Source organism: Hypanus sabinus, chromosome 29 (assembly GCF_030144855.1).
Source record: "Hypanus sabinus isolate sHypSab1 chromosome 29, sHypSab1.hap1, whole genome shotgun sequence".
Classification (NCBI taxonomy): Eukaryota; Metazoa; Chordata; class Chondrichthyes; order Myliobatiformes; family Dasyatidae; genus Hypanus; species Hypanus sabinus.
The window spans coordinates 4509359-4653537 of record NC_082734.1 but is presented as its reverse complement, the minus strand read 5'-3'; the positions used below and the strand labels follow the sequence as shown (position 1 = coordinate 4653537).

Here is a 144179-nt window from a genome sequence, read left to right as displayed (position 1 = left end):
TTCATTAGATAATCCCTTTTAGAAAGGAAATTGAGTGTATTAGCCACTTATAGTGACTTATAGTTGACTTATACTCCAGTTGTGATTAACACCCCCATCCCTCCACCCCGGTCGGCCGGTCCGCAAGAATATTGTCAATATTAAACCGGTCCGCGGTGCAAAACAGTTGGTGACCCCTGGAAGAGGTAATGTATCTATCTATAATGTACACATCTATTTGGGGCACCATGGTAACGTTGGGGTTAGTGTGACGCTTTTAGAGCTTGGGGGCATCGGAGTTCAGAGTTCATTCCTGCATGTCCTCTGTCAGGAGTCTCCGTACGACCTCCCCACGTGGAATGCGTGGGTTCCCTCCCAGCTCAGGTGGTCACATTTAATATCAGAGAACGTATACACTATGCAACCTGAAATTCTTACTCTTCGCAGACATCCACAAAAGAAGAAACCCCAAAGAATGAATGATAGTAACATCAGAAACCCAAAGCACCCCCCCCACATGCACAAGCAGCAGCAGAGACATCAACCCTCCCCCTCCCCCCAAATGCACCAATAAAAGCACCCCCCCACCATGCAAGCAAGAACAAAATTCCACCCCCCGCCCCCCCAAGAGAGACCATGATCCAGAGTCCATCAAAAACTACAGTCGGTAGCCCGGCATTTTGGTATCTCAGACGGGCTCTCTCTCACCAGTGAGGAGTTCCAGTTTCCTCCCCAGTCCAAAGGCGTACCGGTTAGTAGGTTAATTGGTCATTGTAAATTGTCCTGTGATCAAGGGGTTTCTGGGTCGGCAGGGCCTGTTCTGTACCTCTAAATATTAAATTAATTTTGCTACATTAGCTGGAACCCTGTGGGAAAGGGAATCAAAAATTAGAAGGCACAGGTTTCTAGGTGAGAGGAGTCAAGACATAAAAGGGACCTGAGGGACAACTTCATTCATGCAGAGGAAACGATCTTTTTGAGGAAGTGGCCGAGGCAGCTACAATAATCACATTTAAAAGACAGTCAGACCGGTACATGGATAGGAAAAGTTCAGAGCTGTATGGGTGTATTGCTGGCAGATCCCGGGAATGTTACTGACGTCGACTCAGGCCTGAGAGGCCTCTGTCGGACATTTTCACAGAAAATAGAAAACCTATAGCACAGTACAGGCCCTTTGACCCACAAGGTTGTGCCGAACATGTCCCTACCTCAGAAATTACTTGGCTTACCTATAGCCCTCTTTTTCTGAGCTCCATATACCGATCCAAAAGTCTTTTAAGAGACCCTATCGTATCGTTCTCCACCACCGTTGCCAGCAGTCCATTCCACGCACTCACCACTCTCTGAGTAAAAAACTTACCCCTGGCGTCTCCTCTGTACCTACTCCCCAGCACCTTAAACCTGTGTCCTCTTGTGGCAACCATTTCAACCCTCGGAAAAAACCTCTGACGATTCACACGATCAATGCCTCTCATCATCTTGTACACCTCTATCAGGTCACCCCTCATCCTCCTGCGCTCCAAGGAGAAAAGGCCGAGTTCACTCAACCTATTCTGGTAAGGCATGCTCCCCACTCCAGTAAATCTCGTCTGCACCCTTTCTATGGCTTCCACATCCTTCCTGTAGTGAGGCGACCAGAACTGAGCACAGTACTCCAAATGGGGTCTGACCAGGGTCCTATATAGCTGCCTTACAAGGCACGGAACAAAAGACTGTGTGGCATGCCACTCCTCACACAGACATTTTGCAGTATTTTCTTTATTTTACGAGGCCGAGTTGCGAGCTCGACACCCAATCGGGCAAGGATGGAAAGCGTACTCGGGAAAGGCCTGACTGGATTCGAACCTGGGAACCTCCATTCCTGAGTCTGGCGCTGATGTCACTGTGCCACCAGCTGGCCATTATGAACTTTAATCACCAAATACATTTACATGTATTAGGAATTTGCTGTGGGCTGTTGGTCAGGGAGTAACATACATAAAAAGAAACAACTTTCAACAATATTATGGCCTCTCAAAGTCCGACCCTATATTCCGGTCATGAGTGGTAGAAATGGGGAAGGTCAGCCAGTGGCTGTACAGGCCAATCCCTGTACAGTGGATACAATGGATTGCAGAAGTGTTGATGAGTTCCAACCGTACCATCGACTTTGAACAATGGAGATGGAAGGTCATCAATGGCCTATTGTCCACTAGGGTCCAAATAAGTAAGACAGTCCCACAGTCCAAAGACGTACCGGTTGGTAGGTTAATTGGCGATTGCAAATTGTCCCATGTTTAGGCCAGGATTAAACAGGGGGTTTGCTGAGGAATGGCTCAAAGTCCGGAGGGGCCTGTTCTGCTCTGTATCCCAATAAATAAATAAACAAATCCTCCCTCATCCAGTTGAACCCCACACATTGGACATTTCTATGAGGTCACTTATCATTCTCATGTCCAGAGAACCGAGGACTGTCCTTATCTTAGTACCCTGCTTGGTGAATCGTTGTTGCATTCCATCAACGGCAAATATATCAACCACTGGGAAAGTAGACTCGGTACTCCAGGTGTGGGCTCACTGTGGTCCTGCGTTATTGCACAAGATATCTTTATTCTTAAATTCAAATTGTCTTGCATGGGATCCATTTGCCTTTCACACCTGTACGAGGACAATTAGCTTCCGGAACATCGATATCTTATTACCTAGAGATGCAGCACCCTGGCCCTCCAAGCTGCACCACCCAGCCACCCACCTAATTAACCCCAGCCTGATCACAGGACAATTTACAATGATCAATTAACCTACCAACCAGTACGTCTGTAGTTGGAGCAAACTGGAGCCCAGAGGAAACCCACGCATTCCATAGGAAGGACGTACAAACTTTCTTACAAACAGCGCCAGAACTAATTCTGAGCTCCAGCTGTAATAGCGTCATGCTAACCGTGGCTCCCTGAGCAGAATCAGCAATTTTTATGTTCAACCAAAATGAGGAACTTCGCAGATTCCACAATCGAGTGTTGCTCAGTTTCTTAACTTGTCCATGTTTCTTTGAAACCAGGGTTCCCAACCTGGGGTCGTGGACCCCTTGGTAATGGTATTGGTCCATGGCATAAAAAGGGTTAGGAACCCCTAGTTTAAATCCGCCTTGCATCATTTTATCTCTTGAAGACGACCACAACCTTGCAGTTGGGCTTGGAGGCTTTCATGCCTCAATGACCCAGAGAACTATGTTGGCTGGAGTCAGGGCATTAATGCTTTGACTCCTGGCAGGGTCACCCATGCCAAATAGGTCAAAGGGTAGAGGCCAGACTAAGAGTGGTCCACCAGTCCTTGAGATTCGGGGGTTCAGCTCAGGGCTAACTACCTGGCTGGTAAAACAAAATTGCTATGGAAACAGCAATGAAGAATCTTTCTACATCGGAGTGTGACGGTATTCCTGAGTCTCCACCCGGGACTTGCTTGACTGACAGTAGTGAAAACCGAGAGGAAGCTACTGACACGATGAAGGAAGCCCTGAACAACACCAGAGATGGAGGACCTTCATTGCTGCCCTAAACGCCTGTGGCATAACGGGCAGTAGTTAAGCAAACATCCTTGTCATTACTAGTATTCCTACTCAGTTAGGTATCATCAAAAAACTTGAAAATGTTATGTTTCAGCTTCTCAATCACGTTGTTGACATAGATTGTTTGGCTGACTGTTGGGGTTCGGGTTGTAATTGCCAACCAGTGAATCCAACAGCAACAGGTCAGAGGTAAGTCTCATTGTAGACATGACTGTGACAGGTAGGACAGCCTGTGTGCAAAGTTTTGATTTACTTTCGGTTTCTCTGGGTAAGAAACTCAGAATGTTGTGGTGCTACTTTCATTCCACACTAACACATGGAAGCGAATGTTGGACAATATCAAAGCAAAATGAGAGAAGACTCAAAGCTGCAGAAATGTGTATTTTTAAGAAGAATGATGAACATATTTTTCAGCCCAGAGAGTGGTGAATCTGTGGAATTCGTTACCACGGGCATCTGCAGAAGCCAAGTCGTCGGGTATCTTTGTGGCAGAGTTTGATAGATTCTTGGTTAGTCAGGAAATTAAGGGATATGGAGAGAAGGCAAAGGACTGCAGCCGAGAGGCAAAATTGGATCAGCCGGAATGAAATGGCGGAGCAGACTCAATGGGTCAAATGGCCTAATTCTGCTCCAATATCTTACATTCTAATATCGGGGAAGGGCAGTGCAACAAATGGGGAAGTGTTGCAAACAGCCAGAATAAGACTGCTGATATTGTCAACCAAGATACAGCAGCCGGAACTTCTGGGACACGTACTGAGAAAAGAGAAGCTCGAACATCTTGCAGTGACAGGAAAAACTAATGGAAGAAAAAGTTGCCGTCGACAGTGCATGACAGTCATGAGTTACATCCAGGGATGGACAGGCAAAAGCTTTGAAGAGATTAGGACTTATCAGATTAAAGACAGATGGAGGACATGATTGCCTATGACATACGACACGGCACATTATGGTGACGATGAGTTTCAGTCTAACCTTTAGAGGGAATGGGGGCAAAACCCACCTCTGGGACTACTCACCCCCGCCATCCAATTACATCCTCGTGTGAACAATTAACCTTCCAACCCATAAGTCAACATGGAATTCACTGGAAATCAAACATAACTTACCCAAAAGATAAGGTTGAAGATGAATAACAAGTATTTCATACACTGAAGGCAGTTCTGGCCCATAGTGAGTTTGTTAACCTAAAGGGAAGAGAAAAAAAAAGTGAAACCATGCACCTTCTCTGAGGTTCCTCCCCATCACCGATAATCCATACTTGACATACCAGGTACATAAAAAATTGTATTTCTCTAACAAAGAGATTCTGTAGATGCTGGAAATCCAGAGGAATGCACAGACCATGCTGGAGGAACTCAGCAGGTCATGCAGCATCTATAGAGAAGTCTGGTTCTCTGGTTTATTGGGAGGACCAACGGCGGGGGAGTTGCGTGGTCTCGGTTGTAGCGTGGACTAGGCCTCAGGCCTCAGTGTCGCCTGTTGCAGCTGCCGGGAGGTGAGATGCCGGAGGAGGTGTGGCCTGGCATCCGTGCTGGATTGGGGGCAGGCCCCTCGGTTGCTGCTGCCCTCCTGTGGTGTTCACTCTGCGGAAGACAAGCCGGATTGAATGTGCGCGTGTGTCTGCAGACTGCAGAGGGCTTGTGCTTGCCGACAACATTCATATTCCATCTACCTGTGAGGCAGGCTCCTCTGGGACTTGGGGCTACATTATATATTTTTATGTGTGTGACTGTATGTTTACTGCTATCTGATGCGTACCTTGTGCTGTGTGTGACTGTTGGTTCCGTGTTTAGGACCTTGGTCCTGGAGAAACGCTGTTTCATTTGGCTGTATTCATGGGTATTCATGTATGGCTGTATGATAATTGAACTCAAATTTGAACTTGGAACAAGCTATGGGCACCTGAGGTAGTGTAAGGACAATGGCCATTCAAACCTTTGTGGTGTCTTCATGTACAGAGATCAGCGGGACATCTGCAGGGATACTGTGGATAGCACAGGCAAGCATGAATTTTTAGAAGCGTGTTTTCTCTCCTGATAAATCCATAAACAAACATATTGAAATAGATTCATCTATGAACCCCTAAGAGCCAAAGGAACGCAAGCCAATAGAATTCAAAGGTCAACTGAAGGGATAGCCAATCAGGACCAAAGCGAGCGATCATGGGCCTATATAAATGTGAGCCCTCCCAGAGAGAAACACCAAGAACTGCGCACTGAGGATGTCACCTCGACTGGTGACGAAACATCTGCAAGCTAATTGCCGAGCTCGGCGAATACCACAACGTCAAAAAGAACGTGAGGTTTAATGGGCAGAAAAAGGTACTGGGAAGAGTGATGGCGGGAGTGTGAACGAAGGAGACGAGAGAGTGTGAGGTGTGACGTGGAGAGGGTGATGTGATGAGCAATGGGGGAAGTGTGAGGTGTGACAGTGATGGGTGTCGGTCTGGAGCACAATGAAAAAAGGTCCATTTGTGTAAAGTGTAAAGAGCAGCATTTGTTCTTTTTTACACGTCAGATGTCATGGGGAAGGCTCTGGGAGTAAACCCTGAGGAAAATTCCGGAGCTGCTGCCCCTAAACCGTCCAATGTTGAGTTTAACGCTGACTGACAACTCCTGCGATGTCACTGGTGCCAAACTGTATCACTCTCGGCCGTTCCTTTGGATTCGTCAGCTGCATGGAGAGGGGAGCCTGCTACATGGGCAGCAGCTTGCTCTCCATACTGTACTGTCCTGGGTTGCATATCATGTAGACAGCTAGGATACAACACCCAGGGTCCACCCTGACTCGGGGTGCTTGCTTGTCTCTGTTGTGTGGGATTTTTTTCACAGATCTTATTGTGCGTCTTTAGAAGCATAGTCATAGAAAAGTACAGCACAGAAACAAGCCATTTGGCCCATCTAATCCACGCTGATACCATTTAAACTGCCTACCCCCATCGACCTGCACCAGGACCGTAGCCCCCCATACCGCTCTCATCCATGTAGCTATCCAAACTTCTCTTAAACATTGAAATCAAGCTCACAGCTGGCAGCTCTATCCACGCTCTCACAACCCTCTGAGTGAAGGACCTTCCCCTCATGTTCCCCTCGAACATGCCGCCTTTCACTCTTAACCCATGACCTCTGGTTGTCATGCCATCCAAACCTGTGCCTGCAAAAAGACGGATCTCGAGGTCGTGCATGGTACATATACTTCGGTAATAAACTTACTTTGAACTTTGACTTTTAGGAGACAGAAAGCAAAGTGAGATGGAGAAGGAGTAGGATTGATAGACCATCCTATAGGAATACAGAGACTGAATCTAAGGGATGATGGAGTGAGCGTGGGAAGAGGCCTGGGGAGGGAAGGGTAATGATTTAAGCAGAGGATACGTGGAATGTAAACGAGCTTAGCTTAGCTACTGGGGCAAAGGCCACCATTAGCAGCCCACCGGAGTCCTCTGTGCCGGGCCGGTCTTTTAAGTTATCCCAGGTATAGCCACTCCTTCCTCTCCCAGAGATGAGGCCTTTGGACCTTCTGTTGGCGTTTCTGTAGCTCTGGGGTTTACTAGCCCTCGACTACCCCTCCTCCTTTCTCAGCCAGCCGAGAGACCATCCAAGTCAGAGTTAATGCAAGCGGGTTGTAGCTTTCATTCCCCGAGGGCCTTTCTCTCACTGCACACATTCTGTGGCCTTTTACCATATTTGTGTATGAAGGAAAAATTCCAAACTATCAGAAGAAAGAAGTCTGTTACCCATTTTCTCTGGAATGTTCTGGAATTCCAAGTTCCATTCAGGTCTATGATTTTAAACAACTGTGTGCACATTTGAATTGCAAGGACACAGATTACAGTCACAAGCTCGTGCTTAAAAACTTACAAACAGGAGGAAGGCTGCCGACGCTGCAAATCCAGAGCAGCACACGCAAGATGCTGGAGGAACTCAGCAGGTCAGGCAGCATCCACGGGAGAGAGCAAACAGTCGACATTCTGGGGCCGAGACCCTTCTTCAGGACTGGTGGGGGTGGGCGAAGATGCCTGAATTAAAAGGTGGGGGGGGAGAGGGGAAAGAGGCTGGCTGGAAAGTGATAGGTGGAGACAGTTGGGTGGGAAAGGTGAAGGGTTAGAGCAGAGGAATCTGCGCAGTTTTGCTCACCTACCTACAGGAGGGATGTAAATAAGGTTGAAAGAGTACAGAATAAATTTACAAGGATGATACTGCATCTGGATGACCTGAGTTATAAGTGGCAAAAGTGGTGCATACGAGCTCGATGTCAACGTTTAAGAGAAGTTTGGATAGGTACATGGATGGTAGGGGTATGGAGGGCGATGGTCCCAGTGCAGGTTGAAGGACGTAGGCAGCTTAAATGGGTCAGTACAGACTAGATGGGCCAAAAGGCCTGCTTCCGTGCTGTGCTTTTCCATGACTATGACCAGCGTGATCTGAGGATCGTGCTGAGCTGCCCTCAAGGTTCGCCACACTTCTGGCGCCAATGTCACATGCCCAGAGCTCACTAAACCTAATCGCATGTCTTTGGGCTGTGGGAGGAAAGCAGAGCCTCCTGTGGAAGACCACGCGGTCAGTCTCCTGAATCGCGATCGGTGATCGTTGGCGCTGATATGCTGCCATATTGCCTCACAGCGGAGTAGCTTGAACCCTTCACAAAAATCGGTCTAATGTCCACGGGATGGGTTCAAACGGGGATTGAGAGGCAGAGATGATTTAGGGATGGATCTCCAGGACTTGGGGCCTTGGGAGCAGAAGGCCCTGTTGTCAGTGGTGGAGATAAAGAGGTGGTCTTGTGTAAAAAGTAAGAGAATTGCTGAGCTGACAAGCGACCACTATTCCCGAGTCCAACAGGCCAGTGGCGGAGGATGTCACAGTTGAAACCTGGCCCCTGACTGGCCGCCAGCCGCACAAACTGTAAGGACCTGAGCACAGACCATCTATCCAACCTGTTGACCATTGTTGTTATGTCCTGTGCTGCTCTGCCCAGCATTGCAGGTACGGCCCGTTGGCACGAGAACGTGTGGCAACACTTGCGGGGCTGCTCCCCAGCACACCCTCGGGTGTGTGGGTTGTTAACCCAAATGACACACCTCTCTGTACATTTCGATGTAGACCTGAATCCTGACTTTCTGCTGCTATACCCAACGGAGACTGGACCGCCAGTTGAATTCAAAGTTCAAAGTTTAAAGTAAATTTATCATCAAAGTACATATACATCACCATATACAACCCTAAGATTCATTTTCTTGCAGGCATACTCAATAAATCCATTTATAGAATAATAATCAGAACAGAATCAATGAAAGACCACACTAACTTGGGTGTTTAACCACTATGTAAAAGATAACAAAACTGCACAAATACAAAAGAAAGAAAGAATAATAATAAATAAATAAGCAATAAATATTGAGAACGAGATGAAGAGTCCTTGAAAGTGAGTCCATAGATTGTGGGGATGGTTCAATGATGGGGCAGGTGAAGTTGAGTGAAGTTATCCCCCTGGCTCAAGACCCTGATAGTTGAGGGGTAATAACTGTTCCTGAACTTGGTGGTTTGAGTCCTGAGGCTCCTGTACCTCCTTCCTGATGGCAGAAATGAGAAGAGAGCATGTCCTGGGCGATGGGGCTCCCTGATGATAGATGCTGTATTCCTGTAAAAACGCTCTGTGTAGATGGTGGAGAGTTTGATAGAACAGATTTGGCTCAATTTGAAAGCCAAAAGGTATGATATTTTGAATCCAATATTAATTTCTTGTGAACCCTCACTCTGTACTGTCTGTTAGACTGACACCCTCCTGGGGCAGTGCCAAGGAAATGCTGCACTATTCTGGTATGGAGGAGACATTGAACTGAGGTCTGCACATTGAGGCAAAAGATACCAGTTATTGTTTTGGAGGAGGTGAGGGATGGTCTTACAGAGGCACAGAACTACAGCACAGAAGCAGACACTTTGGCCACATAGTCCACGTTAAAATATTATCGTACCTAGTTCCATCGATTTAAATCTGACCATAGCCCTCCACACCCTTCCCGAGACCTTCTTGGTACCAGGGCCAATGTTTATGACCCGATCACACACTATTGCAGAGGTGAAGGGGAACTCTCATTTAACAACATTGGGAGCCTGCAGCGTGAAAATCCACAGCCACATTTCACATATCACATCAGGGACAAGAGGAGGCTATGAAGTGTTTTGAAATGTTCCAAGGCTGTGAAAGATATTTCACAAATATAACTTCCCCCTTCCATTCACAGTCCTCTAACTCAGGAAAGGTGCAGCCAAACACCCTGATGAATCATCAGTTCAGCATGAGATATGACTCATGAGGAAAGTGAAAAAAAAAATCATTCGGAACAATATTACGGGCATACTGTAACAGAAAGTCCAGCTTATCTGTGAAAGGAGAAGAATACCGTGTACCCAGTGTACTGCATACCTTAGTGGTGTGCGTTAGAACGAGTCTGCCACAAGTAATTTCTTTCTGCAAACCCCCCTCCCCCAAGTAGCCCTGTCTGGTGGTGCTGACGTTATGCACGCGCACAGCGTGGGCACTTTTGCACGCTCCAGGACGGTGGCATCCTTTGATGAGCCCTGCTTGTCGTTGCTTCCATTTTCAGGAAGGGGAGCTGACTGATGGGGGGGGGGTTGTCTTTAAAAAGGCATCTGTTTCTGGCGGCCCATGCTCTGCGCTGGCTCAGTGGAAGAGGGGGGTGACTCCTGGAAAATGGTTCATTTTTGATGGATTTTGTTGTGCAAATGTATCTCTGGACATTAGTGATTGTGAAGAAGGATGGGGAATGCTGTGTTTTGGAATTTGTCTAATTGTTCAGGCTCATGGTGACAACTGCCCCCACATTCCAAAGAACGGACTATCTCCTTTCTCCTCGAGTAAGGAGGTCCTTACTTGGAAGGCAGATTTTGGTGTATGTGGGGAAGGGAGAGAGGGTGTGGTAAGGTTAGGTGTGTTACTTCAGATTGATGGCTTGGCAAACTAGTCCTAGAAATTTGATGGTATATATCTGTACTTGTTCTTTTGTAAAATTTTGTTATTTTTCCATTTGTTTTCAATTTTTTTTTCAACTCTGGCACACAATAAGCACCTTTGCACCGAATGTGCTATCGCGGCCTGCCAACTGATCTTTAAAGTCTGCCCCTCCTAAGGGCATGTGACCCTCATCAAAACCCACGGTGTGACACAGTGGGTTAATAACTTAGGAGACTGTCAATTCAAACTTTGCCTTTAAATACTCATCTTTGTTACTTCGTGGACTCACCATCAGTTTATGTATACGAGACTATGATCTTATCGGGGAGAAAGCTGGGGAGTGGGGCTGAGGAGGGGAGAGTAGGATCAGCCATGATTAAATGGTGGAGCAGACTCGATGGGCCAACTGGCCTCTTATGGCCTTGTAAGCTAATCCTATGTATTTATATTAATTGTATTTTTTATTCTGTGTCAGATCTGGAGTAACAATTATTTTGTTCTCTTTTATGCCGGTGTACTGAAGAATGGCAATAAAGAATCTTGAATCTTGAATCCCTGAGGAGAGATTGAATGGACTTGACCAGGCTCAATGCGGTTGAGAATGCTGGAGGTTGGCAGGCTGGAGAGTCCCGAACTGAGGGTCAAGGTCTTGTGGAAATGGGTTGGCCGTTTTAAATTGAATTGGAATTGGAATCAGGTTTTTTTATCATCGAAATACATTATGAAATCTGTTGTTTTGCAGCAGCAGTAGAGTGCAATATTTTGAAATGATTATAAATAATAATAAGTATAGAAAAATTAAATAAATAGTGTGAAATAGTGAGGCAGAGTTCATGGATTCATGGACCATTCAGATATCTGATCACAGAGAGGAAGAAATTGTTCTGAGAATGTTGTCTCTCTCTTCAGGCTGCTGTACCTCCACCCTGATGGTAACAATAGGAGGACTCCTTATGAAATACAGCTCCTGACATGCCTTTAACATGTTTACTTCAAAGTGCTGGGCCCGGGACAGATCCTCTGAGATGCTGATAGCCAGGACCTTGAAGTTGCTCAAGCTTTCCACTGCTGACGCCTCAATGAAGACTCTGAATTCTAAAGCCCAGAGGTTGAACGTATCAGCCGTTGAGTGCATAGAAGACGCAGGCTGTTGAATCTTTGGATTTTTCAGGACAGGAGTCAGGTTGGAAAGTAAACCTGAGGAGGAGGATCAGTCATGATCTTATTGATTGGCGGATCAGACTCAAAAGAGTATATTGCTTACATGGTTCCTACTTTTATAACGTGCCTTCTTTATTAGATTTCGTTCGTAAGAGCGAAGGCGTTGTGCAAGAACTGTATTCAGGGACCCTCCATTGGTCAGGGTTGAGCGTGGATGTTGCATCCCAGCTGTCTACGTGATATGCAGTACGATATGAAGAGCAGGCTGTTGCCTAAGTAGCAGGCTCTCCTTCCGCATGCAGTTGATAAACCCAAATGAACGGCAGAGACTGGTACAATATGGCACCAGTTGTGTCGAAAGGAGTTGCCAGTGTTGAACTCAAAGTAGGACTGCCTTAAGAACTCCAGCTGAGGTTTTTCCTCGGGGTTTACTCCCAAAGCCTTCCCCATGTTTTTTAGTTTCCCCATGTTTTTTAGTTAATTTAGTCTTTAAATTTAATTTTAAGCCACAATTAGGGTTTAGGGCAATGGATAACAGAGTGACTATCTACCATCGCTAGACACTGCTACAATACAAGATCGCCCAAAAACAAACCTTCATGAAAATCCTCTCACTACCTCCTCCCCTAGATGCTGTCTGGCCTGCTGAATTCTGCCAGCATCTGCAGATTCACTCGTGCTGCCTTCATGAAAATCTGCTGGTTAGATTGTGCGACCTCGGCTTGCTGAGGGAATCAGGGGCCTTCAATCCTCGGAGTCACCTGATGCCGGTGGCCAGAGTTGGGGATGTCGTAAGCGGTGTGCGAGGAAGCGGAAGCGAGGCGAACGGACGGGAGTCTGTGCCAGGAAAAAAGCAAGCCCTAGCCGGCCGGCCATCCCATCCATTCTGCTCTCCAATGTCAGCTTGCTGAGGGAATCGGGCCTGCAGTCCTCGGAGAGCCTGATGTCCATTCTGCTCTCCAATGTCTGCTTGCTGAGGAAATCGGGCCTGCAGTCCTTGGAGAGCCTGATGTCCATTCTGCTCTCCAATGGACATCAAATTGGACTACATCTGTGGCAACGAAATACTCGGCATGAGTACAGAAACGGATAGAATCCCAGACGCTGCCATTCAGCTGTTTATTTATGTAACAGATTTCCCCCCAAGCCATCGGACTACCAACTTACTGCCCTCTGCTGTGCCTATTGTCTTGTTTATTATTTGTTGTAATGCCTGCACTGTTCTGTGTACTTTATGCAGTCCTGAGTAGGTCTGTAGTCTAGTGTAGTTTTTGTGTTGGTTTACATAGTTCAGTGTAGTTTTTGTATTGTTTCATGTAGCACCATGGTCCTGAAAAACGTCTCAGTTTTACCGTGTACTGTACCAGCAGTTATGGTCGAAATGACAATAAAAAGTGACTTGACTTGACTTGATGAGTGGTTATAGCCCCAAGGCAGTGGATATTTGAGATCAGAATTTTCCTTCTCCTAGATGAGCTGCCAACCACGGCCAACGAGCCCCATTTGCTCAAAGCGACTGGTTTTAAGGCACCAGTAACCTGCCTTTGCCTCTTCTCCTCCCAGTAGAGAAGGTTCTGCCAGGCATTAGCTAAGCCACACGTGAAGGCCAGGAGCTGGACTTGGTTGTCAGAGACTATTTGTGACACACACCCTTGGGAGTATTTAATAGGTGGTGGGGGCTTATTCCCATTGCCACCCCAATACTATGACAACCTTAAGGAACCAGAAACTGTGTACAACAAATGTTAGGGTACAGTTTGAGTACAACATCTTCATCTTCTTCTTCGGCAGTTCCTCAGGATTGATGAGCATTGCATACTGATCATCTGGTCATCGTGTTACTATAAGTTGAGATTCCATTGGAGGGTTGCAGAGAGATTCATAAAACTGTTGCTAGAACGAGAAATCTGTAGCTATGAAGAAAGCTGCTGGTTTAAAAGCTAATTTTAATAGCAATTATTCCCTGGGGACGTGTATGCTCATGAAAATGCACTTGAACTTGATGATTAGATACATCTGACTTGTTTTCTTTAGTAGAGAGGAAAATTTTAATGAGGGACATAAATAGTGTAAATAAGGACTTCAAAGGTCAAAAGCTTGGAGAATAGATTTAAAGTAATAGCGGAAGGATTAGCAGGGAGATGGGGGAAAAACATTTTTTAAAACTCTAATGGTCACAGAGTAATACAGCACAGAAGGAGGCCTTTCAGGCCAACTTGTCAATGCCTACATGAGCTAATTGCATTTGCCTGCCTTTGGACAATATCGTCTAGACTTTTCCTTCTCAAAGTTTAAAGTAAATTTATATTCAAAGTACATATACAACTCTGAGATTCATTTTCTTCCAGACGTACTCAATAAATTGATAGAATAATAATCGTAACAGAATCAATGAAAAGCCGCACCAACTTAGGCGTTCAACCAGCGTGCAGAAGACAACAAACTGTGCAAATAAAGCAAGGATGTAACGTTGAGGCTTTATAAAGCCCTGGTGAGGCCTCACTTGCAGTATTGTGAGCAGTTTTGGTCCCATTAGCTAAGAAAGGATGTGCTGACGTTGGAGAGGGTTCAAAAAAGGTTCACAAAAATGACTCTGGCATTGAAAGTCTGGACTGTGGGAGGAAGCTGAATCTCCAGGAGGAAACCCACGTGGCCACAGGAAGAACGTACAAACTCCTTACAAGTTGTGGCAGGAATTGAACCTGGGTTGCTGGTACTGTAACGCGTCGTGCTAACCATTACACTACATGCCACTGCTGTTTACTATCCAAAGAGATAGATAAATAGATAGATAGATACTTTATTCATCCCCAAGGTGAAATTCAACATTTTTCCAGTGTCCCATACACTTATTGTAGCAAAACTAATTACATACAGTATTTAACTCAGTATAAATATGATATGCATCTAAAATCACCCTCCCAAAAAGCATTAATAAATAGCTTTTAAAAAGTTCTTAAATAATTTACTAAAATGCATTGAGTGGTAACTTAAGCTCAGTCCTAACCCCGGCACTTAACATGTCTTGCCCCTGGTGGTTGAATTGTAGAGCCGAATGGCGTTGGGGAGTAATGATCTCTTCATCCTGTCTGAGGAGCATTGCATTGACAGCAACCTGCCGCTGAAGCTGCTTCTCTGTCTCTGGATGGTGCTGTGCAGAGGATGTTCAGGGTTTTCCATGATTGACCGTAGCCTACTCAGCGCCCTCCGCTCTGCCACCAATGTCATGCTCTCCAGTTCTGTGCCCACGACACAGCCCACCTTCCTTACCAGCTTATTAAGACGTGAGGCGTCCCTCTTCTTAATGCTGCCTCCCCAGCATGCCACCACAAAGAAGAGGGCGCTCTCCACAACTGACCGATAGAACATCTTCAGCATCTCACTACAAACATTGAATGACGCCAGCCTTCTGAGGAAGTACAGTCGACTCTGTGCTTTCCTGCACAGGGCATCTGTGTTGGCAGTCCAGTCTAGCTTCTCGTCTAACTGCACTCCCAGATACTTGTATGTCTTAACCTGCTCCACACATTCTCCATTAATGATCACTGGCTCCATATGAGGCCGGGGTCTCCTAAAGTCCACCACCATCTCCTTGGTCTTGGTGATATTGAGACGCAGGTAGTTTGAGTTGCACCATATCACAAAGTCCTGTATCAGTTTCCTATACTCTTCCTCCTGACCATTCCTGACACACCCCACTATGGCCGTGTCATCAGCGAACTTCTGCACATGGCAGGACTCCGAGTTATATTGGAAGTCTGATGTGTACAGGGTGAACAGGACTGAAGAGAGCACGGTCCTGATACTGATACTGATACAAATACTGATGCGTGAGGACTTCAAAACATATAGTTCAGAGTTTTGTGCTCTCGCAAGTATCTAGCGTGCACCAAGCTAGCCTGAGCCATTTCTTGTGAAAACAGCTTACTGTTCTTGGGCTGTAAAATATAATTTTCTGCTTCATTTGACAGTAAAGATAATCATTACTGTATGTATGTTTTCATTTGGGTGGGTTTAAAGAGTTCTTTTCAAATCTTTTTATTATTATAATTCAAAAATAGCACAGGTACATCAAAGTAACTCTTACAATGCCTCAAAAAAAAGAAATTATCTTAAAGATTGAAAATTTTTGTGAATTAATTAAAAACCCTACTAAGCAAGAAAAGTGAGAGAAAAAAGGAACCCGTTGGGGGTACAACCCTGGAGCCATGCGTCATACAGAAAGTTTCTAAAAATAAACATCAAAACGCCAACAAAAAAGAAAGATATATCAGAAAAAAAAATTTACACTTAGATCGTGGAGGAAATCTATCAGTTAACTGAAATGATAATAATGAGCAAATGAGGCCCATCTCTTCACAAAATCAAATAAAGGTTCAAAGGTTCAACTTCTAACTATCTTCAAGCTAAGACACAGCATCACTTGAGAGAACCATTGTGACAAAGTAGGGGCTGATATATCCTTCCATTTCTACAAGTTGGCCCTCCTAGCTATCAATGTAACAAATGCAATAACATGCAGGGTTTAAAGAGTTAGGGGGCAACACTGCATACTGCGTGCCGTCTTAGGCACGCGTGCCACATGTTCACCACCCCTGATCCCAAGTCAAGTTGTCATTGGAGGTCTGAGTGGGAAGAGCTGTGTTACTTTTAACTGCATCAGAATCAGGTTCAATATCACTACCAGACAGTATGTTGTGAAATTTGTTGTTTTGCAGCAGCAGTACATTGTAATGCACAATAATAGAAAACTATAAATTACAAAATAAATATATTTACAGTATATAAAATTAAATAAGCATTGCACAAAGTGAGCAAAAAAAAAAATAGTTCATGGGTTCGTTGTCCATTCAGAAATTTGATGGCAGGGTGGTGGAAGCTGTTCCTTAAATGCTGAAATGTAGAGTGTGTGTCTTCAGGCTCCTATACCACCAGCTTTATGGTAGCAATGAGAACAGGGCATGTCCAGGGTAATGGGGTTCTTTAATGAAGGATGCTGCCTTTTTCAAGGCATCACCTTTTGAAGGTGCCCTCGATGCTGGGGAAGCTACTGCCAATGGTGGTTTTGGCTGTGTTTGCAAAATTTTCTGCAGCTTTTTCCAATCTTGTGCAGAGGTCTCTCCATACCAACCGGTAATGTGACCAGTTAGAATGTTCTCCATGGTACATGGTACCCTCTGCAATTGGATCCTAGACTTCCTGACTGGGAGACCTCAGTCAGTCTGGATCGGGAATAGCATCTCCAACACCATCACACTGAGCACGAGGGCCCCCCCAGGGCTGCGTGCTCAGTCCACTGCTGTTCACTCTGCTGACCCACGACTGTGCTGCAACACACAGCTCGAACCACATCATCAAACTCGCCGATGACACGACCATGGTGGGTCTCATCAGCAAGAACGACGAGTCAGCTTACAGAGAGGAGGTGCAGCAGCTAACGGACTGGTGCAGAGCCAACAACCTGTCTCTTAATATGAACAAAACACAAGAGATGGTTGTTGACTTCAGGAGGGCACGGAGCAACCACTCCCCGCTGAACATCGACAGCTCCTCGGTAGAGATCGTAAACAGCACCAAATTTCTTGGGGTTCACCTGGTGGAGAATCTCACCTGGTCCCTCAACACCAGCTCCATAGCAAAGAAAGCCCAGCAGCATCTCTACTTTCTGAGAAGGCTGAGGAAAGTCCATCTCCCACCCCACCATCCTCACCACATTCGACAGAGGTTGTATTGAGAGCATCCTGAGCAGCTGCATCACGCCTGGTTCGGAAATTGCACCATCTTGGATCGCAAGACCCTGCAGCGGATAGTGAGGTCAGCTGAGAAGATCATCAGGGTCTCTCTTCCTGCCATCATGGACATTTACACTACACGCTGCATCCGCAAAGCAAACAGCATTATGAAGGACCCCATGCACTCGTCATACAATCTCTTCTCCCTCCTGCCGTCTGGGAAAAGGCTCGAAAGCATTCAGACTCTCACAACCAGACTATGTAACAGTTTGTTCCCCCAAGCTATCAGACTCCTCAATACCCAGAGCCTGGACTGACACCTTGCCCTACTGTCCTGTTTATTATTTATTGTATTGCCTGCACTGTTTTGTGCACTTTATGCAGTTCTGGGTAGGTCTGTAATCTACTGTAGTTGTTTTTTTTTGTTTTTTACGTAGTTCAGTCTAGTTTTTGTACCGTGTCATATTGCACCATGGTCCTGAAAAATGTTGTCTCATTTTTACTGTGTACTGTACCGGCAGTTATGGTTGAAATGACAATAAAAGCAACTTGACTTGATGTATAGGAATTTGCAAGTGTCTTTGGTGACATGCTAACACTCCTCAAACTCCTAATGAAGTATAGGCATTGTCATGCCTTCTATATAATTGAATCAATATATTGGCCCAAAATAGGTCTTCGGAGATGCCCATGAACTTGAAGCTGCTGATCCCTCAATGAGGACTGGTGTGTGTTCCCTTGACTTCCCCTTTATGAAATCCACAATTGATTCTTATTGAGGCTGAGTGCAAAGTTGTTACTGTGACACCACTCAAGCCAGCTGATCTATCTCACTCCTGTATGCCTCCTCATCACTGTCTGAAATTCTGCCATCAGCAAATTTATAGATAGTGTTTGAGTTGTCTCATACCTATTGTGTATGCTTCATATCTGACATGGTAAACTGCAAGATAATAGCTGGGAAGTGAATTAGTCTCAATGGTTTTTCTTTGGAGAGAATGGAGGTAATGGGCTGATTTGCCTCTACAATGATTCTGACATGGGATGCATCCTGCTTTCTGTACATCTGTCCAAGATCTACAGATCACTCTGCTTAGCCTTCGTAAAGGAATGCAGAATAAGGATTGATGCCAATAGATTTCCCTTTGTACATTCTGTCCTGGAGATAAGGCCATCTCTCGGTGAGAGGAGCAATCAAAGAACAGGCTAATGTCCCTACCTCTACATTTTAACCTCTAAATGGCACAAGAGTCCATCTGGGTCCTTTAACCTCAAGGAAAAGAATTGGTACGAAATCTAAAAGTTAGTGGCTGGCAGAGTATAGAGTGAAAGATGAAGGGAGAGAAAGGGACAGCACAAACAGAATGTGGGGTGGTGGGATGGAAAATTCCCTTTTTTCCTTGTTATACTTCTGTCTCTCCCTCTCAATCTTCCCTTTCTTTCATCGGCAGGGCAGGGGAGGAGTCCGAAACCAGGAGGGTGAGCGGGGAAAGATTTAGAATGGATCTATGGGGCAACTCTTTCACAGAGAGGATGGTGAGTGTACAGAACAGGCTGCCAGAGGAAATGGTTGAGGTGGGTACAATAGCATCATATAAGAAGCACTTGGACTGGTATATGGAGCGGTGCCTGTCATTGCTTCCAGTTTAAGATGGTGGTGGGTGATTTCCTGAGGCTGCTCATCAGTGGCAAAGCACAAAACGGAAAACTACTCAACAATGATCAACGCTAACCGCGGAGAGGCGAGTGATGGCAAGTGATGACATCTTTCACTCTATACTCTGCCAGCCACTAACTCTTAGATCTCAGCAGGTCGGGCAGCAACTGTTGAAATGAGCAGACAACGTTTCGGGCCGAGGGAATTATATACCGTCTGGGTAGTCTCCAGCCACTTGGTATGAACGTGTTGATCTGACCACAGCATCTGCAGTGTACTTTGTGTTCACTAACCTATAGATTTCCTACCAATTCTCTTCCTTGAGGTTAAAGGACCCAGATGGACCCTTGTGCCACTTAGAGGTTAAAATGTAGAGGTAGGGACATTAGTCTGTTCGCGCATCACTCGCAGGTTAGTACAGGTGAGGCACTATCGAGGCAGTCATAATGTCCCTGAGGAGAGTCCTGGTCCGAACTAGAAAGGCCGATTCTTGGCGGTGGGGTTCAGGCCTCAGAGCGGTCCAAGAGCAAGGAGCAACCTGATGTTTGTACAAATTATGTGCCATGCCAGATTGTAAAGGTCAGGGTGTAGGGACCGGAGGGGAGGAGGGGACAGCTACTCCACGATGTTTACCGGGCCCTGCACTGAACTGAGGCTGTGGCCTGCTCTGGCTGCAGAGGTGCCTGACTTCGTGTCTTTCGTAAAACTTAGTCCAGAAGCTATTTGCTTACTTGTTTTGTCTGCACGATTTGTTTTTTTGTTCTTTTTACCAATTTCTTGTTTCAATGGTCTTTTTAATGGAACATGCTTGTTTGTAAACTGGAGGAACTCAGCAGGTCGGGCAGTGTCCGTGGAAACGAGCAGTCAACGTTTCGGGCCGAGACCCTTCATCAGGACTGAAGAGGGAGGGGGCAGGGGCCCTATAAAGAAGGTGGGGGGAGGGTAGGAAGGAAAAGGCTGGTAGGTGCCAGGTGAAAAACCAAATAGAGGAAAGATCAAGGGGTGGGAGAGGGGAAGCAGGGATAGGCAGGAAAGGTGAAGAAGGAATGTAAGGGGAAAGCACTATGGGTAGTCAAAGAAGCCAGAATCATGAGAGAGGTGATAGGCAGCTGGAGGAGGAGGCAGAGTGAAACTGGGATGAGAGAAGGGAGGGGGAGGGAATTACCAGAAGTTGGAGAATTCGATGTTCATGCCAAGGGGCTGGGGACTACCCAGACGGTATGTGAGGTGTTGCTCCTCCAGGCTGAGTTTGGCCTCATCATGGCAGTAGAGGAGGCCATTTATGGACGCATCCGAATGGGAATGTGAAGCAGAGTTGAAGTGGGGGGGCAACCCGGAGATCCTGTCTGTTGTGGCGGACAGAGCAGAGGTGCTCGACAAAGCGGTCCCCCAACCTGCGTTGGATTCCTGCAGCTTGTTTGTACGTGTTGCTTTGACCACAGCATCTGAGGTGTACTTTGTGTTTATGGTTCTTTTTAATGGGTTCTTTTGAGGGTACTTGCCTGCGAGGAGACGAACCTCAAGGTTGTACAATGTATTCTTTGTACTTTGAGTGTGTGGGTAGGGGCAGGGGTCTGTTTTGCTGTTGTTGTTTATGTTGTTCTGCTGAGTACTGTGGGCATGTTGTGTTGGTGCCGGAATGTGTGGTGACACTCGGCAGGCTGCCCCCAGCACATGCTCGGGGTGTGATGGTTGTTAACGCAAACGGCGCACTGCAGAGATTGTTTTGATGTACGTATGTCTTATAATGAGTAAATCTAAATCTTGCTGAGTGGGTGCCATGGTCAGCATGGGCTAGTTGGGCTGAAGGGCCTGTATCCTTGCTCTGAGGCTCCGTAACAGGAAGAGTGAGAGGCAGAACGAGAAGTTAGAGAACAGTGAAAGGTAGGAAGAGACGGAGAATGTGAGAGGTAAGGGAAGAGAGAATACAGGGGGAGGAAACAGACATTTTAGTGATGCATGCATAAGCAGACTACTCTGTTATGGACGTCCCAACCCCGACTACGGAAGGAGGAGGGTGGGGATGGGGCTGGCAACCCCATCCAGTAAAAACCCAGAGCTCAGCAACGCCAGCAGAGGTTCCAAAGGCTTCATTCCCTGGAGAGGAAGGATCATTTGTCCTGGAAGACATATGAAGTCATGTGAAGCCTGAGGGCCAGTCGACCTTTGGTCCGGTACTGAAAACACTGGCGGCCTGTGCCCACACCGGGCTGATGGGCTTGAGAAGAAGAAGGTCAAACGTAAGTAGACAGAACCCTGAAGAACAGTGAGGGGTTGTCAGGATCTTGATATCTCTCAGTTCCTTTTGCCTAAGATTGGGGAAGCTGGACAGAGATTTCAGCATCTGGCTACAATCACAGTTCAGGACTATGACTGTAGCGCCGGTTTGCGTCGCCGTCCTCGGAGTCCCGATGCTCTTGGAGGAGCCGCTGGGTCCTGATGCTCTCGGAAATGTTATCAAAGTTCTGAGACTGATGAACTGGACTGTAGTTCATATGGGCCTCTGTCAGTTCTATGTTTATTGTGTTCTGGCTCATTCTTTCCAGTGAGGATTTGCGGGCTGGGGGTTTGGGAGATCTGTTAGTTTTTGTGTGTGAGGGAGGAGTTTGGGGTTTGTGAGTTTTTGCTTATTTTTCTTTCATGTGGGCGGGGATTGATGTCTTTCTTTCAACTGCTTCTATGATTTTCAATATTTTATGGCTGTCTGGCGAAGATGAATCCCAGAGTTGTATTCTGTGTACATACTCTGATAACTAAATGAACCTTTGAAAGCTGGGTCCTCCAGTTCCTTTTGCCTAAGATCAGGGAGGCTGGACAGAATTTGCAGTGCCTAGCTACAATCACAGCTCAGGACTGTGCAAGCACAAGTGGAAACTTTGACAGGCTAAATGGAATTTATTCCCTCAACTCTGAATCACATAGGTTGCTAAGAGACGGGCCCCTCTCTGATGAAGATGTGTGCAGCCAAGGCTTGCAGTTGTTTGTAAGATAAAAGGACTTTATTCCCTAAGCTCTTCCCTGATCCAAGAAACTTTCTCCTCTCAACAAAAACTTCACAGGTCAAATATCCAAACATAAACACTTATAAATTATTTGGAAGTGTTAAAAAGGTAAAGAAGCACGTTGATTTGAAACAAAATAGTCATCCTGCATTCCACAATTATTTCACAAAGCAGTCAGCTGAAATCCCATTCCAGCAAGTTGAGTACAAAGATGTCAGCTGACATCGCCAAAGAAGGAAACGCAGAACCTCAACTTTTTTCACAATTCCCCCATTCTTCTTCGAGAAGGTGTCAAGAGGATCTCTTTGAGGAGCAGAGGAGATCAAAGTCCTTAGATGTAAGTAATACCAACAGCTTTTCCTGGTCCAACTACATAGACCTAGAAAGCACCTCAGAAGGTTCAGGATCACCACAACACCACGTTCAAGAACAGTTATTACCCCTCCTCTATCAAGCTCTTTATAGAGGGAATAACTTCACTCAGCCAATGTTCCCACTATGGAAAGTGCATCCATAGTCAAACCTATGGACTCACTTTCAAGGACCCTTCATCTCATGTTCTCAGTACTTATTACTTATTTAATATTATTATTTTTTATATCAGTTCAAGCTGGTAAAACCTGAGGTACAGGCATGGCCAACGACACTCATTTCTCAATTGCTAGGAACTTCCTAATGTTGTTTAGTATTTTGGCTTTTTGAATATTTACAAAAATATTGCTGTGTAGGCCTAAATACTTAATGCTATTATGCAGTGACTTTGGGATGATACCAATTGGAGACGTTACTATTGAGACAATGTATACCCTGTTCATGTTCCATAGTCTTTCAATTTCCTCTTTTAATTCAGCATATTTTTGGTTGATTTTGCTTGTTTATCCTGTATTAGTATATTTACTTTATTTTTTTATTGAGATACAGTGAGGAATAGGCCCTTCTGGCTCTTCAAGCTGCCCTGCCCAGCAAACCGCACCCTCCCCCCCCCCGCCCCCCCCCCCCAATTTAATCCTAGCCTAATCACAGGACGATTTACAATGACCAATTAACCACCGACTAGTATGTCTTTGGACTGTGGGAGGAAACTGGAGCACCTGGAGGAAACCCACGAGGAGAATGTACAAATTCCTTACAGGCCGTGGCAGGAATTGAACCGGGGTTGCCGGTACAGTAAATCGTTGTGCTAACCCAGGCATGGGCAAACTACGGCCCGTGGGCCATATGCGGCCCGTTAAGCTTTTTAATCAGGCCCGCAGAACTTGATGAAATTATATTAATAAACCTTGTTAACGTTTTTTCCCCGCAATTCTGGCGTTTTCCCAATAGATGATGCACTCTATATACATTTGTGGCGACCCATTTCCTGACACGTCCGAACCGGCTCACAATTAGCCAGAGTTCCGGCTAAGGGAGATTGCCTGCGGGGATTTGCGAGCACAGAGCTTTAGAGCCTCTGCACCACGGGGGGCAGGTTGAGGGAGGCTTAAAAGTGAGGCTGGGGATTTCGAATAAAGTTTTTTTTCTTCGACTGCAGTTACCGACTCCGTGTCGTAATTTTAGCGCTGCATGTAGCACACCGCTACACATTGACCTTTGTTGAGGTGCAGCGTATTACTCCGCATTTGTGCTTTACTCTTTGTTCGGCTCGACCTATTTGTGTGAACAGGCGTTCAGCGTCATGAACATCAACAAAGCCAGCCACAGATCCAAGTTAACTGACCAACACCTCAGATCCATCCTGAGAATTGCCACAACAAAACTAAATCCAGACTTTGATGCACTGGCTAAAAAGGGAGACCAACAACACTGTTCCCACTGAAATTAAAAATAAGTTTCTTCATTGTGTTATGTAAAAAATGCATTTGAAAATATTTTTTTCAATAAGCCTTACATGTTACATGTCATTTCTGTTAAGTGATGGACATGAGTAGTCCGCAGGTGCACGTACGTTCTCAAAATAAAAAATGCGCTCCAGATCAAATAACGCGCTCCGCATACTGGCGCGCTGTAACTGTTCTGTCCTTGTGCTGGTCGTTGTTGAGTTTTGGCACAGGGGACAATTGAATAAGAAGGAGCAGGACAAGTAGACCTGCATCTCCTACCGTTTTTGAAATAAAGACAGTCAGGAGGAGAGTGATGATGATAATATCTTGAAGGATAACAGAATTTTCAGTGCTTTAAAATAATAACTGTTACTATTAAAAAAGCTGTATTTTATTCATTTAATTTTCAGTGTTTTAAAAGTCATTTCAATAAATAGCTAAATACCATGGGACTTCAAAGACGGATAATTTGTTGTAATGCATTTGTTCATTTTCAATTGAAATTAAAGCACATGTTTTCTACATATCCCATGATATTTTATTTTCTCTTATGAGGTGTATTACCAAAACACTCCATCCATCTGCTCCTGGTCCGGCCCCCCTGTCAAATTTTAGAACCCTTTGTGGCCCACAAGTCAAAAAGTTTGCCCACTCCTGTGCTAACCACTACGCTACCGTACCACACCATCTGGATGGTTATTATGGATTGCCCCATCTGTAGTAATGGATCAGTTGAAATATAATTTGTGGAACTCTGACTCTGAAGCTGGATCAGGCTTGTACCTACAATAAGGCATGGGTTCTTTTATGAACATGAGATTCATTTTCTTGTGAGTATTAACAGTAAACACAAAGAAACACAATAGGATTGATGAAAGACCACACCCAACAAGACGGACAAACAACCAACGTGCAAATGATAATAGGCTGTGTTGCTTTCCTGCGATTGTGTTTCGTGTTGATGTGCTCAGTCATGGGAGGGGCTTTACCTATGAAGGACTGGGCCGTATCCATTAGTTTTTGTCATTCAAGGGTGTTGGTGTTACGATACCAGGCTGTGACACAAGTATGCAATGCACTTTGCTAAAGCTCTACACAAAGAAGCATCGTAACATCATTATTAGGGTGCTCGCCAAAATCCCAAATCCTGAGTAACACACACAAAAACTCAGCAGGTCAGGCCAGCTGTTGACGTTTCAGGCCAAGACTCGTCATGAGGACTCCTGACCAGCAGGATGTTGCCTGACCTGCTGAGTTCCTCCAGCGTTTTGTGTGTGTTGCTCTGGATTTCCATCGTCTGCAGAATCTGCCGTGTGAACCAAGTGCTGTTCATCTGCATGCACCAATTTTTTATTGCGTCCATGGTCCGACTTGCCGGAATGTAATGGGTACTTAAACAAGGGCAAAGAAAAGAATGGGAATAAATTAGTTTTATTCGTCGCATGTACATCGAAACATACAGTGAAATGTGTCGTTGGCTTCAATGAGCAACACAGTCTGAGGATGTACTTGGGGCAGCCTGCAAGCATTGCCAGGCTTTCAGTGCCAACGTAGAATGTCCACAACTCTCTAACCCTAACCTGTATGTCTCTGGAATGTCGGAGGAAACTGGAACACCCAGAGGAAAGTCTTACTGGCAAACGTACAGTCTCTGGTAAATAAAATCAAAGAGCTAGACTGCTGTACCAGGGGGACATTTAAAACTATTGTGTTTTTTTGTTCCACAGAACCTTGGTTGTCCCCTGCTATTCCAGACTCTGTGATATAGCCTGACAGTTCCACAATCCACTGCCAAGATAGGATTCCTGAGCCTTTCAAAGGCAGAGGAGGTCCCGTAAGCTTTATGATCAACTCATTTGGTGTAGAATCGTTGGCGTGCTGTCTCTGTCCTGCTCACCCGACCTGGAACGTCTCACGATCAAGTGTTGTCCCTTTAACTGCCGGGGGAGATTTCAGCCATCACCTTGGTATCGGTGTAGGTTCCACCTCAGGCCCGTGTCAAACGGGTTCCAGATGAACTGAGTGATGTAATCAACAGGCAGGAAACAGACCCTCCTGATGCCTTCCCATCATTTTGGGGGATTTTAACCAGGCCAGCTTGAAAAAGTCTCTAAATAATTATTACCAATGTGGTACCCGAGGAACCGACACACTGACCATTCAGGGCACCTACCGTGCTATCCCACCACCACACCTTGGAAAGTCTGATCACCTGTCTGTACTTCTACTCCCTGAGACTGAAGACTGCAACACCGGCAGTGAGGACCAAGAAGATATGGACGATTACAGTTCAGGAGCATTTGCAGGACAGCTTTGAATCGGAGAACTAGACCATATTCAGGGATTAGTCTTTGGGTCTGAATGAGTATGTCACAGCTGTCACTGACTTCTGTAAAACTTGTGAGGATGAGAGCGTACTGTACATAACCAAATCAACAACTGTGGATAAACCAGGAGGTTCGTAGTCTGCTGAGGGCTAGATCTGAGACACTGAAGCCTGGCGACCCAGGTCTGTAAAACAAAAGCCGGTACAACTTGTGGAGGGGTATTTCAAATCAAACGAACAAATCTGAACAAGGTTGGAGGTGACATCAGATGCACGTCAACTCTGGCAGGGTTGGCAGGCCATTACCTCCTACAAGGTGAAACCCAGCATCATGAATGGCATTGATGCTTTGCTCCGAGACAAGCTCAACGTCTCTTATGCTCGCTTTAGAAGGGAGAATAAAACGACAGCAATGAGGATCCCTACAGCAGCCAGTGAGCCTGTGATCTCTGTCTCAGAGGCTGCCGTCAGAATCTCTTTCAAGAAGGTGAACCCTCGCAAGGCATCAGACCCCGATGGTGTACTTGATAGGACTCTGAAAGCCTGTGCCAACCAACTGGCAGAGGTGTTCAAGGACATTTCAATCTCTCATTGCTACAGTCGGAAGTTCTTGCCTTTTTCAAAAGGGCAACAATCATACCAGTGCCAAGAAGTGCATTGTGGGCTGCCTTAATGACTATTGTCCAGTAGCGCTCACATCTACGACGATGAAATGCTTTGAGAGTTTGGTCATGAACAGAACCAACTCCTGTCTCAGCAAGGACTTGGACCCATTGCAATTTTCCTATTGCCACAATAGGCCAACGGCGGACACGATCTCACTGGCTGCCCACACGGCCTTGAACCAGCTGGACAACACAAGTACCTAGGTCAAGCTGCTGTTTATTGACAACAGTTCAGTGTTTAACACAATCATTCCTACAGTCCTAATCACAAAGCTTCAGAACCTGGGTCTCTGTAACTCCCTGTGCAACTGGATAGTCGACTTCCTCAGCGGAAGACCACACTCTGTGTCTATCAGAAGTAACATCTCCTCCTCAGCACTGGTGCACCTCAGGGGTGTGTGCTTAGCCCGCTGCTCTACTCTACTCTCTCCACACTCGTGACTGCGTGGCCAGGCACAGCTCAAACGTCATCTATAAATTTGCTGACTGTACAACTGTTGTTGGCAGAATTTCAGATGGAGACGAGAGGTTGTATAGGAGTGAGGTATACCAGCTGGTTGAGTGGTGTCACAGCAATCAATGTCAGTAAGAGCAAAGTACTGATTGTGGACTTCAGGAAGGGTAAGACGAGGGAACACACACCAGTCCTCATAGAGGGAGCAGAAGTGGAGAGAGCGAGCAATTTCATGTTCCTGGGTGTCAATATCTCTGAGGATCTAACCTGGTCCCGACATATCAATACACCTTCAAAGAAGACCCAACAGCAGTTATATATCATTAGGATATTGACACTTGCAGATTTCTACAGTGGTACTGTGAAGGGCATTCTAACTGGCTGCATCATTGTCTGGTATGGGCGGGGATGGGGAAGAGATACTGAACAAGATCAAAATATATAACCGTATAACAATTACAGCATGGAAACAGGCCATCTCAGCCCTTCCAGTCCGTGCCGAATGCTTACTCTCACCTAGTCCCACTGACCTGCACTCAGCCCATAACCCTCCATTCCTTTCCTGTCCATATTCCTATCCAATTTAAATTTATCTAAATAAGCTGCAGAGAGTTGTAAACTTTGTCACCTCCATCACAGTGGGCACTAGCCTCTGTGGTATCCAGGGCATCTTCAAGGAGAGATACCTCAAGAAAGGTGATGTCCATCATTAAGGACTCCCATCACCTGGGCCATGCTCTCTTCTCGTTGCTACCATCAGGGAGGAGGTACAGAAGCCTGAAGGCACACATTCAATAATTTCATGACATATGCTGGTGATATTAAACCTGATTCTGATTCTGAAAGTCACACGGTCACAAGGAGAACACAGTTCTTTCTCTGTAAGTGTGTGTGTCTGTATTGTGTTCCTAACGGCCGGCAGTCATAGGACCATGGGGCCATGAGACAAGAGAGCAGATTTAGGCTATTCTGCCCGTGAATTTTACCTGCTTCCCAACCTACGTCACAGCTTCAGAGACTGCAACATTCAATCAGCACCAAGGCCTTCAATTTGGAGTAGTTCTGTGTTGTCTTATAAATAAACCTGTACTTGCTGTGTCTCTGGGTCCTGAAGATGCTACAGAAGACTTTAAATCGTCTCACAGGCTAAATTTGACACTGATACAACAGCTTAGTCTTGTCTTGTTGAGGAAGGTGGGGGGGGGGGAAGCTAACTCACTTAGGGGTAAACAGTCCAGTGTTTAGGCTGGGGTTAAAATCGGGGCATTGCTGGGCGGTGTGGCTCAAAGTGTCAGGGGGGCCTGTTCCACACTGTATCTCAATAAAATAAAACAAGAATAAGACAGCATGGCTTGAATGGTGGGGGATCTTTGACAGCATAACTCTTGGCCTCTCCTTTAGTCATCTGTGCTGTCAAAAGCAAACTTGAAAGGCTTTGACCAGAATGGGTCACAACCCCAATGCTGAGGAATGAGAACTCTCTGGAATCAACAGAGTCGCCCTGGGCCAAAAACTTTCCTTCCCTGTCATAAACTCCCAGTGACTCTGAAACAGAAACAGGTTTAATATCACTGACAAATGAAGGGAAACTTGTTGTTTTGCGGCAGCAGGACAGTGCAAGGCATAAAATCTACTACAAATTACAATAAGAAATAGAAGGTAAAAACGAGGAAAGGAATACAATAAACTGCACACTGACAAACAACTAATGTGGAAAAGAAGATAAACCGTGCAAACTTTTTCAATATTACAGTTTTTATATCTTTGTGTTCTTGTTTTTTTTTTGTACGGGGAGGCATTTGGGAGGGGTTGATGTCTTACTGTGTTTTTTGTGCGGGGGAAGGGGATTTGGGGCTCAATGTTCTTATTGTATTTTGTGTGGGGGGGGTGTTGAGGAATTAATGTTGGTGTTGCCTTGATTTTTTTTTGTATGGGGAGGGGGGTGGGTTTTCTGCCTTTCAGGGTTTTCCTGGTTTCGTGACTATCTGGAGAAGGAGAATCTCCGAGTTGTGTACTGCATGCGTACTTTGATAATAAGTGAACCTTTGAAATACAAGAAAAAAAACAAATAATAAGTAAACAAACTGAGAACGTAAGTTGTAGAGTAGTTTCAAGGTGGCACTGGGAACACACAACAATGCTTTGTAGGCACCACACAAAGACTATCAGAAGATAAAGGTGACTTTATTTAAAGTTGGCTTTCCGCTTAGATTGATTAGCAGAATAGGCCAACCAGTATAATCAGTCTCAGCTACCAGCACAGCTTGTAGTAATTTTAAGTCTCCTGTTAAACATTTGGGTCTGATTAGAGTAATCAGCTCGTTGCAGCAACCATATCAGAGGAGCAGGAGGCCGCTCCTGTGCAGGAAGAAGGTGGAGGTACAGTCAGGAAGGAGACACCTGGCACTGAGAACTGACATGGGTCAGAGGCCGGGGGCAGGAGGGGGGTGGGAATCAGAGTAGGCAGAAAAAAGCCAGGGCGAGTGAGTGGAGCCTGAGGGGCTGAGTGAGGGGAAAGGAGGCTGAGAGATGGGCACCTGGAGTTCTGGCAACACACGCAAAATGCTGGAGGAACTCAGCAGGCCAGGTAACATCTTTGGAAAAGGGTAAGCAGTCCATGTTTCAGGTCGAAACCCTTCATCAGGACTGTAAAAAAAGACGAGAAGTCAGAGCAAGCAGGTGGGAGGGGAGGGGAAGAATTAGGAGGTGGCAGGTGATAGATGAAACCGGTAGAGGGAGGGGTTGAAGTGAAGAGCTGGAAAGTTGACTGGTGAAGGAGATAAAGGGCTGGAGAAGGGGGAATCTGACAGGAGAGGGAGGAGCACCGGAGGGAGGCGACGAGCAGGTGAGGAGGTAAGGCGAGAGAGGGAAACAGGAATGGTGGGGAGGCAATTACCAGAAGTTGGAGAAATCGATGTTCACACCATCAGGTTGGAGGCTGTCCAGACGGAATATCAGGTGTTGCTCCTCCAACCTGAGTGTGGCCTCATCATGGCAGTAGAGATGGCCATTGGCTCAAATGTCGGAATGGGAATGCAGTGAGTGGCCGTTGAGAGATCACACTTTTTCTGGAGAACCAGTGTCACCCAAGTCATTCCTTGTTCTCATTGTTACCATCAGGAAGGAGATACAGAAGCCTGAAGGTACACACTCAACTTCTCCCCCTCTGACATCTGATTTTTGAATGGACAATGAACCCATGAACACTACCTCACTACTTTTATAATTACTATTTTTGCACTAATTATTTAATGTAACTATTTAATACACTACATACTGTAATTCATGCTTTTTTTCTATTACTACGTCTTGCATTCTACTCCTGCCGCAAAGACAACAAATTTCATGACGTATGTCGGTGATATGAAACCTGATTCTTATTCCTGACCCGAAGAGGCAGCTAACAGTCGATTCCATTGGGGCGGCACAGGAGCAAAGCAGTCGGTGCTTTGATTTTCACTGCCAGTGATCACTGACCCAGGTTCAATTCCAGCTGCTGCCCGTAAGGAGTTGCTATGTTCTCTTTGCGAGCTTCCTCCGGGTGCCACCATTCACTCCCACCTCCCAAGGACGTACTGATTACGATTAGTGAGCTGTGGGCAGGCAATGCTGGCGTTGGTGTCACTTGTGGGCTGCCCCCAACACAATCCTCGCTGCTTTGATTTGACACAACTGATGCATTTCACTGTTTGTTTCAATGTACACGTGGCAAATGAAGCTAATCTTTACAGTGGGTCTGGAGTCACATTTAGACCAGCCTGGGAAAAGACTGCAGATTGTTCCCCAAAGTCCATTAATGGGCTGGAATAATCCACTGGATTCGTGACGACCATTAATGAACTTTGATTTATTTTCTGGAATATGGAATTTTCTCCCATAAGAAGTATTGGTTGTGACACATTTGTTTGGCTACTTATTTCTGAGGCAGAAGTTTGCTGGTTCAAATTCCACTCACACTTATACATCTTGAAATAGTCCAAAGGCTTCAGAGCCCAAATAGCACCTTTGAAACAACAATAGATCTTTGACACACATACACACACACTCACTCACTCTCACACACACTCACTCTCTCACACACACTCTCACTCACTTACACACTCACTCACACACACACTCACACTCACACACACACACAGACAGACTCTCTCTCTCTCTCTCTCTCTCTCTCCCCCCCACCCCCCTCTCTGAGACTCTCTGCCTCTTTTCCTGTCTCTCTCCGGTGATCTACAGTCCGAATCTCTGATCTCCAATGAAATGTCTTGTGGTGTTTAGCTTTATGGGAGGAAGTGACCTTGCAAACAGATCTCCCTTCAAGAAACAAAACGAGAGTATGGGGCCTTTTATTGGAATAGTTAGACCATTTATAGCCTTCAGCTTCTAACAACAGTGCTGGGAGATCTGTGAGACTCTACATAAACCTCTAGCTGTTCTTAATTAAGATGTGTATGATGGAAAAATGTTGTTTGGCCATTGATTCTCTCCTCACCTACTGCCTCCAGCTTCCAACTTCCCTCTCTTCCTGTTTACTTGTGTGACTCTTCTATTAATCGCAGTATTTATGGACAGCTATGTGTAATCTAAACACAAGAGATTCTGCAGATGCTGGAAATCCAGAGGAACACACACACACACAAAATGCCAGAGGAACTCAGTAGGTCAGGCAGTGTCTATGGAAGGAATGTTTTTTTCAGGACTTCACCCTGATGGAGGGTCTTGGCACAAAATGTCGACTTTTTATTCCTTTCCACAAATGCTGCCTGACCTGCTGAGTTCCTCTGGTATTTTGTGTGTGTAAGCTGATTATTTTGAGGTGGAAAAGTGCCTTAGTCTTTTCAGGCATTTAGATTGACACATGAATGGGCAGGGAGTGGAGGGATATAGGCCATGGGCAGGCAGATGGGATAAGTGTACATTGGCATCGTGGTCAGCACAGACATTCTGGGTCGAAGGGCCTGTAACTAATTTCTACACATGGATTGTAATAGGTGGAGGAAATAGAAACTCGAAGAATATCTCCCAATAAAAGCAAAATGCCGTAGATTCCGGTTAATTGTGGCCCAATTAAGTGGCTGCTTCAATTAGCCAAAGTGTTGTGGAAATAGTTGCAAAGCTATAAAAAAAGACAAACTATGTATAAAATTATGTATTTAAATGAAATACAGAACAAATTAGAACACTAACAATACTACTACAGTACTAATAAACTGTGCATTAGTTCCTAATAGTTACTGTCAAAGGAATTCATCCGTGTTGGATTCTTTTGATTGTAAATGAACAAAATCAATGCAGACACCTGGTGCAGATAATGGACTGTCTTCATACAATGTTGCCGACAATTACATCGTCTAAATCTTCAGTTTCATTGTAGCATTCAAGATGATTATTGATACCTTCAAATTCTTCATAGTTTCTAACCTGCTGAAGTAGGGAAATTGTTTCATTTTCACTCCTGGTCATTTCTGGCATCTCTAATTCTCAAAGCTCGAAACCACAGTGAGCAAAACGGTTCTGAATTGTCTTACTGCTTATTTCTTACCAACTAACAGTGACAAAAATTGCTCCTTTTTGAACACAGACACACACAATTGACACTATTTATAAACTGTTTGCTTGAAGTACAGTGTAGCATCTAACAGGCATGTAATTGCACACGATTGACACTAGTGACCTGCACTAACAAAGCAGCATGTTGTCCCAATAAGCAAAGGGAATTTTGGCTACTTTCTCAATTTAGTTTCTGTTCTTTAAGAGTTGTCCCAAATAAACAGCTGCCCCAATTAGCTGATGGCCCAATTAATTGGAATCCACTGTACTGTTTTAAGAAAGGGATTGGGGAGTGGTGATGCACATTAAATCAATTATTTTCAGCAGGTAGTAAACCAGTCTGATTTACAGAGAATTGAGCAACCTTTGATTCCAGGTGGCTATGCCATTGTCAATACAGGTAGCCTTGACTGATAACTGGTCTGAGTTCCTGGAGCTCTTTGACATCTAGAACATTCTGCCACACTCTCTCTTTTTCATACTTTAACTGTGCTGGAACTAAAGTTTGTTGCGGTCCTTCCAAATGCCTAACTCTTCCCTTGTGCCTCAAAAACTTCATCCTCTTCCCTTCCTGCAAACTTTCACCCAGACACCCAGTGTTGCTTATCTCATCTACTCGCCCACGTGCAGACGTAGCTTTGAAAGTGCCCTGGCTGGTTATATCACGGTCTGGTACACCGATTCAAAGGCCGCAGACTGTGGAGGATTCTGCCCCACACATTCCAGGCATGTTCCTCCCCAGCATCGGCAGTATTTCCAGGAGACTCTGTTTCAAGAAGGCAACGTCCATCATCAAAGGTCCCCACCATCTGGACCATGTCACATTTCCACAGCTACCATCATACAGGAGGTACAGAAGCCTTAAGTCTCACACCATCGTTCAATAACAGCTACTTGCATTCAACCATTCAATTCTTGAACCAACTGGAAAAACCTTATTCAATACAGCTTAGCAACACCAAACACGAGGAAATCTTCAGATGCTAGAAATTCAAACAACAACACACACAAAATGCTGATGGAACACAGCAGGCCAGGCAGCATCTATAAGGAGAAGCACTGTCGACGTTTCGGGCCGAGACCCTTCGTCAGGACTAACTGAAAGGAAAGATAGTAAGAGATTTGAAAGTAGTGGGGGGAGGGGGGAAATGCGAAATGATAGGAGAAGACCGGAGGGGGTGAGATGAAGCCAAGAGCTGGAAAGGTGATTGGCGAAAGTAATACAGAGCTGAAGAAGGGAAAGGATCATGGGACGGGAGGCCTAGGGAGAAAGACGGGAGGGGGGGGGGGAAGCACCAGAGGGAGATGGAGAACAGGCAGAGAGAGAGAAAAAAAAATCAAACAAAAAATCAACTAAATATGTCAGGGATGGGGTAAGAAGGGGAGGAGGGGCATTAACGGAAGTTAGAGAAGTCAATGTTCATGCCATGGGTAGCCTCCAACCTGATGGCATGAACATTGACTTCTCTAACTTCCGTTAATGCTCCTCCTCCCCTTCTTACCCCATCCCTGACATATTTAGTTGTTTGTTTGTTTGTTTTTTTTCTTCTCTCTGCCCATCACTCCGCCTGTTCTCCATCTCCCTCTGGTGCTTCCCCCCCTCCCGTCTTTCTCCCTAGGCCTCCCGTCCCATGATCCTTTCCCTTCTCCATCTCTGTACCACTTTCGCCAATCACCTTTCCAGCTCTTGGCTTCATTTCACCCCCTCCGGTCTTCTCCTATCATTTCGCATTTCCCCCCTCCCCCCACTACTTTCAAATCTCTTACTATCTTTCCTTTCAGTTAGTCCTGACAAAGGGTCTCAGCCCGAAACGTCGACATTGCTTCTCCCTATAGATGCTGCCTGACCTGCTGTGTTCCACCAGCATTTTGTGTGTGTTGTTAGCAACACCATGACTACTTTGCCACAATATTGACCATAAGAGATAGAAGCAGAATTAGGACATTTGTTCCATCGTGTCTGCTCTGCCATTTCATCTTATCTGATCCAATTTCCCTCTCAGCCCCAATCTCCTGCCTTCTCCCCGTATTCCTTCATGCTCTGACTAATCAAGAATCAACTAATCAACCTCTGCCTTAAATATACCCAATGACTTGGCCTGCACAGCTGCTTGTGGCAATGAATTCCACAGATTCACTGCTCTCTGGCTAAAGAAATTCCTCCTCATCTCTTTTTTAAAAGAATACCCCTGTGTTCTGAGGCTGTGTTCTCTGGTCTTGAAATCCCCCAGCATCCTCTCCACGTGCACACTATTGAGGCCTTTCAACATTTCAATGAGATCCCCCCCACCCTCATTCTTCTCAGCCAAGGCTCAGAGCCATTGGATGCTTTTCCTATGATAAGCCTTTCAATCCTGGAATAATTTTTGTGAATCTCCTTTGAACCCTCTCCAATGTCTGTACAATTTGTTCTAATTGTGTACTTTCTTGTAAAAATTTACCGTAATTTATATATAATTGATGTTTTTCCTTGTGAATGCTGCTTATCTGATACTCTGGGCCTGTGATGATGCTGCAAAGAGATTTTCATTGGATCTGTATACACATGGTCCATAGGACACTCAAAGCTGCTGTGCAGGTTGATTCTGTGGTTAAGAAGGCATGGTGTGTATTGGCCTTCATCAACTGTGGGACTGAGTTTAAGACCTGAGGGGTAATGTCGCCTCACTGCAGGAAGGATGTGGAAGCCATAGAAAGGGTGCAGAAGAGATTTACAAAGATGTTGTCTGGATTGGGGAGCATGCCTTACGAGAACAGGTTGAGTGATCGCGGCCTTTTCTCCTTGAAATTTCGAAGGATGAGAGGTGTATTAGATGATGAGAGGCATTGATTGTGTGGTTAGTCAGAGGCTTTTTCCCCCAGGGCTGAAATGGCTAGCACAAGAGGGCCACAGTTTTACGATGCTTGGAGGCAAGTACAGAGGAAATGTCTGAGGTAAGTTTTTTTACACAGAGAGTGGTGAGTGCGTGGAATGAGCTGCTGGAGACGGTGTTGGAGGCAGATACAATAGGGTTTTTTAAGAGGCTTTTAGATAGGTATATGGCGCTTAGAAAAATAGAGGGCTATAAGTAAGCCTAGAAATTTCTGAGGTAGGGACATGTTCAGCACAACTTTGTGGGCCAAAGGGCCTGTATTCTGCTGTAGGTTTTCTATGTTTCTATGGACTTGTGCAGATGACAATAAACTTGACTTTGACTTTAACTTTGGTGCTGTCCCAGCCCATACTTCTTCTCCTAACATGAGAAGGATGTAAAAGTGTTTAAGTAACAGTCCACTGCAGAGCTGGTACTGCTATGCGTGACTGAGGAACACACCTGAAACCCTGCGGGGGCAGAGTTTCAGATCTCTGGATCACTGGGATCCCTTCTGCGGAAAGTATGACCGGTTACTGAACCCGAGGAGCTCCAACATCCTTGTGGGCAGGTTTGCTAGAACGGTTGGGGAGGGTTCTAATTTGACAGGGGATGGGAACTGGGGTGATAGGGTGCAGGATGGGGCAGTTGGTATACTAGTCGATGAGTGTGCAGTGAGACTGTGAGGAAGGACAGGCAGATGATCGGGCAAAATCGCAGTCAGTGGGATGAGTTGAAGTGTAATGGGAACAAAATCAAAAACAGTGGACTGAAGGTGTTATAGTTGAATGCACACAGCATACGGAATAAGGTAGATTATCTTTTAGCGCATTTACAGATTGGCAGGTATGACATTGTGGGCATCTCCAAGTTGTGGCTGAAAGAAGATCATAATTTGGAGCTTAATGTCCAAGGATACTCATTATATCGAAAGGACAGGTAGATAGGCAGAGAGGGTGAGGTGGCTCTATTGGTCAAAGAAAAAATAAATTAAAACTTTAGAAAGAGGTGACATGGGATCAGAAGATGCAAAATCCTTGTGGGTAGAGTTAAGAAACTGCAAGGGTAAAAAGACTCTGATGGGAGTTATATGCAGTCTCCTACACCAGCCAGGATGTGGGCAACAAATTAAAATGGGAACTAGAAAAGGCATGTGAAAAGGGCAAAGTTGTAATAATCATGGGGGATTTCAATATGCAGGTAGACTGGGAAAATTAGGTTGGCGCCGGATCCCAAGACCGAGAGGTTGGATGGCTTTTTAGAACAGCTTGTGGTTGAGCCCACCAGGGAAAACACGATTCTGGATTCGGTGTTGTGTAATGAACCAGGTCTGATTAGGGAGCTGAAGTAACCCTTAAGAGAGAGTGATCATAGAATGATAGGATTTGCCCTGCATTTTGAGAGGGAGAAGATAAGGTCAGATGTATGAATATTTTGGTGGAGTAAAGGGAATTACAGAGGTGCTTGGGAAGCTGATAAAGCCACTGTAGATGGACTGCACACCAGAGTTCTGAAGGAGGTGGCTGAAGAGTCTGTGGAGGCATTAGTGATGATCTTTCAAGAATCACTCGTTCCTTGAATGGTTCCAGAGAACTGGAAAATTGCAAATGTCACCCTACTCTTTAAAAAAAAAGTAGGGAGGGAGAAGAAAGACCTGTTAGCCGGACTTAGTGGTTGGGAAGATGTTGAAGTCTATTATTAAAGATGAGGTTCTGGAGCACTTGGATGCAGATGATAAAGTAGGCCAAAGACAGTGTGGTTTCTGCAAGGTTTCTTTGACTGATAAATCTGCTGAAATTCTTTGGGGAAATAAAAAAAATGAGATTTTGTGGATGTTATATATTTGGATTTTCAGAAGTCCTTTGACTAGGTGCTTCATGTGAGGATGTTTAACTAGTTAAGCGCCCATGGTAAGATACAGGAGAGATACAAACATGGGTAGAAGACCGGCTGATTGGCAGAAGGCCAATCTATTTAGCTGCTGGTGACCAGTGGTGTTCTGCAGGGGTCACTATTGGGACCACTTCTTTTCACGTTACATACCAGCGATTTGGATGATGGGATTGACGGCTTTGTGGCCAAGTTTGCAGACGATACAAAGACAGGCAGAGGGGCATGTAGTATTGGGGAAGCAGGGAGTCTGCAGGAGGACTTGGATAGATTGGGAAAATGGGAAAGAAGTGGCAGGTGGAATACTATACAGGAAAGTGTATGGTCATGCACTTCGGTAGAAGGAATATAGGTGTAGAATATTTTCTAAATGAGGAGAAAATTCAAAAATCAGAGGTGGATTCCCTAAACGTTAACTTGCAGGTGGTAAGGAAGGCAAATCCCATGTTAGCGTTCCTTTCAAGAGGATTAGAATACAAGAGCAAGGATGTGCTGCTGAGGCTTTATAAAGCACTGTTCCGGCAGCACCTGGAGTATTGTGAGCAGTTTTGGGCCCCTGACCTAGCATTGGAGAGGGTCCAGAGGATGTTCATGAGAATGATCCTGGGGATGAAAGGGTTAATGTATGAGGAGCATTTGATGGTTCTGGGTCTGCACTTGATGGATTTTAGAAGAATAAGGAGGGGATCTCATTGCAGCCTATTGAATATTGAGGGGTCGCGACAGGGTGGATGTGGAGAGGATGTTTACTATAGTAGACGAGTCCAGGACCGGAGGGCGTAGTGTCAGAATAGCCACGTCTATTTAGAACAGGGATGAGGAGGAATTTCTTCAGCCAGAGGTTGAGTGAGTGAATCTGTGGAATTCATTGCCACAAGTGGCTGTGGAGGCTAAGTTATTGTGTATATTTAAAGCAGTTTGATAGGTTCATGATTAGTCAGGGCGCCAAAGGTTACAGGGAGAAGGCAGGAGAATGGGATTGAGAGGGCTAATAAATCAGCCAGGATGGAATGGCGGAGCAGATTCAGTAGGCCGAGTGGCCTAATTCTGCTCCTATGTCCTGGTCTTATGAGGGAGGAGGTACAAGAGCCTGAAGTCTCACACTCAATGTTTTAGGAACAGTTTCTTCCACCATTGGATGTTAAATGGACAGTGACCCCATGAACACTACCTCCCAATTTCCTTGCTGTCCTTTTTTGCGCTGCACGGTAGTGCAATGGTTAGCACGACCCTTCGGGGTGCAGGCGACTGCAGTTCAATTCCTGCTGCTGCCTGTGAGGAGTCTGCACGTTCTCCCCGCGGATCGCCTGGGCTTCGTCCCACAATCCAAAGGCATACCGGTTGGGAGGTTAATTGGGCATTGTAAATTGTCCCGTGATTAGGGTTAGGGTTGAGTGGGTGGCATGGTTTGGAGGACCAGAAGGGCCTATTCTGTACTGTAGCTCAACAAAATACATTAAATAATTAGAGCAAAAATATGTATTTATATTTATATAAGTATGTACATATTTATCTAAATATTTATATATGTTTATATAAATTATAATCAAACCATAAGTATTTCTTTACATTTTACAGTATGTTTTATGTATTGCGGTGTACTGCTGCTGGAAACATCAGATTTCATCATGTGTTAGTGACAACAAACCTGGCTCTGTGTCTCGCTGGCTGTTTGGGTTGGAACGGGAGAGACTGCAGTGGATATGGTGGGGGTGGGGATAGGAAACAGCAGACCGCCCTCCTCCCAGCTCAGCAACATTTCCTGTGGCAGTGAGTCTTGAGCAGCAGCTTTGAACGCCCAGCTGGGCCTCTCAGCACATACTGGCAAGGTGCGGTGGCAGTGCTGGCGGTGAAGCGGTTAATGTCCCAGGGCCCGCAGGAGCGCTGCTGCCGTGGCAGGCCAACTTCCTTCGGAGTGGCGCCTCCTCTTCGCAGCGAGGGGTTTAATACTTTTGTAATCTCCAGCCAGAGAGGGGGCTAAGGCAGAAAATATCCCTGGCGGTCTGCTGCAGCCAGAATCCCTCACCCAGGTCCAAGGCTACACAAAGCACGAGAACCACACCTCACCCCCACCTCCCTTTCTATCGTCTCACCAACCCTCACACAAGAATGCAAGGAAGTCCCTTTAGAACAGAGAAATGTCCCTAATGTTTGTATTTGCCTTTACCATCACCCCTGGCGGTACATTCCATGTACCTACTTCTGTGATAAAAGGCCTAACTCTGACGGACCCTATATACTTTCCTCCAATCACCTTAGAATTATTAGCCATAGGGAAAAAGTCTCTCACTCTCCGCTTTTTTATCATCTTGTACACCTCTGTCAGGTCACCACTCATCGTCTACCACTCCACAGCATGAAGATCCCTACCTCGCTCGACCTATCCTCGTAAGGCATACTCTCTGATCCAGGCAGCACCCTGGTAAATTTCCTTGGCACCCTCCCTGAAGCTTGCACGTCTTTCCAATATCGAGGGGATGGGAACTCAGGTTACCTATCCCAGCTCACTCAGATTTTACCATCGTGAGATCTTCAATTTCCCAGCCAGCAGACATAATCATTCACGACAACACACGCAGAATGTTGGAGGAACTCAGCAGGTCAGGCATCATCCATGGAGAAGAATAAACAGTCGATGTCTCAGGCTGAAGCCTTTCATCAGGACTGGAAAGGGAGGGGAAGGAAACCAGAATAAGAAGGTGGGCAGAAGGGAAGGAAGACTAGATAGAGAGTGGGTGGGAAGGGTAAAAGGCTGGAGAAGGAGGAATCTGATAGGAGAGGAGAGAGGACCGTGGGAGAAAGGGAAGGAGAAAGGACACCGCGAGGAGGGAGGTGATAGGCAGGTGAGGAGAAGAGGGAAGTGGGGGATAGAAGAAGGATGGGAAAAGGTTTCTGAAAGGAGAAGTCAATGTTCATGCCCAGGTTGGAGGCTGCCTAGCTGGAATATGAGGTGTCGCTTCCACTCTGAGAGTGAGAATCCCAACACATTTCACCATTTATTACAACAGCAGAGGCACCATCTGTACTTGTCACATTCCTCCAGATTCAGATTCACCTAACCATCGAAGCAAGCAGTGAAAAGCACTGTCTGTGCCTACAACCCACACAGTCTGGGGTCAGCCCACAAGTGTCTCCACACGTTCCGGCACCGGCGTAGCATACCCACAATGCTCAGCAGAACAACGTCAACGCAAGGCCCCTTCCTCCCTCCACACACCTGCTCAGTCCTTCACCTCCAGCCCTCCAGTCTCCAGCACAGACCCGATGGGCCGAAGAGCCTCAAAGGTGAGAACATCTGCAGATGTTGGAAATCCAGAGCAACACACGCAAAAGCACCAGAGGATACGTACACGAGGCTGGAAGAACTCAGCAGGTCAGGCAGCATCCGTGAGAAAAGAGTAGTCAATGTTTTGGGCCGAGACCCTTCATCAGGAATGGGGGGGAAGAGAGGGCCAAAGCCCAGTAATAGAGATAGGGGAGGGGGAAGGGCTAGAGGCACCAGGTGGAGAACCAATCAGAGGAAAGATGAAGGGGGAGGGGATAAGCATGAAAGAACTGTAGAGATAAAGGAGCATAAAGTTGAAAGGGGAGAGGGGCAGAAAGGGACCTAGGAAAGGGGGAGGGGGAGGGAATTACCGGAAATTGGAGAATTCAATGTTCATATCACCAGGCTGGAGGCTACCCAGACAGTAAATGAGGTGTTACTCCTCCAACCTGAGTTTGGCCTCATCAAGGCAGTAGAGGAGGCCATGTATGGACATATCTAGATGGGAATGAGAGGCAGAGTTGAAGTGGGTGGCTACCGGGAGGTCCTGTCTATTGTGACGGACAGAGCGTAGGTGCTTGATGAAGCGGTCCCCCAATCTGCGTCAGGTCTCGTCGATGTAGAGGAGGCTGCACCGGATGCAATAGACGACTCCAGCAGACTCGCGGGTGAAGTGTTGCCTCACCTGGAAGGACTGTCTGGGGCCCGGAATGGTGGTAAGAGAGGAGGTGTGGGGACAGGTGCAGCACTTGCGCTTACAGGGATAAGTGCCGGGTGGGAGTTCTGTGGGGAGGGACGTGTGGACCAGGCTGTCGTGGAGGGAACGATCCCTGCGAAAAGCTGAGAGGGGTAGGGAGAGAAAGATGTGTTGGGTGGGGGGGTCCTGTTGAAGGTGGCGGAAGTTGCGAGGATAATGTGTTGGATCTGGAGGCTGGTGGGGTGGTAGGTGAGGACAAGGGAAACCCTATCCCTGTTGTGGTGACAGGAGGATGGGTTGAGGGCTGAAGAGCAGGAGGTGGAGGAGATGCGGGTGAGGGCATCTTTGATGACGCCAGAAGGGAAACCACGATCCTGAAAGGAAGAGGACATTTGGGAAAGATGTCCTGGAACGAAAAGCCTCATCCTGGGAGCAGATGCGGCGGAGATGGAGGAACTGGGAAGGGAATAGGGAATGGCGTTTTTGCATTGGGCAGGGCGGGAAGAGGTATCGTCGAGATAGTTATGGGAGTCAGTGGGTTCCGGGAGATCTCAGCAGGCCTGGCAGCGCCATTGGAAATGAGTCCTGATGAAGGGTCTCAGCCCGAAATGTGGAGTGCTTGCTCTTTTCCTGGCCTGCTGAGTCCCTCCAGTAGTGTTGCCTGGGACGAAGAGCTTGTTTCTCCGCTGTAACTCTCCGTGAGGCATTAGAGAAAGTGCAGGGAGGAGGGTGAGGGACGGGGAGGAAGGTGAGAGATGGGGGGGGGATATGACAGGGAGGGAGATGGAGAGAGAAAAGGAGGTGCAGTAAATGATAGCAAACTAGAAATGAACAGACTGAGAAGAAAGGGAGACGGTGGAATGAAAGATGATTCCTTCACGTACGTTTAACCTTTCACCTGCTGGGCCCGCAGCTGGGAATAATTGCTGCACTTTGAACCATCCTTGATTGAGTGATTAGCTACGAAGGGGCTGCCGCAGGGTCATTGACACAGGACAGTCAGAGCGGCCGTCCGGAGTGGATCAGGTTTCTAGTGCCGAGGGTGACTGCTGGGGTTTAGTGAACTGAGAGGGAATTCCCTAAAAAAACAGAACTTTTCAGATCTATCTTCTTCTTCTCTTCAGAGCAAAGAATTTGCTTCATAATCGCTGACATACGTAGTGAAATTTGTTGCTATGTGGCAGCAGTACAGTGCAATACATAAAAATTACTACAAATTACAATAAGAATATATAACAGATAAATAAATAGTGTAAAAAAAAAAGAGAGCAAAATAGTCAGTAAGTGTTTATAGACCATTCCTCCAACCTTGATGGGGTTTGGAGTTTGTGTACTACAATGATCCGGAGATCTATGTTGGCTGGAGTCAGGGCTTTATGCTTTGGATCTTGGTAGGGTCACCATGCCAAACAGATGCCAGGCTAAGAGTGGTCCACTGGTCAAGAAATGGAGACTTACATTGCTGCCCTAAATGCCAGCAGTGTAACGGGCAGTAATTAAGTTCATGCACCATCAATAATCTGATGGCGGAAGGGGAGAGATTGTAGAGTGGTGGGCGGCTGGAGCAAACTGCCCAGGGTAGTGTTGATGCAAGTAGATGTGATAGTGGCATTTAGATAAGGATGTGGCATTCAGGGAATGAAGGGGTATGGTTCATGTGCGGGCAGTTAGGAATAGTTTGGGTTGGCATTATGGCCGGCAGCTTAGACCTGCCTACACATGAGGGCTCCTCCCAGTCTCCACCCAGCTAACAGGAGTCATCTGCCACTGGTTTCCAACTCATCACCTGCAGCCTATTTAAACCCAGCTCTCATCCACAGTCCCTTGTTCAGTCATCAAACCAATGAGCCTCAACCCATTGCTCCTGGCCTTCAGCTTGTTGTGTTAAATATCTGTTCTCTCTAGTTTTGTGGCCTCTTATGGCTTGTTATTTTGCAGTTTATTAGTAAAGTTATTGCTCACTGCTAAATTGTCTCCCCTACTCTCCCTTGAGGTCAAACCTTCCCTACATTTCCCGATAGGCAAAGGCAATGTGGGCCGAAGGGCCTGTTCCTATGCTGTACTGTGTTGCATCTTCAAGCTCCTGCACCCTGATGCAAGTAATGAGAAGAAGGAATGTCCTGGGTGGCGAGGGTCCACTTTCCTGCAGCGTCGGGTTCTGAAGATGTCCTCGATAGTGTGGAGGGATGTGCCTGTGATGGAGCTGGATGAGTCTATGACCCTCTGGAGGTTTTGTCCCAGTCCTGTGCGTTGGTGCCCTTGGGCGCACAGGGCTGTCTGGAAGCAGCTTCATGGGATTGTTAGCTCTTCCACAACTTCAACCTACTTTTACAAAGGAACACTAAGCATACAAGAAAGTAGCAGCAGGAGGAGGCCACTCAGCCCATCAAACCTGTCCTGTCACCAGCTTACTTTCTGTGTTAGTTCCCCATCTATTTTTCACCTACCTCCTCTACAAATACCTTGATTGATATTAACCTCCTGGGGTTGAGAATTCCAGAGAAGCCTGAAACAATAACTTCCTCTCTCCTTATGGATGCTGCCCGGCCCTTAATTGCATTTATTTAGAGATTCAAAGTACATTTATTAACGAAGGATGTATAAATTATACAGCCTCGAGATTTGTCTGCTTACAGACAGTCACCATGAAAGAAACCTGAAGGAACCAATTAAAAAAAAATAAAGACCAACCCCCAAGGCACGGAGAAAGAGGAAAAAAAAGACAAAGTATGTGAACAACAGAAGCAGACAACAGCGTTCCGAACCAAACTGAGTCCGTAGACCCGAGTCCCCATAGTCGGCCCAAATGCTTGGTTTCAGTTCATCGTATTAGTGGGGCAAAGCTCGCAGACACGAAGCGTGTAACAGTAGGAGTGGTCTGCTAATCGCTATGCTGCCGTACTGATTTTATTCCAGATTTCCGGCATCTGTAGATTCTTTATAATGTTCAAATTAGGTTTTATAAGATACTTCGAAGCACCTTGTGGCACTTTACCACCATATAATCGGTATAAAGTATATTGTAAACAGAAGCTGGTGTCATACAATGATACTGAGACAGATTTCAGCAGCATTGTAGCCGAGGTGAGCAACGTTATAAGATCATGAAACATAGGAGCAGCATTAGGCCATTCAGCCCATCGAGTCTGATATGCTATTCGATCATGGCTGATTTATTAACCTTCTCAACCACATTTTCCTGCTTTCTCCCCATGTTCTTTGATGCCCCTACTAATCAAGAAGCAATCAACCTCCACTTTGTATACCCCAATAACTTGGCCTCCACAGCCGTCTGTGGCAATGAATTCCACAGATTCACCACCCTCTAGCTAAAGAAATTCCTCCTCCTCACCATTTTAAAGGGCTGTCTTTGTATTCTGAGGCTGAGCCCTCTGGTCCTTGAGCAGACTCAATGGGCTGAATGGCCTAATTATGAACCTTATAGCCTATGGTCTTCTGGGCCTAGACTCCCCCACAATAAGAAACATCCTCTCCACTTCCACTCTATGCAGGCTTCAGTAGTAGGCCCTTAGTAACTCCTATGAATGCAGGCCCAGAGCCATGAAAATCTTATCATACGTTAACTCTTTAATTCCTGGGATCATTCTCATGAGCTTCTTCTTGAACAATGAGGTAAAACTCAAGCATGAGTTTCCAACCAGGCACTCTCAGCACAGTACCGAGGGAGTGTCACACCATCGGAGGTGAGACACTGAATCGAGTCCCAGACGACGAGAAGGTTCCCACAGTCACCGTGGGGAGGAAAGGGAGGAGAAATTACCTGATAAGATCTCCACAAATCATTGACGCCCATTGACCCCACAACTATTCCTCACTCCTGAGGGAATTTAGGTGCTAATGGAATGGAACCTGATAGTCAACATCAGCCAGACCAAAGAGCCGACTGTGGACTTCAGGAAGGGTAAGACAGGGAAACACAAACCAATCCTCACAGAGGGATCAGAACCGGAGAGAGTGAGCAATTTCAAGTTCCAGGGTGTCAATATCTCTAAGGATCTGACCTGGACCCTACGTATTGACGCCGCTACAAAGACGGCACAAGAGCAGCTATGTTCCATTAGGAGTTTGTGGAGATTTGGTATGTCACCAAAAACACTGGCAAATTTCTACAGATGTACTGTGGAGAACATTCTAACTGGCTGCACCACCGTCTGGTGTTGGGGGGGGGGGGGTGCGGTGGCTACTGCACAGGATCGAAATAAGCTGCAGAGAGTTGTTAACTTAGTCAGCTTCATCACGGGCACGCACCTCCGTAGTACCCCAGACATCTTCAAGGAGCAATGCCTCAAAAAGGCGGCCTCCATCATCCCCCACGTGCCCTCTTCTCATTGCTACCATGAGGGAGGAGGTACAGGAGCCTGAAGACACACACTCGGTGATTCAGGAACAGCTTCTTCCCCTCTGCTGTCAGGGAGGAGGTACAGGAGCCTGAAGACACACACTCAACGATTCAGGAACAGCTTCTTCCCCTCTGCCATCAGGTAGGAGGTACAGGAGCCTGAAGACACACACTCAACGATTCAGGAACAGCTTCTTCCCTGCTGTCACCTGATTTCTGAATGGACAATGAGCATTACCTCACTATTTTTATTTCTATATTTACACTACTACTTATTTAATTTAACTATTATATATATTTCCTGTAATTCACGTTTTTCTCTATTATTATGTATTGCATTGTGGTGCTGCCACAAAGACAACAAATTTCACGACGTATGCCAGTGATATTAAACCTGATTCTGATTCTGACACAGCGTTGTACAGCTCAGGAACAGGCCCTTCTAATCCTCTCAGTGGAAAGGAACAAAGAGTTGACGTTCTGGGCTGAGACCCTTCGTCAGGATCTGATGAATGAAAGGTCTGGGGCTGAAACCTCAACTGTTTATTCACCCTCCACAGATGTTGCCTGACTCGCTGAGTTCCTCCAGTGTTTTGTGTGTGTAGTGCTCTGGATTTCCAGCATCTGCAGGATCTCTTGTGTTTCTGATCTTATCTGCCTGCACATAAACTGATGCCCCCCCCCCCCAAGTCCCTGCAAGCTTATGTGCCTCTTGGATGCCACTTTCACGTCTGCATCCACCGGTTTATCGGGTGTTAGCTTTCATAAGTCGAGGGATAGAGCTTAAGAGTTGCGAGGTAATGATGCAGCTCTATAAAACTCTGGTGAGGCCACACTTGGAGTACTATGTCCAGTTCTGGTTGCCTCACTATAGGAAGGATGTGGATTTACCAGGATGCTGCCTGGTTTAGAGAGTATGGATTATGATCAGAGATTAAGGGAGCTAGGGCTTTACTCTTTGGAGAGAAGGAGGATGAGAGGAGACATGATAGAGGTGTACAAGATATTAAGAGGAATAGACGGAGTGGACAGCCAGTGCCTCTTCCCCAGGGCACCACTGCTCAATACAAGAGGACATTAAGGTAAGGGGAGGGAAGTTCAAGGGGGATATTAGAGGAAGGTTTTTCACTCAGAGAGTGGTTAGTGTGTGGAATGCACTGCCTGAGTCAGTGGTGGAGGCAGATACATTAGTGAAATGTAAGAGACTACTAGACAGGTATATGGAGGAACTTAAGGTGGGGGATTATATGAGAGGCAGGGTTTAAGGGTCGGCACAACATTGTGGGCCAAAGGGCCTGTACTGTGCTGTACTATTCTATGTTCTACCACTAACACAGTCTGTTTGTTCCAAGCACCCACCGTTCTCTGTGTAACTAAAACTAGAGCCCACCCATCCTTTAAATTTACCCCGTCTCACATGAAAGCTTCAACTTTTCTACCCTGGGAAAAAAGACACTGAATGTTTACCCTACTGATAAATGTGATGAAAATGGCTGTTTTGCAGCAGCAGTACATTGCAATATATATTATGAAAGAACTATAAATTACACTAAGTTTGCAGTACCTTGCAAAAGGCTTCAGCACACTAGATTTTTTTAGATGGTATGGTCCCCACAGTGCCCTGGTCTCAACATCACCGCGGTTGCCATTACCTGGAGGGACTGAAGCCAGCGAGATAGCCAAAGTCTGCGGAACAACTGTGGCAAGTTCTCCAAGATGCTTGTAACAACAAGCTGGCAAGATTTCTTATTAAACTGCACGACCCTGTACCTAAGAGAACTGATGCAGTTTTAAAGGCAAAGGGTGATCACTCCAAACATTGATTTGATTTAGATTTTTACTGATTCCTCCTCCTCCTAGTATTTTTGATAATTAGAAACTTTTCATTTCAATATTTTTGAAAGCATCTTCGCTATACAGAAGTTTTTACACGTGCCTCGGACTTTTGCACGGCTCTGTATATTTAAGGAAAAAAGTAAATAAGTTTTGCAAAAGGAGATGAAAAAACAGTGAGGTGATGGTCATTGGTTCACTGTCCATTCAGAAATCTGATGGCAAGTTCCAGAAACGTTGAGGTGTCCTTGATGGTAGCAATGAGAAGAGGGCATGGTCTGGGTGATGGGGGTCCTTAATGATGGATGCCTCCTTTCTGAGGGCGTTCTAGATTCTGGAAAGGATGGCTCCCATGATCTCTGCCTCTCATAAATCTATATACAACTATCAGATCTCCCTTCTCCCTCCCGCCAGAGAATGAATGCAGAAAGGATTTAGAAGCATCTCCTTGGAGCGACAGAGGATGAGAGGTGACCTGACAGAGGTGTATAAGATGATGAGAGGCATTGATCGTGTGGATAGTCAGAGGCTTTTTCCCGGGGCTGAAATGGCTAGCACGAGAGGGCACAGGATGAAGGTGCTTGTTAGAAGGTACAGAGGAGATGTCAGGGGTCAGTTTTTTTACGCAGCAAATGGTGAGTGTGTGGAGTGGGCTGCCGGCAATGGTGGAGCCTGATACGATAGGGTCTTTTCACTCCTGGACAGGTACTTGGAGCTCAGAAAATAGAGGCCTGTGGGTAACCCAGGTAACTTCTAAGGTGAGGACATGGTCGGCACAGCTTTGTGGGCCAAAGGGCCTGTATTGTTCTGCAGGTTTTCTGTGTTTCTATGACTAGAGGGATTGCGCTAGAGGAAGAGGTTGGCCAGGATAGGCTTTAACTCCTTGCAAAGCATGAGAACGAGGGGTGACCTCATGGACAAGTTATGAGTGGAACAGATAAAGCTGTTTTAGAGATTAAAAATCTAACCCATCATTCCTCGCCACATAGCCTTCCATTTTCCTTTCATCCAAGAGTTTCTTAAATTTGCCTCTCCCACCACCCTTGGCAATGTTCCATGTACTCACTACTCTCTGTGTAAAATACCTACCTCTGACACCCACCTATTCTTTCCTCGGGTCACCCTCATAATGATCTGTTTCCACCCCGGGGAGAAGTCTCTGACTCTGCAGTGTATCTATGCCTCTTATCATCTTGTACCCTCACACCTCCAAGGAGAAAAGCCCCAGCCTGCAGCTCTCTAATCCTGGCAAGTCTCCTCTGCACTCTCTTCCACATCTTTCCCAAAACAACCTGCTCCGGTTTCCTCCCATGTTCTGGGGGGGGGGGGGTAGACTCTGGGGAGAACAAACTGGGATTGTTGTCAAACCTGATAGGACGTAGAAAATCTGCAGCACATTTCAGGTGCTTTGGCCCACAATGTGCCCACCAGGTAACCTACTCTAGATGGTTGCTAAGGACTCTTGGCCTGAGGCACAGCAGGACTGTACGGAGTTTTGGTGAATGGCCTGAAACGTTAACGATATTTCTCTGTCAGACTTGAGTTCAATGTGACACCAAAGCTTCTGCAGATTGCCACATACAGAACTCAGCAGGTCGGGCAGCATCTATGGAGGGAAATAAACAGAAGACGTTTGGGCCGAGACCCTCCACCAGAGCTTAATGTCACGGTGAGGCACAGGTACAGTGAAAAAGACACAGGAGATTCTGCAGGTGCTGGAAATCTTGAGAAACCCACACAAAATGCTGCAGGAACTCAGCAGGTCGGGCGCGCATACAGGGTCTCGGCTCCTCAGCTGAGCTGCTGATTTCCCCGGGGGGTTTTTGGCGGGGGGGGGGCACAATGAAAAATTTGGATCTCAGACAAAACACGGAACATATAAATTATACCAGACTGCGAACGAGACAAGAGATTGTCAAAACAAGACATTAGTACCAGAAAATAAACACAACGAGGGGCAACTCCGTCTGCGTTTCACAGGCACTTTCTGCTTTTAGTTGCCTGAGATCTTATTTAGCCGCTTGTGAGATCTCACCGTGCGCAGAGATCTCCTCACGTCGGAGCCGTACTGAGGGAGGGGGGAAGAAACTGTGCAAAACAAGGTATTAACCAGCACAGAGAGCTGGTTTAAATGGCTTCCAAGAGATTAAATAGCTGATTAAATATTATTTTGTAGTTTATTGAACTGTGCAAAACAAGGTATTAACCAGCGCAGAGAGCTGGTTTAAATGGCTTCGAAAAGATTAAGTAGCTGATTAAATATTATTTTGTAGTTTATTACAGACCCTGCAGCGATTTCCTCATGTTGAAACAGTGACTGGACTGTTGGCAGTAAGGCGATTTGGGATGTTTAAAATACGCCAAAGGAAAACAAGGCGTTTTGTAACTCGGGGTTATCCGGAGGTATCTCTCTCTCTCTGTCCCTCTCCCTGTGTGTGTAGGTTTCTCCCCCTCTCTCTTTCTCTACCTCACTCCCTCCCTATCTCTCTCTTTCTCTACCTCACTCCCTCCCTATCTCTCTCTCGCTTACCCTTCTCTCTCCGCGTCTCCCTCCCTTTCCCTCTTCCCCTCTCTCTCTCTCTGTGCCTCCCGTCAATACCAACAGGACCTGTTGCTCGTCTCGGGTTAAAGTGTGGTACTGAGTTTTCCACAGTCGGCTGGCTAAAACAACTTTCAAGAGGACAGTCAGCAGATTAAAGACTGTTCCGATTCTCACATTTAAATTTAGATTATCTTCGACTCGCATCCTGACGAGACTATTCTGAGAAACAAGCGCGATGATGATTCGCAATGACGGGCGGAGCGGTACTTTAGGAAACAGTTGCTGTCTTACTTGTAACTCTTGGCGTTCACTGTGCTTTGATTGTTTTTCTGAGGTCGTTCAGAGCGAGTTCGCTGTTTTTCTTCTCGGGAGAGTCTGTGAGGGGTCTGGTGTTGCACCGAGTTATAGACAGGCGGAAGTGGGTGGGAAAGAACCAACTTCAGCCTCGGTGCTTTAAGGACAGTCAGAGAAGGGCAGGGTATGGAAGAGTTTGGCTGGGAGCATTAGAAGTTTATAAAAATCAGGGGCAACTTTCCAGAAAAAAAAGTTCACCTAAAGTATCTTTAAAGAGACGTAGTAAATACTTTTGAAAGAACAAAAACTCATGAAAAGCGGAAAACATTACAAAAATGTATACAAAGAATTTAAATATTTGGTTATATGTTCAGAACAAGCAAGATATTTAATGAGAAGATTTAGGGAGGTTCAAGTTTTGAGGAATTGTTTATTTTCGTGCAAACGGGCTCGGAATCCTGTGGGGAGCAATTCGGTACCGTCCGAATCGTTAATCTCTGGAATTTGGCGGGTATTTAATATGCGAATGGAAAATAGATTAGTGCACCCCAAGCGTGCGGGACATTCATCTACCCGCCAATAAATTCACCCTAGCTTATTTAAATATAAAAATCTTCCATTTTATCCTAAATCATCCATTAAATTATGTCAACACACGAAGTACAAACAACGGGGAATACTAATTAACCGCTAGGAGACGTCGTTTGTTTTCTTTCTTCCTGCTCGGTTTTACTTTTTCGCTTTCCTTTGACCCACTTTCCTTCCCCGAGGAACGGAGGAATCTCCCTCCTGTATAATTCAACACTAACTACAATCCGTTTCCCCCTTCCATTCCCTCCTCTCATTCCATCTGCTATACTTTCTTCCTGTTAAATTCCTTAGCTGTATTCCTCCCCCTTCTCTAATTCTCCTCCCCCCCCCCTCAAATCCCCTAGCCCCCTTTCAAAATTCATCATTCTTTCCCTCAACTGCAGCGAGTTGTAAACTCGGCCTATTCCGTCATGGGCACCAGCCTCCCAAGTATCCAGCACACTTTCAGAAGACGAGGCCTCAAAAAGGCATCCATCATCCCAGGACTCTCATTGCTACCATCAGGGAGGAGGCACAGGAGCCTGAAGGCACACACTCAACGATTCAGTAACAGCTTCTTCCCCTCCGACATCAGATTTCTGAATGGACAATAAACCCAAAGTTCGAAGTAAATTTTATTATCAAAGTACATAGGTATGTGTCACCACATACTACCGTGAGATCCATCTTCCCGTCAGCAAATCTAAAGGTTAGTAACTATAACAGGATCAGTGAAAGATCAACCAGAGTGCAGAAGACAACAAACTTTGCAAATGCAAATATAAATAAATAGCAATAAATAACAAGAACGTGAGAGAATGAGATCTTAGTGAGATCATTGGTTGTGGGAACATCTCAAAGGATGGGCAAATGAGTGTAGATATCCCATTTTGTTCAAGAGACTGATGGTTGAGGGGTAGTAACTGTTCCTGACCCTGGTGGTGTCCATGAACACTAACATATCATTTTTCTTTTCCTTTTGCACTACTTACTTTTTTTTTAAAAGATATACTCATTGTAATAAACTCCAAGATACTGCTTCTATCAAAGACGATATTCACGATATTAAACCTTATTCTGATCCACTTCTTAATTCTTCTCCTATCCTACGTTCTCCCATTTCCCAACTGTTTCTGGCGACGTTTCGGTCCTGGTGCAGGGTTTCGACCTCAAACATCAGTAATTCCTTCCCTCCCACAGAGGCTGCTCGACCCACTGGGTTCCTCCAGCAGGTTATTGCTTCAGATTTCAGCACCTGTAGTATCTCGGCTCTTCTAATTGCAGCTGTCTTTCCTAATTACCATTCTCCTTCCATTGCCTAATTGCTGCCTTGCCAGGTCCTGTGACCGTTCCGCCCGTCACATCTCTGGTGGCTCTCCGCGCTATCTCCGACTTGTTGGGTAGTGGCGCCACCTGCTGCTTCCACGGTGCAACTCAACGGCGATTTCCCGTGGCACATGCGCAGTAATACAGACGCAGTCTACGTTTTGGAATCCCTTCAGGAAAGGAAGGGGAAAACGCCAGAATAATCTCGCCAAAATCTCCTAATAATTTTTTTTATATACAGACGATGTAGTTCAAAACACTTTCAATGAGATAAAACTAATGGCGCAGAGGCGATACTACAGAGGGCATCTGCGCATGCGTGATTATTGTTCACTCCGGAGTTATAGCTTGACGCATGCGTAGTTAACCACGGGGCTTGCTGTCCACCTCCGAGGCGCAGTCAGGGTCACGTGGGAGCTCAATAACGCGCATGCGCAGAGTTAATCACCGGGGAAGGGGAGTTTCTTCACGGCCGGGACGCAATTAGGGTCACGTGGGATCCTACATCCGGCGCATGCGCATACGGGGGTTCATTCGACGGCGGCGGCGGTCGGGCCGGGTCTCTGCCGCGTGTGGTGTTTTTTTAAATTTAAACCATTCGCACGATGATCATTCCGGTGCGGTGTTTCACTTGCGGCAAAGTTGTCGGCAACAAGTGGGAGGCCTATCTGGGCCTGCTGCAGGCTGAATATACTGAGGGGTGAGTATAGTAGGTGCGGGTGTGGGCCCCGAGGCCCGAAGCGCCGGCTCCAGGGAACCTCTTCGTCCCCGCTCCCTCTGCTGGCCGTTAACCAGGGGCTGTAATTCTCCAGCACCCAGGGCAGAGCAGGAGACAATTATTATATCAAAAAATAGTGATAATGTGCTCTCAGCGCGGCTGCATAAACTAAAACCAGGCTGATAAATCTAGGAGCAGGTGGCTGGAACTAGTTGGGCTAAGTACTACTGACACTGCCTGTTGTTGATGAAATGTTTTCATCTTTGCTGCCAATTTCTACCTCGCTTTCACTGTCACTTGGTCAATATTTGCCTCCTTCCAGGCAGCTTCATTGAAGGTGAAAATAAGACTTTGTTGATCAATAATCGAGTCTGCGTATCTTGAAGGTGGAGATATTTTTGTACCACACGAAGAAGAATTCATTTTAGATTGCTATCATTGTGATCTGAAAAGTAGATAGATTGTGAGGGACTACTTGGCAGTGTATATCCCCATTTAAGTGGAAACCCACGTGGATAACATAAACTTGCATATGGTGCCTGAATTGAACTTTGAACTGCAGAATGCGCTGATCTGTTTGAAGATCATCCTAAATGCTACACTACTCAGCTTGTCATTGGCATAATCATAGAAAAGTACAGTACAGGTCCTTAAGCCCACCTACTCTGTGCCGAACCATTTAAACTCCCTTCTCATTGACCTGCACCCAGACCTTAGTCCTCTGTAACCTTGCCATCCATGTACCCATCCAAACTTCTTGTAAACATTGAAATTGAAATCGTACTCACCACTTGCGCTGGCAGCTCATTCCACACACTCACCACTCTGAGTTTTCCCCCTCATGTTCCACTTAAACATTTCACCTTTTGCCCTTAACCCCTGGCATCTAGTTGTAGTCTTTCATAACCTCAGTGGAAAAAGCACACTTGTATTTAACTTATTTATATCTGTCATAATTTTGTACACCTCTATCAAATCTCCCCTCTATCTTCTACATTTTAGGGAATAAAGTTCTAATCTATTCAATTTTGCCTTAAACTCAGGTCCTCCAGGCCCAGCACCATTCTTGTAAATTTTCTCTGTACTCTTTCAATCTTGTTTACATCTTTCGTGTAGTTAGGTGACCAGAACTGTACACAGAACTTCAAAATTTGGCCTCACCAACATGTTGTACAACTTTAGCATAACCTCCAACTCCTGAACTCAGTACTTTGATCTATGAAGGTCAATGTGCCAAATACTCTTTATGACCCTACCTACCTGTGACCCACTTGCAAGGAATTTTGGATCTATTTTACCAGATTGTTCTGCCAAACTCCTTTTTACCCAACTGTTCGCTGTGTAAATCCTATCCTGGTTTGGATAGGATTTGATAGGATTCCCCCCCCCCCCCAATCTCTTTTGGTTCCATGCTAATCTTCCAGAGGACCAGCTTTGTCCCTTGCTATCCTTTTGTTGTTAACATATCTCCTTCACCTTGTCTGCTCGAGCAACCTCATGTCTTTTAGGCCTCTTGATTTTTTTTCTCCTTAAGTGTTTATGTACATTTCTTATACTCCAGGTACCTCATCTGTTCCTGCCTGCCTATATCTGCTATGAACCTCTTTTTCAAACCCTCTATCTTTGGAAAATCAAGGTTCCCTAAACCTCTTATCTGTGCTTTTTATTATGACAGGCACATATACTTTGTACTCTCAGAATTTCACTTCTGAAGGGCCTGCCACTTACCAAGTACACTTTTATCGGAAAACAGCCTGTCCCAATCCACACCTGCCAGATCCTTTCTGAAACCATCAAAATTGGCCGCCTCCAATTTAGAATTTCAGCCTGCGGACCAGACTTGCCTTTTTCTATATTTACTTTGAAACTAATGGTATTATGATCATCAGATGCAGTGTCTCCCTGCGCAAACTTGTGTCGCCTGCCCTGTCTCATTCCCTAATAGATCAAGTATTGCACACTTCTATGTACTGATAAAGAAAACTTTCTTGAACACATCTAGTCCTTTTACAGTACGGGAGTCCCAGTCTATTAATATGTGGAAAGTTAAAATCACCGACTATCAAACCTTGTGTTTTATTGAACAGTCTGCGATCTCTACAAATTTGTTCCTCTAAATTATGCAGACTGTTGGGTGTTCTATGATATAGCCCCATTAACGTGGTCGTACCTTTCCTATTCCACAGTTCTACCCGGAAAGCCTCATTAGATGAGTTCTTCAGTTTGTCCTGACTGAGCACTGCTGTGACATTTTCTCTGACTTGTAACGCCACCCCTCTTCCTTTAACCTCCACTGCTCTATCATGTCTAAGCCAGTGGAACCCTGGAATATTGAGCTGCCAGTCCTGACCCCCCTCCACCCAAATCTACAATGTCATAATTCCTTGTGTTGATCCATACCCTGGAGCTGATCTGCCTTTTCTGTAGTACACTTTGTGTTGAGATACACACAACTCAAAACATTAGTCCCACCACGCTTAACCTTTTGATTCTTGACTTTCAGGCCTTAACATCTGTGTCCACAACCTTTCCACGATGTTTCAGCACTCTGGTTCCCATCCTCCTGCAACTGTAGTTTAAACCCCATCGTGCAGTGCTAGCAAACCTTCCCACTAGGATATCAGTCCCCCTTTAGATGCAACTTGTCTCTTCTGTACAGGTCCCTGAAAGAAAGCACAATGACCTAAAAATCTGAAGCCCTCCCTCCAACACCACCTCCTTAAGCTGTGTAATCTTCCTGTTTCAGGCCTCACTAGCATGTGGCATAGGTGGCAATCCTGATATCACAACCCTGGAGGTCCTGTCTTTTAACTTGGCATCTAACTCCCTGAACTCACTTTGCAGAACCTCATCCCGCTTCTTATCCATGTCATTGTTGCCTATTTGGACCATGGCTCACCTCTGGCCACAGAGCCAGACTCAGTGTCAGTGACCTGACCACTGTGACTTTCCTCTGTTTGGTCATCCCTACACAACAGTGTCCAAAGTGGTATTTTGTTGTTGAGGGGGATAGTCACAGGGGTACTCTGCATTGACAGTTTAACCCCTTTCAACTTCCTGACTGTCACAGTTACCTACGTCCTGTATCTTGGGTGTAGCTACCTCTAAAATGTTCTGTCTTTCACCCCCTCAGCCTCCCGAATGAAGGTTCATCCAGTTCCAGCTCCAACTCCTAAACCTGGATTGTTAGAAGCTGCAGCTGGATGCACTTCTTGCAGGTGAAATCATAAGGGTCATTGGCAGTCTCCCTGCCTTTCCACATCCTGCAAGAGAAGCATTCAGCTATCCTGCCTGGCAACCCTGCTGCTCTAATTCTAATTATAAAGAAGGAGATAGTAAATAACTGTAGAAAGAATAATTTACCTTCGGCTTTTCACCTTCTCTCGCTGAAGCTCGCCTTTGCTCGCTGAAGCCTCGAAGAACTAAAGCCCTGCCTTATTTTAACTTGCCCTTGTTACTGAATTCCAGTCTCTGTTCAAATGCTGAAACTCCAGCAAAGCACTGCTTTTTAATGCACGCTTGTCAACCTGTGTAAGTCGCTCCTTGCTCCCCATCTCTGACTGGTCGTTGTTCAAACACTGTCAAATTTATTCTGATAGTACCACTTTCCACACCAGTGCTTCTGGTATTGCTACTTGTTTTTTCTGACTGTTGGGTAGCCGGCAAATTTTCTAATTTGCTCGTGGCTGCTTGTTTTTCTTTTCCCTTTTTTATCCCAATATGAGCTTGGCCTTCTGGGTTTAAAATTGAGTTTCAGATAAATCTTTATTTTACATTTGCTGAGTTATTTGCTATCTATCATAGTGTAACAGAAACAGGCCCTTAGGCCTGTCTAGTCTGTGTTAACCTGTCTGTGGTCCCTGGACCATATCCTCCTATACTCCTGCCATCCATGGACTGGAGTTCTTCTTAAGATGTTGCTATTAAACCTGCATCAACCACATCTACTGGCAGCTCATTCCACATTTACACCAAGCTCCCCCTCAGGTTCTCAAATATTTTACCTTTCACCCTTAGCCATGACCTCTAGTCTCATCTAATCTCAGTGGAAAAAGCCTGTTGCTAATAATTTGTATACTTATATCAAATCTTCTCTCATTCTCCTTCACTCCAGGAACTAGACAATAGGTGCAGAAGTAGACCATTCGGCCCTTTGAGCCTGCACCGCCATTTTGAGAGCATGGCTGATCATCTACTATCAATACCCGGTTCCTGCCTTGTCCCCATATCCCTTGATTCCCCTAGCCATAAGATACCTATCTAGCTCCTTCTTGAAAGCATCCAGAGAATTGGCCTCCACTGCCTTCCGAGGCAGTGCATTCCAGACCCCCACAACTCTCTGGGAGAAGAAGTTTTTCCTTAATTCTGTCCTGAATGACCTACCCCTTATTCTCAAACCATGCCCTCTGGTACTGGACTCTCCCAGCATCTGGAACATATTTCCTGCCTCTATCTTGTCCAATCCCTTAATAATCTTATATGCTGCAATCAGATCCCCCCCTCAATCTACTTAATTCCAGCGTGTACAAGCCCAGTCTCTCTAACCTCTCTGCATAAGACAGTCCGGACATCCCAGGAATTAACCTCGTGAATCTACACTACACTTCCTCTATAGCCAGGATGTCCCTCCTTAACCCTGGAGACCAAAACTGTACACAATACTCCAGGTGTGCTCTCACCAGGGCCCTGTACAAATGCAAAAGGATTTCCTTGCTCTTGTACTCAATTCCCCTTGTAACAAAGGCCAACATTCCATTAGCCTTCTTCACTGCCTGCTGCACTTGCTCATTCACCTTCAGTGACTGATGAACAAGGACTCCTATATCTCTGTATTTCTCCCTTACCTAACTCTACACCGTTCAGATAATAATCTGTCTTCCTGTTCTTACTCCCAAAGTGGATAACCTCACACTTACTCACATTAATCGTCATCTGCCAAGTATCTGCCCACTCACCCAGCCTATCCAAGTCACCCTGAATTCTCCTAACATCCTCATCACATGTCACACTGCCACCCAGCTTAATATCATCAGCAAACTTGCTGATGTTATTCTCAATGCCTTCATCTAAATCGTTGACGTAAATCGTAAACAGCTGTGGTCCCAATACCGAGCCCTGTGGCACCCCACTAGTCACCTCCTGCCATTCCGAGAAACACCCATTCACTGCTAACCTTTGCTGTCTCTTTGCCAGCCAGTTTTCTATCCATGTCAATGTCTTCCCCCAATGCCGTGAGCTTTGATTTTACCCACCAATCTCCTATGTGGGACCTTATCAAATGCCTTCTGAAAAGCATTCTGAAAATAAAGTCCTAACCTGTTCCTATCACTGAAGTCCTGGTAACATCCTTGTAAAATGTCTCTGTACTCTTTCAATGTTATTGATACCTTTCCTGTAGATAGCTGACCAGAGGTACTCCAAATTTGGGCTCACCAAAGTCTTGTCTTTGTGATAACACCCCAACTCCAGTGTTCATTACTCTAATTTATGAAGGCCACTGTGCCAAGAGTTCTCTCTCTGACCTTACAAAGACCATAAGATAAAGGAACAGTATTAGGACATTTGGCCCATTGAATCTGCAGTCCTACCCTGTTGTTTCCTCCCTAAGTGCAACACCTCACTCTTGACTGCATTAAATTTCTTCTGCCACATTTCCAGCTGGTGCAGATCCCACTGCAAGCTTTGATGGCCTTAGTCATTGTCCACTGCACCCCAGTTTGGGTGTCATCTGCAACTTTGCTGATCCAGTTTACTACAGTATAATCCAGATCATTAATGTGAATATCAAAAGCAATGGATTCAGCTATTTATTTGCCTTTTAGGCTTTCTAGTGGGTAGAACATTTTGGATTCCTCCTACTTTCCCTTCTCAGTACCTGAGAGACTAGGACTATAATTGTTGGGAATGTCTTAAACTGATTCCACTTTAAGGAACAATCAGGCTGGATTGTGTGGGTCTGCGCCCCGTTGGGAGTCTGTAATGTCAGTCTGCAGGGCATGTCGATCATGGTCTGGACATGTGATTTTTTTTTTGCTCACTATTTGACCCCAAGGTTGTGTTATCTATGTATGGCTGAATGATAATTGAACTTGGAGGATTTGCTTTGAATCTGCTGTTCATGGTGTCTTGTTTCCAGTGATGCTTTGGATGCATTGGGCCTGAAGCGATATTGCTGCAGACGGATGCTCCTCTCCCATGTTGACCTGATTGAGAAACTCCTGAACTATGCACCTTTGGAGAAGTGATTGTGGATCACAATAATGGCAAAGTATTAGTCCAACCTCACTGGAGTTGATGGCACGAATCTCTGTGGAGATCTAAAGACTGACTTGTATTTAATCTTATCGTTTCAGAAGACATTTTGCATTTGTGTATCCTGAATAAAATGGATTTAATTTGAGTATTTGAATGACCATAAATCTATTGGACCTTTGTTCTTTATTCCTGTGTTTCATTGAAGGGATGGAGTCAATTTCACCTGAAACACTGGACAAATGCAGCCGTGGTTGTTTGGAAATTGAATCAGGTTTAATATCACTGGCATGTGTCATGAAACTTGTTATTTTGTGATAGCAGTACAATGCAATGAAATAAAAACTACAACTTGCAATAGTACAAAAGGTGAGGGAAGAAATACTGAGGTAGTGTTCATGGGGGTCAGTCCATTCAAAAATATGATGGCAGTGGGGAAGAAGCCTTTCCTGGTTGTTGCATGTGTCTTTGGCTCTCGTACCACCTCCTTGAAGGTTGCGATGAGAAGAGGGCATGTCCTGTGTGATGAGGGTTCTTAATGATTTTTAAACAATTTTTTTAAAGATAAAAATTTCTACTTTGTGCATGCCAACCCTCACCACCGGGCCTGTAATGCAATTGTTGCCATTCGTGATGAGGGTTCTTAATGATGCTTTTTTGAGGTATCGTAGTTTGAAGGTGTCCTGGATGCTGAGGCACTGAGTTACAATTTTCTGTAGCTTTTTCTGTTCTTGTTCAGTGGTCCCTCCATACTGGGCTGAGATGCAAACAGTTAAAATGCTCTCTACACACTTTCAATTGTTCAACTGTAGATTCTGCAGACTACTTGCAGTTAAAGTGGCTTTGAACTGATGCTGCAGAAATGGCAAGGAAATCCAGGTGCATGCCCAGAATGTTCACATGAAGGGATGAGCGTTGTCTGGCTGCTTGTAACATGAGGAATCTGAAGGGTGTATAAGCTGTACAGAGGTGCAAGAAAATCTTTGCGAACCCTTAGCAATTACTGGTTTTGTTTTGCATTAATTATTCTGTGCTGGAGAGCAGTACTGACAGAAGGGGCCAGCCTCTAACCTGGCATGGACTCCAGCTTGCCCGCTACGCCTCTGCTCACTTACACACTGTCTATGGTCTCTTGCCCCGGGTGATTCTGCACAACAACTGAGGGCATGCCATTGGTGTCACCAATGAGCCAGTGAATTGGGTTTGCTGGATTCAGTGGTCTTGCAAGACATTCATTTCCAGTTTGTTGGACCACACCACCTGATGCCTTCCTCCCTGGGTAACTAGCAGGCAGCAACACGGTATGCAACCAGTCCAGCTCCACCGCTATAAAGCAACTTGTAAGTAGGGTAGACCAGCTGTACTTAATATCCAACAGAACAGTTGCACCTCAGTTTGGATTCAGAGAGGCTGAATGGGTGCACTGCCATCTTAAATGACACCAAGAAAAAATGGTGTTCAACTATTTGCATTAGGGAACAGCTGGAGTGATGGTGCTTCGCTACCGATCTGAAATGATACCTTTCTCAGGTAACTATTTCAGATTTCAAGCATCGTGATGTACACAATGACTGATTTATATTATGGGTGCAGAATTCGGCTATTCAATTTGAGTCTGCTCTGCCATTCCATCATGGATGACTTATTTTCCCCCTCAGTCCTATGCTCCTGCTTTTTCCCATAACCTAATCAATCAAGAACCTATCAACCTCTGCTTTAAATATGCCCACAGCCATTTATGGTAGTGAATTCCAAATTCACCCACCCCAGCTAAAGAAATTCCTCCTCGTCTTGTCAGAAAATAGGACTTCCGTCTATTCTGAGTCAGCATCCTCTGGACCTAGACTCATCCACTACAGGATACAGTCTCCGTGACCACTGACTTGCGATTTAGGCCTTTACTCGATAGATTTCTAAGATACGCCAGTCATTCCAAATTTAAAATTTTTAGTTTTAGTGGTGAATCTGTGGACTCCATTGCCACATACAGCCATGCAGGCCTAGTGATGGTGTATATTTGAAGTGGAGGTTGGTAAGAGAAAATAGTTAAGCTATGGTCAACTGGCAAGAGCCAACTTAATGGACCAAATAACCCAAACCTGGCCCCTATGGTCTTATTGTCTGCAATTCAGAAATGGGGGGGGGGGGGGGGGGGGGGGGGGAGAGAGAATCAGCTGGAACAGGAAGAGCAACAATTAGCCTCAGTGTCCTTAACTCAGCTGCCAACTACTGCAACTCTGTGGAAGTACTGCTCTCCCCCCCCCCCCCCCCCCCCCAACACTTAGCAACTGGAAAAATGTATTCTATCTATCCAAATGCTTGTTGGGTTGGGTGTCCATGATCTAGGGAGAATCTGTATTACTTGTCCTCTAGCAAAAAAAAATACTTTCAAGAAGAGGGTTAAAGTCAATTTTTTTTATTCTCAATGAATGTCACCATATATAAAAAAAACATAATTTACTACACAGCCACAAAGTTTGGTCTGTTGGTACTTCGGGGGTTCAAAAGACCAACATGACAGTCCCAATGCACTAATACTTAAAAAGATTTTAGGTACAAGTCATGACTGCAACAAAGCTTTGGAAATGCAACTGCCCCATAAAGCTCAGGGAGCAGGGGAAATGAAGTTCCTTCTCCCTGTTGAAACAAAAAAAGGAATCCTAACCCAATCCAGAGGACTGACACGAACATCTGATACGACCCAACCCGCTGTCCTGTCTGATCCTGATTTCAAAAGGAACCATAGGCAATTTTAAAGCTGTCACAGCAGCCCACTAAACAACCCCAGTCTTGGCTCAGTTAGCACTGGACACGCACAATTGCACCCCAGTAAGTAAAATGCTGCCAGCTTCTCACTGTAGATCAACTCATTGAAATATGCCTCGGTTGGCAAAGGATCTGAATATCAGTCCTGGCAGCCAATTCCAAGCTTTGTTGCAGCCTTTGGATATCTCCCATTGTCCATATCCATTAGCACTATACCCACACATCAAGAAAACCTGTATAGCAAGGCAGAGTCTGGTTTCTAGTTTCATCTGCAGATCTGTTCAGCAAGCTTAACAAGTCAGGCTTGTACTGAAAAAATGTCACTTTGCTTCAACTAACATCAGCAACCCCCCTCCCCCCACTCAACCCCCTATTGCCCCCCCCATCCCCAGACCATGTGTGCGCCAGTGACGCTGTGCCCTAGAATAGCCTTGCCTAAATATAAAGTGACAGGATAAGTTTGGAACTGGCATTGGTCTAACTGGGTAGTTGCAAAACAATGACAGTCCAGAGCCACGCAATCTATACGGAACCCAAAATAAGCAGCACGTTGCAGGCGGTGAGTAGAGTTAAAATGAGCGCAAGCCACTTGAAGTTGTGATAGGTATAAAGCGGTAAGTCAACCAGGGCTCTAGCTTGGGAGTGGCCTTTGCTGGACAGTGAACGCAGGCAGCAAAACTGGGCACTGTCACAAGCAGGGGAGCTTGTCAACACTGGTCACACTCAAAGTAACCGCTGGTTAAGATAGGGAAAGCACGACTAGAGTGCATGCAGTGAATGAGGGCTGGGTGGTGAGTCACCAATCATAAATGACATCCACCTTTAAGGCTGACTCTTGAAACAGTCCAGGCCAATTAGAGAAAGGACAAAAAGAAATTAGTGTTTTAAGCCCAAAACTAGTCTCGGGTGCCAAAAGTAACTAAAGGCCCATTTCTCCAGATGATTCACTAAGGAAATAGGATTATGCTGATATAACTGTTCAAGTTATAAAGAAAGAATTAAACAAAAAAAACAACACAGATTAGGACCACTAGTGTGTGCTAGAATTAGATCACTTTGCAATGTTTTCTTATATTGTTACAATATAATACAAGCTGCCAAATGTGAGTACACTTGTTGGGAGGAAATAATGAGGTGATTTTTCTCAGGGTGGGGGGCAGGTGTTAGGAGAAAGAAAGGTTGCATAACCATTTGTCTTTTTTTAAAAAAAAACTCTTCTGAAAGTGGAAATTTTATGAGGCATCACAGTCCGGCTCCCAGGAAACGTTTGAACAGAGCCTCCTTGCTTAAAGAAGCTCCAAAATTTTCTCTCCCCACCCCACATTTCACAACAGATAACCAATTAGCTATGCAACAAACTCGAATCGACCAAACATTTTACTTTGCCAAGGTAATTACGATTATGAAATCTCTGACTTGGCTGTGCCATGCTTCACAGTAATGTCCGTTGCAATATCAGGGGCAAAGCACATTGCCACAAACCTTTGCCGAGGAAATTCAGACCTGGAGGCTCCACATGCAGGGAATAAATGAGTAACAATACGGATATGCATTAGACTCCAGTCACGGAGTTACTACTAACATCACAAGGCAATTCCTTGAGAAAGATAACGGTTTAAAAAAAAAGTGGGATGATTTCAAAATATTGATGATTTAATGATTGGACAAGTCACTGGGGGGAAATTATTTAATTTCTTGAAAATAAATGTGGTTATGCTGAACACTTTTTAAAAAGAGGACAGACAATTAATCAGAGCGAACAAGAAATCAGCAGCTTCTCACATGTAACCTCAGGGCATTATGACCCCATTAACAATAGAGTGTCTTGTAGTAAGTAATATTTTAACCCAAGATGTTATCAGTAACACAAACTAAAGGGGGGCGGGGGGAGGCAAGTGGCAGGTGGGCCTCAGGGTTCTGCACACTGGAAACCAGCTCAGAAAATGACTAATAATCATCAACTTCTTCCTTACTTCAAATGCATTTGCCCAGCTGTTTGAGATCTCAGTTTTACCCTACCTCCTTTGCTAGATGGTTTCTGCAGTTAAAATTCTTCTTCATAATACTGCATGTTGAGATGCTCTCCACTATACAACAGTTCTCCAAACAGTTAACAAGGTCCCAAAGATATCTACGCAGAACTAAGATCCACTTGTAAAGATGTGCCAGAATCGCTTTGTTGATGAATGAATGACTTGTCAAATCAAAGAATTCGCAGAAAACTGAAGTACCATTCTTTTAAAACAAATCACAGCTCTTTTCATGGAATAACCTAGATCTTAACCCCTCCTCCCCCACAAAGATAGATTAGTATCATACATTTGCATTCAAATGTTTCTGTCTGAAAAGCAATCAAAAACAATAAAGCAGCCTAAGAATGGTTTCAGAGTAACTCAAATGGCAACTATAATTCTAGACGTCCTCTTTCTCCCATCACTTCACAGGCCAGTTGCCATGCCGATGGAGGTCAACCAATTTGGAGGACAGTCAGTCACACAACCAAATAGCAGTTTCCTTTGAAAAACAAAATTATCTACATATCGGATACTACAGTAGTTGCAATTGAGCCTGCAAATGGTACGATGTGGACGGTGCGTATGGCTGGAGGGGTGGGCGGGTAGAGGTGGATCTAACGCATCTTGTAGTCAATGGAACTGGACATTTCACACAGCTGTCCTTTGAATTCGATGTCAACGGTGAAGTCAAGATCTCGCTGGGGAGGGAAAGAAAGTTGCAAATATTAATATTTTCTCCACTTTATTGAAATATACAAGCTTAACTGAGCAGATAGGCAGCTTCTTCCCACCACTGTGAGAGTTGCAGTAAGGCAAAGATAGCTTGGGGCAGCTGTAGTCAAGTCTGCCGGAGACATCTCAGCTTACCACAGACCAGTTACACTGGCAGTGTGCATTCAAGTCAAAGTGGTAATGCCTCTGTAGTCAAACTTTTTGAGGAAGACCTTCCTAAGACATTGCATCCCGTTACAAAAGTGGCTCCTTTACTGGGGTCCATGGCAAAAAAAAGGTTGGGAACCTATGCTTTACACAATAGGGAGTGTAGGAGACAGATGAGATAACAGAAGGATGTGAAACATACCCAGCAATGAAAGCTCTATTGTTCTTACTAACTTCAAAATATCAGCTATCTCCTTGAAGTTTTGATTGACTTTTAACAACTCTTATCAAGAATGATCGACTTTGCAAGGAATTCAAATGTACAATTTACAATAATCAGGATCCCCAACTGCTGTAACAGCTTTCTGTTCAGACTTAAGAACAGCAGGTTACAGAGGGCCATGATGCTCTCCTCGATCATAAGTTAAATAAAAGGAATGCTTGAGTTGTACCAGTGTACATGTTCTGGGCCCAGTCACTTTCATTATTTTATTAATCCATGACGACAGTTACTTCGACACCACCGAAATGGTGAATGTACCAACAACCAGTCTCAGTACTACAAGGATCAACAATTTAGGAATAAGAAAGATCAGTGGATTGCAAAACTTAGGAATTCTCCCCACTAGAGTGCTGCAGATATTGAGACACAGAGGGAATCAAATTAAGGCAAGTGGGGAAAATTGACAAGAGGATCAGACTCCTCCTGTGGTATAAAGTCTCCCTAAGTACAGAAAACTGCCCAGTGCTCACTAGAAACATGTTCATCACTTGTTGCCAATGTTCACATGGATTAATAGCAGAGGTTCCAAACCAACAGCATTCCATCTTTCAGATCCTGTCCAGAACAAAGGCTCATTCAGAGACTATTCTTGTAAAATATTATCTGGCACCCTTTCCAGCACCTCTACATCTTGTGTCTTTCACACTGTGCTCTAAATACAGGGGACCTTTGTGCACATTCTGATACTTTCTCCACTTACATTGTTCTTAGCATTGGGTTTCATGCCAACCGTTCCAAAGATTTCCTCGCCTCGTTTGACTGTCAGATAGTCCTCCATGTAGAAAACGGTCTGTTTCCAGTGAGTGTAAGGGGCATCAGGGGCTGCAATTAAACAGGCAGGTTATACCATCAGCACAAATATTCCAACTGTCAGCAGGGAGACAGTCCACCGTTATTTAAATACAGCAGGCCCTCTGGCTCTTCGTGTCACGCCACCCAGCAATCCCCAATTTTGACTCTAGCCTCATCAAGGGACAATTTACAATGAACAATTAACCTACTAACTGGTACATCTTTGGACTGTGGGAGGAGACTGGAGCACCGGAGAACCAGGGAGGAGTACAACCCCTTTATAGATGCTGCTGTAATTGAAATGCATCAGTGTTGGACTAATCACCACGCTACCGTGTGCACTTGGTAACACTGCAGCTGAGTGAATAGGGTGACAACGCCCTCAAAGAGGAACCATGTAACTCAGCCTGTGTCTATAGAGCACAGAAGAAATGTTGCACAGCTGACCTCTGGGACTAGAAAACAGAGAGAGCAATTGCACAGCCTTTGAAACACTTCCTTAAACAGAAAGACAAGGGAAAATCTTCGCATTAATTTAAGGTGGTGGTAAAAAGATACTTGATTATCAAAGAAGGTAGAGAGGAATGTAAAACTGAGGCTACAATCTAATCAGCTATGATTTCACTAAACGGTGAAGTAGGCTGAGGAGCCTAGTAGCCTACCCCCACTCAGTTTAGGGAGTATAAAGAAGGGTGGTAAATATTTAAAAGACAACTGATGTGCTGACAGTGAAGATCAATGTCAGGGACATAGAATAGACAGAGCAGATGTAGAGTGTAGGAGACTGATAGGAAAGTCAGTAAGGTCAGAGAGAGCAAAGGTTACAAAGGCTGTATGTGGTGAAATTTGGAAGAGAGAAATTGGAAGAATTTTGAAAAAGTTACTCTAGTCAGCAGCTTGCCCCACCGCCCAGCATAATGCAATTTCAAAATTTTAACCAGTCTGAAATGATACAAGAACCTGAAAGCTCCGTTTGATTACCTGTCGAGAACCCTGTCCTCTTGTGACAGCGGGTGAACTCAATGTTGAAGTATGCTACTAGCGCGTGGATGTAGTCATTGCGTGTAACTTGAAGGCAGAAAGGGGATGTGAAGGACAGGTCGTCTACTTTCACTGTGTAAATATCCACCTCCTGAATGGAAAGACAATTCAGTAGCTGAACCATAGAAATATACTCTGCCACACAGTCTCACCTCCCCAACATCTTTTATTAAATCCAAGCCAGAGGCTGTCTGATTGCCATTCAAAAGCAGAACAACCATTTCCCTTAAGAAGTTCTCATAGATGCACTGAAGTTCCATTAATCAATTTACCTTTACACCCCAATCTCCCCGTGTCCAGAAGGACTTACAAATATAGAAAACACACTTACTAACCTTGATGAGACAGGCATTGGTCACCAATTGCTTAGGATCCACCACATCCACTAGTGGCTCCTTGATGGCAACATCCTTGATACAGGACATATCAAAACCATAGACATTCTCCCACCCTGCAGGGGGGAAAGGGACAGATTGCCACTGAGTATAAAATTCCATCCTTGCAGATTCACACCACCTACAAGTACTAAACGTAAAACCAGTTTTGTAACATTTAAAATTTATTCCTAGACATCTTGGATTCAAATTACCAGCTTGTGCACTAATAACTAGGAAATACACACACAACAAAATTAAATAATTTTCATTACTGAACATTATCAGTTCCACTATGAATATCCACGCACTGTGGACAAAAACTGGCATTTAGCAATGTAAAGGCCATTTCATCATTAAATCCCATAACCAATTCTGCTCCATGTGCTATGATAATCTCAGTCAATAACTTGAAACAATGAAAGCTGCTTAGGCAAGAGTGCCCAGAAATCCACTATCCAATCAGACTTTGGTGAGGCCTAACTTGGGAGTGTTGTGTGCAGTTTTGGCCACCTACTTAAGAGGAAAAATGTAAATAAGGTTGAGAAAGTGCAGAGAAAATTTACAAGGATATTGCTGAGTTATAAGGTTAGGATTTTATTCCATGGAATGTAGAAGACTGAGTGGAGATTTGATAAATATATACAAAATTATGAGGGGTATCGATAGGGTAAATGCAAACAGTCCGTCCCCCCCCCCCCCACTGAGGTTGGGTGGGACTACAAATAGAAGCCTGGGGTCAAAATTTAATGTGAACATGGGGTGAAACTTCGCCACACAGAATGGTGAGTTTGGGATGAGCTGCTAGCCCAAGTGGTGCTTACAAGTAGATTTCAACATAACAGAAGTTTAGATAGGTAAATGAATGGCAGGGTTATGGGTGCAGATCAACAGAAGTAGACAATTTAAATGGTTTGGCACGCACTAGATGAATTGAAGCATGTTTCTGTGCTGTACTTTTCTATGACTATCCTTTAGCAAGGAAAATAGTTGTTAATTTTAACCGTAAATGATGTTTTTTTTTACTTAGCACAGTAACAGTTCCTTCAAGTCCAATGGGCTCCCACTACCCAGTCTACTGACTGGGATGTCTTTGGAATGTGGGAGGAAACTCGCCTAGTCATGCAGAGAATATACAAACACTTCATGAATGGTAACAGAACTGAACCCGGGTCACAGGTGCAGTCGTAGCATTACGCCAACAATGCCACCCCATTTATACAGTTTGGACAGGCCCTTCAGCCCAACAAATCTTCCTGAGCCATTTGCCCATATTCTATCCATGAACCTGTCCAAATGTCTTTTAAACAATCTACCCACCCTGGAAGGGGTAAACCTGTCATTCGCATTCTCTTTAAATTTTCTCCCTCCTACCATACATCTGTGCCCTCTTGATTTTAGACCCCCCCCACCGGTAAAGACTAACTAGTCATCATAACCCAATGTTATACACCTTTAAGGCTACTGGTTGGCATTCTGCACTCCAGGAAAAAAACAGTACCAGCCCATCCAGACCTTCCTTCAGTCCTCATGTTGGATCTCAATGACTTGGATGAAGGAATCGATGGCTTTATGGCCAAATTTGCAGACGATATGAAGATAGCTGGAAGGGCAGGTAGTACTGAGGAAGCAGGGTATCTGGCCAACTTAAGAATGGGCAAAGTGGCAGATGGAATATAGCATAGGGAAGTGTATGGTCAAAATGGGGAGAAAATTCAAGGCACTTGGGAGCCCTTGTGCAGGATTCTCTGAAGTTTACCTGGCAGGCTGAATCAGTGGTAAGGGCAAATGGAATGTTGCATTTATTTTGAGAGGACTACAATACAAAAACAAGGATGTAATGCTTTATAAGGCACACTTGTATTGTGAGCAGTTCTGGACCCCTTATCTAGAAGATGTGGTGGCACTGGAGAAGGCCTGGAAGAGGTTCATGGGAGTGACCCCAGGAATTGAGTATTTGATGCTCTGGGACTACACTCGCTAGAGTTTGGGAGGGTGGGGCAGTGGGGAGAGAGAAATATTGAACAGCCAATATACAGTGAATGTGATGAGTCTAGGACTGGAGAGCAGAGCCTCAAAATTGAGAACAGAGATAACAAGGAATGTCTTAAGCCAGAGAGCAGCGAATCTCTAGCATTGCCACGGATGGCTGTGGAGGCCAAATCAAAAGCAGAAGTTGAGATTCTTGGTTAGTCAAGAGTGTCAAAGATTATGGGGAGGAGAATGGAATTGAGAGGGATAATAAATCAGCCATGATGGAATGGCAAAGTAGATTCAATGGGATGAGTGGCCTATTTCTGCTCCTACATCTTAAGGTCTTAAAATATCTCCAGATAGCATGCAATCATTTCATTGTCACTGGGGCTGCCTTACTTCTATACTGAAACACGTGCTCTGAGAATGTGAACTTCCACAGTATACTCCTCACATAAAATTGGGAAGACAATAGACAATAGGTGCAGTAGTAGACCATTCGGCCCCTCGAGTCTGCACCACCATTCTGAGATCATGGCTGATCATTCACTATCAATACCCAGTCCCTGCCTTGTCCCCATATCTCTTGATTCCCCTATCCATTAGATATCTATCTAGCTCCTTCTTGAAAGCATCCAGAGAAATGGCCTCCACCGTCTTCTGAGGCAGTGCATTCTACACCTCCACAACTCTCTGGGAGAAGAAGCTCTTCCTCAACTCTGTTTTAAATAACTGACCTCTTATTCTCAATCCATGCCCTCTGGTACTGGACTCTCCCAACATTTGGAACATATTTCCTGCCTCAATCCTATCAAATCCTTTAATTATCTTAAACGTTTCAATCAGATCCCCTCTCAATCTCCTCAATTCCAGCGTGTACAAGCCCAATCTCTGCGTAAGACAGCCCTGCCATCCCAGGAATCAACCTAGTGAATCTACGCTGCACTTCCTCAATTGCCAGAATGTCCTTCCTTAAACCTGGAGACCAAAACTGTACACAATATTCCAGGTGTGGTCTCACCAGGGCCCTGTACAAATGCAAAAGGACATCCTCGCTCTTGTATTCAATTCCCCTTGTAACAAAGGCCAACATTCCATTTGCCCTCTTCACTGCCTGTTGCACTTGCTCATTCACCTTCATTGACTGGTGAACTAGGACTCCTAGGTCTCTTTGCATTTCTCCCTTACCTAACTCTACACCGTTCAGACAATACTCTGCCCTCTTGTTCCTGCTTCCAAAGTGGATAACTTCACATTTATTCACATTGAATGACATCTGCCAAGTATCTGCCCACTCACCCAGCCTATCCAAGTATCCCTGAAGGAAGGTTTCTAGCTATCAAGCATTCTTGACAATGGGCAGGATTTACATATGGACATCATTGCTGACAAGTCACCCATATGCCATTGACCAATGACTACAGTGCAGGCAGGTAGACTAGTTGAGTTCCTGGATAATTCTTCAATGTTTCAGTTAATCAAAACTCTCATCCCTAGTTGCCGTTTGTGTAGGAGTTAGCCATGCTGTTTTATGTAAGTGAATACATTTGAGCAGTATTTCAACAGCAGAATGTCTCTAAGACGACAAAATACACATTACATTTTGTAAACTTACAGTGTATCTTATAATCCTTGTATTGTCTATCCTCAATGGCTGTAACATATAAAGCAGCCCGGTCAGGGAAAATCAGGCCATCTGGTCGCTGGGGATGAAATGAATGACATTTTATTCAGTTTAAATCAATAGACAATAGACAGTAGGTGCAGGAGTAGGCCATTTGGCCCTTCTAGCCAGCACCGCCATTCACTGTGATCATGGCTGATCATACACAATCAGTACCCCGTTCCTGCCCTCTCCCCATATCCCTTGACCCCACTGTCTATAAGAGCTCTATCTAAATCAGTGTGTAACAGGTGGCCAGGGAGAGCTTGGCATATGTTGCAGGTCCAGGTTGGCTTCCATGCCTCAGTGATCTATGTTGGCTGGAGTTAGGGCTTAATGCTTTGGCTCTTGGTAGGGTCACCCATGCCAAACAGGTCAAAGGGTAGAGGCCAGACTAACAGTAGCCCACCGGTCCTCCGGGTTCAGCTCAGGGTTAACAACCTTGATTGGTAAAACAAAATTGGTACGGAAACAAGAATGAAAAATCTTTCTACACTTTAGTGTGATGGTAGTTAGTCTCCAACTGGGACTTGCATGATTGGCAGTAGGATGACGTAATGTAGGAAGCCATGAAAACCACCAGAGATGAAGGTGTTTCATTACTCCCCCCGAACACCAGCAGTGAAAGTACAACCTTAGCTTATAACCTAAATGAATACTGATAAACTATGAATCAATAATGAGTCAGCAAAGACACATCTGCATTTATCACAATCACAAATGAGGAATACAGTTGTTTAATCAAAGGAAGCCGCTAAACAACCAATTCCCCCAAATGTACTATTTTTAATTAATGCATATCTGGATTTGTAAACTTAGCCAGCTCCATTTATGGGCACTAACCTCCCCACCACTTAAGACATTTTCAAAAGGTGATATCTCAAGAAGGCAGCAAGGACCCTCACCACCCAGGACATGCCCTCTTCTAATTACTACCATCAGGAAGGCAATACAGGAGCCTGAAGGCCCACACCCAATGTTTCAGAAACATCTTCCCTTCCACCACTGGATTTCTGAACAGCCCATGAACAGTACCTCACCATTTTTGGTCTTTTGCATTTAATTTATTTTATTTTGTAACAGTATTTTTTTGTCTTACACTGTACTAGCTGCTGAAAAACAACAAATTTCACAACATATGTTAGTGATGATGAACTTGATTCTGATCTAAACTACCTCAGCAACATCTGCAATGATAGCTGGATCGATTCCTCGTGGACTGATGTACACCACCGTACTCAAAAAAATCCAGCCAACATCCCTGCTGTGGTCTTTGGTGCAAGTGAGGTACCCGTGGAAGCTGTGCCTCTGGGGCCAAACCTCTGCAACATGATGAAATGAAATTGCAGAACTTAAAACTTTATAAAGGTTTTAAAATCTGCACAACCACAAATTGGCATTGTATCTGCTGGCCATTTCTATTAGGAAGAATATACTGGACTGGGGTCTGGGGATGAAGACAAAGGGTTCTACCGATAATGGAATTCCAGAGTAACACACACTAAGGATGAAGGTCTTGTGTTCAGAGGCAGGAGAGGCTGCGTTCTCAAGACTCAAGATTATTTAATGTTACTTCCAGTAGTGTAAAGAACAAATGATTGTTATTCCTGATGTGATGCAGTAGAAAAAAAACACAATGCAGTAGTGGTGGGGTGGGTTCATGGGTGAAGGTGTTGATCAGCCTTATTGCTTTGGGAAGTAACTTTTTGAGTCTGGTGGCCCTTGCTCCTTAGAGCATTGAAGGTTAACAGGAAATGAGGAGGTGCCAAAAATAAGCAAGTGAGCAGACACAGAAATTATTTGCATTTGAGGAGAATTAGGAAATCCAAGGGAACAAATTTAAGGCTAAGGAGCTAAAGGCAATGAACAAAAATCTTTGTCAAGACGCAGCTAACCAGCATCTTGAACACTCAGTGGGTCAGGCAGCATCTATAGGGAGAATTCGACAGCATTTCAGATTGAAACTTTTCATCCTGCCCAGATGTCCCAAAACATCAACTGTCCACTTCCCTCCACAGACACTGCATGACGCACTGAGCTCCTGATAACTAGTTTGTTGCTACAGTTTGTTACTGTCTATCAAGAGTGGCAGAGGAAGATCCCATCAATGCAAGGCAGTCAGCACAATACCCGAGGAAATAAAATTGTAGGAACACAGGGAAAGTAGGGAAGTAGAACTACTAAACTGATTATTTCAGTGAACCTTCGTAGACTTGGGAGGTTCAAGGAGCCTCTCCCTGCCTTGGATCAAAGCAGAATAATTGGTTCTGAGCAAAAGTACAAAATGGAGGAACATGGCAGCATTAACTGCATATTCACCTCCCGAATTTTTTCATCATTGTGTGCATTGCTCTGGATTTCCAGCATCTTGCGCTTAACATTATTTCTGAAACAGGGAATGAAGGAAATGGGGCAAAATCTAGTTGAGATTAACATACGCACTTCACTTGACTGCTGTTTCCAAGGAGCTACTAGAACCCACACATTACTCTGCTTTCTGTCTCAATACATACCAACCACTTGTCGCGAGCGTAGATAACTGTGTTCAGCATCGACTCATAGAAGAGGCAGTAGCCCATCCACTCACTGATGATAATGTCCACTTTCTCCACAGGCAAGTCTACTTCCTCCACCTTGCCCTTGATTATAGTGATAACTGAAAGACAGAAGTAATATTTCAAAAATGCAAAGTCTCGCTATGACTGCCAAATTATATAACTCTAGTCTATCAGTCTGATCATGGGGTGAAAAATATCTAACCTTTGTAGGCATTATTTGCTGATATTACCCCATAACTGACCCAATCAAAAGATGGCAATCACCCAAAAATGCACTTGTCATCTGGACTTCTATCATTACAGATGTAAATCTGCAATCAGAGGAGGGGCTCCCAACTTCTTTTTATGCCATGGACATCTGCTATTAACTGAGGGGTCCATGTTCAGGAACCCCTGAATTAGAGTAAAGAGCAAAAAGCAAGCTCTGATCTAGTTTAGGATTGTAGGGTTCTACTATTAGACAATCAAATTTATTTGGAGTTGTATTTGGAAAAGTAACCTGCTTTTATTTGGGGAAGATGATGTAACTTTAGATACAAGTTTTACTTCTACTGAATAAGCTGTACTGAAAGTGCTGCTCATAGAATTTTATTAAATCATTGTCATAGTACACCAATATGCCAAGAGTTCGAAGTAATAGCCAATTTCACAATCTCATTGCCCAGGATAGTAATTCTACAACAGGATCTTGAGATCCTGCTACAGGCAATACCACAAAGCAGACCCTTCCAGAGATCCACAAAGCCAAGGTAGCAGCTTCTAACCTTCACTGTCTCAGTATGCATCACCCAGACAGCCTGAGCAATGATTCAATCTTGATTTCAAGCTCATGCCACCCCCCCATTCCATTAGCTTCTCACTTTACAAGTGACAAAATTTACAAATTTTACTTAACTCTTGTAATCCCCCCCCCTCCAACCTGTGTGGTGCATTGCACTTTTACTTAATAAAGCATTTGCAAAAACAAGCGGCATACCAAAAGTAATTTGTTGTGATGTCTGCTCAGCTTAGCAGCATTGGGAAAGAAAAACTGGTCTGCCTTAATCAGATATTAAATGATGCCCCCCTCCACAGCATTTGAGAACAGACCGGTCCCAGCCATAAACCCAGAGCCACAATTAGTACACAAGCTCTTGGCCAGATACCAAGCTGTTGCCCTATCACAACTGCCATTTTAGAAATAAATAAAGTATTTATTTTGTCTGTATAAGCTTTACAATATACACAAAACCTAAGGCAGGAGGAACACAGGCGCCCCATTCCAGAGAACCGTTCGATTGCCACCCATCGGTCTGAATGAGTCACCTGGACCAGATGGTGTACACCCAGGAGTTCTGAATGAGGTGGCTGAAGAGATTATGGAGGCATTAGTAATGATCTTTCAGAATCACTAGGGTCTGGAAGACTGGAAAATTGCTAACACCACTCCACTCCAAGAAGGGAGCGAGGCAGAAGAAAGGAAACTATAGAACAGTTAGTCTGACCTGCGGTTGGAAAGATGTTGGAGTCAATTATTAAGGATGAGGCTTCAAGATCCTTGAAGGCACATGATAAAATAGGCCGTAGTCAGCATGGATTACTCGAGGGAAAATCTTATCTGATAAACCTGCTGGAATTATTTGAAGTAACATGCAGGACAGACAACGGAGAATCAGTTGATACTGTGTACTTGGATTTCAGGCTTTTGTCAATATGCCACACATGTGGCTGATTGGCAGGAGGCAAAGAGTGGGAATAAAAGGAGCCTTTTCTGACTAGCTGCCTGTGACTAGTAGTGGTGTCCCACAGGGGTCTGTGTTGGGACTGATTCTCATTACACTGTATGTCAATGATTTAAATCTTGGAATTGATGGCTTTGTTGCAGATTGCAGACAATACGAAGGTGGTGTGGGGCAGGTAGCTTTGGGTGCTTTATCCAGGAAAGGATGTGCTGAAACTGGAGAGGGTTCAAAGGAGGTTCATGAAAATGTTTCTGGGATTAAATGGCTTGTCATATGAAGAGCATTTGATGGTCTGTGCCTGTATTCAGAAGAATGTGGGGTAACCTCATTGTCCTGTGACTAGACAAGGGAGTAAATCAGTAGGTTGCTGGGCAGTGCAGCTCAGTGGGCCGCAGGACCTGTTCCCTTCTCCAGATTTCTAAATAAAATAATAGAATATATACTGTGTTCAGTCAATGACCACAAAACATTGTGAAAGATCTTTTAAACATGTATGGGAGTATTTGCTTTAAGTCAAGAGTTCCACAAGTCACCCCATAACCTCGGGAACTATGGATTCTTACCATGATTCAGGTTGTTCGCTTTGATGATCTTTTCAGCGTATTCTGAGATATTGGAGCATTCAATCTGTCATAAAAAAAATTTAAAGTTTTTTTCACAAGCTAAATCAAAACACAGGCAGCTGGTAAATGAAAGTCTGATGAAAAAGACATTAAGGCAATAAATCAAAAATGCAACAACACCCATTCTTCAGCATGAACATAATTATTCAGGACACTATGTCCATAACTCCACATGAGAAGTCCCAAGCTCGGTTACAAAAAAGGGCTGGACATGGGGCTAGCTACAACAGTGCTACAGAATTGCTAACAGAAGCTCTGAAGACCTCATCCCTGGATATGCCAAAACGGCCTATACCTGGGAACATTTGAAAAACTGGTTCAGGACAGAGACGAGCCGCTATCAGTAGCCTATGCCTCAGTACAAGGAATCCATGTAAAACTGGCCAAAGTTGAACACTCATGACCAAGCATTCCAAAGACTAAATAAAGAACACTGGAAAACAGAGTAAACTACCCAAAACATGGAAACAACACAGAAGTTCAATTCCTGCTTTGCCATTTTAAGCAGCGTTCCAAGCAGGTGACTTGTCCTCCCACCCCCTACCCAGAAGTCCTGGGATACACTGTCTGCTGGTTATGTATTGCCAAGTAAAACAAGCCACATATCCTTGTTCTACCAGGGCTCACGTAGCAAGGTTGGCACACAGCCACCCCCTATTTCACAGTAACATAGTTTAACAAGAAATAAAGTTACTCTATCTATCCTTTGTTTAAAACAACACCAAGTGATTTATATACAGCTATTGAAGCCAGGAGATTGTATCTTTGGCGGTGCTCTGTATAGAGCCTTGGTTTAATATCATATGTAAAAGTCAGGGCCGCCTTCAAAGGAGACTAGCTTGAGACAGATCCTTACCCCAATAACCTTCTTAGCACCAGCCTTTGCTGCAAACATACAAAGGATGCCTGTACCACTTCCCACATCCAGGACTATCTTATCCTTGAAGAGGTGCTTGTTGTGATACATGGAGTTTCTGTAGGTCAAAGTGCGAACCTCATCCTTCAGCATTTCCTGTGAGAAAACCAATGGAAAAAGTCACAAAAGGCTCTCAGTGCTAAGGGCACAGTTTGACCCTCCACTGTTGCCAACCTCAAGCACTGACACAAATAAGGAAGACTCCAAATATACTCTCTATTGCACAACAGAAACATAAGAAATAAGATCAGGCCATTCAATCCCTCATGACGGCTGCACAATTAAACCACAGATGGTCTTTTACCACAGACCTACTTCCCTACATCCCATAATCCTGGATACCCAATAATATAAATCTTGTCAGTTCCTGCCTCCACAGCCTTCCTGGGAAGCTCATTCCAAAGACACATCACCCATCAAGTGAAAAAATTTGTCATCTCTGTCCCAAGGGGCCAAACCTTATTCCAAGACCATGACCATCGCTTCAGGTGAAACATAATCCTCACTTCTCCCATCAAGCCGTATTAGAATATTGTACAGTTAATTAACATCACCATATTCTCTTAAGCTCTAAATCAGGAGTTCCTAAACTGGGGATCACAGACCCTTCAGTGAATGGTCGGAGTCTATGGCATAAATAAGGTCAGGAACTACTGCTCTGGTGTCTAGAGGAAGACAATCTGCTTTTCTTTATTCAACAAGACCACATTGCTAAAATTCTGGTGACCTTTGGCTACACTCCCTTGATCACAACTGCATCACTCACTGGGTCAGACGACCAGACCTGCATACAATATTTCAGACGGAATGTCACCAAAGCCTTATAGAGCAAGACACTTCTATACTTGTTGCCCATTACACTTAGGGCAGCAGTGAAGGTTCTCCATCTCTGTCTGTCCTGTCACACGCAGATAGAGGATTCTTCATTTCTGTTCCCTAACTATTTTATTTTACCAGTCAAGAGTTCTTAATTCTGAGCTGAACCTCTGAACCTGGAGGATCGCTGGACCACTTAAGCCTGGAATTTACTCTTTGCTATGGGTGACCCGACCAAGAACCAAATCATAAAGCCTTGACTCCAGCCAACATAGCTCTCTGGGCCATTAAGGCACACAAGCCTCCAAACCCTACAAGGTTATGAGCCCCTTGGAGGAAGACACTTGCACTCAAATCCTCTTGCAAGTGTGGTATTAGACTATTGATAGTTGGCCATGATCTCATCACATGAAATGAAGAGCTGGGAACCAAAACCTCCCAGTTAGCCATCCCAAGTTATGGTCATATTAAGTGATGGGCTAAAAAAATATGAAGTGTCCTAGCAAACATCAAAACTAGAAATGGAATTCCTTCAGAACCACACGACTGTCACATTATTACAATATCCTGAAATGCTTTAAGACTAATGTATTTTTCCCAAACTGATGTAATGTAAGAAATCCAAGAGCTAGCGTGCACAATACAAGCTCTTATTTGTCCCATAAAGAGAAAGCCTAAAACCACCAACTGGTCAGTAAGTAATAAATATTGGCTACATAACACAACTCCTATGATCTTTCTCACTCAGCTAAAAATGGGCCTTCGCTGAACACCTCATTGGCAAAATACTTTTGACCCCTCACTACTCACCTCATGTATTCCAAAGTGCGCATAGGAGTCAAAGTAATAATCCTTGGATGTCATGTCCTCAGCCTCGGCCTTGGCTGGCGCACTGCCATCTGGAGCACCAGAGAGTGAGCTCACCTGAAGTCAAATTAAGTGCAGAAAGAAGTTCAGGCTCAGAAATGATTGACCATAATCCCGAGTTTGCTGTGAGAAAACCTTACATTCTAGAACCACCGCAGAAAAGAACTCTGGCTTGACTTTAAAATTTTCCTCAGTTGCAAATACCCCCATACCACTGGCATTTACACCCCAATTTGTGTTCTCTTGTCATTCTAGCTTAATAAGCCAAAATTATTCCAAAGCCAAACATGTAACCCAAGAGTTCGGTCCCAAAGAGCGAGACCAAGCTCATCATGGAGGCCTTCTTGAGGAAGGCACTGCCGTCGGCCATCACCACGACAAAAAGTAGTAGAAAGCCAGGCAAGCCTCCTTGTTTCCTTTCCTTGTTTTTGAAAGGGTGGAAAACAGATGTATAGTTCAGAAGTGGAATATTTAAGGCTGCATATACACTCAGAGGCCACTTTATTACACATAGGAGTGGAACTGTAGCCCATCCTCTTCCAAGACTCCACATGTTGTGTGTTCAAAGATGCTCTTCTGCACACCACTTTCGTAACACCTGGTTCTTTGAGTTACTGTCACCTTGAACCAGTCTGGCCAATCTCCTCTGACCTCTCTCAATAATCAGGTATTTTTGCCCACAGAACTATCAATTACTAGATTCTCTTTCATTATTTTTGCACCATTCTCTGTAAACTCTAGAAAATCCCAGGAGATCAGCAGCTTCTAAGATAAGCAAACCACCCTATTACATTTCTTCCCATCTAATGTTTTGGCTGAACAACAACTGAACCTCTCAACCACGTCTGCATGCTTTTGTGCCACATGGTTGGCTGATTTGATATTTGCAGTAATACGCAGGTGCAGCAAATAAACTGGTCACTCAGCAAATGATTGGTTGTTTTACCTGCCCATCAATCAGAGGCTAAAAAGCACCTACTCTACTGCTTTCTTACAGTAAGATACAGGACCTTTGGAACATCTAGGTTGCACTGGCTGTCATGCACCGATTTACACTTTACTCTCCTTCCACCTCCATCAACTTCTTTTGTAGCTTGTTTTGCCGTTTTGTTGCTTTGCTGTTACTTTAGTATCGTGTTTTGCCAAGCATTGTGGGTATGCTATGTTGATACACCCAGATGTGTTGGTTGTCAACGCACTTACTTCACTGTAAATTTTGATGTACATATGATAAATAAACTTGAATCTTGAAATTTCTCTCAGATTTTGCCACTCACCTACAGAATTGGGGCAACTTACAGTAGAAATTGGCTCAAATCTTGAGCTGTGGGAGGGGAAACCCACACAGTTGGATATCAGGTAGACCTTTTTTTTTGAAAAGTGTTAAGTGTGTGGAATGCACTGCCTGAGGTGAAGGTAGAGGCAGACAAATTAGGAAGATTTAAGAGACACTTAAATAGGCATATGGATGAAAGAAAAACAGAGCCCTTTGTGGTTGAGATTAAAAGGTTGGCACAACTGTGGGCTGTTCTATGTCCAATGAAAGGGCTAGACAGTACTGGAGGTCACAATGGAAGCTTCAGGTTTTTGGAGATGTGAGGTGGCAGCACAACCCACTGCCTCACTTCCCTATCCCCAAATTGATATCAGCAAATATACTTTGTTATAAATAATTGAAAGTCATATGGATTTTTGCTGGATGTGATCTGTCAATCAAGCCATTTTGAGAACTTCATGTATTCAATACTTTGAGCATATCAATTAGCAACAATTTTATTCTGTTGCTAATGAGTTTTATAGCCAGATCAATACACTAACCACCCTGGTTGAGATGAGTATATGTGGTGTCCTTTGCAAATTCCCCTGAAAATTTTGTGGAGTGACCTGCACTTAAAAATCCATGCAACCTGCCGATTCCCTTAAGTTTTAAAAATGCTTCGATGCCTGTGTCTTCTAATTAATAAGTATAACCCACAGGAAATTTCAGCTAAATAGCCTAAAGTGCTTTAATTTTTCCTCATTTCTTAAACCTTTGGCTGAAGTGCAAAATATTTCTGTTCAAAGGAGCCGCACCAATCGAGAGAATTTACAATGTTGAAGTTGCATGACGTTGGTGAGGCCTAACTTGGAGTGTTGGGCGCAGTTTGGTCACCTACCTACAGAAAACATGTAAATAAGGTTGAAAGAGTACAGAGAAAATGTACAAGGATGTCACTAGGAGTAGGAGAGGTACATGAACCGTAGGGATATGGATGGGAAATAGGCAGTCTAAATGCTTCAGCATGAACAACTGGGGGGCCTGTTTCCATTATCATTATGCCAAATATTATAGCAGGGTAAAGTCCTACTTAAAACAAGTAAAATATAGTACTGGGCACCTGGTTCTTTAGTACTGTTATTTTATTAGTACTATATTCAGTTTGTCAAGCCTTTCCCAACTCCAGAATTACCCAATGATGTACATTATTTCCTCTGTTGCAAAGGCTGCCACACACAATAACGTATTTTGCATATTATTTGCTTTTAACTTCAATGGCATGGCTAAGGGCTTCATGTTATTCTTGGCCTCACTTCCTCTAATGCAATTAGAAACTGGGATGGATGTGAGGCATTTTCAATTTTTTTGTGCTTTTGGATGTAAAATGTTTGAACATTGGTATATCAGAATTGAATTCTAACAGCTTGAATTTGTGATATCTTGCTATTGTTGACATCCCTTTATGCTTTATAGGGATGACCCAAAAATGAAACGTTGTCATTAGGGAAGAGAAATAGAGGAAGATGTTTGGAAAGTAATTACTGAGTTAACATAGTTCAAAGTAAATTTAAAGTATGCATATGACACATTATACAACCTTGAGAGTTGTTTTCTCGCAGAAATACTCAGTAAATTCAAGAACTAGAATAGAATCGATGAAAGACTGCATCAATAGGGTGGGCAAACAACCAATGTTCAAAAAATTAAAAAAAAAATCAAGTGAGCGACAGTTCTGAGGGCAAAAACACATTAATGATAGAGGTCAGAACCAGTCAGCAGACTGGCTCAAGCTGAAAGGAAGGCAATAGTAACCAGACATTACAACAGTTGTGTGCAGAAGAACATCTCTGTCAAATGTCAACATGTCAAATCTGAGTCTAGGGCAGGCATGGGCAAACTACGGCCTGCGGGCCATATGCGGCCCGTTAAGCTTTTTAATCCGGCCCGCAGAACTTGATGAAATTATATTAATAAACCTTAACGTTTTCCCCCCGCAATTCTGGCGTTTTCCCAATAGACGATGCACTCTATATACATTTGTGGCGACCCATTTCCTGGCACATCCGAACCGGCTCACAATTAGCCAGCGTTCCGGCTAAGGGAGATAGCCTGCGGGGATTTGCGAGCATAGAGCTTTGGAGCCTCTGCGCAGGGGGGCAGGTTGAAGGAGGCTTAAAAGTGATGCTGGGGATCCAGACTTTGATGCACTGGCTAAAAAGGCAGACCAACAACACTGTTCCCACTGAAATTAAAAATAAGTTTCTTCGTTGTGTTATGTAAAAAATACATTTGAAAATATTTTTTTCAATAAGCCTTACATGTTACATGTCATTTCTGTTAAGTGATGGGACATGAATAGTGTGCAGGTGCACGTACGTTCTCAAAATAAAAAAATGCGCTCCAGATCAAATAACGGGCTCCGCATACTGGCGCGCTATCACTGTTCTGTCATTGTGCGGGTCGTTGTTGAGTTTTGGCACAGGGGACAATTGAATAAGAAGGAGCAGGACAAGTAGACCTGCATTTCCTACTGTTTTTGAAATAAAGACAGTCAGGAGGAGAGTGATGATGATAATATCTTGAAGGATAACAGAATTTTCAGTGCTTTAAAATAATAACTGTTACTATTAAAAAAAGCTGTATTTTATTCATTTAATTTTCAGTGTTTTAAAAGTCATTTCAATAAATAGCTAAATACCATGGGACTTCAAAGACAGATACTTTGTTGTAATGCATTAGTTCATTTTCAATTGAAATTAAAGCACATGTTTTCTACATATCCCATGATATTTTATCTTCTCTTACGAGGTGTATTACCAAAACACTCCGTCCATCTGCTCCTGGTCCGGCCCCCCTGTCAAATTTTAGAACCCTCTGTGGCCCTCAAGTCAAAAAGTTTGCCCACCCCTGGTCTAGGGTTTACAAAGAAAGGCATGGGTAAAAAACAACCATTGAATGGCAGTTCTGTGGGTGAAAACACCTTGTTAATGAGAGAGGTCAGAGGAGAATGGCTAGGCTGGTTCAAGCTGACAGCAAGGTGACAGTAACGCAAATAAACACGTGTTACAACAGCAGTGTGCAGATGCTCTGATCGCACAACATGTCAAAGCTTTAAGTGGATGGGCTACAGCAGCAGAGGTCCACACTAAATCCCACTCCTGTACCCAATAAAGTGGCCACTGAGTGTATTTCTGTGCTGGCAAAGATGAGGTCACCTGAGAAATAATTTCTAAATGATGAAGAGCTATAAATAGGAGGCACAAAGAGACTTGGGAGCCACATACATAGAACAGAAGCATTATTAACAGGTTCTGAAATAGTCAAAAGGAATGAATATGGAGAAAGCAAGCACAAGGGGATAATGACTACAATGCCACTATAGGTAGTAGTACTGATTTAGGTAACAATCCAATCACGTTTCCAAGCATTTGTTCCTTAAGGGATCAGACTAGGATTGAGGGAATGGAGTATTAACTGGAATGATACCTGGCTAACTGGGCTCACAATTTAGAAGATTAAACTGTGAACAGATGTAGTACTGTGATGCAGAGGGATGGAGCATTTGTGTGAGTAGGCTGTGTAGGAGGGGAGATGGGCAGCTGGCATTTTGGGGGCGGGAGAACATGGGAGCTCAGTGTAAGGGGAAGGTAGGTGACCGTGACAATGACAGTGAACAATGATAGAGGTAAGAGTGGGAAACAGTGAGGAGGGAGTGGAAGATGGGAGGAAGGAAACTAAGGGGAGTGGGGGTGGAAGGGATCAAACTAGTGGGGGGGGGGAGGGGGGAAGGGTGGGCCAGAGGGAAGAAGGTAACAGTGAATGGTGGTTTTGGTAGGTTAAGTGAGTGTGATACCAGAGAGTGGAAGGAGGGGACCTGAGGGAGGAAACAGAGGGATGGGATGGAGGGTCCAGAGAGTGGGAAGGGTGGGAGGATGGAAAGGGGGGGGGCAGGGAGTGGGAGGATGGAGGGGGCAGGCAGGAAGGAGAGGGTGGATGGAAGGGGGGCAGAGAGCAGGAGGGGAAGGAGGATTAAAGGGGAGGCCGAGAGCCGGAGGGGTGGGAGAATGGAAGGGGGGCAGTGAGCGGGAGGGTGGAAAGGGGCACAGTGGGAGGGGAGGGAGGGTGGAAAGCGCTGGTAGGGGAGGGTGGATGGAAGGGGGGGGGCAGAGCGTGGAAGGGGTGGAAGGTAGAGGTGAGTAAGAGTGAAGGGGTGCGGGGAGAAAAGCAATAGTTGGCCGAGCCGGTGACACGAGGAATCACTTGAGAGGGTGGGAAACGTGGGGCAAACAACCCTTGGGGTAAAACGTGATGATAGCTCGGAAGGGTCGACGGCGACTCACTCTCCTTCGGGCCTTCGCGTATTTTGTATTCCCCCCCCCCCCCAATCACCAAGACCCCTCAGATGGGTGAGTGTGGTCTTTCATCTGCACCCAACCAGTAAGAATGATTCACCCAGTCCCTTCAATCCCCTCTCTCCGTCCCCCGGGAGTGGTAACCAGGTGTCCGGCCACACGCCGCCGCCACCGCCATTTTGCCGCCGCGCTGTCCCGCCTCGAACGATCCACTGAGTTGCCGCCGCCCCTCCCACCACCAGGCCCCCGCCTCCCCGCCCTGTCGCTCCCGCGTCCCGGATAAAGCTGTCCTACTTTCCAATCGGCGAAAAAGCAGGAACGCCATTCCCCTCTGTTCCCGTACCCAATACACCCCCTTCAACACCTACCTCCATGCATTCGGCCATCTTGAGAAAGAAATGCCGTCATGTTCGTCCGGCCTTTTATACGCAAAAAAAAATGCGAGGTCCCACCTCTCTCACTTTCCTATTGGCTTTCCATCACGTTTGCTCTGGAATCACTGGCCAGTGAGTAAGTCACTCTGGATGGCGTCACGTGATCGGCTCTCGACTGGAAGCAAGCATTGGTTCATCAGCACGTCAGTCCAGCGAAAATGCTGTGTCTTTTGCTTATCAAACGGCGAGGGCAGGGTCTTCTAGGTAGGGAGAGTCATTGGGTACTTTCTTTGTCTATCAAGAAAAATGAGGCGGGGAATTAGTCCTGAGCAGAAGGCAATTGGCTAAGGGGGTCCAGCAGGAAACATTGTACAGACGCACGTGGGTCTCTTCATGGGATGCCGAGCATTTTAGCACGTGGAACCTAGAGGCTGGGGAAATACCAAACGCCCTTGCTAATTGTCCCATGTTCATGTTGGGATAAGATCTCACACACTGCACTCATTGCAGTATGAAGAGCAATTAGCAATCATCGGTTAATCTTCATTCAATTTGATTTACTTTATTGAATTAAACATTGTCCTTGACTGACTGGCTATTGTCTGATTCCGATCCTGGTCATTGCTTCAGGTCGCTACTGCATTGACCTATACCAGAAAGGTTAGCACGCTCAGGGGTTACTTTGCCTTAGACGAATCTGAGATCTCACCAGGTCTTGGTGCATACAAAAGATAATAGCATACTTTACAAAATGTATCTGGATTTCTTTATCAATGTTAATCTCAGCTAGAATATAGGGGGAAAACTGGATAGTAGGAGAGGAACTCGAGCAGTTCAAATATCAAAGGGATTCACTTTGAATCGTCACCATCTACCACCCCTTGGTTCCTTTTCTTGAAGGCATGCATGGTAAATACAAAGAAACAAAAAACAGCAATAACTGCAAATAAATAAGTGATAAAGTTAGAAAAATGAGATGAAGAGTCCTTGAAACTGAGTCCATAGGTTGTGGAAATGATTCAGTGATGAGTCAAGTTATGCCCTCTGATTCAGAAGCTTGATGGTTCAGGGGTGATAATTGTTGGTTCTGAGACTCCTGTACCTTCTTCCAGATGGCAGCAGCAAGAAGCAAGTTTAATATCACTGGCATTTGTTGGGAAATTTGCTTTATATCATACAAAGATATAAAGAAAAATTAATAAATCAATTACAGTAAGCACATATATGTATATTAAAAAGATTTAAAATAGTGCAAAAACAGAAAGTGAGCTGGTGTTCGGGAGTGCAATGTTCATTTAGAAAACAGGTGGCAGGGCGGAAGAAGCTGTTACTGAATCGCTGAGTGAGTGCAACTTTGGGCTTCTGTACCTCCTTCCTGATAGCAACAATGAGAAGAGGGAATGTCCTGGGTGCTGGGGGTCCTTGATGATGGAAGCCAGTTTTCTGAGGCACTGCTCCTTGAAGATATCTTGGATACTAATGATCTTGGACCCACTGATTTTACAACTCTCCTCCTGTTCACCCTCTTGTCACTGTTAATATTCTGCCAACGATAGCTGTGTGCTCAGCAAATTTATAGGTGGCATTTAGACACGAACCCCGATCAGCAATCGCCAGAGCTGTAACAGTGTTACACTAACCGCAAAGTTAATGTTTTCTCCAGTTAAAACAAAACCACTCATTTATATTAAGACAAATTTAATTATGGAAAATTTATACAAACATTATTAAAGCTTCAAACAATAAATACAAGACCCCCTTCCCCCAGCAAAATCTTTTTAGAAAAATGTTTCAATACTGTTTGCTTCCTGGGTTGCATAGACAGACGTGGTTATAAAAGCTCACAGTATAAAACTTTGCATCAGACCTTGCCCAGATTTTCATTGCCGTTTGAAGGAGAAAAAAAAACTGCTGGAGGAACAGCAGGTCAGGCAGCATCCCTGGAGGTAGGAGATGGATGATGTTTTGTTGGTTGACCCTGAATTAGGATTGAGGGTTCCCAACCTTTTTTTTTAAAAAAAAAATGCCATGGAGCCTTACCATTAACTGAGGGGTCTGTGGACCCCAGGTTTTTGAGGGAAGATGGCTGGTGTAGAGGTGAGGGGGAGGGTTAAGACAGAAGCTGGCAGGTGATTGGTGGAATCAGTTAAGTGATATCCAGCCACGTTGCCGCAGCAACCTAGATTTTAACCATAACCTGATCACAGGACAATCTACAATGACCAGTTAACCCATCTGGTATGTCTTTAGACTGTGGAAGGAAACTGGAGCACCTGGAGGAAGCTCACACGATCACAGGGAGGACATGCAGAGACTCCTTACAATGATGCCGGAATTGATCTCTGAACTCCAACTGTAATAGCGTCGCGCTAACTGCTGCGCCATCGTGACGCAATGACGGGCAGACAGAGACAGGTGGGAAGGAAGAATGAAATTGGGTTAAAAAAAGGACAGAGAGAGAGGGGTGTGTTACGTATGCACACAGAGCAACAATGACTCAGGATTAGTGTACGATTAGACATTTCTTCCGGAGTCATGTCACTGATGGTGCACGCTGGGCAGCTTAGTGCGAGACCAACAAACCCAGCTCACTGAGGTAAAAACGTGCGCACCTGAAAGCCCGCGGGATAAAGAGAGTCATCTGGGTGATCAATTAGCCCCAAGTACACGCCTCCTTCTTCCAATCGATTCAAAACGGTTCAGCATTGTAAAAAGAGAGAAGGGAAGGAAGTGACAGAATCTGGATAAGGAGAGAAAAAATATCTTAAATTGGGAAAAAATAAAATCAGTACTCATACCAGAGCGCACACACGAAATGCCAGAGGAGTTAAGCAGATGTAGAGGGGTAAACAGATGCCAGTTCGGGCTGAGACCCTTCATCAGAACCAAAAAGGAAGGGGGAGGATGTCAGAAGAAGATGATAGAGGGAGAGGATGCAGGACAACTAGAGGATGAGATGTGAAACCAGGCGGATGAGGGGAGGGAGGGAATGCAGTAGGAAGCTGGGAGATGATCGGTTGAACATTGATTTCTCCAACTTCCAGACATTTTCACCCCACCCCTTCTCTCTTCATATCTGGCCCCTCCTCTTTCTCATGGTCCACTCTCCTCTCAAATCAGATACCTTCTTGTCCAGCCCTTGACCTTTCCCACCCCATCACCTTCCGGCTAGCCTCCTTCCCCTCTTCCCCCCCCCAACCTTTTTATTCTAGCACCTACCCCTCTTCTTTTCCAGCCCTGATGAAAGGTCTTGGCCCAAAACGTCAACTCTTCATTTATTTCCATGGATGCTGCCTGACCCGCTGAGTTCCTCCAGCATTTTGTGTGTGTTTGCTTTGGATTTCCAGCATCTGCAGAATCCCTCATGTTTACAGTGTTCATACCATTGAGTTGTAGACTGCCGAGGCAGAATAGGTGTGGGCCATCCAGGTCAGGAGATTCCACCTGGGGTCCATGGACTGCTTGCTCAGTGGTATTGGTCCATGGCATTTAAAAAGGTTGGGAACCCGATCTAGGTTGTATTTGGTCTCACCGTGGCAGACAGACGGCCGAGGACTGACATGTTGGTGTAGGAATGAGCAGGGGAGTGGAAAGGTTATGAATCTAGGAGTTCCGGATGGCCAATGCGGAGGAAACCCACAGCAAAAGCAACAGAAGACTGCAGACCAGATGGGAGGAGGTGCACAGGAATCCTGTTGGGGCTGTTTGGGTCCCCGGATGCTGGTGAGAGGGTAGGAGTGAGGAAGTGTTGCACCTCCCAAGGAGGCAGGGGGCAAAGCAGAGTGTGTAACCCAGGGTGCCCTCTGAGGCCCTCCATCGGCAGGGCAGTATGACATTGTCCATGCAGCAGCCTTCCCCTCACCACACATCTTTCCCCGGGTTTACTCCCGAGGCCTTCCCCAAGGCCGCATGGTTTTATATCAGAGTTTTCCTTCTCCTACATGAGCTGCCAACCCCTGCTGACGAGCCCCATCTACCAGAAGTGACTAGTTTTAAGGAGCCAGTAACCAGCCTTTGTCCCTTCTCTTGTCAGTAGAAACAGTTCCACCGGGGTTAGTAGCTAAGCCACACGTGAAGGCCAGGAGTGGGACTTGGTTGCCAGAGGCTTTCTGAGACACACACCATTGGGAGCATTTAATACGTAGTGGGACTTCATCCGCACGACCTCACCCAGCTGCGACAGCAGTAAGGAACCAATGGAGAGAGTTGTCTCTCTGCAAAAATCTGAAGGGATGAGGAGAGAAAGAGGGTCAGGATGACCCCCCCATCCAGTTCCACCAACCCATCTTACCCCTCCCTCGCTCCATTTTATACTGGCTATCTCACACTCAGTCCTGACGCAGGGTCTCAACTCAAAACATGAACCGTCGCTTTCCCTCCACGGATGCTGGGAGCCCTGAGGTGTTCCTCCAGCTGTGTTATCTTTGCTCCAGAACACATCATCTGCTGCCTCTTTGTGTCTCTGTGTTTTCATAGTTCAAAGTAAACTTTATTATCAAAGAACATATATATCACCATATACAACCCTGAGATTCATTTTCGTGCGGGCATTTATTTCATTTTGTCCAAAAGAATCCTACTGTCATTTTACGGACACATGATGTATTGATATTTATTCTGGTTTCTTTTTGTGCCACAGCAGATCCAGAGTAACAATTAATTCATTATCCTTTACAACCGTGTACTGGAAATGACATTAAACAATCTTGAATTAAAATGGGCGATGTATTGACAGCTTGTTTGCCTCTCATGTTACTGGCTCGTGGATACAGGACGCAGGACGGAAAAGGCCCCTCGAGCCGCACCGCCCAGCAACATTAGTCCGAGAAAACCTCGTTCACCCACCCTCCCCCCAACTTGTCAGTTGCACTAATATCGGATTTAGTCTTAGTCTTTATCCATCCACAAATCGATACGAGTGCACAACCCCAACATCCCTCCAGGATCTGGGTCCACAATGCAGCTTTCGACTACTGAGCCATCAGACGCACAACCGAGAATGCTTAAATTAAAAAGTAAATGGCCAGAGAGACTTTACTGATGCAAAGCCTATTAAAGTTCTTTGTAAAATATGATACAGCTGGCTGGTGGTGTTGTGGCATCAGTACTGGACTTCGAGCTGAGTGCTCGTGGGTTCAGATCCAGCCAGCTTCCCATCCGTGCTACGTTGATTGTCGAGCTAGCAACTCGGCCTCGTAAAAAAAAAAACACTACAGGATTGACACAGTTGTCACCCAGCTTGTCAGGGTTGTCTTGTGGCACACACAAGATGCGGGGGGCAGTGGAAAACAACAAAATACAGTATGATATTTCAAAGAACTCTCTCCCGTAAACATTCTAAAATTCATACTCCCCACAAAAGTTGAGCATGCAGGTCTGAGAGAATCCCAGAGCAATCACAGCTTAATGTCCAATACTTAATAACATTATAAATTAGTTTTACACATTTACAAAAAAAGACATTTAAATAATCTCACATACTTTATATCATTTACATCATTTATATTTATCATTATTATTGTTATGAGCAGAGAAACAACATCTGCCAGAAGTAAATTCCTTGTATGTGCACAGGTACTTGGCGATTAAAGTCTGATTTTGATTTTGATTCTGATACTTAGATCTGCCTACCAGAGACAAGTACACAGAACATCACTGCAGAGCTCATAGCCCTTCAGTTAACATGCTAGAAACATTTTATTTATCATTTACAAAATAATATATTTATCTAATTTTATGGTGAAAGATTGTCCTCATCTTGTACGCTTTCCGAAGTGCATGAATTCAATATGGCACCAGGAATCCACATCCTGCCTTTTCCTGAGCCCACAGGCTGCTCGACTGGCATAAGCTTCACAGCAGGTTTCAATTCTCCCCTCCCCCAGCGACATCACTTATACTAGTCCCAGGCCAGTGACTACCTGTTCCACACTCAATCTTGCCCTGGAGGTCCATCGTAGTTACCTTTCAGTCTATCTCTAGTCAAAGCGAGAGAACTTTGTCAGCTTCAAGGTATCAGCAGACTGAAGAGCATTCCTAGAGCACTTACAGGGATTCTCTGAGGAGATATATATTTATGGACACAATCTTGTATTGCATTTCCATTTCCAAACCCCGAGCAGTAGCTGGGACCAAAAATTAAATACAGTGCAATAAGATCAGGCTATCAACTCTAGTTTTTCTGTCCAGGCTAGAGACTTGGTGAACAGACTAACTTCAGGAAAGGTGCAGGCTTTTATTAATAGCTGTCTGAGAAAAATCCTTCGGCTCCACTGGCCAGAAGGAATCGGCAACACCAGCGAGCAGAAGAATTACGGAAGATGGGGATGGATAGGACATACACTCTGCGTGAGCCACGTTGCCAATGCACCAGGCGAGCGCCAACATAGAATCCCCAGGGAAAGCAGAAAAGCGGCCGGCAAAGAACTCCTGGTGATGGGACCATGAAGCTGGCACCAAGAGGATGGGCTACACCTGGGGGCAACAGGGTGGAGGTCTCCTGCTGTTAGTGGCCTTTGTCCCAGTAGGGGGTGATGGGCTTAATTAACTAATCTTCTGCACATATTGCACTGTAGGGTAACTCTTTGCATCTGGCCAATGGGTTTGAACCCTTAGCTTCAAGTACACTAAGAATCAAACAAAGATTAACCTGTCCGACAGCCCGGAAAACTAACAAAGTCCCTTGCATACTGAGGTCCTGTCTACAATGTAGAACCAACCATCTACAATGAGGCCAGGTAGCCTACACCAATGGTCCACTGCTCTTCTGAATGGTTAGTTGTTGACCTCAATAGTCAGATGCCAAAGATACAATTGTACAAGCCAGCCTAGTTTAGGCAGCCATTTCCCAATATGGGATCTACAGCTTGTCCAAAAGGACAGGGAGCACTGATTTCTACAGATGCTTCCCCATTGGGAACATAATTTTCTTCTACAAATGGGGCGAACAATGGTTCCACATTTAGACATGGGACAGGAGGGGAAGAATGGGGGGGGGGGGAAGAACACATTCATCTGAATTTGATACACACTCGCCTCAGGATGCTCACTTACAATGCGTTTTCACCGATACCTCTGGATGTTCTTCTGCTTTATAATCATCTTGGACCACTGAGCCTCTTGTCCACAGATACCCACAGGAGGTAATACCTATAGATATGGCGCTAGTTTCACTTTACTCATCTGTCAATCAGAGGGCCCATTATAAGACCATAAGACATAGGAACAGAAATGGGGCCATTCAGCCCATCAAGTCTGCTCCATTGTCTCTGGAAACTTTGACACTCATACTAATCAAAACATTTGTTAGTTGAGGAGATTTGGTATTTCACCAAATACTGTTGCAAATTTCTACAGACGTGCAGTGGAAAGCGTTCTGACTGGTTGTATAATTAACGCAAGTCCACCCCAGGCCTAGGAGAGTATACAAGAAAAACATCAGGCACTTCTTAAAAAACCAGCTACATCTTCCTGAACCTCCAGGAGGACCACAACTTTGTCATAGGGTTTGAGAGTTTGCATGCCTCAGTGACCTGGAGTCAGGGCTTAATGCTTTGGCTCTTGTTAGGGTCACCCATGCCAAGCAGGTCAAAGGGTAAAGGTCAGACTAAGTGGTCAACCAATCCTTCAGGTTTGTGGGGTCAGCTCAGGGACAACAACCTTGACTGGTAAAACAAAATTGTTACAGAGATAGCAATGAAGATTCCTTCTACATCGGAGTGCAAAAGACTCCTGAGTCTCCGCCCAGGAGTTGCACGACTGACAGTCAAGAAAACCGAGCTACTGGCACGATGAAGGAAGCCCTGAGCACTGTCAGGGGTGGAGGACCTTCATTGCTGCCCGAAACGTCAGTGGCGTAATGGTCAGTAGGTAGGTAGGTACATCTTCCTGAACTTAGTTTGATTTTCTCATGGACATCCACTAAAGTTACGGACCATCAACGTGATCCAAACCTTATGTACAGCTACATACTACAGGCTACTGAATCAAATCAACAGATTAAAACTTTAAGTGGCAAATCCTTTACATTTTAAACATTAATGTGCGCATCATGAAGAGTGTAGGTGAGAACGAGGTAGATTACCGAGCAAGATTGTCAGGTACATCCCCCCCCCCCCCCCCCCACCAATAACTCCCTGCTCATCCATTTTCCTTGAATTAATGATGTTCTCTATGGTATTGATAAGGTTTCATATTTAGAAATCAAGATATACAGGAAAACTCCATTAATCTGCTACAACAGGGAAATTCCAAACTGGCACTTTGTTTGGACCACCAGATATTATTCCAATTAATACTCAAACTTTTTTTTAATCTTAAAAGGGAGAAATAATGTTCTAAACTCAGTAGCCCCTCTACGAGGTACACTTGTTCGTTAATGCAAATATCTGATCAGCCAATCATGTGGCAGCAACTCAATGCATCAAAGCATGCAGACATGGTCAAGAGGTTCAGTTGTTGTCCAGACCAAACATCAGAATGGGGGAAGAAATGTGATCTAAGTGACCCTGGCTGTGGGATGATTGTTGGTGCCAGTCGGGGTGGTTTAAATATCTCAGAAACTCATGAGATTTTCATGCACAAATATCCAGAGGTTACAAAGAATGGTCCGAGACACAAAATAAAAACATCCAGGGAGAGCAGTGCTGTACCCAAAAAGCCCCGATAATGTGAAATGTCAGAGGAGAAAGGGCAGGCTGCTTCAAGCTGACAGGAGGGCGACAGTAACCACACGTTACAACAGGGGTGTGCAGAAAGGCCCAGCACACTGGACCTCGAAGTGGACGGGCTACAGCAGCAGAAGACCACACTGCAGTCCACTCCCCTACCTAACAAAGTGGTCACAGACTAAACCCCCCCCCCCCACAGTGAACCCGGTGAGCTTGAAGGGAAACAGGTGCCGAATCTCCAGGATTTCACAATGATTTTCGGGAATTTTACTGCATATATTAGCAGGATGGAAATTTCCTCCTCTGGATTTTCCCAGAAGGATCGAATGGAAAAGAGTGCATTTAAAAAAATCATGTACACTCAATGGCATACACTCTACCACAGCTTATAACAATCTTCCTGTCATCAGTAGCACCAATAAACACAACTTCTCTGTGACAGTCCCACACGAAGCTGGTTTCTTCACCCTCGTTTGGTTTAGGTCACCTCCCCACTTGCATGTTTGATGACTGAAATCCATTTGAATACCTTTGGCATTTTCCAGCTTTAAAAGACAGTTTCTTTCCTTCGTTCGAATAGCCAAGAGCAAGCTTGTAGGGGTGTCCCGAGTTTCATCTTAATTCCCTGGGTTTGGCTCAAGTCAGTCTATCGGGTGTTTGGAGAAGTCATCCAGAGGCAGTACCTTTTTCTGTTACAGGAACAAACAAAGGTTAATAAACCTTAAACACGAAGTCTGCAGATGTTGGAAATGTAAAGCAACACACACAAAATGCTAGAGTAACTCAGCTGATCAGGCGGCATCTATGGAAATGAATAAACAGTTAAATGTTTTGGGACGAGACCCTACTTCAGGACTGAAAAGGGGGAGGCTGGCAGAATAAAAAGGTGAGGGGGGGGACGACAGGAAGGAGGCCAGCTGGAAGGTGATGGCCTGACACCATCAGGTTCAGGAACTGTTATTACCCCTCAGCCAGAGGGGATAACTTCACTTGCCCCAACATTGAAATGTTCCCACAACCAGTCGACTTACTTTCAAGGACTCTTCATCTCATGTTCTCGATATTTATTGCCTATTTATTTATTTATTTGTTTATTTATTATTTCCTCTTCTTGTATTTGCACAGTTTGTTGTCTTCTGCACTCTGGTTGACTGTCATGGGCGGTCTTTCATTGTGGTTATTATTCTGCAGACTGGCTATGCCCACAAGAAAATGTATAGGGTGACATATTTGTACTTGGGAGGATAAAATTTACTTTGAACCTTGAAAATTCAAATCGTGGTATTAAGGAGGAAACAGGATGCAGAATATCGTGTCAGTTACAGAGAAAGTGCGAAGCCCGTCAATAAATAACGTGCAAGGTAGATGAGGAGATCCTGAGTTCATTGTTTAGCGTATGGGAGGTCTGTTCAAGCGTCTGTATCCCTAAATAAAATGTATTTACTGTATATGCATTTTATAACGTATTAAAAAAAAGATCCATAGAAGAGGTGTTTCTTTGTCAGTTAGAAATATCAGAACAGATAATCAAAGTTTGGTCAAAGTAATAGGTATTGAGGGCATCTCAAAGGAATAGCAAGAACTAAAGTTCAAAGTACATTTAGATCACAGAACAGAGATCTACAGCACATTACAGGCCCTTCAGCCCACCATGTAACCTATACTAGAAACTGCCTAGAATTACCCTACCGCATAGGTCTCTATTTTCGAAGCTCCATGTACCTGTCCAAGAGACCCCATTGTATCCGCCTCCACCATCACTGGCAGTGCATTCCACACACCCACCACTCCGAAAAACTTACCCCTGACATCCCCCTGTACCTTCTTTCAAGCCCCTTAAAACTGTACCCCCTCGTGTTAACCATTTCAACCCTGGGCTATCCACACGATCAATGCCTCTCATCTTTTACACCTCTATCAGGTCCCCTCTCATCCTCCGTTGCTCCAAGGAGAAAAGGCCAAGTTCACTCAACCTGTGGCACACATCTTAGGCAGACACTTACTGTCAAAGTATGCAAGTGTCTAGTTACTGTCAAGTATTATATAACCTTGAGGTTGGTCTCCTTTCAGGCAGCCACAAACAAAGAAACCCCCAAAGAACTTGAAAACTGTGTGAAGATAGTCCATTACTTGCACTAGGTGTCTGAGCCGATTTCCTTCATTTACAGTCAATCAAAAGAACACGTCAGTGTACACTGGATGAATTCCTCCACTGATAGCTATCGGGAACTAACACACAGTTTTATAGCACTGTAGTACTATTTGTAGTGCTCTAATTTGTTCTGTATTTCATTCAAATAAATAATTTGTTACTTAGTTAAATGGTAGTTGACCTTTTTAAACTATTTTAAGCTAATTGGGGCAGCTGCTTCATTGGACCAGAATGTGCAGCCCTGATGTATCCCAGTGCGGGAGCGGATTCGGGGCAAGGACTGGATGGGCATTGCCTGCCACAGTCAATTTGCTCATGGACACTCATCGGTTGCTGGAGGAAGTGGAAACTTTAAGCAGTTGGGTTTTTTTTGGAAACGAGGATCAGCTGCTGGGATCCTGGACTTTGTAAGCGAGGTGTCTTTTCAGAAACGGGCACGTGGACTCACCCATCCGCCTTGCTCCTGCAGCCAGGGGACGAACATGTCCATGTACTGCATGCTGTATCCCATCAGCTGCTGCACCGGGTGGCTGCTGATCCCGGCCACCCTCCGAGTGAGCTCCATGGTCAGCGCGATCTTTGCCAGCTCGGGGCTGCTGGCCTGACCCTCCATCTGTCCTTCAACATTGGCCGTAAAGGCTTCAACCAGCTGCTTAAAACTCCTGAAGGACATCGGACGCTGCAGAATAGGGTCGTCCTTCACCTATGAGAGGGCAGGCAAACATTAATAGGTTTCCGACATCAAATCTGCAGAACATTACTGAGGCCACATCTCAGAGACATCGTAGGAGGCCAGCCAACCCTACCTCAAACTGAAACCCTCTAAATTACTGAGCTAATCTCTTCTCCCTAGACCTTCACATCAACAGTGGAGGGCAACGATATACAAAAGCTTGTTTTAGTGGGGGGAAAATCCTTTAAAGGTTCAAAGGTTAATTTATGCAATATACAACTCTGAGATTCTTCTTCTCAAGATAGCCACAATACAAAGAAAATAAAACACCAAACCCCAGCACAGGGAAAAAAAAAAACAGGCAAAACCACAGAATATATAAACTATAAAACTGAACAAGTCCAAATCCATGAACACAGAACATCGGTAACATCCTCCGACATGTGAGAGAGACAGAGACAGATCTACCCTCTGGGCACAGTGATGGGCAGCTCAGGCTCTGTCACCTGTCCTCTTACTGGTCATCCTCCAAGAGGACCACAGCCTTGTCATGGTTAAGAGGCTCGTGTATCTCAGTGACCCCGGAGAGCTACAGTCATAGCTTTGGCTCTTGGTAGGGTCACCCATGCCAAGCAGGTCAAAGGGTAGAGGCCAGACTAACAGTGGTTCACTGGTCCTCCAGGTTCAGGGGTTCAGCTCAGGGCTAACAACCCTGACTGGTAATGAAAGCAGCACCGAAGAATTCTTCTACATCTGACTGAGTGTGATGGTATTCCCGAGTCTCCACTCTGGACGTATGGCTGACAGTAGTGAAAACTGAGATGATTAAGGAAGCCCTGAGATGGAGGAGCTTCAAAGCTACCCTAAACACCACCAACGTAGTGGGCAGCATTAGCAAATTAAAAACATTCTGCAGAGTCACAGGAGGTTACACTCAGAGGAAAGGACCAAGTCCAGGATATGGTGAGAGCACAAAGTTTGAATACATTATTAAAGTACTGTATGCAAACCTTGAGATTCATCTTCTTGCAGGCAGCCATAAAACAAAAGAATTCATTACAAAAAACCCACACAAAGACTGCCAAACACCCAACTGCAAAAAAAAAAAGAACAAATAATGCAAGCCATAAACAAACACACAGGATGTGAACAGAGACATTGAAAGAGCAGTCCACAGTTAAAGGGTCAGTTCAGTATTGAACCGGGAGCCGATGGCTGCAGGCCACAGCTAAAGGGTCAGTTCAGTGCTGAGCGGGTGCCGATGGCTGCAGGCCACAGCTAAAGGGTCAGTTCAGTGCTGAGCGGGTGCCACGTCCACAGCCATGGAGCCATCTCAGTGCTGGAGCGAATAAAGCCTCCCACAGCAGTGAGCTGAACTCTGGCCCGTCCCTCGCCCCGAACACTCCATATTTTAAGCCTGGCTTGGCGTTTAATTGGTGATATGTCAGATCTTTATCTGCTTTCAGACCTGGGCTCCGCCACATCGATCTGCCCCCAAGACCGTTTCAGCGATGGCTGCCATGGCTGTATCTGCACTCTCGCCAGTCCAGTTTGCTGAATCGCTCAGGATACCGCAAAAGCGCGAGGTCGTACAGACGCTTCAAAAGCACCAGTCCCGAAGGGGAATTACTGGCTGTGGACTGCAGTCATCGTGTCCAGAAAAAGAACAGAAGGGCTCGTAGTTTTGTTTGCTGACCACCAGGTGTCACCGTGACTCACCAGCGACTGTTTCGTCCCGAGGCAGGTTGTGGAGTTTCAGGAAGAACAAATCGCCATAGGCAACGATTACTGGATTGTCGTGTTAAATGAAACACTGGAAGCTCCTCCAGCATCTTGTGTGCGTCCACATCTCTCTGCAGTTTGCTGCGGCCACCGGATAGGACGCTTTCAAATCTATGCTAATTCCACTTTACTGAGCCCTCATTCCTCACCTACACACCAGTGACCGAGTTTCCGACCAGCACGCGTTGGGGGGGGGGGGGGGGGGGGGTGGTCATGGGGATAACACCGAGGGTCAGGATCAAACCCGCCTCACTGGAGATGAAGGCTGCGCCATTTGTGTTTACCCTCACGAAGCCTGGCGCATTCTCCACATTTTTTCAATTACTTGAATTTAAATTCCCAGCTGCCGTGGGGAACTTCAAGCTCGCATCCCTGACTTGGTAGATCACGACTCCGGTTGTCAAATTAGCAACTTAACCTTCATACTCCATGCCTCTCGTGTATTTGCTATTTAATTTTTAAAATCACATTTCAATTAAGGAGTTAGAATAAAAAGTTAAAATAAAAAAAAAGCAGATTAATGACTTTAATATGACAACCCAGTTAGAAGTTTATCACAGGATCAGTTTCTCCACTTTCTTTCTACAGCTGCGCGGGCCAACCATCGCTGAGCTGTTTTTTTTCTTTTCAGTATACACAGCCTGAAAACTGCCCGGCGCATTATACAATAGAGATAGCCAGCTGTGCGGCAACAAGGCCGCGTGCGCGGGAGCATTTCGGTTACCGTGTGGCCGCGCACCCCAGTGCAAGGGATCCAATTAATCCTTCAGTTTTTTGGGCATAAAGTGTGGAATTAGGAAATATGACGGGGGGGGGGGGGGAGAGAACGGCAGAAACCTAGCAGGTGAGACCTGACGCAGATTGGGGGACTGCTCCATCTGCCGCAAAAAAAAAGACAGGATCTCCCAGTGGCTAACCGTTCAATTAAACTTCCTGTTCTGACAGGACTGTTGATGGCCTCCTTTACTGTCTCAATGAGGCCAAATTCAAGTTGGAGGAGCAACATCTCTTATTCCGTGCCTGACAGCATGAACATCGATTTCTCCAACTTCCAATAATTTCTCTGCCCTCTTTCCTATCTTTCTCCATTCCCTCTTCTCTCTGCACACCACCTCCTCCTTGTTGCCTTCCTCATTCCCTTTTAGTCAATGGCCCTCTGTCCTCTCCTATCAGATTCCTCCATCTTCACCCACCTATCACCTGCCAGCTTCTTACATCATCCCATCTCCTCCACCCCTACACTTCCCCCCCCTCACCAGTCTCCCACCTCTCCCCCCTCTCACTCTGGCTTCTGCCCCCTTCCTTCCCAATCCTGATGGGAGGTCTCAGCCCGAAACATCCCCCCCATAGATGCTTCCCGACCGGCTGAGCTCCCCCAGCACTCAAAACTTGGCACAATTTCAGAGAAGGAACGGCGAAGAGGAGGAATTTCTTCAGCCAGAGGGTGGTGGGATGTGTGGAATTCATCGCTTCGGACAGCTGTGGATGCCAGGTCACCGGGTACATTTAAAGCAGGTCGGTTCTTCACTCACAAGGGCGTCAAAGGTTAGGCGGGGACGGCAGGGGAGTGGGCAGAGGGCAGAAATAAAATAGCAACGAAGGAACGCTGGAGAAAACTCAAAGGGTCGAATCTGTTCCTGTGTCTTATGGTCTTAACGAGCCGGTACTGAGAAGAGCACCTGCGTTTTGCAAGTCCCCATAATTCTAAGACACCACATGGGATTGCGGCACATGTCCGATCACTGGATCTACCTCATACCCCTGGGCACGGCCACTGTGGCATTAGAACTTCAAACAACATTTCTACGTTACGAGAAAGCAGGTTCAGGGGTTTGGTGAGCGAGACGGAAGACAGTGGCTATGAATAAGCATATTCAATACTTATGTACAAACAGTAAAAGATTTGACCAAACATCGAAGTTACACAAACTACGAAACTAAGTATTTCACAAACAGATTCTCCACTTGCTTTATGCCCATGACTGTGGGCGTCAGTACAGCTCCAACACCACGTACAGGTTTACTGACGGTACCCCTCTCGCCAGCCGTATCAGAGGTGGTGACGAATCGGCAGACGGGAGGGACACTGAAAATCTGAGTGGCATCATAACAACAATCTCTCGCTCAATGTCAGCAAGCCTAAGGAGCTCAGAGTAGGGTTCAGGAGAGGGAAACCAGAGGTGCTTGAGCCAGTCCTCACTGGAGGATCAGAGGTGGAGGGGGTCAGTGACTTTAAATTCCTCGGTGTTATTGTTCCACAGGACCTGTCCTGCACCCAGCACACACGTGCAATGACAAAGAAAGCACGGCAGCCTCCACTTCCTGTGGAGCCTGTGGAGATTTGACATGACAGCAAAAACTCTGACAAGCTTCTATAGATGTGTAGTGGAGAAGTGTGTTGAATACCTGCATCACGGCCTGGTATGGAAACACCGATGCCTTTGAGTGGAAAATCCGACAAAAGGTAGTGGATTTGGCCCAGTACATCACTGGTAAAGCCCTCCCAACCACTGAGCACGTCTACACAAAATACTGTTTTAGGAAAGCAGCATCCATCATCAGAGATCCCCACCACCCAGGCCATGCTCTCTTCTCACTGCTACCATCAGGTAGAAGGTACAAGAGCCTCAGGACTCACACCAACAGATTCAGGAACAGTTACTACCCCTCAGACTCTTGAACAAAAGAGGATATCTACACTCACTTGCCCCTTCCATTGAGATGTTCCCACAACCAGTGATCTCACTTTAAGGAATCCATCTCATGTTCTCGTTATTTATTGCTATTTATTTATATTTGCACAGTTTGTTGTCTTCTGCACTCTAGTTGATCTTTCACTGATCCTGTTCTATATCTGCAGCGTACCTTCCCAAAGGTCATGACCTCAGGGTGAAAATGAGTGCCTGAGGACGAAAGACAGAGACCGAGCCACCCACTCGTGCTATTCTTATACCCCTGAGCTGCCTAAAATCGGACACCCCTGCTGTGGCATACCAGTGCTTGCCACATACCTCAAACAGGCCAATCGATAACCGGCATGGCAGAAGTGGCTTTCGACAACCCCCCTGCCCACACGCGACACCACAGTGAGCCTTCGTGCCCACCGCTGCCCCTCACCTTCTCGTTGATTTTGTCTCCTTGATCCTGCAGCACCTGCACGATCTTCTCGATTGCGCTCTGATGGACGTTATTGTTGGCTAGAGCAAGTCAAAGGTCAGTGGACGTGAGAGGTGGTACATTGAGAATTTTGTCGTTCCTCCTAATCAACGGTCTACCTCTTAATTCCAGAACTAGAAATGTAAGAGCTATAATCTACCAAGAATAATACCTAGAAGCATTGAGTCCCATTTATACATTCCATTCTTCCCAACCCTCCACTGATTTTCCACTTCTCCCTCCCTCCTTTTTGGTGTGTTTATACACCAGTGGCACTTTGGTGCAGAGGTAGCCAACAGAAGGGCTTCAGTGTTGTTCAAATGGGCCAATCGATCACCGATACAGTGACTGGGGCTTTCAACTGGGAGAAGGCGTTACATCACCCCACCCATCACAATTCTCAAACCCGATACCTTTCTTCCCAGGGACATCAGGCCTCCAACAAGAGACCATTCCCCCCTCCTCTCCGTCCTACTCCCCCCTCCCACTGTAGAACGCTGACGCTTTCTCCCCCCACCAGATCACATCTTCTCCCACCAGACCCCAGGTACCACATCACTGTTACCTATCACTGGCCCCTGTAAATGGATGCTTGGACTAAGCTGATCATTCCCAGTCCGGGTGAAGCACTTTTGTGCCAACTTTTCCAGCTTCTTTGCCGCTTCTGAGTAGAATTCCGAATTTACATCCTCTGAAATCAACAGGAAGAGAGCACGATTAAAAACCGAGGTAAATAACACGAAAAAGAATGACAAACCATCAGGTACAGGAGCAGAATGTGGCCATTCAGCCCATCGTGTCTGCTCCGCCATTCCATCATGGCTGATTTATTAACCCTCTCAACCCCGTTCTCCTGTATTCTCCCCGTAACCTTTGACACCCTGACTAATCAATCTCCACTTTAAATACACCGAATCGTCTTACACCCACACACACACCCCAGTTTGGGAGGGGGCACCCAAGATTACTAAGTGTTCAGGGTGGAGCTTCGAAGCACTTCTTCACACAAGGAACAATGGCCAATCGAACACTCACTCCTTAAAACAGCTGCCAAGCCAGAGACTGAAAACTTAAAAAGCGCGGTGAGTGGTGAGCAAGAACAAATGATTTGGAACCGCGGTAGGCAAAAGAATACGACTTATTTATAGAGACACAACACAAAAACAGGCCTGTTCAGCCCTTTGAGCCATGCTGGCCAGCAACCCACCCATTTAACCCTGGCCTAATCACGGAACAACTTACTTTGACCGATTAACTGATTCACTAGTACTTCTTTAGACCGTGGGAGGAAACCGAAAACCCGGGGGAAACCCACGCATACACGGGAAGGATGGAATGTCAGTGCAGACTTGATGGGCTGAATGGTCTACACTGCTTCTATGTCTTTTGGTCTTAAAAGTGGGCCCAAGGGGAAAATATTTCTACCCGGAGGTTGGTGAGTGGAACGAGATGCCATCGGAAATGGTACATTTGCAACGTTAGGACAGATTTGCCGACAGGATAGGTTTAGAGGGATATGGGCTACATGCAGCTAAACAGGAGGCACCTGGGCTAGCATGGAAGGGTTGGGCCAAAGGGCCTGTTTCTGTGCTATATGACTCTCTGGGGTAAAGGGGCCCATAGGAAAGAGTGACCATGATACGATAGAATTTTATATTACACAACGTACTTAGAAGCTGAACGCTCCACCGCCTGCTTAGCGTGCCTAGCCTCGCCCCAGCACGCCTCCCCATTGCTAGCGGTAATCGTTACTAATAAGGTGCTTAGTAATTTTCTTTGTTTTGCATCTTGCTGCTGCTGCTAAGTTGTCGCTAAGCATGACTTACATTTCAATCGGCATCAGGGTTTGCATTCTGAAAATATGAAGATACAGAGAGCAGATTGGCAATGATAAATCAGGAAAACACGAGTTGAACAAGCAGCGGCTCGCGGTTAGAGAAATAAAGCATGGTTCGTACGACAAATGTACATTCCTTTAATGCACAGGCTCAGCAAGAGTGTGGACCACAGGATATTATTAGGCCTGAGGGAAAAGCTGACAAGGTTGCCCAATTCTGAATGAAACCTAATCCTTGGACTTCCTGGCAAAGGATAACAAAAAAGATAATTAAAGTGGAAAAAATAGTATTGGAAAATATACCAGTCTCAGGGTTCTATACTGCGCGCACACACACACACACACACACACCCCGATAGTAAACCCTTGAATCTTTTACATAAGTCACTGACACTGAAACTGATTCTGAAACCCACGCGGTCACGGGGAGAACATACAAACTCCTTACAGGCAGCGGCAGGAATTGAACCGGTGTCGCTGGCACCCCAAGAGCGTCATGCTACCGTGCTGGAAAAGAGGAAGGCTAGCCTCGGCAATGTTAGCCCGTCTGGTTTCACTGGTATCTCTCAGGGGAGAACCTCAACCTTTTCGCACAGTCCTGACCCCCAGATCCACCAGAGCTGGGCAGCCTAACCATCCCCGAGCGGCAACTGGCTGCTACCAGTCGATAAATTTTTGGAAGTATGACTGACCTGTAGGAGAGAGGTTTAGGGCCAGAGTTGTGGGCCGTGAAGGCACTTGGTCTTTCTCTGGGTGGTTATCACCACTTTTCTTGGGCCCTTTCCGTATAAGATTTAAAAACCACTGTCCAGTCTTCTTATGCTTGCTGCTCTCCTCCCTGATATTCACTCCCTCGGAGACAGATCCCTCCAAACCCTCCACATGTGCAAAATTACTTTCAGGCGTAGTGGTTATAGTGTTTTCCTGCCCCTTTAAGGAATTGGCCTTGGAGTCGGGCTTAGTGGTTCCTGCTAGAGGCCCATAGGTCTCAACGAAGTCCAAAGAATCCTTGGACTTTTCCAAAGTACTGCTTCCCTTCCTCTTCTTCTTTCGTTTAATCAGTTTCTTGATGGCTGTTTTGAAGCCATGCTTTTTTTCCTCGGCCTGGCAGATTTCCTCATCAGATGTACCCCAACCAGTATCATCCTCGGTCCCTTGGGAATGCTTCAGACTTCTCCACTTTTCCTCGTCTTCTCGCTCCAAGGTCCCTTTCCAGAGTGACCGTCTGTGTTTGTGGACTTTTACGGAGATGGAATCCTGGCTGTCGGGAGTCCTGTGGTCAAAATGGGAAAATGTTAAGCCAATGAAGCGACTTAAGCATTGCACCATGCATCGTGTAGAGAAGGTGACAGGGAGAAGGCAGGAGAATGGGGTTGAGGGGATAATAAGTCAGCCATGATGGAATGATGGAGCAGACTCAATGTGCTGAATGGCCTAATTCTGATCCTATGTCTGATGGTGCTAACGTCATAAGATATAGGAGCAGAATTAGGCCATTTGGCCCATCAAGTCTGCTCTGCCATCTTATCATGGCTGATCCATTTTCCTCTCAATCCCAATCTCCTGCCACCTCCCCGTATCCCTTCGTGCCCTGACTAATCCAGAATCTACCAACCTCTGCCTTAAATATCCGTAAAGACTTGACCTGTGCCAAAAGATTCACCATTCTGGTCTTAGACTCCCCCATGATAGGAAACATCCCCTCCACATCCACTGTAACAAGGTTTCAATGAGGTCACCCCCATTCTTCTGAACTCCAGTGAGTACGGGCCCAGGGCTCAAGTGCTCTGTATTCATCAAGCTGTTTCATCCCGGAATCATTTTCACGGGCCTCCTCGAAGGCTTCTCCATATCTTAGATAAGGGGCACAAAACTGCTCAGAATACTCCAAGCAAGGCCTCAAACCTCGGCCGACTGGATCCTTTCGAATCCATCTTTCGGGGAGGGCGTGCAGAACAAAAATGTAGCTTTTCTAAACACGACATATCTGAAGGATCTGCTGGGCGAAGCATGAAAAGAACTTAAGAAATAGAAGGAGATGTTACATGACACCTCTGTCACTCAATAAAGCCATCTTCTAAACCAGCACTATTTTCTTGTACCAATTACATATCCCACAATTCCCTTGATATCTAATAATTCTGTATGCACCTAAAACTGTTGTTGCGGTGGTGGATCACGTCGCATGGAATACATTGTCAGGAGAACTTGAGTTTCACACTCCACCGGCCACTTTATTAGGTACACCTGCTCATTAATGCAAGTATCTAATCAGCCAATCACGTGGCAGCAACTCAGTGTATAAAACCAGGCAGGCATGGTCAAGAGGCTCAGAAGGGGGAAGGAATGGGATCTGTGAATATTGATTGTTGGTGCCAGATGGGGAGGTTTGAGTATCTCAGAAACTGCTGATCAAACTGCACAACAGATCAGACCTCGAAGTGGATGGGCTCCAGCAGCCAAAGATAACAGTGGGCTCCACTCCCGTACCTAATAAAGTGGCCAATTGAGTATATACACAACCATGGATATTCCTTGCTCTACACTTTCAAACTAGACCTCTTTTTCCACCCCACCTCTCTTGTCAACTGCCCCCAAACATCTTGCAAAGACAAGGGAAGACTGTGACAACAGACTTACTGAGCTTTATACTTCTTTTCGTCGTGGTAGTAGCGTCCAACATGGCCGACGGCACCCTCCATCTGCACCCTCCTCAGGAAAGCCTCCATGATGAGCTTGGTCTCACTCTTCAGAACCGTGAGGCTGCACATCTCCTCCCCAACGCTCGTACTGTCTGCCATCCTGAAATTGAGCAGGCTTTCGGTTAAAGAACAGCCACTGTGTCTTACACCCCCAACGAGCAAACAACATTTACAGAAAATGTCAAAGGCCGCAAGAAGTTGTGCACACAGCCCGGTCCATCGCGAAAACCAGCCTCCCTTCCCGCTAACTCCATCCACACCTCCCACTTAGCCAGCTGGTGGTGCAGCGGAATCAGCTCTGAACCCTCAGGGCAAATGGTCCCGGGTTCGAATCCAGCCGGCTCCCTGCACACTTTCCATCCACGCTGGGTAGCAATTCGGCCTTGTGGAGAAAAAAGTCAAATGCTACAGAAATGGCAAAAGGCCTGCCCAATGTGCCACAAGGAACAAAAAGGAACAAAAACCCTTCCCACTGCCTCAGGCAAGCAGCCCGTACGTTCTCTCCCTTCGGGCAAAACATACGAAAGGATTGAGAACACATTTACCAGAAAACACACACAAAACGCTGGAGGAGCTCAGCAGGCTGGGCAGCAGCTAGAAAAAAAGCACAGTCAATGTTTCGGGCCGAAACTCTTTCCCTAGATGCTGCCTGGCCTGCTCAGTTCCTCCAGCGTTTTGTGTGCGTTCTGCGTGCTCCTCAGATTTCCAGATTTTCTCTTGTTTGTGCAAGGCTACAGTACAGCTTCCACCCTGCTGTTACAAGAGACTTGAATAAACTTCTTATATGATAAAGAGAACACGTTTTCTCAATCTACCTCATCATGGTCTGTGCACAGTGTCTGCCTGCATGGCACTTTCCCTGAACCTGAAACAAGATATTCTGCATTTCTATTATCCTCTCGATATGCTTGTGCAATACAGATCATCCCCCATCATAAAAATACACAAAAATATTTTGTGCTTTGCGCCGCACTGCCCCGCCATCAGGTTTCTGAATGGACCGACCCATGAACATTGGCAGAATGCAGGAGTTTTGCATCCCGTCTGCCTAAACAGGGAGCCTGGATCGACCCAAGTGCCAGGCCGATTTGTAAAGGTTAGTTTCAGGCCAAAACGAGGTGGCCCGGGGGGGGGGGGGGGGGGGGTGGTTTGAGTATCTCAGAATCCGATCTTCTGGAATTTTTACGCATACAGTCTGGAGCAAACGGGTTTCCCAGCAGATGCCACAGTTCTCCCCAGCGTCTTGTCTCTCAATCTCCTCTCAAACAAAAAAAAACCCCAAGCCCAAACTTAATTCTCCTTCGCCAAGAAAACCTCGCACTAATTGGACACATTCCACATCATCCCTCATCTTCAACAATAACCCAAACAGGCTGAAAGCAGAACAGCTTTTACAGAGATGCCAAATGAAATACCTGCAGCATAACAGTAAAGATGTGAACCAGGGCATACACAAAAAACCCCCACAAAGACACCTTGTTAATAAGAGGGGTCAGTGGACAATGGCCAGACAGGAAGACGACAGTAACTCAAATAACCACACGTTACGACAGGGGCATGCAGAAACACAACTCTGAATATACAATGCACAAAGCCTTGAAGTGAATGGGCTACAGAAGACAATGAGTGGCTACAGGAGGTACCTAATAAAGAGGGCAGAAGGTGTATTTTATTGTCCTGCTCTGTACAGCTGTTGTAAAACAACTAATTTCATAACACACATCAGTGATAATGAGGCTGATTCCAGTTTATAATTTACAAATTAGTCACAAAACAGAATGCTACAGGGTATAATTATACAAGAGGTTTATCAGCATTACATTCCGAGTTGCCTTTAACAAGCATTTTTAAAATTAGTGACTGAAGAGAAAGAAAACAGACCAGGAAGGAAGTTACCCCGAGACAAATTCACTGCAGAGTCCTTGATTCCACCTGTGCCTGGATGGTGGGATTGAGTTTAAGAGCCGAGAGGTAATGTTGCAGCTATATAGGAGCCTGGTCAGACCCCACGGAGTACTGTGCTCAATTCTGGTCACTCCACTACAGGAAGGACGTTGAAACCATAGAAAGGGTGCAGAGGAGATTTACAATGATGTTGCCTGGATTGGGGAGCATGCCTTATGAGAATAGGTTGAGTGAACTTGGCCTTTTCTCCTTGGAGTGACGGAGGATGAGAGATGACCTGATAGAGGTGTATTAGATGATGAGAGGCATTGATCGTGTGGATAGTCAGAGGCTTTTCCCCCCAGGGCTGAAACGGTTAGCACAAGAGGGCACAGTTTTAAGGTGCTTGGAGGTAGGGACAGAGATGTCAGGGGTAAGTTTTTTAAAAAATATGCAGAGAGTGGTGAGTGCGTGGAATGGGCTGCCAGCAACGGTGATGGAGGCGGATACGATAGGGTCTGTTAAGAGGCTCCTGGATAGATACATGGAGCTTAGAAAAATAGAGGCCTATGGGTAACTCAAGGTAATTTCCAAGGTAAGGACATGGTCGGCACAGCTTTGTGGGCCAAAGGGCCTGTATTGTGCTGCAAGTTTTCTATGTTTCTGTGAGACCTTGTGCTTTCAAGCTTATGTGGGGCATTGGTGGTGTGGTGTAGAAGGCAGAGAATTTGGGGTGGAAATAGCAAGAGAAATTTAAGTGACAGTTCAGGATCGACCGAGCAGAGATGTCATCCAAAAATGAGACTCCCTGCCTTTGGTTTCTCAAGTACTTAAACAATATTTTAAGCACTGAAGTGATTATCAAGGGCATATTAGTAAATTATCTCCAACCTCAAGTTCAATTGTCATTCAACCATATACGAGTATCCAAGATTACAGACTAACAAGACAGTGTTACTCTGGGGCCAAGGTGCAAGACACAGTACCAACAGTCACACAGCACACGCAAGATATCAGCAAAGTGTAGCACACGCAATAGTCCAAGGCCCGGAGTCCACAAATGCTGCACCTTGTATTCTGCCAGGCAAATACTAGAGGGCAGCACCAGCTTCAGCTCTGATGCCACCCCCGACTGCAATGCCTCTCTCCTGGGCGTCTGTAAACAGGCAACACTGCGGCTTGAGGCCCGCTCCTCGCCAGGTCAGAGGCCACGCAGCTCCCCTGCCCTCCGCCAATAAATCAGGAATTAGACTTGCAGCGCTCCACACCAACAGGGTCTTGTGATCACAAGAACAGCGACTAAGATGGTCACTCGCTGTTGGACCGCACACAGAGGCCTCTCCAACACAGGCAATAGCGTGATCCCCACCAAGTCCAGCTCCTTCAGTTTCACCATCAACGAGCAACTCACTGACAGGATCGACCTGCAGTACTCCGCAGGATCTTGCGATCATAAAAGATGCATTTAAAAAGGACACCACCACCTTTAGTTGACCTCGGAGAAGCCACTGTGTCTTTCCAGAAGGTGATTATCTATAGTCTAGCTTCGATCTCACGTTATCAGACTCTTGAATGGTCCCCTCTTTAGCCAAGATGACTTTTCGATCTTCCTATCTACCTTGTCATAAACATTGCAGTTCGTTTGTTTAGCTACACTACACTCTGTAACTGAGACACTAAATTTGCATTGTTTCATTTAACTACTTCAATATACAGTCGATTCCAGTTAATTGGGCCATCAGTTAATCAGTGTAGCCAATCACTTGGCAAGAACAGACACGGATCGAGAAGATTGCCAGTCTTTGCTTCGTTTATTTGTGACACTATGCTGCAGAATGTTGTCGAACAGGTTCTAACTGGCATCAGTTGCATGCACTTATGTAGCCAATAGATGCTACACCGCACTTAGAACTACAGTTTCTCAATCGCATCAGTTGCGTGTGCTTGTGCTCAACAAAGTGATTTTTGTCACTGATAGTTGGCAAGAAATAAACAGCAAGAGAATTTGGAACTGTTTTGCTCACTGCAGTTTCAAGCATTGAGAATTGGAGATGCCAGAAGTGGCCGGGAGTGAAAATGAAACTATTTCACTACTTCAACAAGTGAGGATCTACAAAGAATTTGAAGGTACTGATAATCATCTGGAATGTTACAATGAAAATGGAGATTTGGAGGATGCATTGTGTGCAGAAAGCCCATTATCCGCACTAGGTGCCCGATCTTGTTTATTTACAGTCAGCATACACTGAATAAATTCCTCTGTCAATAACTATTTGGAACTACAGTTTTAAAGTACTAAGGTAGTATTATTAATGTTCTATTTCATTTTCATACATAATTTGTCACTGTCTTTTTAAAAAATATATACCTTTTTAAACTATTTCTAAGAAACTTCAGCTAATTGGAACAGTGGCTTAATTCAGCCAACATGTTCCAATTAACCGGAATCCAATTCACTTGTGTATGACATGACCTTTAGACAGAGTGCTGGACTCAGTTCGATACTTATGGGTTTATCCCTCCCCTCTATCAGTACTATCAACAGGAGATGGTGTCTCAAGGTAGTAATATCCAACATTATAAATTCTCACCATCTGGGCCATGCCATCTTCTCGTAGTTACCATCAGGCAGAGGGGGACACCTGAAGCCCCACGCTACCAGCTTCAGGTCGTGAGACCTGTGGACTCTTCTACAGATGGGGCAAAAAGCACCCTATGGGGCAGCAGTGAGCCAGTGAGGGACCTCTGCTGATATCCCAGGGAGCTTGTTCCCAGTGCATGGCTTCAAAGTCCTCAATACCATTCCGAATGGTCCTTGTCCTTTGAACAGTCATAGGCCAGGGATGTGGAGGTATGGCTGTTAGCGTGCCTATGAATCTCTTCCGTCCGTCTCCCAGACAGATGGAAGAAGCTTCCTATGACAGATCTTGGAATAGAATATCTATTATAGTAGTCTAGTGTCAGTCATGATAATAATCTGGCTGTTCAAAAGCGCTGAATGCCATTAGGGACCTCGACGTGCAGAAGTCAAATTTATTGTCATTTAACTACATACACACATGTAACGCATACAACCATATGATGTATACAGAAACAAAACAACATTTCTCACTCTTGTGGATGTCTTTCAAGTGTTTAAAATTTTTTTTTTATCTAATTAGTGATACAACACCTAGCTTCCGTCCCTTCGAATCGTGCTGGCGCACCAACCCCCATCCCCAATTAACCCATTAATCTAATCACAGGTCAATATTACAATAGCCCATTAACCTACCCGCTAGGTCTTTGGGCTGTGGGAGGGAGCCAGAGCACCCGAGGGAAACCCGCACATTCCACAGGGAGAACACAGACTCATTGCAGAGGATACCGGAATCGAACTCTGACGCCTCAGTCATAGCGCTGCGCTAATCTCTACGCTACCATGGCGCACACACCCGTTTTAACATCCCTGTCAGAAGCGGTTTAGGCGTTGAAAGCACATGGCAGGGGTGTGGGGCGCAAGGGTGATGTGTATGTGGGGGCGATGTAAGTGTGACCGTCTTGGGGAAGTCCCTCCTGCCTGTCACAGGAGGAAAATCACCTCCTTAACCATCCTCCCCACCCCTACTAGCTGAAGTCACTGGTGGAACCACCATTTGATTTCTGTCCTTCTTCAACTCTGAAGGGAATGCGTTGTGCCACCACAGAAGCAAAAAACTGAAGTTTTTGGCAGGGGCGGAGAAAAATCAAGGGACATGCAGGTTCAGGAACAGTTACTGCTCCCCAACCGTCAGGCACTTGAACAAACGGGGATAACCACACTCAATTGCCCATCTATTGAGATGTTCCCACAACCAATGATCTCACTTTAAGGAATCTATCTGATCTCAACAGTTATTGCCCTGATCCTGATAGGTCTATTCCCGCTATTCTATCCTTGTTGGTTCAATTTGGTAGTTTTTCTGGTTATAAACTAAACTTGGATAAGAGTGAATTATTCCCTTTAAATGCGCAAACTTTATTGAATGACAGGACACCATTTAAAGTTGTTACTGATAACTTTATTTATTTAGGTATAAAATTTACCAAGAAATATAAAGATTTATTCAGATTGAATTTTTTACCTATGCTTCATCAAATTCAACAACTTACTACTAGATGGTCTCCTTTATCCTTATCATTGGTTGGTCGGATTAATGCTATTAAAATGATGATTTTACCGAAATTTTTATATTTATTTCAAGCCTTACCAATTTTTATTCCTAAATCTTTTTTGATAACATTGATTCAAAAATTTCCTCATTTGTGTGGCAAAATAAAAACCCCAGGTTAAGTAAAAGACAGTTACAGAAATCTAAAAAAGATGGTGGTTTAGCTTTACCTAACTTTAGATTTTACTATTGGGCGAATAATATTCGAAACTTAATATATTGGAAACTAGATTTGCATTCACCATTGTGCCCACAGTGGGTAAATTTAGAATGTAATGATGCACAAGGATATTCTTTATTCTCTGTTCTTGGTTCCTCTCTCCCTGCTGATTTAGTTAAACTCAATAAACAGATATCCAGCCCTATTGTCAAACACACATTACGAATTTGGTTTCAATTTCGTAAGTTTTTTACTCTGAAAAACTTTGTTCTTGATAGCCCTATCTTACTTAACTTCTTTTTTAAACCTTCTTTAACAGATCAAGCTTTTAGCATATGGAAAAGGAAAGGCATAATATGTTTTCGTGACCTTTTTTCTGAAGGTAGTTTGATGTCTTTTGACCAACTTTCCAACAAATTTAAGTTACCTAAATCTAATTTTTTTAGATATTTACAAATCAGAAATTTTTAATATAAAGTTCTACTATCCTTTCCCAATTCAACTTCGATAGATTTTTCAGATATGATTTTTACCTTGAATCCTTGTCAGAAGGGATTAGTGGTTCTTATTTATAATATGATTATGAAGATACAACCAGAAATATCAGGTAGAATTAAACAAGAGTGGGAAAAAGAACTTCAATATAATATATCAACAGAAAAATGGGAAAAAATTCTACAAATGGTTAATTCTTCTATTTGTGCTAAACATGCTTTAATACAATTTAAGGTCGTACACAGAGCTCATATGTCTAAAGATAAGCTTGCTCGATTCTATTCTCATATTAACCCTCAATGTGACAGATGTCACTCAGAAGTTGCTTCATTGACCCACATGTTTTGGTCATGTCCCACCTTATATAACTATTGGAAGGACATATTTGCTACCATTTCCTCAATTTGGAATATTGATTTACAACCTCATTTTATCACTGCAATTTTTGGTATACCAATTGAGGATGGTAGTCGATTCTCCCCTTCAATTAGACGAATGATCGCCTTTGCAACTCTAATGGCCAGAAGGTCTATATTACAAAATTGGAAAGAAGTAAATCCTCCTACCACGTTTCAGTGGTTCTCTCAAACTATTTCTTGTCTGAGCTTAGAAAAAATTAGAAGTACTATTTTCGATTCATCAATTAAATTTGAAGAAACTTGGGGACCGTTCATTCGACACTTTCATATGAATTAATTTGGCCTCTTCCAGACCTTTTCTCTTTTTATCCTTGTTCTGGTATGGAGTTCCGGAGTTTTTGACACTATCATGTACATATAAACAATTATTATTGCCCATGTTAGTTTAGGTTTATTTTTTTTAATATACATTTCTTCGTGCATTTTTATATATATTTTTTCTTTTGGTGACTATTCTTATTCTTTTTCATGTATAATCAATATAGGTTTGATTGATAATTGTACGATTTTTTTTGCTGATATTTTAATAAGATATTGTTATCTTATTACTAATTTAACTTCAAGCCTAGTGCATTTATAACCTATTTAATATTATGTTATGTTTTTCTTTATATATGAAATTTAATAAAAAGATTGAAGAAGAAAGAAACAGTTATTGCCAGTTGTTTATATTTGCATTTGCACAGTTTGTTGTCTTCTGCACTCTGGTTGATCTTTCACTGATACTGTTATAGTTACTAACCTATAGATTTGCTGAGTTTGCCCACAGGAAAATTAATCTCAGGGTTGTATATGTTGACATATAAATACTTTAATAATATAATTTACTTTGAACTTTGTACTTTGAATAGTTTTGAAATGAAACATCGCCCAGGAAATGCATGCACAGTGATGGGGGAAGGGCGAGTTTGTACAGACGCAGACAGCAAGGTCAGCACATTCAAAATAGAAAGTATGTTTATAATCAAAGTATGCATGCAGTGTACAACCCAGAGATTCGTCTTCCCACAGACAGCATCACATAAAACAACAAACCCCTCCCGTGCCCCAAAATCAAATTGTCCACTCTGCAACAAAGCAAGAATGAGTGAAAATATAAAAACTGAAAATCAAGAGCCCAATCAAACTGACGTCCTGCATGAGGCACAGAGAGACAGACTCTCTGGAGCAGGGTGCAAGACGGTGAGAGAGAATGTCACACAGACTCCGTCCTCCATATTAACTGTAAATTGTCATTGGGGCATAGCTGAGAAGTAGAGGTTTGGAGGGTTGAGGGAAATGGAGGGGAGAAAATGGGCATAAATGCACACTTGCTGTCTTTGTGAGCTTAAGGCCCCAGTTTTGTGCTGCTGCTATCAGCCAGGGGCGCCGAGTTGTTTGGGAACAGGAACAGAGTTTTGGAAATCAAAACTGAGTGATCTCGAATGGCCCGCCCTTCTTCCCCTCGATGCGAGCCTCTGATTTTGCAGAAGCCTGCCCAGAGTAAAAGTAAAATGGGCCGGCACTCGGGGGTCTGAGAACAGGGAGGATGCAGAGTCCACAGGCCCTTTGGGGACCTCCTGGGATGGGTGGGCACTGCAGGGGCCAGAGAATGGCTGTGGTTTGATTTGACCTCTGAACTGAGAATGATGCACCCATGTTAACATTTATAATATTCAGAAATACAGCACGGAACAGACCGATCCGGCCCAGCTACAAACCGATTAACCCCAGCTAAACCACAGGACAATTTACAATGACCAATTAACCTACTAACCAGTATGTCTTTGGACCGAGGCGCGAAATCAGTGCACCAGGAGGAAACCCGCATATTCCACAGGAGTGGGCGGACAGACTCCTTACGGAGAACGTCGGAATTGAAATCCAAACTCCAACACCCCTCCCCACCCCCAGCTGTAATAGCGTTGCGTGAACTGCCTCGTACCAGAGGTGCCCTTATTATAAGTCTTTCTTTTTAAAAGAAAAATGAGACTCAAGCAGTTTACAAACAAGTTTGAATGAGTTTCTGTTCCTTCTGAAAGGGGAAGCAAGAATGTAAACCTTTGCAATCAGTGACAGTCAAACAATAGAACTCCAGCAGCCACAGAGACTGGCAGGGATTGGGGAGGGGGGGAGAGAGAGAGAGAAACTATGTTCAACTCTGCAGATCAGGGGGCATTTATGGAAGGGAAAACAAATGCGACATTTCAAGCCGAAACCCCATCGGGACCAAAGGGTCTCAGCCCGAAACATTTACTGTTTATTCCCCTCCATAGATGCTGCCTGAGCTGCAGAGTTTCTTCAGCATTTTGTGTGCGTTGCTCTGGATTTCCAGCACCTGCAGAATCTGTGTTTGTCATCAAATCCATTGGGGGGGGCTTCAGACTCCCAAGATGAGGATCTGAGAACACTGGCTCACAGGTAAAAAAAAAAGTCTTGGTTCTGGAGTTCTAAACATCAAAACCCTCCTTGCTCCGTATTCCCTTCCCATCCATTACCTCATCACAGTGTCCCTCCAACTCGAGTTGCCACCCGCGAAGATCGAGAGGGGCACAAATTTGACTGGGCATCAGTGAACGTTGTGGCACAAGTGGACACACAGCATGCAAGGGAATTCCTTGAAGTGTGGTTTTCCCTGAACAATTCTGTAAACAGACCTGTAGACCTTGATCCTAAGTGGGCAAAATTCCTGACCACAACGCCACACAGCCAATCAGCAGCGAGCTCTCGTCCCTACATCCCAACAACCGATCAGCTGACCAACACTTATATAAAGGCCAAGCATTCAGAGGACGTGCCACGAATTAACAGCGCACCGATGATGTCTCCTCACACGGTGACAAGACGTTTGCAAATGGATTGCCAAGATTGGAGAACAACTCAACCCAGTCACTCCAGATTACAGATCAATTAGCTTTATCAAAACGTAGTGATGGGCATCGCTTGAGACAATGGCCAACGCAAAACTAGGACATGCTGGGGGCAGCTTGCAAGAGTCACCACACTTCCAATGCCAGCATCGCACGCCTACACCTCACTAACCCTAACCTGTGTCTTTGAAACATGGGAGGAAACCGGAACACCCGCAGGAAATCCGTGCAGACACAGGGAGACACAGCTCCTTACAGACCGCAGCGAGAACTGAACTACAATCTTCTGTTGTAAATTGGCTCTCCTAACTATTACACTGCTATGCCAACGTTTAATCACTTCACCAGCAGTGGGGTATTAGCATCAGCGCCAGACTATTGAGTGAAGTTTCCCCGAGTTCAAATCCAGCCAGCTCCAAAAAACCTGGAGAGGGATGGGCTCCGCTTGGTTTCAGATCCCCAAGGCACGCCGTACGATGAGCAATCACCAGAAAGATCGGTGCAAAAAGCTTGTCATGACGGCGCCCCGACGACTCCACCGGGAGTTAAGGGCACGCGCGCACACAGTAGTGGGGCTCTGCTTTAAGCTGCCTATGGACCCAAAGCTCAGGACTGTCTGTCCCTCATGATTCTCATTAAATCCTCTCCCTTTGACCACGTTTTTGCCTACCTGTTTCCAAATATCTGCTCAAAGTGTTTGGTCAAATTTTAGATTGTTGGTCGCTCCAGTGAAGAACCTTGGGAATCAAGAGTAAAGGTCAGGCCACTCCTGTGGGAAGAGAAACAAGAGTTGATGTTGAAACAAGGTAAAATTGTCTGGTTTTCACTCCATAGATGCTGACTGACGTGTCGAGCGTCGCACACAAAATGGTGGAGGAACTCAGAAGGCCAGGCAGCATCCGTGGAAAAGAGTGAGTAGTCGACATTTCAGTCCGAGACCCTTCACCAGGTGTTCTGTTCACTATTGTCCCCCCTCAGACGCTGCCTGGCCTGCTGAGTTCCTCAAGCATTTTGAGAGGACGTTGCTTGGATCGCCAGCATCCGCAGAGCTTCTCGTTTTGTGCTGGTGAGTGTTGCCACCATTTTGTGCTTTAATTCTAGATTTCCTGCGCCCGCAGACTTCCACCCTCACGCCTCGCATTGTCAACTGCAGTGGATTCCGATTAAGTGGGACCTGTACATTTTGGCCCAATTAAGCGGCTTCCCCAATTAGCCGAAGTTGCATGGAAATGGTTAATAGAATAAAAAGGATAGACAGAGTACCAAATCCTGTTTGATGTTGTGGTATTCTACGAGCACAAACCACTTGCCTACAAGGGACACTAGCACCAACAGCTGAAAGATGCTTGCAGTCTCAAAATTGGTACGGGGAAATAGAGATTTAACTTCAGGAGTCACACCTCCAAATCCAGCCTTCTCCACTCTGGGGTTCCAATTCCAATTCAATAACTTGAACCTTTTTCTTCCAGGACTGAGAGAATCTAAAGAGGTCGGTTTAACCTCTGCCTCTATCACTTCTACTGGAAGCTCATCCGACCATTCTCCTCTGACCTCTCTCATTAACAAGGCGTGTCTGCCCACAGAACTGCTGCTCACTCAATGTCTTTGAGCACTAGAGACTGATGTGCATGATAATCCCAGCATCAGTAGTTTTTTGAGATACTCAAACCACCCCATCTGGCACCAACAATCATTACATGGTCAAAGTAACAATTCTTCCCCATTCTGATGTTTGGTCTGAACAACTGTACCTCTTGACAATGCCTTCATGCTTTTATGCATGGAGATGCTGCCACATGATTGGCTGATTAGATATTTGCATTAACAAGTGTGCCTAATAGAGTGGCCATGGGGTGCTCCTTCACAGAGGCTGACATTTCTTAAATTAAACCAAAGTTATTCATTTCTTCAGTTCCCTCAATTACACAAACCTCAGGAGCTAAATTTAACATCACTATGGCAACTATTCCCAATAATGACACCTTTTAAAAATCATTTCAGTTAACTAAGCATAATTTTCACTTTTGCCCATGAATGGCTGCAACTGTCCTGCATGACATAGTTACTACAAAATGCAACGCCAACCTTAGAACAGGGAAGTAACAACTGAGGCATGCAAGCCTCCAGATCCAACAAAGTTGTGGTCTTCTTGGAAGAGGGAAGTTAACACTATTACCTATTATAAAGGCTACTAATTTGCCATTCTGTCCTTAACAACCACCTTATTTACTTACAGATGCAGTACAGAATAGGCCCTTACAACCCTTTGAGCCGCACTGCCCAGTGAACCTCCAATTTAATCTTAACCTAATCACAGGACAATTTACCATGACAAATGAACTTAACTGGTATGTCGAGCAGAAAGAGACACCAGCAGAGATGAGGGCAGGGCAGTAATTTCTGGGAACAATTTGGAAGGTGCAGCATTGAAGTAGCATTCTGAAGGCAGCATGATGCAAATGAGACTGATGAGAAGTCAAAGTCAACGTGGGGCATAGTTCCCCGAAGGTGGAATCTCATGGGGATAGGATGGTGAAGAAAGCTTTTGGTATGCTGGCCTTTATAAATCAGAGCATTGAGTACAGGAGTTGGGATGTAATGTTAACATTGTACAAGGCATTGGTAAGGCCGAATTTGGAGTATTGTGTACAGTTCTGGTCACCAAATTATAGGAAAGATGTCAACAAAATAGAGAGTGCAGAGAAGATTTACTAGAATGTTACCTGGGTTTCAGCACCTAAGTTACAGGGAAAGGTTGAACAAGTTAGGTCTTTATTCTTTGGAGTTGAGGGGGGACTTGATAGAGGTATTTAAAATTATGAGGGGGATAGATAGAGTTGACATGGATAGGCCTTTTCCATTGAGAGTAGGGTATATTCAAACAAGAGGACATGAGTTGAGAGTTAGGAGACAAAAGTTTAAGGGTAACAGGAGGGGCAATTTCTTTACTCAGAGAGTGGTAGCTGTGTGGAACGAGCTTCCGGTAGAAGTGGTAGAGGCAGGTTCGGTATTGTCATTTAAAGCAAAATTGGATAGGTAAATGGACAGGAAAGGAGTGGAGGGTTATGGGCTGAGTGCGGGTCGGTGGGACTAGGTAAGAGTAAACGTTTGGCACGGACTAGAAGGGCCAAGATGGCCTGTTTCCGTGCTATAATTGTTATATGGGAACAAAGAGGGTATATAATAGAGAAAAAAAACTCGTGGGAAGTTCGAGGATTGTAAAGCTTTTAAAAACAGAAAGCAACTACAAAAGTCACAAAGAGGGAAAAGATGGAATACGAAGGCAAGCTTGCCAAAAATATTAGAGAGGATACCAAAAGTTTCTTCAGATATATAAAGAGTAAATGAGAGGCGAGAGTAGATACTGGACCACTGGAAAATGATACTGCAGAGCTAGTAATGGGGGACAACAAAATGGCAGATGAAGTGAATAAGTATTTTGCATCAGAATTCACTGTAGATGACACTAGCGATATGCCAGAAGTTCAAAAGCACCAGGTGGCAAAAGTGAGCAAAGTTGCCATTCCAAGGACAAGGTGCTTGGTGAACTGAAAGGTCTGAAAGTAGATAAGTCACTTGGACCAGATTGCCCACACCCCAGGGTTCTGAGAGAGGCGGCTGAAGAGATTGTGGAGGCGTTGGTAACGATCAAGGATCAATGGATTCTGGAAAATTTAAAATGTCACTCCACTCTACAAGGGAGAGAGGCCGAAGGAAGGAAATTGTAAGCCAGTTGGTCGGGAAGATGTTGGGAGTCGATTGTTAAGGATGTGGTTTTGAGTACTTGGAGGCACACGGTAAAGTTGGCCAAGGTCAGCATGGGTTTCCTCAATTTTGCCTGACAAAGCTGTTGGAAGTAGCATAGACAAAGGAGAATTGGTATAAGCAAGGGGGTAATGCTGAGGCTTTACTGGGCACTGGTGAGGCCTCACTTGGAAGATTGGGAGTAGTTTCGGGCCCAGTATCTAAGAAAGGTTGTGCTGACATTGAAGAGAGTTCAAAGGAGGCTCACCAAATGATTCCAGGAATGAAAGGGTTACCAGATGAGGACGCATTGATGGCTCTGGGCCTGTACTCACTGGAATTAGAAGAATGAGCAGGGTGGAATGGGGTGGGGGGGGAGGGGGGTGGCAGATTTCATTGAAGCCTATCAAATGTTGTAAGTCCTCAACAGAGTGGATGTTTTCTGTGGTGGGGTGTCTAGGACCAGAGGGCACAGCCTCAGAATAAAGGAACACCCATTTAGAAAGGAGAGGAGCAGGAATTTCTTTAGCCAAGGAGTGGTGAATCTGTGGATTTTGTTGCCACAGGTGGCCGTGGAGGACAAGTCATTGAGTACATTTAAGGCAGAGGTTGATAAGATTCTCATCAGAGCATGAAGGGATACGGAGAGGAGGCAGGAGAATGGGGCTGAGGGGGAAAACGAATCAGTCATGATGAAATGGCGGAGCAGACTCGATGGGCCAAATGGCCCGATTCTGCCTCTATATCTTGTGGTCTTTGGAACGTGGAGGACCTGGAAGAAACCCACACATTCTACAGGGAGGATGTACAAAACCAGGACTGAACTCTGTACTCCGATGCCCCGAGCTGTAATAGTGTCATGTTACCATGACGCCCATTACACATTGCTTCCAGTGCAGGTCCCAACTCAGTAACCTTTTATGATGTAACTCCACCTCAAGGTTCCCCCCCCTTCATTCCAAAGTATACATTTTTAAAATTCTCTGTATAAAACACAGAACATTCAAGATATTTTTGTATTATTTCTTCGTTTAACATGAAAACATCTAGTTTTGATCCATTTATAAAAAAATGGAAAGTTCATGAGGTTATCAAGTAAATTTTAACCCGATTTGTGAGTAGAATGTCTCTCTCTCTCTCCAGCTCTTCCACCATGTGCCTATCACTTGTCATCTTGCTTTCCTACCACCTTTTTATTCTGGCTTCTTCCCCCTTCCCCTTCAGTCCTGGAGGAGGACTGGGAAGAGTCGAATGAAGAGCACTCAATGTAGGACGATGTACTCGATAGGCTGGCACAGGCTCAGTAGGCCCGAAGGACTGCTCCCTTTCTGTAATGAGGGACATGCATAGAACACTACAGCACAGTACAGGGCCTTCAACCCAAGGCACTTAACGGTTCAATGGCTCCATTTAATATCAGAAAATATATACAGTATAGAACACGAAATTCTTACTCCCTGCAGACATCAAGAGAAAACCTCCAAATGATGAATGACAAAAAAAAATCAGAGGAGCCCCAAAGCCTCCTGTCTCCCTCCCACCCGATCTGACCTTTAACCTCCTCCAAGAGGAATCTAGCCCTTCCCTCGTACATAGCCCTCCATTCTTCTATCATCCACAAGAGACTGAGTGCTCCTCATGTGTCTAACTGCGTTGCTGCCACAAAACAAGTTTCACTTCGAAAACACCAGAGATTCGGCAGGTGGGTGCTGGAAATCCAGAGCAATACACACAAACAAAATGCTGGAGGAACTCAGCAGGTCAGGCAGCATCTATGGAGAGGAATAAAGGGTCGACGTTTCAGGCAGAGGCATTTCTTCAGGACTTCACAGAAACTTCACTTCATAATCGGTTAGTGATAATAAACACAATGAAATAATCTGAATCTGTCTCTGAAACATAAGATCATATGACACAGGATCAAAGTTAGGCCATTCAGCCCACTGAGTCTGTTCTGCCATTCCATCATGGCTGATCTCAGATCCCACTCAATCCCATACATCTGCCTTCTTGCCATATCCTTTGATGCCTTGACCGATCGGAAACAATCAACTTCCGCCTTAAGTACACCCACGGACTTGGCCTCCACCACAGTCTGGCAGAGCATTCCTCAGACACACCACTCTTTGGTTAAAAAAATTCCTCTTTACCTCTGTTCTAAAAGGTTGCCCCTCAATTTTGAGGCTGTGCCCCCTAGATCTGGATACCCCTACCATAGGGAACATCCTCTCCACATCTAGTCCGTTCAACATTTGGTAGGCTTCATTGATCCCCATGGATTCTTCTAAATTCCAGAGAGTACAGGCCCAAAGCTGCCAGCCGCTCCTCGTATGTTAACCCCTTCATTCCCAGAACCATCCTTGTGAACTTCCTCTGGACTCTGTCCAATGAGGACACATCCTTTCTGAGATGTGGAGAGTTGACAATACTCTGTGTGGCCCGACTCGTGTCTTATAAAGGTTCAGCATTATCTCCTTGCTTTTGTATTCGATTCCCCTTGAAGTAAATGCCAACATTGCATTTGCCTTCTTTACAACCTGTAAACTAAGCTTTTGGGAAACTTGCACGAGGACTCCCAAGTCCCTCTGCACCTCCGATGTTTGAACCTTCTCCCCATTTAGATAATAGTCTGCACTAATGTTCCTTTCACCAAGATGCAGCATCATACATTTCCCAACACATGATAATACAGAAAAAAATCTGTATTACTATATGTACATTAAATAGTTAATTTAAAATTAGTGCAAAATAGAAATAAGTAGTGAGGTAGTGTTCATGGGTTCAATGTCCATTTAGAAATTGGTTGGCAGTGGGAAAGAAGCTGTTCCTGAATCAATGCGCGTGTTCCTTTAGGTCAGTGGTTCCCAACCTTTTCTATGCCCCACACCCCTAGGAAATGTTTGATTAATGTTCGCACCCCTTACAAAAGTAGTATCACATTTGAAGATGAAGTCTAATTTCTAATTTTTGAACCACAAATTGAACCATACAATACTGTGGGTGAACAAATTGAACTTAAAAATATAAGCTTTTAACTCAGTACATAAAATGCAAATATAAACTGAGCAATTAGATTTGAATTTATTCAGAAAAAGTTGTAAACAGTAAAATTAATCCCAATTGTGAACATAAAATTCAATGACTTCTTTGCTCCTGCTTCTCATTCATGATTTTGTCAAAGTGGGGAACTTCCTTGCTGACTGCGATCCGCAGGTCTGCCTGTGGATTCAGGCGATTCCTAGATTTTATCTTGATTGACAAAAGAGAACTGAATCCAGATTCACACAAGTATGTTGTTGCAAATGGAGTGAGGACACAGAGTGCTTTTCCACCAAGTCTTAGGAACATATCCAGTGCTGCACACCAAAACTCCTCCAAAGTCTTGCTTTCAAATTGCATTTCAAGAGCTCGATTTGTCCACAAATCAATAAGATCTTCCTTCAGCTCTTCATCATCTGACATTTTCTCCAAATTGTAGGAAGATGGATTCATGATCCATTCTTCTGAAATCTTCAGGTCTCCAGCAGCAAAATATCCATCAAACAATTCTGACAGCATTTACAAATGAGTCACAATTTCTTCACGCTTCTAGTGAAGGAAAGTTTGAGAGAATGCCTCTTTCCATCCTTTGACACCAAAGACGTAACTTTTCTTTGAAGGCATTCAACTTTTCACAAGCCTTCAATATGTTCATCCCTTTTCCTTGAAGAGAAACACTCAGGTCAATCATACAAGTGAAAATGTCAGCTAAGTAAGCCAGCATTTGAGTGAATTCCTGTGATTCCATTGCTCCAACCAGATCACATTCACACTCCTCCAGAAAAACTTTGATTTCTTCCCGCAGTTCAAATAAGCGGGTTAAAGCTTGTCCTCATGACAACCAACGGACTTCTGTGTGGAAAAGCAAAACTGAATGCTCACTTCCCAGATCCTCACAAAATGATTTGAAGATGCAATGGTCCAAAGCACGCCCCTTGATCCAGTTGATGATCTTCACACAAGTATCAACGACTTTCTTCAAATTTGGAGGCAATGTTTTTGATGCCAAAGCATGCCCATGAAGAAAACAATGGGTAACTTGCAAGTCTGGAATCTCCTTTTTCATCAATGCAGAAAAGCCAGATTTATTTCCAAGTATTGCAGGTGTCCTGTCAGTGCACACAGAACCAATGACTTCGATATCTAAATCATGTTTGGCAAAGACGTCTTTCACCAGCTGCATCACATCCTTTGCAGTTGTGTTTGTTTTCAGATCTTTACAAAACAGGAAATCTTCCTTCACAGCACCATCATTGACATACCTCACTAATGTGATGAGTTGACTACAACTGGAGATATCAGTTGACTCATCCAACTGAATAGAAATTTTAAGAGGACTAGCTCTGAAATCTGAGATGATTGGTCCAAAATATCTTCACTCAAATCACTGATTCAGTTGTGAGTGACATTTGATTGGGGCACCTGTTCAAATTATTTTCTTGCTTCTTTGCCCAGGATAATTGTTGCCATATCCAGTGCACATGGCTTGATGAGATCTTCTGCAATTGTATGGGACTTCTTGGATTTGGCCACTTTGTATGCCACTTGGTATGAAGCAAGAAGTAGTGACTTTTCAACAGAAACAAAACCTAATTTTGGAAGAGTTCCTTGTGAATCATAACGAGCTCTTTTGATTTTCAATGACCCAGCATCATGTCCTTCAACATCAGCTACGCCATGCTTGTTCTTGAAGTGCTCTTGAAGCTTGGATGGCTGCAGATTTGAGTTGGAAAACAATGCTACAAAGAATGCACTGGGGTTTTTGCAAGCCATCATTTCCTGTTGTGCACGTGAAACCAAAGTACACATAGTCATCATTTCATTTCCTTCTTTTTAACACGATGAATGGTTAATGAAGGGAAAAATATGAGCTAATGAGAAAAACTATCTGACCAAGTCAGGGATGACCGCTTTACTCAACCAGACATGCCTATAGAAAAGTATCGTGAGAAATACGCTTTTGAATATTATATTACGATATTATCTGCGGTTAAGTCAAGATAAATCGTCAGGTGGAAATGCTACGGGGACATGATGCGAATTATTAGGCTACTCTCTATTGAATTTACACACCCATTTCCGATGATTACCGGAGATATGAACTCCCATCACATGATTCAAAATCATTGGTGCTAACCATGATACCTCCTCAACGAACACAATTAAAAAACCTTTTAAGAAGCAAAAAACCTTTGAAATTCAAAAACTTCTTTAATGCATTGAGACAAATACGAATGAATGACATCAGCTGCTTTTTTAATCAAAATATAGCTTTTTAAAAATTTTTATAATTGAATAATTTACCTACTGTCTGCAGGTTTGGTTTTAACTCGAAGTCGTAACTCAATGGTTGATTTGGGAGATACTGTGGCGACCCATTTCCTGGCACATCCGAACCGGCTCACAATAGCCTACGGGGGTTTGCGAGCACAGAGCTTTGGAGCCTCTGTGCCACGGGGGGGCAAGTTGAGGGAGGCTTAAAAGTGAGGTTGAGGATTTCGAATAAAGTTTTTTCCTTCGACTGCAGTTACCGACTCCGTGTTGTAATTTTAGCGCTGCATGTAGCGCACTGCTACAATATAAAGATTTTGGCATTATGAGATGATTTTTAACTCTGAGATGTAACCTTCTAGCTAACTCTGACGAGACTCCTCGACTCTGAGGTGCGACTTCCCAGGTAACACTGATGAGAATCCTCAATGCTGACTTGGGCAGCGGGAGACTGGAGTGAGTTTACGTCTCTCTCGACTCGGGCAGCGGGAGACCGGAGTGAGCTTACGTCTCTCTCGACTCGGGCAGCGGGAGACCGGAGTGAGCTTACGTCTCTCTCGACTCGGGCAGCGGGAGACCGGAGTGAGCTTACGTCTCTCTCGACTCGGGCAGCGGGAGACCGGAGTGAGCTTACGTCTCTCTCGACTTGGGCAGCGGGAGACCGGAGTGAGCTTACGTCTCTCCCGACTCGGGCAGCGGGAGACTGGAGTGAGTTTACGTCTCTCCTGACTCGGGCAGAGGGAGACTGGAGTGAGTTTACGTCTCTCCCGACTCGGGCAGCGGGAGACAGAAGTGAGTTTACGTCTCTCTCGACTCGGGCAGCGGGAGACTGGAGTGAGTTTACGTCTCTCTCGACTCGGGCAGCGGGAGACCGGAGTGAGCTTACGTCTCTCTCGACTCGGGCAGCGGGAGACTGGAGTGAGCTTACGTCTCTCTCGACTCGGGCAGCGGGAGACTGGAGTGAGTTTACGTCTCTCTCGACTCGGGCAGCGGGAGACTGGAGTGAGTTTACGTCTCTCTCGACTCGGGCAGCGGGAGACCGGAGTGAGCTTACGTCTCTCTCGACTCGGGCAGCGGGAGACTGGAGTGAGTTTAGGTCTCTCTCGGACAGAGGGAGACTGGAGTGAGTTTAGGTCTCTCTCGGACAGAGGGAGACTGGAGTGAGTTTAGGTCTCTCTCGGACAGAGGGAGACCGGAGTGAGTTTACGTCTCTCTCGACTCGGGCAGCGGGAGACTGGAGTGAGTTTACGTCTCTCTCGACTCGGGCAGCGGGAGACTGGAGTGAGCTTACGTCTCTCTTGACGCGGGCAGCGGGAGACTGGAGTGAGCTTACGTCTCTCTCGACTCGGGCAGAGGGAGACTGGAGTGAGTTTAGGTCTCTCTCGGACAGAGGGAGACTGGAGTGAGTTTACGTCTCTCTCGACTCGGGCAGCGGGAGACTGGAGTGAGCTTACGTCTCTCTCGACTCGGGCAGAGGGAAACTGGAGTGTGCTTGGGACAAACGTTACTACCACTTCTCAAGGCACACTGGCAGCTGGCTGAGTGATGACTCGTGACTCGCCACTCAAGCACACAAGCCACTCTTTGTCGCACCCCCTGGGGGTGCGGGCACCCCAGGTTGGGAACCCCTGCTTTAGGCTCTTTCACCTCCTACCTGACGGCAACAATGAGAAGAGGGCATGTCCTGGATGGTGGAGGTCCTTAATGATGGTCGAGGCACAGAAGTAGTCACGGTCTTCCACTGCACCAAGGAAGACCCCAGTTTGTGACGACTGCTCGTACCACAGGACCCAGACTTTTAAGGTCAAGAGAGTTGAACTGTACCAGTGCAATGGGTTTTCCCACTTCCAAAATTCTCCCACGCAGGTCTCCTGACATTGTTGGATATGACGGAGAACCAGCCGTAATGATGTAACTTTTTTACGTTCGTGCCCAAGTCAACAATACTCATAGGAATCTCAGAACTTTGAACCAGCTTCCACATTGTAACACCCTCCCTCCAGGCATCCAGCTCAGAACTTGCTCAACAAGGTGAATCAGTCTCGTAGAAAATCCTTATTGCTCAACATGGCAAAGCTCCTAGAAACCTATCTGCAAGTTTTCGGGGATTCCCCAACGGGCTGGCATCTGACTCACTCATCACGGGATAGACAGCTGGACCCGCGGGTAGCTTTCTGGTTGCACCCATGCTGCAGAGCGTCTTGCTGCCTTTAAACTCACCGAGTCTATCAGGGAATTCTATTGCCGGTGCACAACCGCGCATTAACGCAATGCTTCCGCGCACATGAGCTTCGTTGCTGCGCAGCTGGGATTGGACGCAGCTAGAAAAGGTTTATGAAAGGCGAAAAGATCTTCTTTGTTGTACTCTATTCATTATACCCTTCAATTGATAGATAAAATGAAAAGTACAAGTTTTTTCAGTTATCATTCTAAATATTCAAAGTACGGATATTAAAAAAAAACATCTAAAGTGCTGCGCAGTTTTCAGGCCATGTAAAAATTGCCCGCTCAGTTGTTGCAGGCATTCCCTGGGTTACCCACACTTGACCTTCTATACACCCTGATCGAACAAGCATTTGGGCAGGATGGGAGCAAATGTGCCGGCTTCTGCCAGGCTGCAGCCGCCTTCTGCCGGGTGGGAAATGAGGCATGTCCGCGTGCCTCCCCTCTGCAGCAATCGGTGTGAAGCGGAGTGCTGAGCAGATTCACTCACTGGGTTGGCAGCTGCTCTTCCCGGGACCTTGCACTATTCTGATTCACTCCAGTTACCAACTTCCTCCGAGATTGGGACCCTGCAATAACCTCCACCAAGTAACATATATAACTGTGTTTGGGCAACATTCAACAGTCTGGAACGTCTGCTCGACTGTCACTAAAGCCTCATGGACTATCCGTGTTCTACTTTAACTCGCGAAACAAAAGATTTGGCAGACACCATTATTTTTCCTCAAGCCTCGTGCATTTTGGTCCACGGCAGCACAGAAGGGGAAAGAAAGTCTGTGCATGAAGCTTCTCTCCTTAACGGCAAAAGCGCATCATGGCAGAGAGGTCATCAAGGACCCTCTCCCCGCCACCACCACCCAGGTCAGGCTCTCGTCTCACTGCTGCCATGCAGGAGGTGGTACAGGAACCTCAGTTCCCACACCACCAGCTTCAGGAACAGTAATTACTCTTTAACCATCAGACTTCCGAACCACTGCGTATAATTTCACTCACCTCAGCACTGAACACAACCTATGGACTCACTTTCCAGGACTCTGCAACTCACCTTTTCTGTATTACTTATTATTATTTTTTGAATTTGCGCAGTTTGTCAATAAACTGACACAAGCACATTGTTTGCTACTGATAGCGTGCAGCTTTCTGTTGGTTTTTTTTTGTATTTCTTTGCTCCACTATGAATGCCTGCAAGGAAGTGAATCCCAGAGTAGTAGCTGGTGACATATACGCACTTCGATGACTTTACTTTGAACTTTGAAACTACGATGTCTTGAGCTTTCCGAGCCACACCCATGAGCTGCACGGACTGTGAGTGCTCCAATAAAGGAGCATCACGGCACTCACTGGGAACTAGATCTGCTCCGCACAAATCTGGAGAGGGCGAATCTAGGAGCAGAGGGCACAGCCTCAGAGTGCAAGAGAGATGAGGAGGAATTTCTTCAACCAAAGGATGGTAAACCTGTGGAATTCATTACCACAAACAGCTGTGCCAGCCGAGTCAGCGAGTTTATTTCAAGCAGGGGTTGCGAGGTTATTGATTAATCAGGCTGCCAAAGGTTACACAAAGCAGGAGAATGGGGTTGAGAGGGATAATAAATCAGTCATGATGGAATGGTGGAGCATTCTCGATGGGCCAAATGGGCTAATTCTGTTCCTACGGCTATGCTGGCCATCCACGAGTCCTCCATTTGTCTCACTTTATTCTTCTTAGATTCCCTTTAAACCCTGCAGAGTTAAACTAGTGTTTATCTTCTTACTGCCCAGTGGCAGGGAGGTCCTCCATCTCTGGTGGTGTTCATGGCTTCCTTTCAGATTTCTGTCAGTCACACGGGTCCCAGGAAACCCTACAAGTTTGTCTCCCTAGTTCTGATGAAGCATGCTTAAACGTTAAATTTTTCTCTCTCCAGTCACCGTCTAATCGGAGGCCTTGCTGGACTTTGTTTTCGTTTTACAGTTTTCCATTTCCATTACTTTGTGCTGTCTCGACACTGTTGACTGTACTCGTACTTCGGCCCAACTTGTTCTGCTGATCAAGATGGCATCTAAGCTGGACCCGTATCCCTCCATTCCTATTCATACACCCGTCCAGAGGGGTGTATAGGTTGTCACGGGAGGGGCAACGCCCATTCCAGGGCAGCTCACTCACCTTTGGTGCCCACCGGGCACTAGGCTCTCACTTGCATCCCCAAGTAGCTCTTTGCCAGTGATGGTGGTCACACCTATTAACCAAATGAGGGCATCCTGCAGCCTTGTACCCCGGTGAAATAGGGCCATGCCTGTCCCAGCGCACGACATCAGCTCTGGGGGGGACTGGGCAGACGAGATCCAAAGGCCAGGAAGGCGGTTCTACAGCGCTCTGTGGGGAGAGGAGGGCACGACAAGGCACAGAGGACGTCGTGGTCATCCGCCGCAAACAAGGGTGACCCAAGTTTGTGACGCTTGTTCGTACCACTAGACCCGGACTTCTGAGGTCCAGTGCGAGGGCTTTTCCGCTTTAAAAACCCTCCCACACAGGCTTCCTGTCACTGTCAGACACAACAGACAGCCACCACCTCGACGTACGATGTCTATTAAACGTTGTTACTGTAAGTGCTGAAACCACAACCGTGTGCACTGGCAGCCTGTTCCAGGTATTCACCACCCTCTGCGTGGAGATCCCCCTTTTAAATCTTTCCCCGTCACCTTAAATCTACGCCCTCCTCCGCAGAAGAGAACCATCTTCAAGTGGAGTTGAACACCTCCACTCAATCTACCAAAAGCGGGACTTTATGGTGGCCAAATATTTTATTACAATTCCTGTACTGACATGTTGGTCCATGGCCTCCTCTTGTGTAAAGATGAGGCCACCCTCAGGGTAGAGGAGCAACACTTTGGATTCTGTTAATGTAGCCTCCAACATGATATCATGAATATTGACCTCCTCCTTGTCAAAATACTTTGCCTCCCCTTCTCTATTCCCCATTCTGGCCTGTTAGCCACCCTCACCTGGCTGTCCCTTCCCCTTGGGTCCTCTCCTCCTTTCCTCTCTGCTCTATCAGATTTCTCTTCTCCAGTCCTTGACCTTTCCCATCCACCCAGCTTCATCTATCACTTTCTAGCTGTCCTCCCTCCCCTCACCAACTTTTATATTCTTCCTCCTTCCTTTCCAGCCCTCAAGAAATATCTTGGCCCAAAACGTCACCTGTTTGTTCATTTCCACGGATGCTGCCTGACCTGCTGAGTTCCTCCAGCATTTTGTGTGTACCTCCAGTTACTGTTTCACTCTCTCTGGAGGGAAGGACTGTACGTTCATCTTATCTACATCCCTCATGATTTTAAAAACCTGCTATAGACACTCCTCATGATAATATGCTCAACGCTACTCCTCAATCTCCTACACTCGAAGGAATAAAGTCCCAGCCTGCTCTAGTTCTCCCTGTAACTCAGACCCTTGAGCCCTGGCAACATTCTAGTTAAATCTTCTTGGTGAACCTTGCACTTTGGCCAGAAAATTAGGCCATTTGACCCATCAAATCTACTCTACTTGATTATGACTGATTTATTTTCCCTCTCAACCCCATTCGTCTATGATGTGCTTACTAATTAAGAACCGATCAACTGCTGCTTTAAATATACCCAATGACTTGGTCTCCACAGCTATCTGTGGGAATGAATTCCACAGATACACCACCCTCTGGCTAAAGAAATTCCTCCTCATCTAAAGGGACATCCTTCTATTCTGAGGCTGTCCCCTCTGGTCCTTGACTCCCCCACTATAGGAAACATCCTCTCCACATCCACTCTATCTGTGTCCTCTGGTCCTTGACTCCCCCACTATAGGAAACATCCTCTCCACATCCACTCTATCTGTGTTCTCTGGTCCCAGACTCCCCCACTATAGGAAACATCCTCTCCACATCCACTCTATCTGTGTCCTCTGGTCCTAGACTCCCCCACTACAGGAAACATCCTCTCCACATCCACACTATCTGTGTCCTCTGGTCCCGGACTCCCCCACTATAGGAAACATCCTCTCCACATCCACTCTATCTGTGTTCTCTGGTCCCAGACTCCCCCACTATAGGAAACATCCTCTCCACATCCACTCTATCTGTGTCCTCTGGTCCTAGACTCCCCCATTATAGGAAACATCCTCTCCACATCCACTCTATCTGTGTCCTCTGGTCCTAGACTCCCCCACTATAGGAAACATCCTCTCCACATCCACTCTATCTGTGTCCTCTGGTCCTAGACTCCCCCACTACAGGAAACATCCTCTCCACATCCACACTATCTGTGTCCTCTGGTCCTAGACTCCCCCACCATAGGAAACATCCTCTCCACATCCACTCTATCTGTGTCCTCTGGTCCTAGACTCCCCCACTACAGGAAACATCTTCTCCACATCCACTCTATCTGTGTCCTCTGGTCCTAGACTCCCCCACTATAGGAAACATCTTCTCCACATCCACTCTGTGTCCTCTGGTCCTAGACTCCCCCACCATAGGAAACATCCTCTCCACATCCACTCTATCTGTGTCCTCTGGTCCCAGACTCCCCCACTATAGGAAACATCCTCTCCACATCCACTCTATCTGTGTCCTCTGGTCCCAGACTCCCCCACTATAGGAAACATCCTCTCCACATCCACTCTATCTGTGTCCTCTGGTCCCAGACTCCTCCACTATAGGAAACATCCTCTCCACATCCACTCTGTCTGTGTCCTCTGGTCATAGACTCCCCCACTATAGGAAACATCCTCTCCACATCCACTCTGTCTGTGTCCTTTGGTCCTAGACTCCCCCACTATAGGAAACATCCTCTCCACATCCACTCTATCTGTGTCCTCTGGTCCTAGACTCCCCCACTATAGGAAACATCCTCTCCACATCCACTCTGTCTGTGTCCTTTGGTCCTAGACTGTCCCACTATAGGAAACATCCTCTCCACATCCATTCTATCTGTGTCCTCTGGTCCCAGACTCCCCCACTATAGGAAACATCCTCTCCACATCCACTCTATCTGTGTCCTCTGGTCCCAGACTCCCCCACTTTAGGAAACATCCTCTCCACATCCATTCTATCTGTGTCCTCTGGTCCCAGACTCCCCCACTATAGGAAACATCCTCTCCACATCCACTCTATCTGTGTCCTCTGGTCCTAGACTCCCCCACTATAGGAAACATCCTCTCCACATCCACTCTATCTGTGTCCTCTGGTCCCAGACTCCTCCACTATAGGAAACATCCTCTCCACATCCACTCTGTCTGTGTCCTCTGGTCATAGACTCCCCCACTATAGGAAACATCCTCTCCACATCCACTCTGTCTGTGTCCTTTGGTCCTAGACTCCCCCACTATAGGAAACATCCTCTCCACATCCATTCTATCTGTGTCCTCTGGTCCCAGACTCCCCCACTATAGGAAACATCCTCTCCACATCCACTCTGTCTGTGTCCTTTGGTCCTAGACTGTCCCACTATAGGAAACATCCTCTCCACATCCATTCTATCTGTGTCCTCTGGTCCCAGACTCCCCCACTATAGGAAACATCCTCTCCACATCCACTCTATCTGTGTCCTCTGGTCCCAGACTCCCCCACTTTAGGAAACATCCTCTCCACATCCATTCTATCTGTGTCCTCTGGTCCCAGACTCCCCCACTATAGGAAACATCCTCTCCACATCCACTCTATCTGTGTCCTCTGGTCCTAGACTCCCCCACTATAGGAAACATCCTCTCCACATCCACTCTATCTGTGTCCTCTGGTCCCAGACTCCTCCACTATAGGAAACATCCTCTCCACATCCACTCTATCAGTGCCCTCTGGTCCTAGACTCCCCCACTATAGGAAACATCCTCTCCACATCCACTCTATCCAGGCCTTTCAAAATTTGACAGGCTTCCATGAGATCCCCACCATTCCTCTAAACTCCAGTGAGTACAGACCCATCAAAGACTCCCAATACATTAACCCCTTCATTGCCAGGATAATTCTTGTAACCTTCCTCTGATCTTCTCCAATGCCAGAACATAATTGCCCAGATACATTTTATGTATTGTTTTGAGATACAGAACAGTAACATGGCCTCCTGGCCCAACAAGTCTATTCCACCCAGTTATATCCACTTGACCAATTAACCTACTAATCTGTACTTCATTAGAATATGAAGAAAGCCAGGGAGAACGTACAAACTCCTTCCAGACTGCAGCAGGAATTTAACTGGGGACACGGGCGCTGTACAGTGTTATACTAACTGCTATGCTACCATGCCACCCCTGACTTTTAGGGAAAGGTTGTTAAGATTAAGTCTTAAGGGGGCAGTTTTTAAATCAAGTTAAGATGAACGTACAGTCTTTCCCTCCAGAGAAAGTGAAACAAACAGTAACTAGATTAAGACTTAAGAGTAGGGAAATGAGGGGAGATTTGATAGAGGTATACAAAATTATCAGGGGGTACAGACAGGGTGAAAGCTTGTTTGCTTTTTCCACTGAGGTTGGGCGAGACTAGATTTAGGGTGAAATGTGAAGTATTTAAGGGAAATTCGATGGGTAAATTCATTCAGAGGGTGGTGTGAGTGTGGAACGAGCTGAGGCCCAAAACCAGGGTCCAGTTGTGGTCTAACCAATGCCTTCTCATCAACTCTGCAGCCTCCTAGCAAACAAGGAACCCTAACCAGTTACTCTAGTCAGGGGATGCACATGTCCAACACGGAATTCTTGAAACTTTCTAGGAGTTCTGGGTTAAGACACGTCTTTGGTATTTGGTGCCATCTCTTCGCTCAACCATGGTTTCACCACACGATTGGACTTGTCAACCTGCAGCACGTCGAGGCCCACCGTGTGGTGGCTACCCGTGCAGCAGCCTCCCAGAGTCGCACTCCATTACAGGAATCCACCCCAAAATCCCCATTATGTGCATCTCAGATCAGCCTCTGACCGACCTGAGAGAACGCACCACCAACAACAGCTAGATCACCTTCATCTTTTCACGCACGGTTAGAGTCACAACGCACTGCAGCACTAAACCAGGCCCTTCAGCCCATCTAGTTCCTGCTGGGCTTCCTCTGCCTAGTATTAGCTACCTACAGGTGGACCATAGCCCTTCCCTCCCCTCTCATTCTTGTACCTATCCAAACTTCTCTTCAATTGTTACAATTGACCTCACCTCTACCACTTCTGCTGGCAGCTTGTTAGACACCGTTAAGATACCCCTCAGATGTACCTTAAAATTTCACCTTTCACCCTCAACCGAGTCTCACAAACCTGCCTATACCCCTCAAGTTTTGTATTCCTCTATAAAACCCCCCTCATTCTCTTGTGCCAACCTATTCAATGTTTCCCTATAACTTGGGTCAAGCCCCAGCAACGTCCTTGTAAATTTTCTCCGAACCCTTTCAAATACTTTTCCTGTAGGTAGGTGACCAGAACTGTACACAATACCCCAAATTCAACTTCACCAGAACATTGCGATTCCTGTGCTGCTGCATCATACCGTCCTGCAACCCCACCAAAGCTGCCCCTCTTGCAGGCCAACCATCACTCTAAGCAAGAGATTAGCTTTTTAAAAAGCCTGAAAACCGCATGGTACCTGAACGAAACATTGCACAAAATAAAATCCCAGCTGCGTGGTGACGAAGGCCACGTGCGTGGGAGCATTTCAGTCACGCGCGGCTGCGCGCCCCTACAGCTTTACAATGGACAGCATTGTAACTCACTGCATCACGGTCAGTAGTATGGGGGTGGGGGGGGGGGGGCTCCTGCTCAGGATAGAAATAAACTGCAGTGAGCTTGTAAAATTAGTCAGCCCCATCATGGGCTCCAGCCTCCATCGTATCCAAGGCACCTTTAAGGAGGGGCGCCTCAGGAAAGTGGCACTCATCATTATGGACCTCCACTCCCACCCGGGACCTTCCCTCTCCTCATTGTTACCATCAGGGAGGGGGTACAGGAGCCTGAAGGCACACACTCAGCGATTCAGGAACAGCTTCTTCCCCTCTGCCATCCGATTTCTGAATGGACATTGAACCCATGAACACTACCTCACTACTTTTCGTTTTTGCACTAAATTTTAGTTAAACTATTAATATACACTGCAAGTCAGTTTCTTTTTCTCTATTATGTATTGCACTGCTCCCACAAACGTACGCTGGTGGTATTAAATCTGAATCGGAGCTCTGACTGTTGTGTAGCTCACCGACCCGTCCTGTACACCCACCACCCACCGTCATTACCGATTGTCAAACAGAACGGCGCCCCAGACAGCACCATTACCCTGCCAAGGTAATGGGGAGGTGGGGGTGGGGAGAGAAAGGTTAGGTGGGTTGATAAGACCATGGAGACGAGGACACTCATAAGCCAGGCAGGGAGGGGGGGGGGAGAGGTGGGGAGGAGAAGACCAGGGCACCCAAAGGCGGGGTGGGGGGGGGGGGTGGAAGACCAGGGCACCCAAAGGCGGGGGGAGGGGGTGGAAGACCAAGGCACCCAAAGGCGGGGGGGGGGGGGGAGGTGATGGTGAGAGGCAAAAGATGGAGAGCGCGAATGTGGGGCGGTGAGAAAGAGGAGTTAGGAGGTAGCCGAAACTTCTTTTGAGAGGTACAGAAAGGGAAAGCCAAGCGGTACTCGGATCGGTGCCGGTCCGGCCCCTCACCGCACTCACCCGAGTGTCCGGAGCGGAGAGCCCGGCCCGGTGTCCGGAGCGGAGAGCCCCGTCCAGCGGCGGCCCGAAACTCGCCGCAAACTTGTTACAATGAGCCGGGCGAGCGCGCATGCGCCGCAGCCAGACTCGCCGCCTCACTTCCTAGTCGCGAAGGGGTCGATGTCCGATGTCCGATGTCCGATGTCCGATGTCCGATGTCCGATGTCCGATGTCCGATGTCCTCCGGCCAGGCTCACCCCCGATCCCGGTGTTTGGAACAGCGCGATTTGCTGAGCTACGGACCCAAATAGATCCCAGTGGGCAACGCCGAGTTCACTTTTTTAAAAAAAAAGTAAACCCAATTAAAACGCTGGCAGAGAGAGAGAGCGTTACCAGTTAAGCAAGAGAGTTGTAAAAAGCTAACGAAAGCTAGGAAGGGAAGCTGGCGTATTTACCTGCCCGGGTTTCTGTGAAACTCCACACCCAAACACCGTGGTCGACACTGAGTCGATCAGCTACAGGACCTCCCTCTACGAACAGAGCCCACATCCTGTAAATGGGCCGAAATACAATGTAGAAATTTCCTCTCCAAGAAGAGAAAACCCCTAAAGGCAGCTGGCGGAAGAAGAAAAAAAAACTCCCGGTGGAGGAATTTCCATTGTGCCCTGTACAATGCCCTAAGCTCAGTCAGTCTGAAGCATCGGTGCGGAGGGACAGTTAATCACTTCAGCCACTGGACTGACTCACAGCGACCCGCTAACACCCATTTACACTACTACCTGCACTTTACCTCTGTGGCAGCCCTTCTGTTTGTCATTTACTGCTCTTCCCACCGCTTTTTCACTAATTGTCGTCTAGCTTTTAAAATATCTTTAGTTCGTGCGTGTGGACACACAGTGGCCACTTTATTAGGTACACCTGTACGCCTGCTCCTTGATGCAAATATCTAATCAGACAATCACGTGGCAGCGACTCGGTGGGTAAAAGCATGCAGACATGGTCAAGCGGTCCCGTTGCATTATTTGGTACACAAAGTATTGGTTTATACGTCTCCTTCTTCTGCACAGAGAGGTGTTGAGGGGAACGAGTGGGTTGATTGTTTAGCTGTTAGAAGTTCAGCAACATATAGGTGGCATATGTTGTGAAATTAGTTGTCTGTTGTACAAGGCAATACATGATGGATATAGAAAATAATGAATTATAGTAAGGTGTATATGCATGCATTTTAAATAGCTAAGTTCAAATGCAACAAAAATAAATTTTAAGAGGTAGTGAGGTGGTGTTCATGGGTTCAATGTCCGTTCAGAAATCGGATGGCAGAGGGGAGGAAGCTGTTCCTGAATCGCTGTGTGTGTGTGTGTGTGTGTGTGTGTTGGAGAGCATATTGACTGGGCGCATCAAGCCTGGTATAGAAACACCAAAGCCCTTAAACGGAAAATCCTACAAAAAGTAGTGAACATGGCCCAGTCCAGCATGGATAAAGCCCTCCCCAAAACTGAACACATCTACAAATAGCACTATCATAGGAAAGCAGCATTCATCATCGGGGACCCATGCCACCCAGGTCATGCTCTTTTCTCGCTGCTGCCATCAGGAAAAAGGTACAGGAGCCTCAGGACTTGCACCACCGGGTTCAGAAACAGTTATTACCCCTGAATCATCAGGCTCTTGAACCAGAGGGGATAACTTCACTCACCCCATCACTGAAATGTTCCCACAACCTATGGACTCACTTTCAAGGACTCTTCATCTCATTTTCTCAATAATTATTGCTTTTTTATTATTGTTATTATTTCCTTTTTTCTCTTTCTTTATGTATTATGTGTTACGTAACCCCTGTTTCCATCCAAGGGGTCAGTGTGGACATGGTGGAGGATTACAAATACTTGGGGATAAGAATTGACAATAAACTGGACTGGTCAAAGAACACTGAGGCTGTCTACAAGAAGGGTCAGAGCCGTCTCTACTTCCTGAGGAGACTGAGGTCCTTTAACATCTGCCGGACGATGCTGAGGATGTTCTACGAGGCTGTAGTGGCCAGTTCTAACATATTTGCTGTTGTGTGCTGGGGCAGTAGGCTGAGGGTAGCAGACACCAACAGAATCAACTAACTCATTCGTAAGGCCAATGATGTTGTGGGGGTGGAACTGGACTCTCTGATGGTGGTGTCTGAAAAGAGGATGCTGTCCAAGTTGCATGCCATCTTGGACAATGACTCCCGTCCACTCCATAATGTACTGGTTAGGCACAGGAGTACATTCAGCCAGAGGCTCATTCCACCGGGAGGTAACACTGAGTGTCATAGGAAGTCATTCCTGCCTGTGGCCATCAAACTTTACAACTGCTCCCTCGGAGGGTCAGACACCCTGAGCCAATAGGCTGGTCCTGGACTAATTTCCACTTGGCATAATTAACTTATTATTATTTAACTATTTATGGTTTTATATTGCCATTTCTTCACTATTCTTGGTTGGTGCGACTGTAACGAAACCCAATTTCCCTCGGGAACAATAAAGTATGTCTGCCTGTCTGTATTAGCAGTTTTTTTTTGCACATTGGTTGTTTACCCTCCCTGTTGGGCGTGGTTTTTCCCTGATTCTATCATGGTTCCTGTATTTACTGTAGATGCCCACACAAAAATGAATCAGGGTTGTGTATGGTGATGTATACGTATTTGCACAAATTTACTTTGAACCTGAAAAATGCACAAAATTCACTTGATTTGGCAACCACAGATTTGTCATGAAAGGCGTCAAATGCACAGAAGATTGATAAGAAAGAAGAATTTTTAAAAGCAGAAGGAAGGACAGTAGTGTAGTGGTCAATGCAGTGCTTTACGGTGCCAGTGGCCCAGGTTCAATTCCCGCTGCTGTCTGTACGTTCTTCCCATTCAAAGTTCGAAAAAAAAGACCATCAAGCGCCCAATGTGCCACGAGAGAGAAAAAAAACAAATTGTGTCAACAATAAAAATGAGAATTCAGAACAAAAGCAGACATCTCACCCTGTAAAAACTCATTTCAGGGAGGTAGCACCACCCCCCATATCCCCCCACCCCCAGTCAACCTCCAAGGGTGTATGTATACAGGACATTTATTATATTATATTATGTTATCATGGAGTCATTCTTTAATTCTATTAGAACTTTAAGCAAGTCTGCAGGGAGTTTGGCCTCATCACATAGGACATCAACAGAGTAGCTCCTCAGCAGCTAGACAGCCAGTTTAAACAACGTTTGCTATGCTAGTGAATGAATGACAACTGTTAATCTCAGCTCAACATGTCTTTTACATTTTAACCCACCGTGGGCAATAGAAAAGTCACTGTTGCAAACAGTGCAGCGAGCAACACTGTCATTAGTTTTGAGGTCGACTTTAAAGCCCGCCCCCAGAGAAAAACGATAGGTCTACTTAGCACGAAGAGGATGCTCCCTCTCAAAAAAAAATCGATTTCTGGGATATTGTACATAATTTGTCAGGCAGCCGCTATCGATATGCGGGAGACTCCCGGAGCTTCCGGGAGAGGTGGGATGTCTGGTATGGGTAGAGCGACTGGACCGTGAGGGAGGCTCTGGGGTTCTTGTTTTAGGTGTTTGCAGTGTAAAGCAGGGGTGGGTGCAGCTTGACACCCTGCGCCCAGGAGCACTTTTCCAACAGGTGGCCGTGGACAGTGCTGGCAAAGAGGATGCCAAGATGCCGAGAGGTGACTATCGCGCTCATTGTCGACCTGGCTCTTGTCCATAAGATATCGGAGCAGAATCCGGCCCTTCGAGCCTGCTCAGCCACTTCATCGCGGCCGATCCGTTCTCCCTCTCGGCCCCAATCTGCTGTCTCCCCCGTATCCCTTCATGTTGAGGCTGATCAAGAATCTATGTACCCAACAATCTGGCCCCTCACTCTAATTGAATTGACTTCATTTCTTACATCCTTCACGTATGTTCCTGGTTGGTGGGGCTCTAATATCAGCGCCGGACTCCAGGGCGAAGATTCCTGAGTTCGAATCCAAGTCAGATTGAGCATCGAGCTAGCAAAAACAAGAATAGGTTGCTACGGAAACACCGTCATGGCGGTGCCCCGCTAACCCCACTGCCCAGTTAAGGGTTATCTTTCTTCTTCTTCTTCACATACATGAGGACTCAAAATCTTTACGTTACGTCTCTGTCCAAACGTGCAATGTGCAATCATTGTAATTTATAATAAATTGAACAGTCAGTGTAACATAGAAATACAGCATGAGTTAATCAGTCTGATGGCCTGGTGGAAGAAGCTGTCCCGGAGCCTGTTGGTCCCGGCTTTTATGCTGTGGTACCGTTTCCCGGACGGTAGCTGCTGAAATAGATCGTGGCTGGTGTGAGTCAGGTCCCCAGTGATCCTTCGGGCTCTTTTTACACACCTGTCTCTGTAAATGCCCTGAATCATGGGAAGTTTACAACCGCAGATGTGCTGGGCTGTTCCCACCACTCTCTGCAGAGTCCTGCGATTGAGGGAGGTACAGTTCCCAGACCAGGCAGTGATGCAGCCAGTCAGGATGCTCTCGATTGTGTCCCTGTAGAAAGTTCTTAGGATTATGGGGCCCATATCAAACTTCTTCAACTGTCTGAGGTGAAAGAGGCGCTGTCGTGCCTTTTTCATCACACAGCTGGTGTGCACAGACCAAGTAAGGTCCTCGGAGATGTGGGTGCCAAGGAACTTAAAGCTGTTCACCCTCTCAACCCCAGATCCATCGATGTCAATAGGGGTTAGCCTGTCTCCATTCCTCCTGTAATCCACAACCAGCTCCTTTGTTTTTGTGACATTGAGGGAGAGACCTCTCATTCTTCTGAATTCCAGTTGAGTTCTGGCCCAGAGACATCAAACGCTCTTCATACGACAATCCTTCATTGCCAGAATCATTTTCGTGAACCTCCTTTGAACTCCTTCCGACGTCAGGGCATTCTTTCTAAGATAAGGGGCCCCAAAACTGCTCATGATACTCCAAGTTAGGCCTCACCAGTGCTTTATAAAGCCTCAACATTGCACAGTCGTGGTTTTTGAATGTTGGGGGCGGGCAGAGCTCTTTGGTGGGGACAATCTGGTGGAGAATCTCAGTCTTCCACGTATTTGGTGTGAGACCTACCCAATCATTTGCCCTAAAGAAGGATTAGGGAGCCCCCGTGTGTGCATTCACACACTTTGCATACTGTGTCTCAATCTCTGAAGTTGGGTTTGCGAGCAGAGAGTAAGAGGTCCAAAGTCAAAGTCAAGTTCATTATCAAAACTCTTACGCTGTGATTCATTTTCTTGCTGGCATTTCGAGGAGAATAGAGAAAATAGAGGTAAGTGGAGAAACACAATAGAGTTTGTGAAATATAAACGAAGATGTGCAAAAAGAAGGCAAATGGAGCAAACAAAAATAGTACTGAGAACATGAGGCGTAAAGTCCCTGAAAGCGGGTCTGTAGCTTGCCAGAGAGGCAGTGAGTGAGGTTATCCACGCCGGATGGTTTGCAGGGTAATAACAGCCCCTGAACCTGGTGGTGTGGGGCCTAGAGCTCCTGTATCTCCCTCCTGACAGTGGGAGTGAGAAGAGAGCATGGTGGTGGGGTGTGGGGGGGTGCCTTTGACGATGGATGATGCTAGTGGTTACGGTGGGTTGGTTTCTCAGGATCAGTATCAGGTTTACTATCACCGGCATATGACGTGAAATTTGTTGTTTTGCACCAGCAGTACATTGCAATACATTAAAAAACTCCAAATTACAATGAGAAATATGTATATATATACATTTTTCTTTCAAATTATTTATTTATCTATTTATAGTCCTTTAAAAATATTTATTTACTTATTTTTAAGCATGTGTTTAGGGCAGCAATGAAGGTCCTCCATCTCTGGCGGTGCTCAGGGCTTCCTTCATCCTGTCAGTAGCTTCCTCTCCGTTTTCGTCCTATCAGTCACGCAGGTCCCAGCTGGAGACTGTAATAACGCCACACTCAGATGTACAAGGTTCCCTCATTGCTGTTTATGCAACAGTTTTGCTTTACCAGTCAAGGCTGTCAGCTCTGAGCTGAGCAGCTGACCCTGGAGGACCGGTGGGCAACTCTTAGACTGGCCTCTCCCCTTTGACCTGTTTGGCTTGGGTGTCCCCACCAAGAGCCAAAGCACAAAGCCCGGACTCCAGCCAACACGGTCATCGAGGCATGCGGGCCTCCAGAGCCTACGGCAAGGTTGTGATCCTCTTGGAGGAAGTGGTGCAAAAAGAGACCAAAACAAAAGTGAGGTACAACAGTGTTCACGGGATCACGGGCCATTCAGAAATCTGCTGGTGGAGGGGAAGAAGCTGTTCCTAAAGCAATGAGTGTGTGTCTTCGGGCTCCTGTACCTCTTTGAAGGTAGCAATGAGAAGAGGTCATCTCCTGGCTGATGGGCATCACCTTTCGAAGGTGTCCTGGATGCTGGGGAGGCTATGATTCCCATGATGGAATTGACTGAGCTTACAAGTTCCTGCAGCTTTTTCCAATCGTGCGCAGTGGCCTTCCTGTACCAGGAGATGCAGCCACTCCACGGTAAACTGCTCGCTCCTAGACTATCTCTACTTCGGTGAAGATGAGACAAAGTATCGCACTGAGGAAAATGAAGAAGAGGTTTGATGTGATGACACTGCTTTGCTAGAGCTTAAACATCACTAGGACTGTGTCAATGTGAATCTGTTAAAAACCGTAACACCATTAATCAAGGATTATGGAAAATCTTGCTCAAATTTGATACAAAAACAGAAAATGTCCCAAAAACCCAGCAGGTCAGGCAGCATCTACACAAGTTTTGATGAAGGGTCATAGAGAGCTTCTGCACAGAAACAGGCCCTCCGTCTCATCTAGTCCCATTGACCTGCACTGGGACCACTCCCCTCCCATCCACGTACCTATCCAAACTTTCATAAAGCAAACTCACATCACCACATTCCACACTTGCACCAGCCTCTGAGTGAAGCAGGTTTAATATCACCCGCATGTCATGAAACTCATTAACTTTGTGGCAGCAGTACAATGCAATACATAATAATAGAAAATAACTGAATTACAGTGTATATATATATATGTATAAAGTTTGAACAAGTTAGGTCTTTATTCTTTGGAGCGTAGAAGGTTGAGGGGGGACTTGATAGAGGTATTTAAAATTACGATGGGGATAGATAGAGTTGACGTGGATAGGCTTCTTCCATTGAGAGTAGGGGAGATTCAAACAAGACATGAGTTGAGAGTTAGGGGGCAAAAGTTTAGGGGTAACACGAGGGGGAACTTCTTTACTCAGAGAGTGGTAGCTGTGAGGAACGAGCTTCCGGTAGAAGTGGTAGAGGCAGGTCCGGTACTGTCATTTAAAGTAAAATTGGATTGGTATATGGACAGGAAAGGAATGGAGGGTTATGGGCTGAGTGCAGGTCGGTGGGTAAGCATTCAGCACGGACTAGAAGGGCCGAGATGGCCTGTTTCCGTGCTGTAATTGTTATATGGTTATATAAAATAGCTAGTGCAAATAAGTAGTGCAAAAACAGAAATAAAACTGTAGTGAAATAGTGTTCATGGGTTTGTGATGAACTACATATACCTGTCTGGATGCGCCCCCTGCTGACTGCTCCTGTGGCTCCTCCCACTGACCCCGGTATAAAGGCGATTGAGGTCTGAGCCCGGCCTCACAGTCTCCAGGATGTAGTATGGTGGTCAACCACTGCTTGTTCCTTCTTCCAGTTAATAAAAGCCGATATCTCTCCTTTATATCTCAGAGAGAGTTATTGATGGTGCACCAGGGTTTAATGTCCATTCAGAAATCGGACGGCAGAGGGGAAGAAGCTGTTCCGAAATCGCTGAGTGTGTGCCTTCAGGCTCCTGTACCTCCTTCCTGAAAGTAACAACAAGAACAGGGCATGACCTGGGTGATGAGGGTCCTTAATGATGGACGCTGCCTTTTTGAGGCGTTGCTCCTTGAAGATGTCCTGGACACTCAGGAGGCCAGTGCCCATGATGGAGCCAACTTAGCTTACAACACTCTGCAGCTTATTTCAATTCTGTGCCCTCCCCCTCCCCCCCATACCAGACAGTGATGCAGACAGTCAGAATGCTCTCCACGGTACAGCTGTAGAAGTTTGCGAGTGTTTTTGTTGACAAACCAAATGTCCTCAAACTCCTAATGAAATATCGCCACTGTCGCGCCTTCTTTGGAGCAGCATCGACATGTTGGGCTCAGGATAGATCCTCAGAGATATCGACACTCAGGAACTTGAAATTGCTCGCTCTCTCCACTCTATGGTTTATCAATGTTATTATCACAGACTTGTGTTGTTAGGGGAACATACCTTCTCCCTGCGACCTCCAGGTGCTCTGGTTTCCTCACACATTCCAAAGACATACAGTCTAACTGGTTAATTAGGCAGCTCACTCTCACTGGGCTGGAAGAGCCTATATTTCTAAATAAACTAAAAATAAAAGACAGTAAAGTGCCAGCTCCTGCTGCAGAACTTCAAGTCATTTGCTCAGTGCAGTCCCCGAAGACCTTTTGCATAGAAACAGATGAGAGGTCCTGGGCCAAACTTGAGCATTTGATCTGCAGGTCATTTACAA

General features: G+C 45.4%; 4 protein-coding genes across 10 annotated transcripts in view; 1 reads left to right on the top strand and 3 right to left on the bottom strand.

Annotated features, from left to right (window-relative positions):
* Nucleotides 1–50750, bottom strand: part of LOC132382909 (tetraspanin-4-like) — a 69580-nt gene extending 18830 nt beyond the window's left edge. Inside the window, exons 1-2 of one of the 3 annotated variants that reach the window (XM_059953454.1) lie at nt 50596–50750; nt 4633–4710 (exon numbers count right to left, since the gene is read on the bottom strand). In XM_059953454.1, coding sequence (XP_059809437.1) covers nt 4633–4695 — 63 coding nt within the window. In that variant the 5' untranslated portion in view covers nt 4696–4710; nt 50596–50750. Of the gene's footprint in view, nt 1–4632; nt 4711–7386; nt 7521–32614; nt 32657–50595 lie in introns of those variants that run through there. The other 2 variants (XM_059953453.1, XM_059953455.1) reach the window with 2 other exon arrangements.
* Nucleotides 50751–52998: 2248 nt separating this feature from the next.
* On the top strand, nt 52999–59612 carry LOC132382906 (DNA-directed RNA polymerases I, II, and III subunit RPABC5). Its single transcript, XM_059953451.1, has 2 exons — nt 52999–53194; nt 59349–59612. The coding sequence occupies exons 1-2, from the start codon at nt 53100–53102 to the stop codon at nt 59455–59457; spliced, it is 204 nt and encodes a 67-aa protein (XP_059809434.1). The 5' UTR covers nt 52999–53099; the 3' UTR covers nt 59458–59612.
* A 2252-nt stretch (nt 59613–61864) lies between these two features.
* On the bottom strand, nt 61865–84868 carry prmt1 (protein arginine methyltransferase 1). The gene is made up of 10 exons (XM_059953450.1): nt 84731–84868; nt 78696–78809; nt 77010–77165; nt 76094–76157; nt 73765–73907; nt 71204–71291; nt 67576–67691; nt 67181–67331; nt 66108–66229; nt 61865–64943 (listed from the first exon to the last, which is right to left on the bottom strand). Exons 1-10 carry the CDS (start codon nt 84746–84748, stop codon nt 64860–64862), a joined length of 1056 nt encoding a protein of 351 aa, XP_059809433.1. The 5' UTR covers nt 84749–84868; the 3' UTR covers nt 61865–64859.
* An 18-nt stretch (nt 84869–84886) lies between these two features.
* LOC132382904 (uncharacterized) lies at nt 84887–136444 on the bottom strand. Of its 5 annotated transcripts, XR_009508496.1 has the most exons (9): nt 135615–135729; nt 116375–116473; nt 105646–105807; nt 103698–104278; nt 101734–101859; nt 101130–101209; nt 96006–96260; nt 93935–94094; nt 84887–85030 (listed from the first exon to the last, which is right to left on the bottom strand). XR_009508496.1 is itself a non-coding variant. In XM_059953448.1 (8 exons), exons 3-8 carry the CDS (start codon nt 105804–105806, stop codon nt 94047–94049), a joined length of 1251 nt encoding a protein of 416 aa, XP_059809431.1. In that variant the 5' UTR covers nt 105807; nt 116375–116473; nt 136384–136444; the 3' UTR covers nt 86361–94046. The 5 variants fall into 5 exon arrangements, 4 of the variants coding, with proteins under 4 accessions (XP_059809432.1, XP_059809431.1, XP_059809430.1 ...); XM_059953448.1 differs by lacking the exons at nt 84887–85030; nt 135615–135729 and adding an exon at nt 136384–136444 and having other exon boundaries at nt 86361–94094; XM_059953447.1 differs by lacking the exons at nt 84887–85030; nt 135615–135729 and adding an exon at nt 136049–136203 and having other exon boundaries at nt 86361–94094.
* Nucleotides 136445–144179: the final 7735 nt, after the last annotated feature.

What these genes read in the sequence shown, in the direction of transcription:
- prmt1 (XM_059953450.1), bottom strand. An exon ending in CGCACTTTGGAATACATGAG is followed by an intron (nt 77,166 to 78,695) that starts GTGAGTAGTGAG and finishes GTTTTCTCACAG; the next exon opens with GAAATGCTGAAGGATGAGGT. An exon ending in CCAATGCCTGTCTCATCAAG is followed by an intron (nt 67,332 to 67,575) that starts GTTAGTAAGTGT and finishes CTTTCCATTCAG; the next exon opens with GAGGTGGATATTTACACAGT.
- LOC132382904 (XM_059953448.1), bottom strand. Translation starts at nt 105,806, where the DNA reads ATGGCAGACAGTACGAGCGTTGGGGAGGAGATGTGCAGCCTCACGGTT. An exon ending in GAAAAGAAGTATAAAGCTCA is followed by an intron (nt 104,279 to 105,645) that starts GTAAGTCTGTTG and finishes TTTTGACCACAG; the next exon opens with GACTCCCGACAGCCAGGATT. An exon ending in CCTAAACCTCTCTCCTACAG is followed by an intron (nt 101,860 to 103,697) that starts GTCAGTCATACT and finishes TGTTGATTTCAG; the next exon opens with AGGATGTAAATTCGGAATTC.
- LOC132382906 (XM_059953451.1), top strand. Translation starts at nt 53,100, where the DNA reads ATGATCATTCCGGTGCGGTGTTTCACTTGCGGCAAAGTTGTCGGCAAC. An exon ending in CAGGCTGAATATACTGAGGG is followed by an intron (nt 53,195 to 59,348) that starts GTGAGTATAGTA and finishes TCTTGTTTCCAG; the next exon opens with TGATGCTTTGGATGCATTGG.